Source organism: Elephas maximus, chromosome 18 (genome assembly GCF_024166365.1).
Source record: "Elephas maximus indicus isolate mEleMax1 chromosome 18, mEleMax1 primary haplotype, whole genome shotgun sequence".
Lineage (NCBI taxonomy): Eukaryota > Metazoa > Chordata > Mammalia > Proboscidea > Elephantidae > Elephas > Elephas maximus.
In genome coordinates, this window is record NC_064836.1 from 59,853,634 (window position 1) to 59,997,812 (window position 144,179).

At 37.2% G+C, this 144,179-nt stretch overlaps 2 protein-coding genes, 1 long non-coding RNA gene and 1 pseudogene across 5 annotated transcripts; 3 read left to right on the forward strand and 1 right to left on the reverse strand.

The window, feature by feature from the left end:
• Nucleotides 1-2,180: 2,180 nt before the first annotated feature.
• LOC126061478 (40S ribosomal protein S24-like) lies at nucleotides 2,181-2,560 on the forward strand (annotated as a pseudogene).
• A 54,559-nt stretch (nucleotides 2,561-57,119) lies between these two features.
• Nucleotides 57,120-71,920, forward strand: LOC126061480 (uncharacterized). Its single transcript, XR_007513807.1, has 3 exons — nucleotides 57,120-57,435; nucleotides 58,828-58,897; nucleotides 69,525-71,920. It is a non-coding gene; the product is annotated as an uncharacterized LOC126061480 (long non-coding RNA).
• A 5,916-nt stretch (nucleotides 71,921-77,836) lies between these two features.
• CHMP2B (charged multivesicular body protein 2B) lies at nucleotides 77,837-106,385 on the forward strand. Of its 2 annotated transcripts, XM_049858031.1 has the most exons (6): nucleotides 77,840-77,923; nucleotides 91,109-91,200; nucleotides 98,437-98,631; nucleotides 102,001-102,103; nucleotides 104,246-104,352; nucleotides 104,769-105,919. In XM_049858031.1, the coding sequence occupies exons 1-6, from the start codon at nucleotides 77,890-77,892 to the stop codon at nucleotides 104,877-104,879; spliced, it is 642 nt and encodes a 213-aa protein (XP_049713988.1). In that variant the 5' UTR covers nucleotides 77,840-77,889; the 3' UTR covers nucleotides 104,880-105,919. The 2 variants fall into 2 exon arrangements, with proteins under 2 accessions (XP_049713989.1, XP_049713988.1); XM_049858032.1 differs by lacking the exon at nucleotides 91,109-91,200 and having other exon boundaries at nucleotides 77,837-77,923; nucleotides 104,769-106,385.
• A 4,151-nt stretch (nucleotides 106,386-110,536) lies between these two features.
• On the reverse strand, nucleotides 110,537-127,058 carry POU1F1 (POU class 1 homeobox 1). 2 transcript variants are annotated; one of them, XM_049858030.1, is made up of 6 exons: nucleotides 126,917-127,058; nucleotides 123,812-123,883; nucleotides 114,851-115,075; nucleotides 112,738-112,902; nucleotides 111,940-112,000; nucleotides 110,537-110,747 (listed from the first exon to the last, which is right to left on the reverse strand). In XM_049858030.1, the coding sequence occupies exons 1-6, from the start codon at nucleotides 127,056-127,058 to the stop codon at nucleotides 110,537-110,539; spliced, it is 876 nt and encodes a 291-aa protein (XP_049713987.1). The 2 variants fall into 2 exon arrangements, with proteins under 2 accessions (XP_049713987.1, XP_049713986.1); XM_049858029.1 differs by having other exon boundaries at nucleotides 123,812-123,961.
• Nucleotides 127,059-144,179: the final 17,121 nt, after the last annotated feature.

The following is a 144,179-nucleotide window of genomic DNA, read 5'->3' on the forward strand; positions in this document are numbered from 1 at the left end:
GCAAAAGGTCTGCAGATTGAATCCCCAAACAGCTCCACAGAAGAAGGATGAGGCAATCAGCTCCTGTAATGATTACAGCCTTGGAAACCCTATGGGGCAGTTCTACTCTGTCCTGTGGAGTCATTATGAGTTGGAATTGACTCGACAGCAACAGGTTTGGGATTTTTTTTGGATTATGTAGGACCTTTAATCCACCACTACTCTGTCACTTTCTCACACTGTGGTGGCTTTGTGTGTTGCTGTGATGATAGAAGCTATATTACCGGTATTTTAAATACCTGCAAGGTCAACAATGGTGGACAGGTTTCAGCAAAGCTTCCAGACTAAGACAGATTAGGAAGAAGAATCTCGCAGTCTACTTCTGAAAAAAATAGCCAGTGAAAACCTTATGAATAGCAGGGAACATTGTATGATATAGTGCTGGAAGATGAGCCCCTCAGGTTGGAAGGCACTCAAAATACAACGAGGGAAGAGCTGCGTCCTCAAAGTAGTGCTGGCCTTAATGACACAATATTTCCAACTGCCTCATATGTATGCAAAAGCTGAACAATGAATAAGGAAGACAGAAGAAGAACTGATGCGTTTGAATTATGGTGTTGGCAAAGAATATTGAATGGACTGCCAGAAGAATGAACAAATCTGTCTTGGAAGAAATACAGCCATAATGCTTCTTAGAAGTAAGGATGGCAAGGCTTTGTCTCAGGTCCCCAGAGAAGGACATCATGCTTGGTAAAGTAGAGGGCCAACAAAAAAGAGGACGTCTCTCAATGAGACGGATTGACACAGTGGCTGCAACGAGGTGCTCAAACATAGCAACGATTGTGAGGATGGTTCAGGGCAGGTCAGTGTTTTGTTCTGCTGTACGTAGGGTCGCTATGAGTCAGAACTGACTCTACGGTACCTAAAAAAGACAACAGTATCTTTAACACTAGTCTTAAAGGTTTATGCATTAGTCTCCAAGCAGCAAAGAATCAAGATATTTCATATCTTGATTGGTACGTATTAAAAACATATGTACAAGTGGTGTGTATTAAAATCTATCAATCAATATGACAGTTTTCTGATCCAATTACAAGAGATTAGAGCAAGTAGATCAATGAGGAGATCATTACATTTGCCAGGCCATATGGTAGTGAGGGTCAGGTGAAGTGTGGAGGCAGCAGAAATAGTTAGGTGATTGGTCCGTTGTGTAACTTGATAGGAATAGGTCCTGCCTGGTGTGACTCCTCAAGTCAATTGAGAGATATCAGGCCTTTGAGAAATAGAAAGTAGACCTTATCGCAAGCTGGTCAAGCAAGGAGTTTGGAGACTAAATCTCAAATCAAGCTCCCCAGTATTGGGTATTCTAGGACAGTCATAGGGCTCGAGATGGGGAACTTATGCATAATTCATGAAGTTTCTGGGAATAGGCGGGAAATTTCAGGAATTAATTAACATATATCAGGTGTAGTGGGGGTGCAATATGATGGCTGGTGGGTATGACGCATATAGTTTATCTAAGGCCAACTTTGTGGCTTATTGCTCATCTCTGAATGGAGTGGGGCAGGGGGGTTAATCAGTAGTGAAGTGGCCTTGAGCAGAGAAGCAGTAAGACGACCTTGTGCTGTTACAAAGACAACACAGAAATGTCTTATCGGGAATGCAGAGAGCCTGGCTGGGATGGGAGGAGGAGAGGGGAATACTTTAACCATATCAGTTACATCTCAGAAGAAGGAACAGTTTCACCCTCTTGGTTACAATTGTTAGAATTTAGGGGAGATTTAAGAAAATTCTGGCTTAGTGGGAAAGATGTTGTGTTCAGTTGAGGCATGCTGGCATTGAGTGGGACAGAAAAGAAATTTACCATGAACACAGACGTATAGGACTCCACCTTCTAGTGTGGCTTCAGGCAGAGATACAAGACTAGCACACTCTGAGCGCCTTCAGCTTGAGCATGGGGCGAGGCCTTCATCGTGGGTAGTAATGGGAATAGAGACTGGGTGTGTAAAAAGAAGTCGGGTTTATCACAAAGTCAAAAAAATTCTAAATCTTTTTCTTTGTAAAACTGACCAATTAAGCTTTAAATTCATTTTTCTTCCCACATATTGAAAAATATTTCAGGTCCAGTCAATGTTCATTTGAGTCATAAAAATGCAACCCCAAGCTTTTCTTCCCTGGCTGCCTGAGGATCAGCCACCATCATGAATGACACAGTGACTATCCAGACTGGGAAGTTCATGACCAAACGACTATTCCAGCAGAAAACAATGGTCATTGATGTCTTTCACCCTGGGAAGGCAACAGTACCTGAGACAGAAATTCGGGAAAAACTAACCAAAATATACAAGACTACACCAGATGTCATCTTTGTGTTTGGATTCAGAGCCCATTTTGGTGGTAGCAAGACTACTGGCTTGGCATGATTTACAATTCCTTGGATTACATAAAGAAAATGAACCCAAACACAGGCTTGCAAGACATAACCTGTATAAGAAGAAAAAGACCTCAAGGAAACAGCACAGAACAGAATAAAGAAAGGCAGGGGACTGCAAAGGCCAACACTGGTACTGGCAACAAGTGAGTTGGAGATGGGATAACAGGAATAAAGGTTCTGCAGTGACTTGATCTGTGATGGTTGTGTGAATTTTTCACCAGAGGATGAATAAACTATAAAAACTTAAAAAAAAAAAAGCAACCTCAAGATGGAACTGAGTCTTTACGTTGGTCTCTTATTTCCTGTGTGTCTCAGATGCTCACAACAGTGTTGTTGCTTTCTTAAGCACAGAGCAGCAGCAGAAACATTTACATATGTTTCTTCCTTGCAAATAATAAGCAGCCTTAAATCCTATTTCTCCCCTGTCTCCTACTGCCTTCCAAACACCAAGGAAAAAAAAAAAAAAAAAAAAAGGAACAAAAATAGAAGGGCTCCCTTCAATACCCAATTTCTGTGTCCAGATGAATACCAAAAAAGTTGATGTGATAGTTGGCTAAAGATGAACATAAAGTCAATAAGCAGAGAGATCAATAAACAATATGGTCAAATTCATTCCGTGGAATATTTTTATTGCACCATATTGAATTAATAGAAATGCCTTTGGTACAAATGCAAAATTATTTATGAAACAATAAAAAATCTGCTCTTAAGCAGAAAAAAGCGCTACATATGATTTCAGTGAAAAAGAGAAACAGATGTTACACATACTTAAAAAAAAAAAAAAAAAAACACAATCCCATATGCAGTTGCCCATGAAATATTCAACACATACACAAGTTTCGGGTTTACTGGCTTGATTCCTTCCCTCTCTCTCACCTTCATGCTAATCCTCCACATGTCAGCATCTCTTTGGAATCAGGGAGTGTTACTAAAGCAGAGTATAGAGCCAGTTGAGGATAGGAGCCAAATGAAATCTCTGTAGAGTGCCCAGGGATGTCCTCAGCCATAAAAAGTAAAAGGCATACTCACTGCGTGTCAGGAACGTAGGCTTGCAGGCAGCACTCTGTGATTGCTGTCTGTAGAACCAGAGATGGGTTGAACTCTACAAAGAAAATTAATAATTAAGCAATGGGTAAGCAAGAAAAATGGTTATTTAAATAGCTCTGAGTTCTATATTAATTAAAGGTGAAAAGTTGGACATAAAATTATCAATTAAATTCCCACTACAAAGAGTGACCAATATGTCTCAATTATAAACTCAAGACTTTGAGTTTGATTCGGGTAATCTAATTGAAATTAAATTTATAAACTAAAGTTTTAAAAAAAAAGACAAAACCGAATAAAATGGAGCTAACTACACCAAACATATATTTGCCCACTTCTTTGTGGTTTTGTTCAAGTGGCACTAGAAGCCCAAGGAATTTTTATGGTTAGTATTTTGTTGTTGTTGTTGTTTATTGTGCCTTAGATGAAGGTTTACAGAACAAATTAGTTTCCCATTAAATAATTAATATACACATTGTTTTGGATATTAGTTGCCACCACCGCAATGTGTCAACACTCCCTCCTTCTCAAACTTGGGTTCCCATTTCCATTCATCCAGCTTTCCTGTCCCCTACTGCCTTATCATCTTCGCCTCGGGCTGGTGTGCCTGTTTAGTCTTGTATACATGGCTGAAGTACATGTATTATTGTTTGTTTTATAGACCTGTCTAATCTTTGGCTGAAGGGTGAAATACGCTTACTAATTTGGTTAGCTCTGCTTTTCTAATGTTGCTCTTAGACTTTGACACTGATTTTGGTATTTTTTCACATGGTTCCCAAAAACATGGTTAGATCTGGTATATTTTGCAGCACAGAACCATTATTAAGAAATACACAGGTATGCAGAGGCCGCGCCAAGATGGCGGAGTAGTCAGATGCTTCCTGGGGTCCCTCTTATAACAAAGACTTGAAAAAACAAATGAATTGATTATACATGACTATCTAGGACCCCTGAACATCAAAGACAAAGTTGAGGAATTGGACCAAGCGGCAGGGGAGGAAGAGATGGTTCAGAAGAAGTGAGGAGTTGCCAGAACAAACCTGGTTGGCACCATGCAGGCTGGAGGCTGGCGTGTGTGGGGTGAGGCAAGCAGTGGCACTCAGGATATGTTTTCCACATGGGGAGAGACCAAGCACCAGAGAGTCTGCTCAAGCCTCCAGAAGCAGCGAGAAGTGGCACTCAATAAGAGAAAGATAAGTACAAGCGTCTAATCTACTGTGCAGAACAACAACAACAAAAACACTTTGGGAGATGCTTCTCTCCCATTTACCTGCTCCCTCCCTGCTTGTTCCAGGTCCTGGTTCAGCTTCAGTGATTGCTGTGCCCCCTGGGCTGAAAGTAGGATCCGTTGTGTGTTCTGAGCCATTCTCCCAGCTTTAGAGAGGGAACAAATTAACAAACAAGAAAAAATAATCTGCCAGTTCCCCTAAGCCTGGAACTCAGGGCAGGCACATCCCCTTTGTTTAGGCACAGGCATAAGGGGTCCATGGACTTTGAATGCATTTCCCTCCTGCATAGATCTGTGTGGGCCCATTTCAACTGTGTAGGCCCACGTTAGCACAGTACAAAATAAATAAATAAAACTCATTGTCGTCAAGTCAATTCTGACTCATAGAGACCCTTTAGGACAGAATAGAACTATCCCATAGTGTTTCCAAGGAGTGCCTGGTGGATTTGAACTACTAACCTTTTGGTTAGCAGCTGTAGCTCTTAACCACTACACCACCAGGGTTTCCCATTAGCACAGTACAACAGGATATATACACTAAAGCTTATTTTCAACTGCATCAGCTATAAGAGGGAGTGGCAGATTTGTGACATTTGCCACTGCCCTGCCCATTAAGCAGGGTCCTCATCTACCCAGATCCAGGCCTGAGGACTAGTGGCTTCACCCACTTCACCTAGGCACCCATGACAGGGGCCCAAGAATAAGTGGTGCCTCCCGGTCCTTACACTCAACATCATCAGGTGCCCATAGTCCAGCTGCAAAACCCACCAACCTACATACTCTAGGAAACAAGGACACATCTTCCACCCAGACACTCAGGGCAGCCATCAACCCCCTGCCTTGCTCAGTACATGACCTCCTACTGCAGCCGGATACCTGTGCCTAGTCCAATCACCCCTGCCCATCTAGGACTGTAGGTGAGAACCTGCACTGCACACTCAGTGACCAATGACCTGAACACCTGAGCTGAATCCACATAAGAAAAGTGAACGGACTCCTGGGCTCACATACCTAGTAGCAGCTCTAACCACTTGCTGATGGGAGGTGGGATCTTCAAAGATGTCAATAACCAAACTAGCTCACATGACCAGCCTATTTGGGCATATCAAAACAAAACAAGAGTAGCAGGGATGGTGGTCAGGGGACCACGGTTTCAGGGGACATCTAGGTCAATTAGCGTAACAAAATGTATTAAGAAAACATTCTGCATCCCACTTTGGTGAGGTTACATCTGGGGTCTTAAATGCTAGCAAGTGGCCATCTAAGATGCATCAATTGGTCTCATCCCACACGGAGCAAAGGAGAATGAAGAACACCAAAGACACAAGGTAAATATGACCCCAAAGGAAAGAAGGGGCCACATAAATGAGAGACTTCATCAGCCTCAGACCAGAAGAACTAGATGGTGCCTGGCTGCCACCAATGGCTGCCCTCACAGGGAACACACCAGAGAATCCCTGATGGAGCAGGAAAACAGTAGGATGCAGACCTCAAATTCTCTTAAAAAGACCAGACTTAATGGTCTGAATGAGACTGGAGGGACCCCGGAGGTCATGGCCTGCAGACCCTCTGCTAGCCCAAGACTGGAACCATTCCTGAAGCCAACTCTTCAGACAGGGATTGGACTGGACTATAAGATAGAAAATGGTGAAGAGTGAGCTTCTTGGCGCAAGTAGACACATGAGACTATGTGGGCACCTCCAGCCTGGAGATGAGGTGAGAAGGCAGAGGGGGACGGGAACTAGTTGAATTGACATGGAGAATACAGGGTGCAAAGGAGGAGTATGCTGCCACATTATGGGGAGAGAAGCCAGAGTTACATAGCGAGGTGTGTATAAGTTTTTGTATGAGAGACCAACTTGAACTGTAAACTTTCAATTAAAACACATTAAAAAAAAAAGCAACTTGTTCATCCAAATGTCCAGGCCCTTTATAAAATAAAAATGAAAAAAGAAACTGGGACACAGTAAGCAAACAGAAAATAAATACAATAACTTACTGAGGGCTTGAAGACAACAGTCAGTATCAAATCACATAAAGAGGCAGACCGTGATGGTTTCAGCAAGCCACCAAAAAAAAAGAATCAAGGAACCTTCTGGAGAAAGATAATTTTGTACAATTACCAGAGGTAGAATTCAAAGGATTAATATACAGAGCTCTTCAAGAGATCAGGAAGGAGATCAGGCAAAACACAGAACAAGCAAGGAACACACAGAGAAAGCAATAAAGGAACTTAAGAAGGTTATACAAGAGCAAAATGAAAGATTTAATAGGCTACCGGAATTTGTAGAAAGACAGCAAAGAGAAATCCAAAAGATTAAGAATAAAATTTCAGAATTAGGCAACTCAATAGAAAGTCATAGGAGCAAAAGTGAGGCAATGGAAGTCAAAATTGGTGAGATTTGAGATAAAACACTTCACACCAACTTATTTGAGGAAAAATCAGATAAAAGAATTTTTAAAAAATGAAAAAACCCTAAGAATTATGTGGGACTCTGTCAAGAGGAATAGCCTATGAGTGATTGGAGTACTAGAACGGGGGGTAACAGAAAATACAGAGAGAATTGTTGAAGATTTGTGGGCAGAAAACTTCTCTGATATTGTGAAAGATGAGACGATGTCTATCCAAGAAGCTCATCAAACCTCACACAAGGTAGATCCCAAAAGAAAGTCACCAAGACACATTATAATCAAACTTGCCAAAACCAAAGATGAAGAGAATTTTAAGAGCCTCTAGGGATAAATGAAAAGTCATCTACAAATGAGAAGCATTAAGACTAAGCTGGGACTACTTGGCAGAAACCATGCAGGCAAGAAGACAATGGGATGACATACATAAAGCCTTGAAGGAAAAAAATTGCCAGCCAAGAATTATATATCCAACAAAACTCTCTCAAATATAATGGTGAAATTAGGGCATTTCCAGATAAACAGAAGCTTAGGGAATTTGTAAAAACCAAGCCAAAATTACAAGAAACACTAAAAGGAATCTTCTGGTTAGAAAATCAATAACATCCTATAACAACCCAAGACTAGAACACAGGACAGAGCAACCAGATATCAACACCAGGTAGGGAAGTCACAAAAATAAGTCAAAGCTAAAACACTGAAAATAGGGAAACAGAGACATAATATGTAAAAGATGACAACATTAAAACAAAAAAGAGTGACTAAATAATGTAGTCATAGATCTTTCATATAGAGAGAAAGTCAAGGTGTTATAAAGAAATAAAAGATTGGTTTAAACTTAGAAAAATAGAAGTAAATATTCATGTAACCACAAAGGAAGCTAATAATCCTGCGCTTCAAAATAAAAAATATAAAGACTTAGCAAATACAAAATCAATAATGAAAATATATAAAGAAAAATGACTTGGCACAGAAAATTAAGTGGAACAAAGAACTGTCAAGAGCACACACACACACACAAAAATCACTAACTCATACCTATCAATAATTACCCTGAATGTAAATGGACTAAACGCACCAATAAATAGACAGAGAGTGGCAGAATGGATTAAAAAAGCACGACCTGTCTATATGCTGCCTATAAGAGACACATCCTAGACTCAAAGACACAAGCAAACTAAAATTCAAAGGATGAAAAAAAAATATACCAAGCAAACAACAATCAAAAAAGAGCAGGAGTGGCAGTATTAACCTCTGACAAAACAGACTTTAAAGCAAAATTTACCACAAAGAATAAGGAAGAACACTATGAAATGATTAAAAAGTCAACAGGCCAGGATGACATAACCGTAATAAATATTTACGTACCAAAAGATGGGGCTCCAAAATACATAAAACAAACGCAAACAGAAATAGACGGCTCCACAGTAACAGTAAGAGATTTCCACACAAAGCTTTTGATGAAGGACAAAACATCCAGAAAGAAGCTCAGTAAAGACACGGATGATCTGAATGCCACAATCAACCGACTTGATCTCATAGACATATACAGAGTACACCACACAATAGCAGCCAAGTATACTTTCTTTTCTAATGCAGATGGAACACTCTCCAGAACAGACCACATATTAGGCCACAAAGCAAGCCTTAACAGAATCCAAAACATTAAAAATATTACAAAATATCTTTTCTGACCACAAAGCCATAAAAGTAGAAATCAATAACTGAAAAAAAGTCAAATACATGAAAACTGAACAACACCTTGCTCAAAAACTACTCAGTTATAGAGGAAATTAAGGGTGGAATAAAGAAATTCACGGAATCAAATAAGAATGAAAACACATCTTACCAGAACCTTTGAGACACAGCAAAAGCAGTGCTCAGAAGTCAAGTTATAGCAATAAATGCACACATCCAAAAAGAAGAAAGGGCCAAAATCAAAACATTAACCCGATAACTCAAACAAATAGAAAGAGAGAAGCAAAACAAGCCCTCGGGCACCAGAAGAAAGCAAATAATAAAAATTAGGGCAGAATTAAATGAAATAGAGCATAGAAAAATAATTGAAAGAGTTAACAAGACCAAAATCTGGTTCTTTGAAAAGATCAACAAAATCGATAAACCACTGGTCAAACTGACAAAAGAAAAACAGGAAAAGAAGCAAATACCCCAAATAAGAAATGAGAAGAGCAATAGCACAACAGACCCTACTGAAATTAAAAGAATCCTAACAGAATATTATGAAAAATTACATTCCAACAAATTTTAAAACCTAGAGGAAATAGATAAATTTCTAGAAACACATTCCCTACCTAAACTAACACAAACAGAGAAAGAACAATTTAGTAAACCTATAACAAAAGCAGGAATTGAAAAAGCAATTTAAAAAAACTCCTTACAAAAAAAGCCCTGGCCCTGATGGTTTCACTGGAGAATTCTGCAAATCTTTCAGAGAAGAGTTAACAGCACTACTACTAAAGGTATTTCAGAGCATAAAAAAGGATGGGATACTCCCAAATTCATTCTATGAATCCAGCATATCCCTGATACCAAAGCCAGCTAAAGACACCACAAAAAATAAAATTACAGACCAATATGCCTCATGAACATAGATGTAAAAATCCTCAACAAAATTCTAACCAATAGAATTCAACAACATGAAAAAATAATTCACCATGACCAAGTGGGATTTATATCAAGTATGCAGGGATGGTTCAACATTAGAAAAACAATCAATGTAATCCATCACATAAACAAAACAAAGGACAAGTATCACATAATCTTATCAATTGATGCAGAAAAGACATTTGACAAAGTCCAACACCCATTCATGATTAAAAAAAAAAAAACTCTCAGCAAAATAGGAATAGAAGGGTAATCCCTCAACATAAGAAAGGGCACTCATACAAACCCAACAGCCAACATCATCCCAAATGAAGAGTCTGAAAGCATGCCCCTTGAGTATGGGAATCAGACGAGGATAACCTTCATCATCGCTCTTATTCAACATTGTGCTGGAGGTCCTAGCCAGAGCAATTAGGCTTTAAAAAGAAATAATGGGCATCCAAATTGGTAAGGAAGAAGTAAAATCATCCCTATTTGCAGATGACATGATCTTCTACACGGACAACCCCAAAGAATCCAGAAGAAAGCTAATGGAACTAATAGAAGAATGCGGCAAAGTATCAGGATACAAGACAAACATACAAAAATCAGTTGGATTCCTCTACACCAACAAAGAGGACTTTGAAGAAGAAATGACCAAATCAATAATATTTACAATAGCCCTCAAGAAGATAAAATATTTAGGAGTAAATCCAACCAGAGACATAAGAGACCTATACAAAGAAAACTACAAGACACTACTGCAAGAAACCAAAAGAGATATATACATAAGTGAAAAATATGCCTTGCTCATGGATAGGAAGAGTCAACATTGTGAAAATGTCTATCCTACCCAAAGCGATCTACAGATACAATGCCATTCCGATCCAAATTCCAATGACATTTTTTAATAAGATGTAGAAACAAATCACCAACTTCCTAAGAAAAAGGAAGAGGCTCCGGATAAGTAAAGCATTACTGAAGAAGAAGAAAACAGTGAGAGGCCTCATTCTACCTGATTTTAGAACTGTTACACTGCCACAGGAGTCAAAACAACCTCGTACCAGTACAATTGATACATTGACCAAGAGAACAGAATTAAGACTCCAGATGTAAATTCATCCACCTATGAGCAGCTGATATTTGACAAAGGCCCCAAGTCCATTAAATGGGGAAAAAACAGTCTCTTTAGTAAATGATGCTGGCATAACTCAATATCCACCTGCAAAAATATGAAGCAAGACCCATACCTCACACCCTGCACAAAAACTAACTCAAAATGGACCAACAAGACCTAAATATAAAATCTAAAATGATAAAGATCATGGAAGAAAAAATAGGGACAATGCTACAAGCCCTAATACATGGCATAAACATAATACAAAACATGACTAAAATGTACAAGCAACAGAAGAGAAACTAGATAACTGGGGGCTCCTAAAAATCAAACACTTAAATGCTCATCAAAAGACTTCATCAAAAGAATAAAAAGACAACCTACAGACTGGGAAGAAAAATTTGGCTATTACATATCCATCAGGGTCTAATCTCTAAAATCTTCAAGGTACTGCAAAACTTCAACCACAAAAAGTCAAATAACCCAATTAAAACATGGACAAATGATATGAACAGTCGCTTCACCGAAGAAGGCATTAAGGTGGCTAATCAGTACATGAGGAAATACTCACCATCATTAGCCATTAGAGAAATGCAAATCAAAACTACAATAAGATACCGTTTCACCCTAACAAGGCTGGCATTAATCCAAAAAACCCAAAATAATAACTGTTGGAGAGGTTGTGGAAAGGCTGGTGAGAATATAAAATGGTACAACCACTTTGGAAATAGATTTGGCACTTCTTTAAAAAGCTAGAAATAGAACTACCATACGATCCAGCAATCCCACTCTTTGGAATATATCCTAGAAAAATAAGAGCCCTCACATGAATAGATATATGCATACCCGTGTTCATTGCAGCATGGTTCACAATAGCAAAAAGATGGAAACAACCTAGGTGCCCATCAACAGACAAATGGATAAACAAATTATGGCATATTCACACAATGGACTACTGCACAACTATAAAGAACAAGGATGAATCCGCAAAACGTCTCAACATGAAGGAATCTGGAAGGCATTAGGCTGAGTGAAATTAGTCAATCACAAAGGGACAAATATTGTACGAGACCACTATTATAAGAGCTCAGGAAAAAGTTTAAACACAGAAGAAAACATTTTTTGATGGTTACAAGGGTCGGGAGGAAGGAAGGGGGGAATTCACTAACTAGTAGACAAGAATTATCTTAGGTGAAGGGAAGGGCAACACACAATACAGGGGAAGTACGCACAACTGGGCGAAACCAAAAGCTAAGAAGTTTCCTGAATACAACTAAACACTTCGAGGGAGAGAGTAGCAGGGGCAGAAATCTGGGGACCATGGTTTCAGGGGACATCTAGGTCAAATGGCATAACAAAGTTTATTAAGAAAATGTACTGCATTCCACTTTGGTGAGTGGCATCTAGGGTCTTAAAAACTAGTGAGCAGCCATCTAACATGTATCAACTGGTCCCAACCTACCTGGGGCAAAGGAGAATGAAGAACCCCAAAGACACAAGGAACATATTAGCCCAAGGGACAAAAAGGGCCACATAAACCAGAGACTCCTTCAGCCTCAGACCAGAAGAACTAGATGGTGCCTGGCTACCATCAATGACTGTCTGACAGGGAATGCAACAGAGAATGCCTGATGGAGCAGGAGAAAAGTAGGGTGCAGAACTCAAATTCTACTAAAAACACCAGACTTAATGGTCTGACTGAGACCGGGGAACCCCAAAAACATGGCCCCCAGACTGTGTTAACCCAGAACTTAAAGCAGTCCTGAAGACGACTCTTCAGACAAAGATTAGACTGGACTATAAGACATAAAATTGTACTTGTGAAGAGTGTGCTTCTTAGTTCAAGTAGATAAAAAACCTAAATGGGTAGCTCCTCTCTGGAGGCAAGATGAAAAGGCAGAAAGGAATAGAAGCTGGTTCAATGGACCCCAGGAAATCTGGGGTGGAAAGGAGGAGTGTGTTGTCACATTATAGGGATAACAATTAGGGTCACATAAAAATGTGTGTTTAAATTTTTGTATAAGAAACTAACTCGAGCTGTAAACTTTCACCTAAAGCATAATTTAAAAAACCCAACACAGATATTCCATTATCCATTCAAAAATGCAATACGTATATATATTTGGAGTCCTTGGGTGGGGCAATAAGTTAAGCACGTGGACATCTAGTGGAAAAGTTGGCAGTTTGAAGCCACCCAGGGGCATCTCTGAAGAAAGGACTGGCTATCTGCTTCCAAAAGCTCACAGCCTTGAAAACCCTATGGAGTGTAGTTCTACTCTAAACACATGAAGTCATCATGAATCACCATGAGTCAACTTGATAGCAACTAACAACAACAACAACAATATGTATCTTTATAGACTTAAAAATATTAGAGTTATCTGTCCTCTGGGTGAAACTTTACTTTGATTATTTTATTGTAATTAAACAGAAATAATATCTGTAATATAACAGAAACATCAGTCAGGGACTTTAGTCTCTCTTTATTCCTATTAAATATAATGCCAGGTATATCCCACACCACTTCCAGACTTCTACCTGAAAGTAGGAGTCAGCCCCTCTGCAAAGACTCTCCAGATCCCAGATCCTGTAGTTTTCAAAGTGCACTGGAGGCTGACAGTTTTTACTTAGACCTATAGTTGAGCCCCTACGAGCCAGACTGGATGCTCAGATGGGGAAGTGGATGTTCCAAGCATTATTATTATTATTTCACTAAGGATAGAAATATATCAGTCACCATCTCCTTTTTATTATTAGAAGACCATTACACAAGCTTTCCCAAATATGTTATAAAACATAAATAAACAACATTCTTTTAAAAAAATATGAATTACTTGTCTGAGTGTTTGAGATTCATTCATTAAGAAAGAGTCCCTAAGATCCGTAATTATACTAAAATGATGTAGGTTTAGAAGTGGATATGTATATAGATATAGTGCAGGGACATTGGGTGGTATCAAGTATGCAAAGTTGGGAGCAAGACTTGGCTGTGAATGCCAGAATACAGGCCAAATGGAGATGGAGCCAAAATTTGGTATTTGAAATACCCCAGAGGGCAGAATGGATGCATTCAGCTATTATTAAAAGGCCAAAAAGCCCATTGTCTTCAAGTAGATTCCAACTTATGGTAACCCTACAGGACAGAGTAGAACTGCCCCCATAGGATTTCCAAGGCTGTAAATCTTTGTGGAAGCAGACTGCCACATCATTCTCCCACAGAGCGGCTGGTGGGCTTGAACTGCAGACCTTTCACATAGCAGTTCAGTGCTTAACCACTGTACCTCCAGGGTTCCTCCACTGGCAGTTATTGGTGGTTGTAAACGCTTAAGTGCTTGACTACTAGCCCAAAGATTGGTAGTTCAAACCCACTCAGAGGTGCCTCAGAAGAGAGGCCTGGTGACCTGCTTTCAAAAAGTCACAGTCTTGAGGACACTATGGGTCGTCATGAGTCAGAATCAAATCAACAGCAACTAACAAGTGATTCTGCAGGGTATGTAAGTCAAAGACTTCCAGATTATGGTGTTTTCAGTCAATCTCTAGGCTTGAGGCATGGAGTTTAAGAAGTGAGATAATCCAGCAAGATAGGCAAGGGTAAGGATGGGCAGCCTGGTTAGATGACACTTGGAGGCCCAGTTAGGCAGGAAAGAAACTGGCCTTCGGGAAGTCAGGCCTTGGATATAAAAGCCTAAGTCATCAACTGAATTCTGGTGAGTACCCAGCCCCCCACCCCCAGCCTAGGTAAGGGAGCATATAAGAATTTACAGGGAATTTTTTTTTTTAAGGAATTAGGCAAGCAATGAGAGCTTGAATTAAAATGGAAATCAAATCAGAAGCTGAGGCCAGTGACAAGTGCAGCTAGGACCTTGAGTACAGAAACTCTAGTTCCAAAAAACATCTCCTAAGGACCTCATATTGAGTTCAAAACAACGTGAGGCCCAAATATGAGGTCCAAACATCAGCCCTGTGATTCAGAGCCTCAGAACAAGCTTACCACAACATGATTCGTGGTACAGACTAGAGGTCGAAGAGAAAGTTGTAATTTTGCCTGTTCAGTACTAAAGAGTCTAGGAAGGAATGCTAACATTTAGCATGTGCTTTCTGTATGCCTGACACTGTGTTGGTCCTGTGAGTACATATTTTTCAGAACCAGTCTTTCAGGTAGGCACCACTGATTCCATAATGCTGATGAAAAAGTTAAAGAAAAAAGGGACTGACTTAAACTCTTAAGTCCAAATGCATCTGGAACCCCTGGCAGGGTTGAATACATGGATAAGGATTTGAAGGAGCTGAGGAAAGTATAGGGAGAAAACTGATGAATGGTCTTTCAGTTGATTTCCTGGGAGCATTATCACCTGTAAGCCTTACAGTTAACTTACCATACATAGTAGTCATGGTGGTTTGAATATCTACTCAAGATGACATGGTGAAACCCTATTACATGCCAGGAAATGTCTAGGCATTAGGAATACAGTCATGAACTAGTCATAGTGTCCACTCTCATTGAGTTCATATGCCAGTGGTTACCTAAACCAGTCCCAATAATCCCATGTCCAGTGCCCAACCTAGACTTGTGAGACATGAGAAGTTTACTGGGGATGATTGCCTTTTGTGATGTAAGCACAAAGAAATCCAGCCTTGGTATGAAGTTGACACCGATGAGAACAGAGAGATGGGGGAAGCATGGCTATTTATTTGTCGAGATGATTAAGCATCTGATCCTTTTGCACCTATGGCTTTCTTTGTTTATGAACTTTGGTTATGAAAAATGATTTCTTGATAACTTAATGTATGAGTCAGTGTACCAAAACCAAACCCAGTGCCGTTGAGTCGATTCTGACTCATACCGACCCTACAGGACAGAGTAGAACTGTCCCATAGAGTTTCCAAGGAGTGCCTGGTGGATTCAAACTGCCAACCTTTTGGTTAGCATAAATAGGTATATTCTGCAACTTTTAGCTGAAATTTTCCAAACTGACATACAGCCTAGGAACTGAATCAGAGTATCTGTCCTATAGTTCAATTTTATCAAAGAATGCAGGTTTTTGAACCAACAGAGCCAAAGAGCAATGTGTGGGCTGGGATGGTACAAGAAAAAAGAGAGACCAAATCCAGTTTGTGACAGGTAGAGGAGGAATGCTGAGAGGATGGAAAGAAGATGACCAATGAAAAAGCAAAGCATGAGATGCCAAAGTCCCAAAATATTTCTTTTTAAAATTATATATATATATATATATAAACCCAAACCCAGTGCCCTCCAGTTGATTCCGACTCAAAGCAACCCTATAGGACAGAGTAGAACTGCCCCACAGAGTTTCCAAGGAGTACCTGGCAGATTCAAACTGTTGACCCTTTGGTTAGTAGCCATACCACTTAACCACTACGCCACCAGGGTTTCCATATATATATATATATATATATATATATATATATATATATATATATATATATATATATATATATATATATATATAAAACCAAACCCAGTGCCATCGAGTCGATTCCGACTCATAGCGACCCTATAGGACAGAGTAGAACTGCCCCATAGAGCTTCCAAGTAGCACCTGGCAATTCCAACTGCTGACCTTTTGGTTGGCAGCCGTAGCACTTAACCACTATGCCACCAGGGTTTCCATATATATATATATATGTATATATATATATATGTATAGGAGAAGCAAGGGTGGTGAGACTAGTCTCACTACTTTGGACATGTTATCAGGAGGGATAAGTCCCTGGAGAAGGACATCATGCATGGTAAAGTAGAGGGTCAGCAAAAAAGAGGAAGACCCTCAGTGAGATGGATTGACACAGTGGCTGCAACAATGGCCTCAAGCATAACAACGATTGTGGGGATGGCACACAGCCAGGCAGTATTTCCTTCAGTAGTACTTATGGTCACTATGAGTTGAGACTGACTCCACGACACCTAACAACAAGGGAGAAAAACCATGGGAGGAAGAGAACCAGGGTCAAATAATGAAGGGGTAAACCAGCAAGCTGTTTTCCCAAATAATTTTGGGGGATATAATTTACTCTTTTTCCAGGATTCCAGGAGAGAATTCAGTGTCCACCATTTCAAGTTGTCTTTGTAGGTCTTAAAGGTGCAGGTCGTAGAGTATCCTGCCAGAATTAAATAGGACTGGCCTTCGTAATTCTCATCAGAGTGAACTCGCTATCTCTTTTGAACAGCCCTTTCAGCTACTCTGATATTTCTACAGTTGGCCTCAGCTTTATAATTTAGAGATATGAACACTAAGGTAGAGTAGGTATTAAGCATGGGAAAATACATGTATATACATATTTTTAAAATAAGAGCCTTAGATTTAAGTCCTAATTTTTAAACTATTTTAGGGTAACCAGCTATTATTATTACCACTTGTTTCTTCTGACGGGTAATTTTAAAAAATACTTAAATGAATTCTCAAGCTTTTAATGGCGAGTGGTTTTATTTAAATAATAATAAGAAAACTACTAATGTAAGACGGAATATGTGTGTTTAAAAAAAAAAATCAAAATATCCATCTGAAAGTGTTACATTGAAAAGAGAGACCTCAAAGCTAGCATCCACCGTAGTAACAATTAAGTATTTCTTATATTTTGAAAATTTAAACACTGCTGTTTTACCAAGAACACAATTTTACCTAGAAATAATATAAAATTAAAACAATAGCTCATTGTTAAAGTTCCTTTCTAAGGATAGCAGGCGTAATTGCGTTACATTAACTCACACGAAATAGGACCCAGTGGTCACATCCTGATTACCACTCTCATTTAACACTGCTACATTTTTTAATGCCTATGTTTAATGTCAAAGCATTAAGAGGCTTCCAGGATAAGAAATCTATTAGTGTTTCAAAAATATGTTCCAAACCAGACAGACTAGAAACGGAATGAAACCATATGTCATTTGCACTAAGATGATAATTTCAGCAATATGAATTAATCAAGTTTCTCAAGGGAAGGCTATAATTTGAAAAATAGTAAAGGAACTCAGTGTTGAACACCAGGCTGAATGAGTTTATTTAAGATAGAAGACAACAAATCTGAAGAGATTCATGCAGTATTACATGTGAGAGAGAGAATATTTCCATATTCTGTCAAGTGTGTCTATTCAAATCGAATGAATGATGGCCTTTCCATTTATCTTAACACTAGTGAGTCTCACAGAGTCTGGCAAAAAGTGTGCACTCCATATATAGTTCTTGAATTAAGGAAAAGTGGAAAGAAAAATGTCAAAGAAAAAGAAAAAAAAACCTCAAAAATTAGGACTACAGTGAGAAGAAGATAGGAACAAGGCAATCTAGTTTCTGGTCCTGACTTTGCCTTTAGCTATGTGTACAATTAGGAGGAGCAAATTATTTGGCACTCAATTATAGAAGATTGGATTATGGGGTCTCTAAAATCCCTCTCAACTCTTCATTGTACCACCAAAGCTATGGCACAATTTTTTTAAAAAATAGGCCAGAAAATATCCCAGAATTTGAGACAAAGAAAGAAAATATGGAAAATGGCCAAAAATTAGTCACGGTAGATGACTTGAAAGATTATGTTTGTTTTTAAGATTGGAACCATCTGAATAAAACTAGATGAAAATAATCCCTTAGGGTCTGAACATATTTAAATAGAAACAACCAATCTAAAACACGAAGAACATATCTTTGATGCAAATAAGCAAAGTTTCCAAATGGAAGAGGTTAATATTAGAAGTTGTTCATTTATACATTCAGTCAACAAATATATATTAAATATTTTCTCCTGTCAGCTATCCTGCTGGGCACAGAGGGCTTAAGGATAAATACGAGAATCCCTGGTCTGTAGGAAGTGATAGCCAGGCAATGAATTTACAATCTAGTCTAGAAATGTAATTTTAGAATTTAAAAATTGACCATAAAAGGAAATTGAGACAATAATAGTATAGTCCTCAGATTAAAATTTATATGTATGTATGTATGTGTATGTATTAAATATACAAAATAAAAATATAATTACTAGTTTTACCTTGATTTATTAGAAAAGTCAAATTAATTGACTTAAATGACAAGCTGAATGAGTATAAACAGGCCCAAAACAGGATGTTCTCTTGTCATTCCACGAGGACAAAATGTGGAAGCTCTCTAAAATGAACCTTTTTTTATTAGGATGTTTAATACATATATATTGAAACCCATTTTGGTTTTTTTCTTCCCAAGGAAAGAATATGTAAAAACTAGAATTATTAGGTGAAGTGAGTAAACTTTTAATTTTTAAACACAGGAAGAATTTTCTTTAATTTTATTTTGTTGTTGTAGTTGAGAACATACACAGCAAACCGTACACCAACTCAACAGTTTCTGCACATACTGTCTTAGTCATCTAGTGCTGCTATAACAGAAACACCACAAGTGGATGGCTTTAACAAAGAGAAATTTATTTCCTCACGGTAAAGTAGGCTCAAAGTCCAAATTCAAGGCGTCAGCTCCAGGGAAAGGCTTTCTGTCTCTGTCAGCTCTGGAAGAAAGTCCTTGTCCTCAATCTTCCCATGGTCAAGGAGCTTCTCAGGCGCAGGGACCCTGGGTCCAAAGGACAAGCTCTGCTCCTGGTGCTGCTTTCTTGGTGGTATGAGGTCCCCAATTCTCTGCTTGCTTCTCTTTCCTTTTATCCCTTTACATTGGATCAGGGAGGTGACCTGAGTAAGGGTGATGTTACAATCCCACCCTAATCCTTTTAACATAAAATTACAATCACAAAATGGAGAACAACCACACAGTATTGGAATCATGCCCTAACCAAGTCGATACACACATTTTGGGGGGGACATAATTCAATCCATAACACATATCACTTAGTGACACTGATTACATTCTTTGAGTTGTGCAACAATTATCACCATCCTTTTCTGACTTGTTCCTCCCCCATTAACATAAGCTGCTCCTTAAGGTTCCTTGCAAGTTTCTGTTATCACTTTGATTCCGCATAGATCTTAAAAGAGTGTAAGGTGGACATTTTTTACTAGTTCACCTAAACTATTGTTTCATTTAAGGTGGAAAGATTATCAGGGCAATAGTTTCAGGTGTCATCCAACCTTCATGGCTCCAGGAAGGCTGGAGACCATGAGAATTTGAAATTCTGTTCTGCATTGCCCCCCCAACACACGCTTTTTTAAAATTATTGTACTTTAAATGATGGTTTACAGAACAAGCTAACTTGTCATTAAACAATTAGTACACATATTGCTTTGTGACAAAGGTTATCAACTCCACGACATATCAACACTCTCCCTTCTCAACCTTGGGTTCCCTATTACCAGCTTTCCTGTCCCCTCCTGCCTTCTAGTCCTTGCCCCTGGGCTGGTTTGCCCCTTTAGTCTCATTTTGTTTTATGGGCCTGTTTATTCTTTGGCTGAAGGGTGAACCTCAGGAGTAACTTCATTACTGAGCTAAAAGAGTGTCCAGGGGCCATACTCTCGGGGTTTCTTCACTTTCTGTCAGGCCATTAAGTCTTGTCTTCTTTTTTTTTATTTTGTGAGTTGGAATTTTGTTCTACATTTTTCTCCAGCTCTGTCCAGGATCCTCTATCGTGATCCCTGTCAGAGCAGTCAGTGATGGTAGCCGGGCACCATCTAGTTGTGCTGGACTCAGTCTGGTGGAGGCTGTGGTAGTTGTGGGGAGGTTTTTCAAAAAGGTTCTATCAGTGTAAAACTTATTAGTTAAAAATTTCAACCCATTCTCATAAGCAAAGAACATTTTAATTATATTACATTTTTGTTGTCTTACCAATAATTATTATTCTTTAATTTTATATTTATTTTACTACTAGTGTGGTTCAGCATATGTTTACTAATTCTTTTTTTTATATAAAGTATTTATGATGGCTTTTTACTATTTATTAGGGCCATGCTGTTCTACTTTCTTCTAAGTGTTATATGCTTTTTAAATCGAATATTTTAGTCTTCTTATTTCATGTAAATATTATTTCCATTGAGAAGTTGCCTTTTTTTCCGTAGGCTAGTTTATGAATTGATTTTTGTATACTTCAAGTTTAATTCACAAAATATAGGGTTTTTTTTACTCAATTAACACCTGGATTCCACCTTTGTTTGCCAAACAGCAACATGTAAACAAATTAGCCTAACGAGCTTCTGAAAATACCTCACAGAGGAAGGGTAAGGTTGGGAAACAAACATACACCACAGGAGTTATTTGCATAAAATACAGTACTTAGCTTGATTTTTTACCGTATGCTTTTAAAAGGAAATGACATATTTCATTATAAACTCCAAGATTTTTTTAATATCTTATCATGTTTTTGGTGAAAGTTTACACAGCAAATTAGGTCTCCATTTTACGATTTCTCTACCTGTTGTTCAATGACATTGGTTACATTTTTCATAATATGTCAGCATTCTCAGTATTTTCATTCTGGTTGTCCTGTTTCCATTAATCTAGCTACTCACCGGACTAGGATGAGGAACATTATATTTATGAACTATGTTATGCCAATTGATTGAGAACTCCATGATTTTTAAAAATATTATATTGCAATGCTGAAATATCAGATTTTGGCATTACAACATAAGCCATACATATCGGCTTATAGATAAAACATATAATTCAAATGTTATTTTCAAAAAATGTGCTGATGACAGTTAAAAGAAAATTTTTAAAACAAAATGCTTTTAAGCTGGTTGAAATATCAACAGAGGTAATAGTAAAATATAATAATAACACAAGTAATATTAGTAACTCAGATCTATTTGGAGCCCTGGTAGCACAGAGGTTAAGAGCTATGGCTGCTAACCAAAAGATCGGCAGTTTGAATTCATCAGCCACCCCTTGGAAACCCTAGGGGGCAGTTCTACTCTGTCCTATAGGGTCACTGTGAGTCAGAATCAACTCGATAGCAACGGGTTTAAGGTATATTTAGTTATTTCTGTGTGCTAAGTATTTTATTAAATGTATATAGTCCTCATAACAGTTCTTTGAGAGGACAGGCTGATCCCCTCTAGGAGAAAGTCTGAGTATTTTAGGGTGGGCTTTCTCCAAGGGGATTCGGGAAATTTTTGGAAATCTATAAGGCAGTGTCACGGCCTGGGACCGTAGCTTTCTACAGCTGCTGTAATAAAATACCGCAAAGTGAGTAGTTTTAAAGAGCAGAAATTTATTTTCTCCAAGTTCTGGAGACTAGAAGTCCAAATCAGGGTATCAGCAGTGTTCATTGTTCTAAGGTCTGAGAGAGGAAATCTTCCATGCCTCTCTCCTAGTTGCTCGTGACTCCTGGCAATCCTTGGCATTCCTTGGCTTGCAGATGCCTCTTCACATGGCATGTCTCTCGTGTCTATCTTTTCATGCCTGTTCTTCACTTTTATAAGGACAGGAGTCTTGCAGGCTTAGGAGCCACCCTACTCCAGTGTGATGTTATGTCAACCTTTAAAAACTCTATTTCCCACAAGGTTATATTCACAGGTACAGGGGTTAGGACTTCAACATATCTTTCTAAGGAACACAATTCAACCCATAACAGGGTCTAAGGCAACTTTTGCTCTACCTCAGAACAATAATTCCTGCAATGTTCACAGGTGTTGCATTTATTTTATTTATATCTTAATTAAAGGAGATCCAATGGTAAACAATTTGGGGAACCTCAAGTTAAACAAAATAAAATGTTTCTTTCCTGCAGGACTTCTCCAGCCCAGTACAAACTTATGCGGCCCTGGTGGCACAGTGGTTAAGCATTTGGCTGCTAACCAAAACGGCAGCAGTTTGAATCCATCGCCAGCTCCTTGGAAACGCTGTGGGACAGTTCTACTCTGTCTTATTGGGCCACTATGAGTTGGAATCGACTTGATGGCAAAGGATTTGTTTTTGTTGTTTTGTTTTTGCATACTAACTTAATCTGCATTGTTTTTCTCCAAGAAGACAATATTCAGTATTTCCTAAGCATATATGATCATAGAATTTTTTTTCCTAGAAGCCTAGTGATTCGTGGAATATTTTAAATAATACTGGATTACAGGTTTGTACAATAGCCCTGTATGAGAATGCCTATATGAGAATAGGTTATTAGAGCAGACCTACTCAAATCTCCAGTCCTTCCCAATCATGGCCCTTCCCAAGCAGCACAAAGAAGCTCCTTTGTTTTAACCATGCATCCCCATTCTTGGTATTTTTACAGAGAGGTAACTTTTCCCAGAGGAAGAAACTCAGAAGAGACATAGAGCTGAGAGAAGGGAAATGATTATGAATGTAAGATACTTTATGAGCACCTTTCAAGTGCCAGCTACTTTTCCAAGTCTGGGAATAAGAAGCTTAAATGTGCAGTAAGAGACATGTTAAGTAAACAATCATAATATAATATAATAGACTTGGAAAATGTTACATAAGGTTGGTGGTGCTCTGAGACACAATGAACATTTAAAGAGCTCTCAGGAGGTATCAGAAAAGGATTAATGGAGAAAGGCATTTTTACCTGAATGTTAGAAACTGAGCTGTAGTTCATTGAACTCAATAGGTGGTATTGCACATTCCAGGAGATGTAATAAGCTGAGTAAAGTCATGGAAGCATGAAGGGTTATAGCTTGTTTGGGAAAGCAAATGATTTAGTGGAAAGCAAATGATTTAGTAGAAAGCAGGTAGGGAAAATGAGACATAAAACTGAAAAGGTAGGCAGGGGTTAGACTGGAGGTAATTAGGATCCTTTGAAGGATTTTAGGAAGAGAAGTGACATGAGAAGATAAGTCGTTTCAAAAGAAATTCATGGAAAACAGGTTAGAGATGGGGGTGGGAGAGAGTAACAATATGGGAAGAAGTTGTTGTTAGGTGCCATTGAGCTGGTTCCAACCCTATGTACAACAGAATGGACTAACCACTGCCCAGTCCTGTGCCATCCTCACAATCTCTGCTATGCTTGAGCCATGGTTGCAGCCACTGTGTCAACCCGAAACAGGCTGCTCAGCCATATCTTGAACAGAACCTGAGCCCTTTTTTCTTTCCCTAGCCTGCCTCTATCTCCAGGTATGATTTTGCTGTTAACTCCCCTAAAAGTTAAATGTTAACTAATGTTTCCCCTAGGGCCTTGAAAAACAAGTGATATCAATCTAAGCCTGCCAAACAGGATGAAGGATGGTGCCAGTCACCCGCTGGGCTGATGGGATAATGGCAAGAAAAAAATCAACATGTTTGAAATATGACCACCAAAACCGAACAGAAAGAGAATGGACATTCCACAAGCTCCTAAAACCCATGTCCCCCTTTCCCTATAAGGCCCCAGCTGGACTGCAGTTCCTGGAGACAGACAGCTTTAGGAGGAGACCATGCCGCTCTGTCTCTATATACCGGTATATATAATAAAGCTCTTGCTACCCACCTCAGCCCTGTCTCAAGAATTCGCTGTTTGTGGGGGGCAGCTCTAACTCGCGAAATTGCGGTAACAAATCCATCTGCTTGAGGGCCTTCCTCTTTTTCCGCTGACCCTCTACTTTACCAACCATAATGTCCTTCTCCTGATAAGATGTCCAAAGTATGTGAGACATAGTTTCTCCATCCTTGCTTCTAAGGAACATTCTGTCTGTACTTCTTCCAAGACAGATTTGTTCCTTCTTCTGGCCAAACCCCAAAACCAAACCTGTTGCCATCCAGTCAATTCCAACTCATAGCGACCCTACAGGACAGAGTAGAACTGCCCCATAGGGTTTCCAAGGAGCACCTGGTGGATTCAAACTGCCAGCCTTTTGGTTAACAGCCACAGCCCTTACCCACTGCGCTACCAGGGTTTCCATCCTTCTGGCAGTCCATGATATATTCAATATTCTTCTCCAACACTGCAATTCAAAGACGTCAATTCTTTGGTCTTCTTTATTCATCATCCTGCTTTCGCATGTATATGGATGATTGAAAACACCATGGCTTGGGTCAGGCACACCTTAGTCTTCAAGGTGACATCTTTGCTTTTGAACACTTTAAAGAGGTCTTTTACAGAAGATTTGTCCAAAGCAATGGAAAGGAGAGTAGACTAAAAATCAAACCAAACCCTTTGATATCAAGTCGACTCTGACTTACAGTGACCCTATAGGACAGAGTAGGACTGCCTCAAAGGGTTTCCGAAGTTATAATCTTTATGGTGATTAATATCTAGGCTGCCAACCAAAAGGTCAGCTGTTTGAATCCACCAGCTGCTCCTTGGAAACCCTATGGGACAGTTCTACTCTCTCCTATAGGGTCGCTATGAGTTGGAATTGACTTGATGGCAACAGGGTCTAATCTTTATGGAAGCAGACTGCCATATCTTTCTCCCGGAGCAGCTGGTGGGTTCCAACTGCCAAACTGTCGGTTAGTGGCACTTAACCAGGGCTTCTCTGGCAAGGAATGTAGTTAAGAGAAAATAAGCCAGTGAGAAAGGCTGAAGACCTGGACTTATGCTAAACAGGAGAAGATACAATGGGAAGAGGATAAAGTTGGGAGATATTTAGGAGGTTATGACAGGACTTGGTGACTTGTTGTCTGTGAATTGCTAGGATGAAGGAGGAACTAAAGATGGTAGATTTTTCATGGGAACTGGAACCCTGAGTGTTTGTTTTTCTTTTAAAAGGATTTAGGATCATTGCATGCCCCTAGCATAAATATCATGAGTGGGGGGGTCAACCTGATGGCAGTTAACAACTACAACAATTTCTCTAAAAGGTTGTATGTCTATTACACAACACAGCAGCCTTCAATCTTCTTAGTTTCAGTACCCATGTACATTCTTAAAACTTACTGAGGACCTAAGAGAGCTTTTATTTATGTGAGTTATTATTTACCATATTAGAAATTAAAACTTAAAAAAAAAAAAGAACTCTAGAATACACAAGCACACATTCCATTCTTTACCAGAGTGATGACTCCTCACACATAACTTCTGGAAAAGTCTACTGTACATTTGTGAGAGAATGAGGGTAAAAAGGGCAAACAATGTAAAGTTGTTAGTTGTTGTATGCTGTCGAGTCGATTCTGACTCAAAGCGACTCTGTATGACGAAGTAGAACTGCCCCATAGGGTTTCCTAGTCTGTAATCCTTACAGAACCAGATGGCCAGGTCTTTTCTCCCACAGAGCTGCTGAAGCGTTCAAATCACCAAGCAGGTAACCATTGTTGTTATAAAAATAATCTGCCATTGTAGTTTCCCTGAAATTTTCTTGGGGATCCCCATGGCTCCCTGGACTACTCTGAGAACCACTACCATATATAGTATTTTAATTTTTCATTTAAAAAATGTTTCCATTTTGATAGACAAAGAATAATGTATTGTTCTAATTTCTTTGGATCACTTTATTTGTGCCTCCCCTTTTGTTACCTTTCTTCCTCTTGTTGATTTCCTTGTCTTTTACTTTTCCTAATTGTCTTGCTTAAAACGTTGCTTCAGATTTCCATTTTAAATGTAGACATTATCACTACTTTGCTTTTCTTTTTTTTTCCAGCACATTGTAACGAATTAATATGACTTATTTTATTACTGTTCTGCAAAACTTAAACTCATAAAACCCATTGCCATCGAGTTATTCTGACTCATAGCGACCCTATTGGACAGAGTAGAACTGCCCCATAGAGTTTCCAAGGAACACCTGGTGGATGTAAACTACCAACCTTTTGGTTAGCAGCCTAGCACTTAACTACTATACCACCAGGGTTTCCTAAACTCATAAACCCTCAGAGTAAGTGCCCCCTTGACCTCATAAAAGTGGAAACCCTGGTGGTGTACTGGTTAAGTGCTATGGCAGCTTAACCAAAAGGTCAGCAGTTTGAATCCACCAGGCACTCCTTGGAAACTCTATGGGGCAGTTCTACTCTGTCCTATGGGGTCGCTATGAGTCGGAATCAACTCCACGGCAAAGGGTTTTTTGTTTTGGACCTCATAAATGCCACAGCTGATCTATGTGTGCCCTCCAGACATTTCCAGAAAAAGAGATCTTCTCTGTCCTAAAACTTGGGTAATCTGTCTCCATTCTCTCTGAATATTTGTAATACATAATCTCCTTAAAGGAAAACAAACTTCTCACTCTTTCTTTTCTCCTCATCCTATTCTTAGTCAAATGTCAAGAGAGAAGTCAGAGGAAAAGACAGGAGACTCCTAGGCCGCCTTGCCACAGAAAGCAGAAAAGATACGCCTACCTCCACCCACTCTTATCGTGACACCCACATTTGCTCCTTATGACTCTTTTACCCACGTGGGTCTTCTAACACTTGTTGGTACACTACCCAGTATTTTACAATAAAAAATAATAATAATAATAGGTCACTTTTTTTGCCACTGAAGTTTATTCTCTGGGTTTCAAAAATGATTAGCTTTAAATGATGTTTGCTTACATTTATAATTCGAGCCATCATCAGGCTGCATTTACCACTTTAACGTGGTAAATAATTTGGATGTGTTCTTAATAGAATATTTCAGGAATCATGTTGTTTTAAATGAAATTGTATTGTTGTATCTAGGTATTAGTCATACTCCCTGCTACTGAATACAACTTCCTATGTTAAAAAGAGCTAATTTGATTTTTTTCCACCATAAAGTCGAATTTATCTTAAAAACAACCTTGAGGCATTTAGGTTTACAGAAATTATGTTCTGTCAAAATATTTTATAACGGCAGCATCAAATATTGCCCTAAGGAAAAATATAGCTAAAAGTTGACTGAGAAATAATATCTTGGTGCTATGCCACATTAGAATAATTTTTTTATTTCCTGGAGATAATATTTTATGGCCATACTTTTGAGAGAGAATCTCTGTTTGCCCACAAAGTCGAATATTTAAACAGGAAAGTTAAGGATTCATGATGCATTACTAAATTATAAATTTGACTGCCACCTCCATACATTTCTGTTCAGAAAAGCCCCCTTTCCACTTTAGACTAAATGAAGTGGTTAATAGTTTGGGCAGAGTACTTAGCTTCTGAAAATAGCCTGCAGATAAAGGATGACGGTGGTGATGAATATAACACACAGCTGATGATGTACATACGGGGTGGGTGCGCACAGTAGTCTGGGGTAATTAACAAGCACCCCTGGCGAATCTCTGAATCCTCCCCTCCATCTGTTGCTTCACTTAGTGTTTCTGGCACCTAGAATATGGAGCATTTGGAATGCTTTTTAGAGCTGTGAAATTTTTACAAATTTCGATATATATACGCCTGCAAAAACACACATATGTAAATAACCTACAACACATATTCAAATATTATTAAATTATTTTTAAAATATATTATTCATGTGTTTATATAATTTTTTATATAATATTTATGTATTATATGTAATATACATATTGCTATATGTAATATTATATGTATATTTAATATACATATAATACATAAATATTATATAAATACATGAATAATATATTTTAAAAATAATTTAATAATATTTGGATAAGTGTTGTAATGGAAACCCTGGTGCTGTAGTGGTTAAGAGGTACGGCTGCTAACCAAAAGGTCAGCAGTTCAAATCCACCAGGCGCTCCTTGGAAACCCTATGGGGGCGATTCTACTCTAGGGTCACTATGGGTCAAAATCAACTTGATGGCAATGGGTTTAGCTTGTTTTTTTGATGTGTAATACAGTATTTTTTTTTCAACACAATAAGTAATTATATTACTTGTTACATATTAATTATATGTATTATACACAATATAATAAAATAAATACAGTTATATAGAATATTATTAAATATTTCCTTAAATAATATTATGGACTAAAGTACTCAAGAACTTTTCTGTATCTAGCATTGTTTAGGCTAAATATCTAGATTTTTTAAAGACATTTCCAGGCTTTCTCTGGATATCTACTATCCCTTTAAGTGTTTTTTCCTTTAATCCTCTTGCCGTTCAGTCCATTCTGACTCACAGTTACCCTCTAAGACAGAGTAGAATTGACCCATAGGGTTTCCAGAGCTGTAATCTTTACAGAAATAGATTGCCACATCTTTCTCCTGTGGAGTAGCTTGTGGGTTGGAACCACAGACATTCTGGCTAGTAGCCAAGGGCTTAACCACTGTGCAACCAGGGCTTCTTTTTAAGGTGGTAAACTCAATTCTGAGCATTGTGAATGCAAAAATTACATAAATAGCTCATGCCAGGGATATTATCTCATGATCTGAGGAAAGAAATATTGTCTTTCTTTTCTGGAATGTGACACCAAATATTTAATGATAACCACAGTGTGATGACTTCAGGAAGCAAACATAATTTATAGAATAGTTGTGAAGGTATGGATAATGGGGTCAGACTTCCTGGGTTGAATCCATGCTCTGCTATTTATTAGCCATCAGACCTTTTACAAGTCCCTCTACCTCTTTTTGTCTTAGTTTTTCTCTTTTTGTCTCAGGTTTTTCATTTGTAAAATAAACATAATAATGGTACTTGTAGGTGTGTTACAAGGATTAAATAAGCTAATATTCACAAACACTTACGACAGTTTCTGCCACGAATTAGATAAGTGTTCAGTAAATAAAACCCTATGCGTTTATCTCACCGTTGCTCATGTTCGCCCTGAAACTGTGAACCACAGGATGTGCTCATGCACACTAATCATAATATTCTTACCAACTTCACATTATTCTTTCAAAGATAATTTTATAGTTTATTAATACTATCGTGATAAAATGAACTTAATTATGTTCTATCCACTATTTCATCATGAATAAAATAAAAAACAGAGTGTTTTCATTTAAAAGATATTTATTATACCACCTATTGTTGCTCTTTTGAAGTCATCCAAATGGGATTAATGCCAATCACTTTTAACATAATAACTAACTGTGCTTTTAGTCAATGTACCAAAAAAAAATTTTTTTAAAAAATCTATGGAAAATCTTTCCAGTTGAATGTGAATGATTTTAATTGAACAAGTGACCACAACTAAAACCCTGGAGGTATAGATTAGATTATCAGTCACAGAGTGCTCTTTGCTGATCACAGTAGAAATTATCTAAATCTAAACCACTAATAATGGACAGTATAACATGAGACTTGATAGTGACCCTGTTACTTTCTATTCGTTCATCTACTTTTTTTTTTTTTTACTTTTTTAAAATATACTTATTTTCCTGAACCTTGAACTAAATATATTTAATTTTAGGATGGGAAATTTTACCACTTAACAGTAATTAGCAGTAAAATAGTAAAGTAACATAGACACCCCCCCAAAATTAATTGCTTAACTCTTCCTTATTTTTTGAAATAAGTTCTAACATGTAAGGCAAACAATGAAGAAAACTAGCTTTTGCTCCCTGTTTTTAAAATATTCTTCATCAGTCAAAGAATCTTTCAAAGGTTCTAAAGTAGACAATGACACCACAGTCAGTATATATTGTATCTATATAATATACAGTATCATAAAAATAAAGAAAACACAAATAAAAAATATAGTGTACTCAAACTCCGTTTTTTTTTGTTTGTTTATATAATATCTAGTACGTTAAGCACAATGTAGCTATACAGTCATTTAGATTTATAGTCACATCCAGTTTGTCTCAGAAAGTAGTAGATTTGGACTAATTAAACTTGATAATTTATTATGAATAGTTCTTCTATCTGCTTTTGCTATGTTACAACCACCACAAAATTTGGTGTCTTAAAATGAAAGTATTTATCATTATGATATGAGTCTACTGGTTGGCTGGGTGGTTCTGTTGTTCAGGGCCAGGTTTGTCTGATCTTAGCTGGGTTCAAATATTATCTGCAGTCAGCTGCTGTGATGGCTGAGTCCTGGCCATTTTGGAGAGCCATGCTCACATGTCTGGATGTTGGTCAGCTGACATCCTGGCAACAAAGATAACCAGACCACTTTCATCAGATTAGCAGATTAGCTCAGGCTTGTTCACATGGCAGTTAAGAGTAAGAGAGGAAGGAAACACAGAAGGCCTCCTGATGTCTGGGCTTAGAACCTGTACATGACTTTATCTGCCACATTCTATCTTCAAGACCAGCCCAGACTCAAGGAATGGGGAAATAGACTTCACCTCTTGATGGGAGGAGCTTCAAAGAATTATGGCCATTTTGTAAGTTATACAACCACTTTTGGTAATTTAGGAATAAATGACATTTTTTTCAACTGAGCTGAGGCTTAATCTAAGTAGAATGTACATATGAACACTACAATGGACAAGCTGATTTTTTTCCCCGGCCTCTGGGACCTTGCCTATAAAATGTTAACCAGGAAATGGAAGCATGGGAAGAAAAAAAAAAAATCCCAGACAATCCACTTGGTTTCAGAAAGCCCTGAAACATTTTAGCCACAGTTCAAATATTATTTGATTGTTTATTCATGAGAAAAGATTTCCAGACTAAAGTCTCTTGATTCCATGTTAGCAATTCAAATTTTATGTTAGCTTAATGAGAGTTGTCACTACAGAAGCGGACAAAGGTGTGTTCATTTAAAAATACACATTTCATAGAGCTTTTTGTTTTAGCTGAGTTAGCCTCCCAAACTCCAGCATGAGAGCATATTATAAAGTGAGTATTTCAGCTATGGAATCCCTGGGTGATGCAACAATTTACATGCTCGGCTGCTACCCAAAAAGTTGGAGGTTCCAGTTCAGCCAGATGCTCCTCATAAGAGAGGTCTGGTGATCTACCTCTCTGACACACATGAGGCCACCATGAGTCAGAATCCACTGGAAGGCAACTAGTTATTTCAGCTACAACCTGTATAGGCCTATAATCCTTAACTGCAAGTGTGTATGGTAACAGCCTACCAGGCTCTAGTCACCCCTCCTGTGGAAATACACAAACAATGCTTATTAGTTTTTCTGGTTCTAAGCACCAGCATCTTGCCTGCAGTTTGCGGTGAAGGTCCCGATTCATGTAATTCTTTTTGAAAGAGTCTTTCAACTTGAGTCTTATAAAGGTGGCAGAAATGTTTAGTTGAGTAGAATTGACACTGCATACATTTAATGCGAATTTGGACTACATGCACACATGTATGTAAATACATATTTGTCTTCACTACATAACTGATAGAATCTTGGCCCACTACCTTTCTCTGAAGCCTACTCCTCCTCCTATGTTCCTACACTACTCTTTGTATTGCTACTTAAGCTGGAAACCTGGAATTCTTTCTTGACATCGCCTCTCCTTTACCCTTTTATTCTAATAAGTAATCAAATCACACAGACCCTACCTTCCTTGATATCTGTGCAGTCTGATCCCACCTAACCATTCTTCAGTTGTTGTCTTGCTTCAAACCTGACTACTTCTTACCTAAGTTCCTGCAACGGTGTCTTGGTACATGTCCCTGAAATCAGTCTCATTTCCTTCAATCCACGGCCTCCACTGCTGCTGGAGGTACCTCTGGACACATAATTTTATTCATTTTATTCACCTACCTAAAATTCTACAGTGACTCTTCATGGCCTTCAGGATAAAATCCAAACTTCCATAAACATGCAAAAGGATTTTAAAATGCAACTCTTGCAGCTATTTGGCTATTACCATAAAAGCCCAGAAGAAAACACTTGGGTTATCTGTACCCAGGTTTCAAACTGGGTGTGGCATTATCTATGCAAGAGTTGCCGAGAGTGTGGCAAAACTGGATTGGGAACTGACTTCTAGGGTGAGGCAGGAGAGAATTATTTTGGAGTGGTTTAGCATCCACCCTTCCTTCGTTGCCCTGCTCACACACAGCCACACGCACCCACGCTGGGGAAGGGAAAGGTCGTTCTTCCGTCTTGCCCTAAGCTCAGTGAGGGGATCCTTAAGTAAAACCCTTAAACCAGTTGTCGACAAGCTGATTCCGACTCATGGACAAGGCCACGTGTGTCAGAGCAGAACTGGGCTCCATAAGGTTTTCAATGGCTGGTTTTTCAGAAGTGGATTGCCACCACGTTCATCTGAGTGACACACTTAGGCTCCTTGAAATTTACAAGGTACGAAAAAACTAGTACCAAACCTAAACCTTAAAAAGTCACGAGGGAGAGACTGGCTGGCAGAGTAAAGAGGATACAATGGAAGAAATTTCCACCAAAGGCAGGACAAAGGCATTCATTGCTTTCTAACTTGGGAGTAAGATGCCCACTGCGTGAAGCTGAAATCCTTTTAAGTATTACCCTAGATGATTGCCTAAGGTCTATGAAGACCCCAATCATAGGATGATGTGACCCTAATAGAAGAGTGGACCTCTAGATGCCCAGGGGCCTGAAGAAGGGATAATGAGTGGATGAGGGCACTATTGCCCACCTAAAGGCACTACAATTGAAAGGCCAGGCAAGGCATTTGCCTGAGGAGCCAGAAAGCATCCAACAGTTAGCAAACTACCTCATTCAGAGAGCACCATAACTAGATTACACCTGCACCCATCAATAAACTCCTTCCTATTTCTTGTTGTTGTTGATAGGTGCTGTCAAGTCAAATTTGACTTATAGTGACCCCATGTGACAGAGTAGAATGGCCTGGTGAGGTTTCCTAAAGTATAATCTTCATGGGAACAGATTGCCAGTTCTTTCTCCCATGCAGCCATGGGGTGGGTTCGAACTACCCACCTTTCAGTTAGCAGCGTCTCCCCAATTCCAGCCATTGATCCTGAAGAGGCCAGAGGCAGCCTGGCTCTACATGGTGGAGTAGTGGATAAAAAGGGAGAGGAAGCAGAACAAACGGTAACCCTGGCCCTGGGTAAATTCCCCCTATTCCGGGCATAGAAACTAGAATTGGCATTGTGATAAGTGAGAATAGTAAGTGAAGTCAAATTTTGGAATCAGGGGAAGATCCTACAACCACTTCTTTTAATACAAATTTTCCCAGCAACCAACTAAAAAAATTCCTAGAGAACATATTTATATACAATATTCTGAGATTTGTTGTTGTTGTTGTTAGGTCCCATCAAGTCGGTTCTGACTCATAGCAACCCTATACGCACAACAGAACAAAACCTGCCATCCTTAGAATAGTTGTTATGCTTGATCTCACTGTTGCAGCCACTGTGTTAATCCACCTCACTGAGGGTAATTTAATTGTTTTCAATTGAAAAATCTGGTGCCATGCTGTAATGGATAGAATTGTGTCCCCCCAAAAATATGTATCAATTTGGCTGGGCCATGATTCCCAGTATTCTGTGGTTGTCCTTCATTTTGTGGTTGTAATTTTATGTTAAAAAGGATTAGGGTGGGATTGTGACACCACCCTTACCCAGGTCACCTCCCTGAACCAAGGTAAAGACAGTCTCCCTGGGGTGTGGCCTGCACCACCTTTTATCTCTCAAGAGATGAAAGGTAAGCAAGCAGAGAGTTGGGAACCTCATACCACCAAAAAATTGCAGCACCGGGAATAGAGCACATCCTTTGGACTCAGGGTCCCTGCTCCTGAGAAGTTCCTGGACCATGGGAAGATTGAGGACAAGGACCTTCCTCCAGAGTCCACAGAGAGAGAAAGACTTCCCCTGGAGCCGATGCCCTGAATTTGGACTTGTAACCTAAGTGGACTGTGAGAGAATAAATTTCTCTTTGTTAAAGCCATCCACTTGTGGTATTTCTGTTACAGCAGCACTAGATAGATGACCAAGACACATGCATTTGTGGCATGTTTCTCCCTTGAACTAGAGAATTAATATCATTTTAGTCACAGATAAGCTATACATTTGGACAGAAATATAAAATTTCCTAGTGATGCTTAAGAAGGGAAATAAAACATCAAAGCCTTTGAGAACTTCCCTCAATGGTAACAAATAAAGGTTTATTAAACAAAATGAACTTTCTGGTTAAAGGGATTTAAGAACCTGGGGAGATATTCTTTAGTAACCCCTCTAGCACCATTTTAATTATAATGCAGTGAGTCCGATCTCTTAGAATATGAACAACAATCTATTTTCTACAACACATTAAGAAATCCAAATATCTGGAACAGGTCATATCTCATTTGTGATTGCTGATTAAAACAAATAATGGAGGAAGATGGCTTTCCTTTTTTTTTTTTTTTTTTTAAATCACCACTGCACTTCTGTCCAAGATTGTTTTGAAAGGAAACTAATACTTGAATAGGTATAATTTTCTAAATTATAATCACAGGAAACTTAGTTTGAGAACTATTCTTCTGAGTGTGTTTTTAATGGTGATTAGAACTTTCTATGTATCCGTACATTGCATATTTTGTTAAATATACTGAGGAGGCCATTTTCAAGTATGTCATCACAGCACACCAAAAATATGCCTTCTTGAGTTACAGAAAAGTGAAATTCTCTCTGTTCACCATCTTAGATGATTTTGTAAACAGTGTCATGAATTGGAAACCCTGGTGGAGTAGTGATTAAGTGCTATAGCTCCTAACCAAAAGGTTGACAGTTCAAATCCGCCAGGGCTCCTTGAAAACTCTGTGGGGCAGCTCTACTCTGTCCTATAGGGTCTCTATGAGTCAGAATCGACTCGACGACAAGTTTTTTTTTTTTTTGGTCATGAATTACCTCCAGGTCCTACTATTTCTTAGTGAATTATAAAACACGCTATTTGAAGGATCACATAGAACATGCCACTAGATGTTCAGGGAAGTGCCAGGCAATGGGTATAGCAGCGTTGGTTTGGGTCCCAGGCTTGCTGCTCCCTGCTCGGTGCTACCCATGCAAGCATCGCTGGATGACGATAGGCCTTTTCTCCATTCTCATTCACATCACAGTTGTCAGGTCTTTTTCATGAGATTAAAGAAGATTTCCCAGGCTCTTGTTGGTATATCATTAGTTCCATTTTTCATACAAAACAAAATCTTGAAAAGACAGCTCATCTATGCATATAGGAAGTGATTTCCCCTGAAGGGCATGTTCTCTTTCTTTACCCAGTGTATTTTTAAATGTCTCAAGTGATAAGGCTGGCTCTTCACCCAAGTTCAGGAACACACTTTTTTCCAACTTATTATCTATCACTGTGAAGAGAAACCTGCTGTTTCTCTCTGCTGATAATCCATCATCTAACAAGAGCAAGGGTGACTTTAAACCACAAAAGCAAAGAGCAGTCATGGGCTTAGCTTACGAGGAGATTTATACATTGAACTCCACACACAAAAAATAGATTGGATTTGATATTTTCTGGCTCAAGTTATATATAATGTTCCTTTAACATCCTCACTCCCTTTTTGGAAACTTAGGTAGTTACTATAGCAAAATAACCAGACATTTAAAAAAAGGAGTGGATGAGCCAATGAATCCGAAGTCTACCTAGCCTCTCAAAATTAATTTCAAGAATGTTGTCTTTTTAATGGAAAATTAACTACTATTTTCTGCACATAACTAGAAACCAGAAAGGATGCCCTAGTGAAGGACTCTCTCTCCTAAGTGTCCTTATTTTCCCTTCATTATACTATCTGTGTTCCCAGGATAGCAACATTAATTTGACATGGCTGAATTATGCTACCTACTGTTTCCTGTCTAGCACTTTCAATGCCTCAGGCTGGGTTTCCCGCTTTGGGGATAGAGGCCAGAAAGACATTTCTAACTCTACTCTGGTAGGAGAAGCAATTAAGCTACAAGTTGCTTAGCTGTAAGCAGTTAACCTCACAAACCTAGTAAATGATTTGATTATCCGCAAGGCTTAGAACTTTGAACCCCTTTGGTAAACGTGCAGCAAATTGCAAAATCTGTGTTATTTTCTTTGTTTTTGCCACTTAAGTATTTGAACATTGCACCTCTTATTCTACACTTTGGGAGGTACAAACGGCAAACAGGAAAGGCGCATAGGACCTCTCATTGCCAAATCATAGGATTACATTGTCTTTGCCGCTGCTCTTAGCTTCTGTTTCGGTTGAGGATTGCACCACTTGATTTCCACACATGAGACAAAGCAGGGCTTTTTTGTCCCTTCTGCTCAATTAAAAAACAAACAGGCCTAAAACTCTTTATAGACACTAATGAACCCAAAATAGTTGGTAATTAATTTCAAATTCACTACTAGCTGCAGAAATTAGCTAACACTGCAAATCGCGGTGACCATGATAGGCCCTTAATAATAAGGCCTATTGTGCAAAATGTGCTCGTCAGCAGAAATACAAATGAAAACCTTTCAGCTTTCCACACTCTGCTAGCATAAACATCGAACAAAGCAAGATGAAATCCGGATTAAAAAACAAAAAAGCTTTAAGCAACGATATCTTACATCAGCTCAATTAATAAATCGCCTCAAACACATTTTGCTTTTTTGTATGTGCATTTTTGTGACGTCAACCTGTCAGAGATATCGAAAGAGCACAGTGTTGCCTTTTTTTCTAGAACCTCAATGATAATATGTCAGGCAGCCTTAGTAGGCCACCTGAAGCACTCATAATGGAGATATATGCAAATAACTTTACATTTACTGTGAAAATTACTTTGAAAATATGCAAAATTATATTAGTTTGCAGTATTATTTCAACTCTCACAAAGAAGAAAATGTGGTATGATTATTTTACCACTGAGCAATTCCTTAACCTTGTTTTTATCAGTTCCTGAGATATCTTTGCTTCTGAGAGAAGTACTCTGGCAACTAAATCACAAACTTATTTCTATTCTCACCCTATTTATTACATTCACTGCTTATGTATTTGGTGTAATGTAGACTCGTGGCAGTAATTTTATATATATATGTATTTGTTTACTTCTAAAGCAATGCAACTTTTAGCTCTGGTTTTAGGAACAGTTCAAATGTTCCGAATAACATGGCGAATCACAGCACACCCTCAAGTTTTTTACTCCCTGGGTTTGAATTCCAAGCTCATTGTTTAAGCCATTTGTCAAGTAGGGAAAATTATGAAATATATTTAATACTTGTGAGCTATGGCTACTAATCAAAAAGCTGGCAGTTCAAATCCATCAGGCACTCCTTGGAAACCCTATGGAGCAGTTCTACTCTGTCCTACAGGTCACTATGAGTCAGAATTGACTCGATGGCAAAGGGTTTTTTTGTGCCATATCATAGGAATGACTACCTATTTGATAGGGGTAAATATTGCAGAAACAATCTATAGGGCTGCATCAAGGAATCTAGAAAAGATCTTCTTCCATAATCGTCAGCCCAGATTCCCCTGACTTCATGACCTCACCTTTCCTAAGCCTGCCTGGCAGCTCTCTCACTCATAGCCAATCTTTTTGCTCTTCTCCAGCCCTCATCGTTTTCTACTTCCAGTCCTCTCACTCAGAAGAGCGCAACTTTCCCTCACTGAAATGCTCATTCTTGAGTATCATTCCAATGCAAAATGTGTACATCACTTCCTCCTAGTCTCTGAAAAAAACCCCGATTTCTTAATGACTTCCCCAAGAAAAGCAAAGCAGATGCTCCCCCCAAAACTCCAGACGCTGTACGACTGACACCACACGCTGTGAATCTTATATAAATTAAAGGTTTGTGTTTTTCTCGCTTTAATTTTCTTGTCTATGGTATGTTGTTCTGTTTATGAATGTTATACGTACAGTCAATCATCCAAACTAATGGAGACGAGCTGTGGGAGAGACAATTAAGAACAGAAGATAATCTATTGTGCTATTAGTGCAGGTGTCAGCAAAGAGGCTGGCCTGAGACATCTTGGTAGGGGGTGCGTGATGGGGAGACAGGAGGTTTGTAGTCCCGGGGTAGTCACAGAGTGTTGGGGAGAAGCTGCTAAGGAGGGATGGGGGAATTAAGCCTGGTGAGCAGGAAAACCTTAAGGCAGATGATTGCTCATTAATGTAAACGTTGTGGAAATCCGGAACATAGTGTTATCTACATATTTCAATGCATGTTGGAAATGACGTAACTAGCCTGAAGTCATGTGTTTGATTTATACCTGGTAGAGTTTCCCCGTGGGTTCTATTTTAAGGCGACAGACCCTACCATCATCCAGAAGTCAATGTCACAAATGTACTCTGGTTCTCAGTAAAGGGACTGATAGTTCATCGTCAGTACTTTAAAATCATGCAGTTTGCGTATTCAAGGGTCATCACCGTTAATTTTGTACGCTAAAATTATGGTCCTTTTTTTTTTTTTAAATGTTTCATTTTCAGCATTGTTTCAAATAGCCCATTTACATGTACAAGAATAAAAAAAAATTTTTTATAGATAAGCATATTTTTACTGATTCCGTAACTATTAACTAAAAGCCTGTTATACAGTTTCCTGCCCTAATATAGCTGATGTAGTAGTGATGTAAATATACAGAAGGCAATGGTCTCTTTCTATGTTGTAAAGGTGTATGAGGCATTTCAACATTCTAATATGGAACGGAATCAAGATCAACCAATGAAAATAAATAAATAGATGTTAATAGGGAAATAGCAAGAGTAGCTCAGAGCTGCCTTAGTGGTTTAAAAAAAAAAATGATAATAAAAATTCCTTGGCAATCCAAGACAATCTAACACTTTTACAAGCAATGGCTTCAGAGAAAGACTAGTGGGGCAGACGCAGACCTTTCAATTTATAACCATCTTCCGCATAGTTTTACTCTGTGGTCTCCTCTGAGCAGCAACACTCCAGGGTCTCAGCTAGTGTTGTTTTCAATTACTGATACTATCCTGCCCTGATTGATAGGAAGTGATAAAACAACAAGTAAGAAATCATTTTTCATAATCCTTCAGAGTGCAATCTAGCCTCAAACCTGCTTCCCTTGCAGTCCATTCATGGTCTGGAACCTGAGCTTTGGTGGATTCTACAGCCTCTGAGAACAATCGTTTCACATATTTTTCAGGAGATTAGCCTCTGGAGTATTTCTTTTTTACTCTCAAAGTCTAGTGAAACAGAGTATAGCCTATAAGCGTTCTCACTGAGGACACATAAATATCACACAAAATAATATTAAAACAACCTTGCTTCCCAATATTTCAAATGTTATTAGTTTCTTTTAATAAACATTCCGATTCTTTTTTCCCAACTGGCTGAAGAAGTCTGAAATATTTAGTTTAGGGAATCAGTACATAAAATTACAGTTGATTTGTCTGCCAAGAATTATGAAAATCATGAAATTTCTTTGCATAAAAGAGAGCTGAATATCCAAGGAAATTAAATTGCAATACATCATAAAATATTCCTTCTTTCAAAGAAAAGGATCAATAACCTCTTCAATTACTAAGAAATAATAGAAGCAGTCCATTTTAATTGGCTGCTCTTTTGAAGGTAATAGGTGTTAACTTTCATTTGTATAAGATATTTCCTTGTTAATGACTCCAAGATCTATCGTTTCAAAGCTTTTCCTGAGGCACATGATGCTAAGGTTGAAAGCAGTTAAGGGTGCTTGAATTCTTTTACAAGCCTATTATAATCCAATATTCAATCAAAATGATTATTGCTAGCCGTTAAAAAAATCCACTAAGTATCAAGGGTAATAACTCTTGCATGTTATTACTGGGAATTCCTACAAAGCAAAAGGCTTTTGTGTTGCCGTTTTGCAAAGACTGCTTAATTTATTTGACATCCTTGGGAAAAAAAAAAAAAAAAATCTGCTGCTCAACCAGGAAAAAAAAAAGTAGTTTTGTCCCCATTATCTCTGAACAAGAAGTGTCACAGAGCTCGGGGCTAGAATTAACATGAGATAGGCTATTACATTTGTAAGAGCATTTAGCGGGCTTCCCCACTGACTTCGGGGGGAATAATACATAGGGCCCCATGTAATCTGTCTCCTTCTCTGCTGCTCTTTATTTGCCTCTCTCTTCCTCTACTTCTGCCTTATTATAAATCATCATAAGAAGTAAACTGCAACATTTTTCCACTAAGGTGACACCACTGGGTGGAGTTTTACCTTGGGCAAAGTCATATAGAGAATCACTGCTTCTACGGAACAATTTTTTAAAAGTTAAACACAGCGTTCAAGGATAGGAATACTTCATGACTCGTTCTGTAGAAAGGAAGTTATCTCTGGTATGCTTTTCACCAGAAAGCTGTTCTCACATATAAATTTGCACAGATAGGAAATGTAAATACAGTCAAAGTGAAGCTTAAGAAAATAATCATTTAGACCATTGTTTCATAGATTATGAAATAACATGTACTAGTGTTAATAAGAGAAGAAAGTACCTTGATGACTCAGAACTTCCATAATTATTGTTGTAAATAATACCGTTACCTGGTATTGGGAAACCCCGGTGGCATCTTAAGTATAGTACAAAGCACGTTTAAACCAAGGCAGTTCCCCTGAAACTTACAAGACAGAATGTACCAGAAGTGATGTTTGAGCACTCTTAGGTCTTTATTTTCTCCAGGTGTCTCTAGTTTAATTTTTCTTAAATTGATATTATTTCCTTTGAAATTAAAAATACAAAACATAACAAAAAGCAACACATAAATGTCATTCAACCTTTCTAAAAGCTTAGGCATCACATGATCCAACAAATAGGATTTAACTTCTAAGCAAGTTCCTCTAAGGATTTTTCAACTTTGGCACTGTTGGTATTTGTTGTTATTTGGTGCCGTCGAATCCATTCCTACTCATAACAGCCCTATGTACAGCAGAATGAAACACTGCCTGGCCCTGAACTGTCTTCACAATTGTTATGCTTGAGCCCATTGTTGTAGTCACTTAGGACTGGATAAACCCATCGTTGTGGTAGACTGTCATACAGCCTAGGAACCTACAGACTGGGACAAAAATTTGTCTATGACATACTTGACAAGGGTCTAATCTCTAAAATCTATGAGATACAGTAACACCTTGCTAATGAAAAGAAAAATAACCCACTTAAAAATGGGCAAAAGATAGGAACAGATATTTCACCAAAGAAGACAGTCAGGTGGCTAACAGACACGTGAGGAAATGCTCCTGATGATTAGCCATTAAAGAAATGCAAATCAAAACTACCATGAAATACTATCTCACCCTGAAATTACTGGCACTAATTTAAAAAACAGAAAATAGCAAATGTTAGAGAGGTTATAGAGAGCTTTGAACACTCATGCACTGCTGGTAGGAATGAAAAATGGAACAATCCCTATGGAAAATAACATAAACCCAGACCCAGTGCCGTCGAGTCGATTCCGACTCATAGCGACCCTATAGGACCCGCGTCCTTAAAAAGCTAGAAATAGAAATACCGTATGATTCAGTAATCCCACTCCTAGGAATATATGCCAGAGAAATAAAAACTGTCACATGAATATGTGTCACATATGCACACCATGTTCATTGCAGCACTGTTCGCAATAGCAAAAAGATGGAAACAACCTAAGTGCCCATCAACAGATGAATGGATAAGCAAACTACAGTACATACACACAATGGAATGCTATGCAACGATAAAGAACAGTGATGAATCTGCAAAACATCTCACAACATAGATTAATCTGGAGGGCAGTACGCTGAGTGAAATAATCACAGAAGGACAAATACTGTATGAGATGACTATTATAAAAACTCAAGAAAAGGTTTACACACAGGAAGAAACAATATTTGATGGTTATGAGGATGTGTTACCAGAATAAGGTTCTTGTCTCTCACTGGTCAAGAATGAGCAGGTAAGGCACGTAGTTTTCCACAGGAGCAAAGCTTTATTGAAGAGGCTTGCAAGGGGAGACAAGTAGGGCCTAGAGCAACACTTACTCTCATCTCACAGAACAAAAGACGGGCCTGAGTTTTTAAAAGTTCTTGGGCTGGAAAAGATTCATGTTTATTCATAGACACAGGCGGGGATATGTTAACTAAGGTGCAGGCGTGCAGCAGCTTTCCAAGATGGCTCCTGTCCTGGAGGCTTCTGGGATTTGTAGCAAGACTTATTATGGGATGTCGAGCCTGTGCAGTCTCTTGCTCCCCGGGTTTGATACCCCGGCCGGGGATGTAGCCCCTCATTGCCCCTGGTGGAAGGACACACAGCGGTCACAGGTGGATGTTCTGTGCATGTCCCTGGGCCTGGTTTTCTCCAGCTGCTTCTGAAAGGCAACTTTAAAGAAGTTTGTGGCTATTTTTAGATACCCTGCCCCCATTGTTCTGGGGAATGGCTTTGTTTCTGCACCCTGGCCCATTTCTTGTTACTTTGCAGATTCGGGGGCCTCTCTGTTCCTTGTCTTACTAAGTCTCTAGGTTCCACACTCAACCCACTATTACCTCCTTGATAGTATAGTCTATTTCCCTTTTATTAGCTTCTCCTCTAACCACAGCAGTCTTTTTGCTGTTTCTCTACCAGGCACCCTTCGATCTCAGGGCCTTTGCTCCCTGTCTTAGGTGGAGATAGGAAATCACAAACTAGGTAGTAGATACGTGGTAACTTTGGTGAAGGGAAAGACAGTACACATTTCAGGGGAAGTCAGCACAACATGACCAAGGCAAAGTCATAGAAATTTTATAGACATATCTGAACACCCTGAGGGTCTGAGTTACTGGGCTGAGGGCTGGGGACCATGGTCTTGAGGGATATCTAGGTCAATTGTCATAAGATATTTCATAAAGAAAATGTTCTGCATCCGAGTGTGGTGTGTAGTGTCTGGGGTCTTAAAAGCTTGTGAGCAGCCATCTAGTATACATCTACGGGTTCCATCTCGTCCAAACCAAAGGAGAATGAAGAAAACCAAAGACACATGGGAAATGTTAGTCGAAAGGACTAATGGACCACAAGCATCACAGCCTCTACCTGAGTGACCCCAGAACAACTAGATCATGCCTGGCTACCACCACTGACCACTCTGAAAGGGCTCACAATAGAGGGCTCCTGACAGAGTGGGAGAAAAATGTAGAACAAATTCAAATTCACACAAAAAGACCAGACTTACTGGTCTGACAGAAACTGGAGGGACCCTGAGACTATGGTCCCCAGACACTCTTTTAACTCAAAACTGAAATCATTCCCGAAATTTACCATTGAACCAAAGATCAACTCAAAACTGAAATCATTCCCGAAATTTACCATTGAACCAAAGATTACACAGGTCTATAAAACAAACAATATGTAAAACACATGTGAGGAATGTGCTTCTTAGTTCGATCATATAAATGAGACCAAATAGGCAACACCTGCCCAAAAGCAAAGATGAGAACACAGGAAGGACAGGAATACGGGATGAATGGACACGGAACCAGAGGTGGAGAAGCGGAGTATTGACACATCGTGCAGATTGCAACCAATGTCACAAAACAATGTGTGGATAAATTGTTGAATGAGAAATTAGTTTGCTATATAAACTTTCACCTAAAGCACAATAAAAAATTATAAGACTATCTGACATTTGTAATGACAATAGAAGTTATGATAAGTAATATCTGAATGAAAATAATGTTTAGACTCGGAAGAAAACTGTACATTTTCACAGTTTAATTTGCGAGAATTGCTTTTCTTCACTCTTTTTAGTTCTACTTTGTGATAATTGCAATTCAGGCTACAAATCACCATTTTGAAAAAATATAAGAAAAGCAAATTTGGATATTACTTTTTTAATTATAAGGTAATCATTCATAAACAAAGACTTGAGTATTAAGTTTGTTGAAATTGTGTCATTAATATGCATGTAGATAGAATTGTGGGACTGCTCTATACCTGAGACTAACTTTTTGCAAGGGCCTTGTGGTAACACAATCAACACCCACATTTAGTGAGGGCCAATTTTACATACACCAGCAAACTAAAAAACCAAATCTGTTGCCATGGAGTAAATTCTGACCCATAGTGACCCTACAGGGCAGAGTCGAACTGCCCATAGAGTTTCCAAGGCTGATGATCTTTGTGCAAGCAGACGGCCACTTCGTTCTCCTGAGGAGCAGCTGGTGGGTTTGAACTTTTGGTTAGCAGCTGTGTACTTAGGAGTGTGCCGCCAGGGCCCCTTGTGTATAACATAAAGTTATAAAAAGAGAATCAAGATAAGATCTCTGCCAAATTAAGAATAATCTTTTTTTTTTTTTTTAAGAAAACTAACCACACAAGCAAAATGCTTTGTAGAGCACTAAATTTGTAGTCTAGAAGAGCAAGTAGATTTTTCAGGTCAGAATAGATTATATAAGTTAAAAATAGTTTTTATGACAACAGCTGTTGCATTTGGAGATATGGAGAGTCAAAAACACACTCCTGAGATCAGTTGCAATAGGATATTGATTTATAAGAGAGATTGCTGGAAGTTGTCTCTCCCTGCCTCTTCTTTGGAAGTCTTCCCTTGGTTAGAATGCTACCAGAAGAATGCTTTTCCGCTGTACCTATTCCGCTGTGACAAATGACCACAAACCTAGTGGCTTAAAACAACACAAATTTATTATTTTATTGGGAGGTCAGAAATCCAAAATAGGTCTCACCAGGCTGACATCAAGGTGTCAGCAGGGCTTCATTCCTTCTGGAAGCTCTAGAGGAGAACCTGTTCTCTTACTTTTCCATCTCCTTGAGGCCACCTGCATTTCTTGGCTCCTGGGCCCTTCCTCCATCTTTGAAGCCAGCAGCATAGCATCATCAAATTTCCCTCTGACTCTTACTCCTAAGCTTCCTTTTCCACTTTTAAGAAGCCTATGATTACACTGGACCCATTCTGAAACTTCAAGATAACTTCCTTAGGATCAGTTTATCATTGTTGTTGCTAGGTGCTTCCAAATCCATTCCTACACTATGTACAGCAGAATGCAGTGCTGCCTGGTCCTTCACGTTCTTACTATCGTTACTATGTTTCAGCCCATTATTGCAGCCACTGTGTCAATCAGTTTCATTGAGCTTCTTCCTCTTTTTCACTCACCCTCACCTTTACCAAGAATGATGTTCTTCTCCAGAGGCTGGTCCCTCCTAATAACGTGTCCAAAGTAAATGAGATGAAGCCTCACCATTCTCATTTCTAGGAAGCATTCTGGCTTTATTTCTTCCAAGACAGATTCATCCATTCTTTTGGCAGTCCACAGTACATTCAATATTTTTTGCCAGCACCATAATTCAAATGCATCAGTTCTTCTTCGCTATTCCTTTTTCATCTTTCACAAACATATGAGGCGATTGAAAATACTATGGCTTGGATCAGGCACACCTTAGTTCTCTAAGTGATGTCTTTGCTTTTTCACACTTTAAAGAGGTCTTTTGGAGCAGATTTGCCCAATGCAATGTGCTGTTTGATTTCTTGACTGCTCCTTCCATGGACATTGATTGTGGATCCAAGTAAAATGAAATCCTTGACAACTTCAGTATTTTCTCCATTTATCAAGACGTAGCTTATTGGTTCAGTTGTGAAAATTTTTGTTTTCTTTATGCTGAGGTGTAATCCATACTGAAGGCTTTAGTCTTTGATCTTCATCAATAAGTACTTCAAGTCCTCTTTGCTTTAAGCAAGCAAGTTTGTACAATCTGCATATCACAGGTTGTTAATGAGTCTTCCTCCAATCCTGATGCCATGTTCTTCTTCATATAGTCCAGCTTCTCAGATTATTTGTTCAGCATACAGATTGAATAAGTATGGTGAAAGGATACAAGCCTGATACATACCTTTCCAGTTTTTAAACCACACAGTATTCACTTATTCTGTTTGAAAGACTTCCTCTTAGTCTATGTACAGGTTCCTCATGAGCACAATTAAGTGTTCTGGAATTCCCATTCTTTGTAATGTTATCCATAATTTGTTATGATCCATACAGTCAAATGTCTTTGCATAGTCAATAAAGCACAGTTGAGCACCTTTCTGGTATTATCTGCTTTCAGCCAAGACCCGTCTGACATCAGCAATGACATCCCTCATTCCACATCGTCTTCTGAATCCGGCTTGAATTTCCGGCAGTTCCTTGTTGATGTATTGCTGCAATCATTTTTTAATTATCTTGAGCAAAATTTTACATGTGTGTGATATTGGTATTGCTCAATAATTTCCACATTCCTTTGGATCATTTTTCTTTGGAATGGGCACTTATATAAATATCTTGCAGTCAATTGGCCAGGTAGCTGTCTTCCAAATTTCTTGCTACAGATGAGTGGGTGCCTCTAGAATTGCATCTGTTTGTTGAAATATCTCAACTGGCATTCCATCAATTCCTGGAGCCTTGTTTTTGTCAATGCGTCTGTTGTAGCTTGGACTTCTTCCTTCAGTACCATCGGTTCTTGATCATATACTACCTCCTGAAATGGTTGAATGTCAGCTACTTTTTTTTGGTACAGTGACTCTGTGTATTCTTTCCATGTTCTTTTGATGCTCCCGGCATCATTCAGTTTTTTGCCCATAGAATCCTTCAGTATTCCAACTTGAGGTTTGAAATTTTTCTTGAGTTCCTTCAGCTTGAGAAATGCTGAGTCAGTTCTTCTCTTTTGGTTTTCTGACTCCGTGTCTTTGTACATTTCATTATAATACTTAAATTTGTCTTCATGAACCTTGTTCAATTCTTTTACTTCATCATTTCTTCCTTTTGCTTTAGCTACCCTAGGTTCAAGAGCAATTTTAGAGTCTCTTCTGACATCCATTTTGATCTTTTCTTTCTTTCCTTCCTTTTTAATGACCTTTTGCTTTCTTTATGTGTCACGTCCTTGATGTCATCTCACAATTTGTCTGCTCTTCAGTCATTAGTGTTCAATGTGTCAAGTCTCTTCATTAAGACAGCTGATATACAAACTTGCTTTGTAATTATCATATTCAAAGGCTCCAGGGATTAGGATGTGGCCATCTTTAGGGAGTCATTATTTTATCTACAATAGATGTGAGTTTTTAAATCAAATACAAATCATTGGCCTTGTGTGATCTTCTTTGGGCTATTCCAGTTGCAGACTGCTTTCCTGATGGTAACTAACACTTCCCACATGGTTATAAAAGACACTTTTGACTTACTGACATAATTGTGCTATTCTTTGCTGATTTTGTGCTTCGTTGTTGTTGTTAGTGTCGTGAGTCAATTCTGACTCATAGTGACCCTATGTGACAGAGTAGAACTGCCCCATATGCTTTTTTAGGCTGTAATCTTGTTACAGGAGCAGATTGCATGATCTTTTCTTCCATGGAGTGGCTGGGGGGTTGGAACTGCCAACCTTTCAGTTAGCATCCAAGAGCTTAACAGTGCACCAGATTGTTTTCAAGCTGCCTTACCTATCTGTTCTTCTTTTGGCTAAGGTATTCTTGATGCTTTCTCAGACCAGCTTTAATAGAGTTCCAGGAAAGGGAAAGAAAGACATTTGGGCAATTGCTGACCTCAAATTTTTCATTGGAACAAACTTGGTTTAATACTGTGTCCCAAATTCTGCTTTATGAACATAATGCATTAATATTTGATCGAAATTTTATTTAACTGATATTTCATTTCAGACTCAAGCTGCATTCACAGTATTAACCATCAATGTATTTTGAATATTCAAATATCTGACTACCTTTTTTCTTTTATCCTCCACCATGTCCAACACAGTTTTCAAGTTTAACCAGTACAATTCAGCCAAAATTTAGCTTAAAATTAAAATACATTTAAACACTATATATTTGAATAATATCACCCAATTTTAACAGAAACAAGTTCATCAGAACTATACCAAAAAGCTCAGTAATTTGATTCAGTCATTAATTTACTCATTTGTTTATTCACTTCTGCTAGAATTTTACAGGTAAAAGAGTCTTTAGAGGTCATTTATCCCGAGCCCTTTGTTTTACAAATCAGCAGATTGGCTGAGCCTCACTACTGGTCATCAGAAGGTCTACAGGTAGGAATCCAGATCATCCATCTCTGAAGCCAATGCTCGTCCTGTCTCATAGATCTGACTCAATAAAGAAGAGGGGGGAAGATCTGGAAGGCAGTCTCTGAAAAGTCAGGGGGTGTCGTGGATAAAGTCAGACTTTTTGGCCCATCAAGAAATGACTGGATGTTCCCACCACCCCTCATATCCAGAGTATAACTCATGTAGTTAATAAAGGCTTGTTGTGTAAATATCAGGGGCCAGCCCTTTGGGATCTCTGCTTCTCACTCTATTAGGTACATTTGAGCTAGAAAGTTTTTTCAGCAAATGGTTTCTGCCATTCCGTGTGTAGATTCCGTACAGCCTTCAATATTTTTATAAAGTTAATCTGGTTTTAATGAAGACAGATAATTAGTTTATGTCAGGAACATGAATGGGCAGAGATGGGATCAGTCCCTGAAAGGAATGAAGCAGAAATGGTATCGAGATAGTTAAGATGGGGTTTTCGGAACCCCTATCCACAATCTGCTAAGAAAATTAGAAAGCAATAAAAGCAGATGCCATGAACAAATCAAAAAGTACGCATGTACCCAAATCATCCTCCAATTTCTACGCCATCGAAAATAGTCCTTAATTCTCACGGTTCTGTCAAACCCAGTCTGAGGTTGTCCTGGTTAGGGTGGTGGGGTGAGAATTGGGAGAAAATTAGTATGTCTGTGGGACCAACTCTGCATTACAGAAGCAAAACACTTAACAATAAAAAGAACAGATATTTTAACTCATTCAAAAGTATAGAAATTCAGTATCTTCTAGGATATGGTTTCAAACTGAAAGTTAAATTACAATAGGTTTTATGTCAAAAATGTCAATGACAAGGGAGACTTTTCCAAAATGGAAACAAATAATTGGTCAGATAGTAAGAAGTTATATGAATACAAATACATATTGTGGTTAATCTTAATCACTTTAGTAATATCTGACATTACAAATGGGGGCAGATTCCTCTTCTACATTTTGCATATAACCCATTATGTAGTAAAGCAGATCTAAGCACAGGGTTGTGTTACCAAGGGAGGTTGGGGACTGACTCCTTGTGGGGCATAAATATAGTTTTCCATCTGCCTGAAACCGTTTAGGTGAAACATGCCTGAAGTCAGGGGCTGGATCAGATGATCTCTGGGGGTCTCTTCCAGCCTTTTGAGTCTTTGAGAGACATTTCTAATCAGCATGCTAATGAGTACTTTAAATTTATATTCTGGTTTCCTTGAAGATAATTACAAGAAACACGAAGTGGAGAAGAGCATTTCTAAGTGCCTGTTTAAAAGAAGGAGAAAAACAGGAACGCATAAAAGAGGTAATAAAATATGAGAAGGCAATTACCTAAGAAGGCAACATGGTTCGGTGGTCATGGTAATGTCTGAGAAAGTCCAAGGTTACTGGTTCTATTCCCTGTCCTTATGATGTCTTGCTGTGTGACCCAGGGCAAGACACTTGACCTGAGTTTCCTCATCTGAAAACACAGGGGCCCAGGAGCCGTGCTTGATTACCTGGTTGATGTCAAGCTACAGGAATTAAATGAAGAATGGAATTTCATTTTGAGCTTCATCACTGCTGCAAAAATGGCAGATGGGAATCATATGAATTAGGTTAGCCCCCGCGCTTCATTAACTGGCATGAAAAACGTCTGACTGACATGAATGGTAAACTGGACTTTGAAAACACCTTAAGAAATCGTAAGTTTAGATATAATATAGATGATAAACAGAGAAGATTTACTTTAATTTCTGTGTTGAACTAATTGTGCTATTTTTCTATATATTAAATTAACATAGTTTCTCCAAAATTGACCCTAGAAGGAAAAAAAAAAAAGTGAAACGATACATACTAGATTAGGCCAATATCATTTCTACCTGTACTTAATTTGGAGGGGGTGGAATATTTTTATTAATATTGATTTATAGCTGCGTTATAAATAAGAACACAAATCTTTCAGTCTAAATTATTTTTCTCACTAAGCTCTTCCTGTCTTTACCAGTAGTAAAATAAATTCAATTTAAATTTTCATATGCTTCTTGATACAAAATGTGATTTACCCTGGGTGACTAAGCTGGCAGGTTTCCAAACTTGGTACACAGGGTTAAATGCTTAGTTCCATGCTATTTTCAACAACACATTTTTTTCACCAGAGATCACTGCTTGGTATGATAAACATGCCCTAAACAAGAAATCAAATAAGGAAGGGATTAAATTTATGCATAACACGAAAGATAATGCTTTGTAAAATCAGCTAAAATAATGTCTCTGACACACTCTTCAGAGAAGGCAAATAACCAGAAATACAGAGAGTGATATAAAGATGAATTGACATTATGTTTGTGACCAAGCTTGGAAAATTGAAACATCTATAAAAGTTAGGAGCTCTGAGTACTATTAATAATGCTTATCCATGTTTTTAATATACTATATAGTCCCATTAGAGTCAAAGATCCAAAACCATTCTCAAAAAGTATTTGGCATTTTGATTCGAGATTGAAATTACATGCAGCCTTTTGTTCACAAACATTAAAGAGGGGGCAGGGATATCAGAGGAAACACTTCTCTACATGTGGTTTGGGGAGTCATAAATTCTGGTTCTGACTCTGCTATTCAGCTTTTAGATGGCATTATACCTTAGTCCCGCCATCTGTACAGTATGGATAATCATATTTAACTAACTCACAGGTGTATTGTAAAGAATAGACAATAAAAAGTAACTCTGAACATACAACAATTCTTAGAGCCCAGATGATAAAGAAAACAAATGGTTAAGAGAAACAAAGCAAATAGGTTATGTTTTCTAATGAAACTCTCTGAGAATCACACTTAACCCAATAAAAACATTTCTTAACAAAGTTTACCATTTTCCACCAAATTTTTCATCTGACTTAATTTTTCCCTACATTTCTGGATCTGAGAGAGACAAAACACATCCTGTTCTTACAGAGTGACTTGGTACATCTCACATAAGGAATCAGCTACTGATAGATTCTTGCTGTAAGTTTATACAGCAAGATTGAATTATATCTTTGATTAAGGATTGAACAGTACATTTTGAAGGGCAGGGACTAGGGCAACTGTTAGGACTTCTGCAACTCTTCGTGGAACTCTTCTTTTTTCTCCTGGGTACTGACATTCATTAACATGAACATAGATAAAATAACCAGCAAGCCTTTGTATCTCTTCCTTCCAAATTTCAAATTCCAGGTATACTAAACCTGTATTCCAATTTGAGCCAGATATCTATCCGTGTTCACTAAGGTATGTTAAGAATAAAAGAGTTGTAGTACAGATATGGCCCTGGCACCTATTTTTGCTCATTAATGAGCTATTTCCAGCGATGGGAAAAATCATTGGTGAACCAAGAAATCATCTCAGATGATAAATTTTAAAAACTTGTTACTAATTGTTAGTAACCCCTTGGCATATAAACAAAAGATAACACGCTTTCATTTCTTCAAGTTTGAAAGAACATTTTCTACCATCTACTGCCTGTTAACCACCTTTTCTACTTAGCCCCTTCCTCCTCCATAGCAGAAAATCAGAGTTGACCCATAGGGTTGGAAAGTTGTGGGTTTACAAATTCCTTTCTTTGTATGACTCTGGGTGAAGTTACTCTCAACGTATTACTTCCTTTTACCAACATACTACTTCCTTTTACCAACATCCCTACCTTCTTCCTTTTGCAAAATTTGAGCTTCTTATGGAAAAAATGAAACACAAATAATTAAGCGATAGGGCCCTGGTTTAGTGTTAGGAAAGTCAAAACAAAAACAAAAAATAATTTCAAGGATGAGTAGTCAAAATTGCTAAAATCATGCACAGTGGATGAAAAGTATGGGACAGAGAAAAAGCCATTTGAATTTGTGATTATCATTGGTGATCTTCAGAATACAGTATAGTGTAATGCATAGTGTAGGGACAGAATGTCAGACTACATTGAGGTAGAGTATACAACGTTGAGAAATACCAGCAGGCATGATACACTTCAGAAATCTGAGAGTGAAAGGAAAGAAAATAGGTTATTTTTAAAATACTTGAAATATGGCCCCACCATTATGCCTCACAATATCTGGCAGGAACACTCTTATGGCTAATGGGTTCAAATTTGCACTGTTTATGGAGAAATGTGAGGAATACTTTTAGATTTTATCCACTGCTTACTTTAGTCCATGACCTAGACTCCATGAATCAGTGCCCGGGAGTACTTTCATCTTTTTATTCTTCATCCCTCGTTTCTTTTTTTATACTTCTTCTTCTTCTCCTCACCCTCAAAGGACCAAGATCAACAGAGGTACCTTGCAGGTAAGGAAGCTAATACTGTTGTTTTACAGGGCTCCATTCTGTCCTCCATTTGGAATAGCTTAGAGAATTCAGATTCTTTTGGGGCATAACATCTGAAAGATAAACATTTCTCTGTTAATAGTGATCATCTTAAAGGAAGAAAGTTCACAAAGTGAACAGGAACTTTATATTTCACCCATAGATTCATTGCTGTTGAGTCGGTTCCAACACATAGTGTCCCTATGGGACAGAGTAGAACTGTCCCATAGGGCTTCCAAGGAGCAGTTGGTGGATTTGAATGCCAACCTTTTGGTTAGTAGCTGAGCTCTTAACCACTGTGCCACCAGGGACCTATTAGGTTTATTTATAGTTTCATGAGAGGAATCAGTAGAAAAGTAATGACTAAAGATTCTAGCACCAATTTTTCAAACTGGCCTGAAGATCACTACAATACTATCATCTGAGGTTTCTATGTATACAAATTTGTCAGGTAAAGAGCAAAACAGAGTTTATCCTTAGAAAAGGAAAAGAATATCTTTTCTTCTGAGATTTAAGCAAAGGAAAAGGGGCTAAATAAGCTTTATAAAAAAGTAGACTGGAGAGCACATAAGTAATTTAATTATGACACCTCAATTCATTAAGTAATATAGGAAACAAAGTCATCTATTGAAAAGAATGGGTGGAATTGTGAGTGAGGAAAAAATAGAGAAGCTTTGGAACAGTCACTCTGCTGAATTCTTTAGAAATAAACAATATTTCATTTTTTATAAGGTTTTTTTTTCCTCCCCGCATTTTAACAACTGATGGCAACTGTCTTGATGGTTAAGTGTCTTAATGCAATCGCTATTTCCAGGGCATGTGGGAACTCAGTCATGGCTATTCATATTGTCGCTTAAATTGAGTTATGTGCATTGCTGAAAATGTCATCAAAAAGATTACTCTGTGATCCAGCATTGAAACAATAACTTATTTTGTACTCAGAATGGCACGGAGACAGAGCAGTGGGGCATGGATTTGATGTTAATGAGGCAAATATTCATCAGAGGAGAAAGAAGCACAATTCCATAATTTCTTGCAAAGGATATCCAAAAGCTTAAATGGGATTCACAAATATAAGATGTTTACATATTTACTACCCAGATGCTTGTAGAAGGATTGACTGTCACACACCAAGCAATGTAACTGAAGGCAGGGGAAATTGTCTTATGCCTCTCAAGAGATGAGTGAAATTTCAAAGCAATGAGAAGCTGGTGTGACCAATTCAAGTGTAGCTCAGAATTATTTTTAAGGTGGTTGATATCCATTTGTCAGAAACTCCCAGCTAATTGAACAGTAGCACTTCCACTTCTAGCAACATGGGGTTAAGTTGAGAAAAAGTAAATATAAGTTTTATTCAAATAAGATTAGTCAATAAATTTTGGGGCTTTTCGTTCTGCCTCAAAATTATACTGTCAAAACTAAAGCTGCTAAAAACATGAAGATCATGAGCGTGGATGAAGGAAGTACGTGCTTTACCATGAATATATTCATAACAGCCAATGGCCAAATATTTTCTCCATGTCGAATTTGAACCTCAAAATAATTTTGAAAAATAACTAAAAAAACTCATTGCCATCGAGTTAATTTCAACCCATAGCAGCTTTATAGGACACAGTAGAACTACCCCAAAGGGTTTTCAAGGCTATAGATCTGTACAGAATCAGACTGCCACATCTTTCTCCTGCAGAGCAGCTAGTGGGTTTGAACTGCCTACCTTTCAGTTAGCAGCCAAAGAATATCTCCCCCAAAATGTTACTCTGTATTTGCATGCACACGTAGGTGTCCCATTACACACACACACACACACACACAAACACACACACACAGGGATAGATGGCTGAGATGATAGACTGGCTATAAGTTATCGGAAATAGGCACCTAGGACCCCTTCTTAACAAGTGTCAACATTTTCTGTATAATTATCAGTTTGTGGATATGCATCTTATCAGTTTAAAAATAAGCTTGCTACACACTATGACTTGGAGCTGTGGTGGTGAAGTGGTTAAGCATCTGGCAGCGAATCAAAAGGTCAGCAGTTCGAATCCACCAGCAGCTCCTTGGAAACACTGTGGGGCAGTTCTACTCTGTCCTATAGGGTCGCCATGAGTTGGAACCGCCTCGATAGCAACAGGTTGGGTTGGTTGGGTTTATAATGGCTTAGTTGTTATTGCTCCCAGTACGAGTGGACAACGGCAACCTCACAACTTTCAATCAAGCGATCATTTAACGACCATATGAAGAAGAGTTAAGTCCTTGTTGTTGAAAGAAACCTATCTAGTGACACCTTCTGATATGATCACACAATCAAATCCTGCAGACAAGGGTCAGATTCTAGATCTTGAAGAAAATAGCAAAGTCGTAAGAAATAACTGTGCATCAGCAACACTCAGTATCACAAAAGGATTATGATTGGCGAAAAAACATGCTCATTGATGAGTAAGTTGAAAAGAGATTAAAAAAACTTTAAATGTGAGTATATTTTAGGAATTCCCTAACAGATTAAAATAGAAACTTAGAAAAATTATATAATTTGCCCAAGGTGATATAATTTGTTTAGGTTTTTATTTCTACACATAAAATTATATTTAAAAACTCCGATGCATCTAAATAAGCCTAAGAGAGCTCTTTCAACAAGCACAGAATTTTAAGGAAATATAAGTTGCAAGAAGGCATTATGTCATAGCCTAAATGGCATAGATTTTTTCTTCTCTATTACAAATGAAATAATGGTGCTTCTGAGAACTAATGGTAACTTAGATTAATTTAAATACCACAATAAAAAAATTGCACAGTCTTATTTTCCACTTTTATTTTTCATTTGTTTTCACTCATTCATTCATCAATTTGTGCAACTTGTAGTAAGTACCAACTTTGTTTCAGGAATTCTACTAAAAACTGGAGATAAAACATTAATGAGGCACAATCTTTTACTTAATGTGTTTGAAGTCTAGTGGAGGAGAAAAAATTGAAACAAATAATTATACTATAAGGTATATATATACTTATATACTATAAGCATTGTAGTAAAGGTATATACTGAATGCTATTATTGGCGTGCCTTCACCACGCACAACAAAGTCACTGGCTATGACCAGAGAGTATGAGAAGACAACAGAAGAAAGATAAGGGGTTAAATCACAAATAAGACCCCATGAGACAAAGAAAAATAATGTATTCTGGGTAGAGATAAAATATATTCAAGGATCCAGGGGTGATAAAAAGGTCCTAAAACACTTAACAAATAGTTGGAAGGTTAGAAACACATGTAGCAGAGGAACTTAGAGGAGTAAATTGCAACCAGATTTGATGTGTTTTTTTTGCAGTGGTGAGGAGGTTATAGCAATGGGAATCACTAAATAATTTTTCCTGTCATTTGGCTTTTGGGAAGATAATTTATGAAAGATAAACTGGAGTGCAAGGCCACTAGATAGAAGATGAATTGGATATTTTAGGTAAGATACGGTAGGGTCAAAATTAGAATTGAAGACTAATAGATAGAGACAATTAGAATGAAGTTTTCAGGAGGAGGATTATTTGGAGAGAATACAAATGAGTGCCATCATAGACATATTATGTTTGATATGTATATGAGACATCTGTGTGAAACTATCCAGTACACAATTGGAAATATAGTTTGGAGCTCAGGGAAGATGTGGCACTAGAGTCATTAGTGTTGTTGAAGTGAACTCACCCAAAGAAAGTGCAGAAAATAGAATCAAGGATGAAATCTTGATGCAACCCAGCATTTAAGAGCTCAGGCCATGGTCTTTTTAATTGCTTCATATGCATATGGAAGCTGGACAATGAAAAAGATAGAAGCGGAATTGATGCATTATTAGAATTGTGGTTTTGGTGAAGAATTTTAAATATACTGTGGACTGCCAAAAGAACAAGAAAATCAGTCTTAGAAGAAATACAACTGGAATGCTCCTTAGAAGTGAAGGAGGTAAGACTTTGGTTCACTTACTTTGAACAAGTCATCAGAAAAGACCAATCTCTAGAAATGGACATCATCATGTTTGGTAAAGTAGAGAGTCAGTGAAAAAAAAAGAAACTCTCAATGAGATGGATTGACACAATACCCATAACATGGACTCAAACATACTAACATTTATGGAGATGGCCCAGGACAAGGCTATGTTTAGCTCTGTTAAACACAAGATCGCCAAGAGCCGTTTCGATGGCAACTGAAAACAACAGCAATAACAAGGAAGGCGTTAACAAAGGATACCAGAAAGAATAACAGAGAAGAACTAAGAGAGATATTGTGAAAGTCAAATAAAGCAAGTATTCCAAGTGGTCAGAGCATCTAGCAGCATCAAATGTTAATAATGTTAATACTTAAACAGGGTAAAGACTTTTTAAATGTTTCATTGAACTTGGCAGTTAGGAGGTCGTTAGTGACTTTATTGTTGTTAGTTACTGTTAAGTCCACTCTGACTCATAATGACCTTATGTACAGCAGAACAAAACACTGCCCAGTCTTGCATAATTCTCACAACTGCCAGGGTGTTCAAGTCCATCATCGCGGCTACTATGCCAATCCTGCTTACCTTGAATCTCTCACACCTTCCTTGGCCCTCTACTTCACCAAACATGATGTCCTACTTTAGCAATTGATCCTTCCTGATAACATTGGCGACTTTAACCAGGGCTATCTCATAGGATGAGGAGCCCTGGTGGTGCAGTGGTTAAGTGCTCAGCTGCTAACTGAAAGAATGAACCCAAAAGTTGCTCCAAGGCAGAAAGATGTGGCAGCCTGCTTCTGTAAAGAATACAGCCTTGGAAACCACTATGACTCGAAAATGACTCCACGGCAATGCGTTTGGTATAGTTTTTGCTTGTTTGTTTTTGAATTTCATAGGATTGTTGGGGATGAGGTTATGGGCAGAAATGGGTTATAACAGGAAGAATAACAGTAGTAGAAATAATAAGAATCACGATAGATAATATTTATGGAGCACTTACATAGTGCCAGGCATCAGAGGGGTAGGGTTGTTTTTCAACTGAAGAAGATTTTAACTTTTTTAATTAGGTAAGTAAAAGAAGTTTCAATAATGCAAAGGAGAAGGAAGGAGGAATCAGTTCACAGAAAAGGAAAGAATATAATTTCCATTTATGGGCTAAAGTTCTACTTTCTTACAATAGGAGACATCTGATTTCAGGGATAGAGAAAAGAGCAACGTGTGGCATCGTACCTAGGTAACCGAGCATGGTAGAGAAACTGTGGAGTTTCTCCCTGATGTGCCTCTTTTCTAAGAATGTGGAATATGGTCAGGGATTTGAAAAGTGTAGCGAAAATATGGAACAAAGGTCTCAAGGAGTTGGAAAAGAAGCTAATTGTATTAGCAAGCAGTGTTGATGGTCCAGTTTAAATGAGAAACTATAACTTTGAGTCAATGCCAAGAGGCATTGTTATGTAATTTACTTTTACCAGTGTTTGAAATATTGATAATTAAAGAGGAATGAAAGAGGTGCATTGGGACCGTGGGTAGCAATTGGTTCCATAGGTGTAGTAGAAGGATAAAAAAGGGAGAGAATTCAACAAAGTATTGAAAATGTTATTTGTGGGGTTCATTATCAAGTTGCTACCTAAGGTCGTAGAAGAAATGTGTGTAGAGAAAAAAACTGAGAAATAGGAAATGATAGATTGTTGTGAGGAAAATACCAGGATTTCAGAGTTTCAGATTTCAGGGGCACTCCTGGACATTGACCAGTTTGAGTGTTCCACTTGAAAGTATTTTGTTAAAGAAGGAACTAAACATTCATAAATTGAAATTGTCAGGTAAACAAACTAGGGGTAAAAGTAATTTGAGAATTTACTCCTTGATTGAATAACTGGTACAGCATATCATTCAACAGTAGGTTTTCTTGATGAAAGTGAGTCTCAAGAGTGTGATTCCACCAAACCCAGAAATTCCTGGGCTTTGCTTTTCATTAAAATTAATCCTTTCAATTTATGGTGATGGAAAACTTGGCAGTGAGCTGGTCATGGCTGCAACACATGATCGATGCAATTCGTGTCACTGAATTGTACATGAAAATGTTGAATTGGTAAATGTTGTGTTATATATATTTTACAACAATAAAAAAAGAAAAAAAAGATCTTTCACTACACTCTGAAACAGGCCCTCTGCTAGTTCACAGTGTCTGAGAGCAGTTTCTCTTTGATCCCAAGTTCCTTTAATGTGCCTACTTATAGCTTCTACTCCGTGTCTAGGAACCTGCACTTCCCTCAAGATTAAAGCTTGGACCTACGAGAACGTCAACCATTGTTCTTTTCCTCAAAGGTTAGGTTTTGTATTCATGATCAGCCACTGGTGACTGGCAATTGTTTTTGAGAAAATTTGTTCAAGCTTTCCTATCTCTTTGTTACTAAGACCAACCATGCTTAAGTATTTGCATAGTATCAATTTGCATAATGTACTTCTTCAGCATTTATGTGACATTTTATTTCATCTCTTCTGTTGTCTTCTTACCCTTTGCCTTTAATTGTCACATAGTTAAAAAAAAAAAAAAAGCTTATTTCCATGACAAAGGCATCCATACAGCACGAACTAATACAGTATTCATACCTACTGTTACTATTTTAGCTAAAGCTCTGGGTGGTAAGGAAAGATTTCTTACTTAGTTAAAGCTGGTTTATATTTTCATCTTAGTCAAGAAATACAGTGGTTACCTGAAAACTGCATCTATAGACAACCAGGTAAGCTGTATTTGTCAATTTGTTTCAAAGCAAACTCGCCTTATGGTAACTAATATGTAACAATATAGACCCTTACCATGCTTCCGGGGCCCTGGTGGTGCAATGGTTAAGAGCTATGGCAAGGTACGGCTGCTAACCAAAAAGCTTGGCAGTTTTAATCCACCATCTGCTCCTTGGAAACCCTATAAGGCAGTTCTACTCTGTCCTATAGGGTCACTATGAGTCAGAACAGACTTGACGACACCTAACAACAGCAACCATGTTCCCTGACCCAGTTCAATTGCTACCTTATCTCAAAAACATTCCTGATTTCCCTTGGCACAGCAAATTACTTCCTTGTCTGTGTTCTCAAAACTCTATTCGTGTGTGTCATTTACTGCTTATCACATTGTATTGTGCAATCTGTTCACGTGTCTGAGTCTTTGACTCACTAGAGGGTTGAGGCTATCTTACTCATCTTTGAATGCACAAAAGCGATAAATACGTGACCCGTGACAGATACTATATAATTACAGACATTTTTGAACATTCTTGTTACAGTATAAAATATATAAAGACAGATGTACAAATCCTAACTGTACAACTTGATGAATCCCAAGTGTGTCCACTTTGGTCATGAAACAGAGCATTAATGCCAGAGTTAGCCTCATGATCCCTCAATCCTTTTCCCCACCCAAAAAGAACCATTATCTAGACTTTAAACACTAGTTTTACCTGCTTTTGCAATCCTATATAATTTTTGAGTAAATAATTTTGCACCTTCTTAATTCTTCTCTTTACTGTAAATACATAAATAAAACACAAATATGTCAAAATTATTTGTACCAATGAAAGTCTCAAGAAATGCTGATAATGTTTAGCTAATCTGAACACACGATGAATGTATGCATGACAAACTAAAACCCCTTGTCAACCAAGTCGATTCTGACTAACAGTAACCCTACAGGACAGAGTAGAACAGCCCCATAGGGTTTCCAAGGCTGTAATCTTTACAGAGGCAGACTGCCACATTTTCCTCCCATGGAGTGGCTGGAGGCTCGAACCACTGACCTTTAGGTTAGCAGTCAAACACTTAACCAATGTACTGCCAGGGTTCCTTGATACACTAAAAAGTAACTGATACTCACTTATCTCTTATTCTTCTAAAAACATAGAAACTGATATTTTTATTTTTAATCTCAACCAATACAAAATTTCTAAATTAGAAATTTAACAAAACCAGATGAGTTGTTAACATTTAGACCATAAGTTTCTTGTATATTTGTAATATTATGCCAATTTCACAGAATGTGTATAGGAAATGTATGTGAAGCCTGTGTCTGTCTTTCCAGAGCTAGAATGTGTATTATTTTTTTTAAATGAATTTTACCACTATGAGTTTGGTTTTTAGTAATAATGTAACTATGACATTATCAAATTTAGATTAGGCAGAGCAGAACAGAGATTCTCAAGGAGTGATTTTGCCCACTGGAGACATTTGGTAACGTCTAGAGGCATTTTTGGCTGTCACAACTCATGATATGTGTATGGCTGGGGAAAGAGGAACATTAATGCAATCTCGTGGGTAGATACCAAGAAGGGTGCTAAACATCCTACAGTTTTTTATTCTTTTGGTGAAGTCTTTTGATGAACATAAGTATTTAATTTTTAGATCTCAGTTATTTAGTATATCTTCTGGTTTTTGTGCATTGTTCGTATGGTTTGTATCCTATTTATGCCATATATCAGGGCCCCTAGTATTGTCCCTATTTTTTCTTCCATGATCTTCACAGTTTTTGGTTTTTTATTTAGGTCGTCGATCCATTTTGTATTAGTTTTTGTGTGTAGTGTGAGGTATGGATCCTGTTTCCTTTTTTTACAGGTGGACATCCAGTTTTGCCAGCACTGTTTGTTAAAGACTGCCTTTTCCCCATTTAATGGACACTGGGCCTTTGTCAAAGATCAGCCGACCGTAGGTGGATGGATTTACTTCTGAGTTCTCCATTCTGTTCCATTGGTCTGTTTCTGTTGTACCAGTACCAGGCTGTTTTGATTACTTTGGCTGTATACTGGGTTCTGAGATCAGGTAGTGTGAGGCCTCCTACTTTGCTCTTCTTCAATAATGCTTTACCTAACCATATAGTTAGTGATTAGTTTTTCCATCTCATTAAAGAATGCTTCTGGTATTTGAATCCAGATTGCATTATATCTGTAGCCCGCTTTGGTTAGGATTGACGTTTTTACAATGTCAAGTTTTCATATTCATGAGCATGGTATGTTTTTGCATTTATGTAGGTCGTTTTGGTTTCTTGCAGTAGTGTTTTGTAGGTTTCTTTGTATATGCCTTTTATATCCCTCGTTAGATTTATTCTTAAGTATTTTGTCTTAGTAGGTACTGGCTGCTAAACAAGAGGTGGGTAGGTTGAATCTGCCAGGCACTCCTTGGAAACACTATGGGGCAGTTCTACTCTGTCCTGTAGGGTTGCTATGAGTCAGAATCAACTCAATGGCAATGGGTTTGGTTTGATTATTATAAATAGTATTGTTTTCCTGATTTTCTTTTCATAGCTCTCTTTGTTGGTGTATAGAAATTCAGCTGATTTGTGTATGTTGCTCTTGAATCATGCTACTCTACTGAATCTTTCCATTAATTCCAATAGTTTTCTTGTGGAATCTTTGGGGTTCTCCATGTATTTAATCATATCATTTGCAAATATAGTTTTACTTTTCATTACCAATTTGGGTGCACTTTATTTCTTTTTCTTGCCTTACTGCTCTAGCTAGGACTTTCGGCACAATGTTAAATAGGAGTGGTGATAAAGGGCATCCTTGTCATGTCCCTGTTCTCAAGGGGACTACTTTCAGTAAGAATGCTGGCTGTTCGTTTTGTATAAATGTCTTTTATCATGCTGAGGAATTTTTCTTCGATTCCTATTTTGTTGAGAGTTTTTTGATCAGGAATGGGTGTTGGACTTTATCAAATGCCTTTTCGGTGTCAATTGAGATGAACAGGTGATTCTTTTCTTTTGTTCTGTTAATGTCATTATGAGTCAGAATTGACTTGACGGTAATGGGTTATTAATGTGATGGATTACATTGATCAGTTTTCTAAATATTAAACTATCCTTGAATACCTAGTATGAATCCGGCTTGGTCGTGGTGTATTATTGTTTTTTTGATATGATGCTGAATTCTATTGGCTAGAATTTTGTGGAGAATTTTTGCGTCTATATTCACGAGACATTGGTCTGTAATTTTCTTTTTTTTTTTTTTGCCTGGCTTTGCTATTGGGGTTATGCCGGCTCCATAAAATGAATTCTGGAGCATTCCTTCCTTTTCTATGCTCTGAAATAGTTTGAGTAGTACTGGTATGAGCTCTTCTCTGAATGATCGGTAGAATTCTCCAGTGATGCCATCCAGGCCCGGGATTTTGTTGTTGTTGTTGGGAGTTTTTTTTTTGTTTTTTTTTTAATTACCTTCTCAATCTCTTCTCTTGTTACAGGTCTGTTCAAATTTTCTACCTCAGTTTATGTTAGTTTAGGTAGGTAGTGTGTTTCCAGAAATCTGTCCATTTCCTCTAGGCTTTTGGATTTATTGAAATACAGTTTTTCATAGTACTCTGTTATGATCTTTTTATTTCAATTGGATCTGTTATAATGTCCCCCATCTCGTATGTTATTTTGCTTCCTCTCCTGTTTTTCTTTTGTCAGTTTTGGACAATGGTTTGTCATTTTGCTGATTTTTTTTCAAAGAACAACCTTTGGCTTTGTTGATTCTTTTATTATTTTTCTGTTCTCTATTTCATTTATTTCTGCTTTGGAGTTTTTTATTTCTTTTCTTCTGGTGTCAGTGGACTTCTTTTGTTGTTCTCTTTCTATTTGTCTGAGTTGTAGGGCTAATGTCTGATTTTAGTCCTTTCCTCTTTTTTGATGTGTGCATTTATTCCTGTAAATTGACTCCTGATCACTGGCTTTGATGTATCCCAAAGGTTTTGGTATGATGTGTTTTCATTCTTGTTTGATTCTAGAAATTTTCTTATTCCATCTCTGATTTCTTCTATTACCCAGTGGTTTTTAAACAAGGTGTTATTCAGTTCCCAAGTTTTTTATTTCATTTTTTTCCTTGATCTTCCTGTTATTAATGTGTACTTTTATGGCATTGTGATCAGAGAAGATGCTTTGTATTATTCCTAGGTTTTCAATTTTTTTTTTTTTTCACTTTTATTGAGGGTTGCTTTGTGGCCAAAATATTGTCTATTCTGGAGAATGTTCCATGTGTATTGGAAAAGAATGTATACTTTGTTGCTATTGGGTGGACTCTTCTGTATATGTCTATGAGGTCAAGTTGACTGATTGTGGCCCTTAGATCTTCTGTATCTTTGTTGAGTTTTTTTTTCTAGATGTTCTGTCTTTTACCAAGACTGATGTGTTGAAGTCTCCTACTGCGGAACTGTCAATTTCTCTTTTAAGTGTCGTTAGAGTTTGTTTTATGTGTTTTGGAGTCCTGTTGTTGGGTGCAGACATTTTTATTAAGGTCTTCTTGGTTGATTGCCCCTTTAATTTATGTAATGCCTTTCCTTGTCTTTTATGCTAGATTTTGCCTTAAAGTCTATTTTATTTGAAATTAGTATTGCCACTCCTGCTCTTTTTCAGTTGCTGTTTATTTGATTTTTTTTCCATCCTTTGATTTTTAATATATTTATGTCTTTGTTTCTAAGGTGTGTCTCTTGTAGACAGCATATTGATGGATCATACTTTCTTATCCATTTAGTTGTTCACATTCAGTGTGATTATTGACAGTTATGAGTTTATTGCTGTCATTTTGTTTTGGTGCTTTTGTTTTTTTTTACTTTTACTTTTCTGTGCTGAGTTTCTTTTGTTTGTGGAATTTCTTTTCATTTCTTTTGTTATTATAGATTTTGTGTTTATTGAGTCTATGGTTTTCTTCTTTTTTATTTTGATCAGTAGGTTTGTTAACTCTCTTTGCGGTTATATTGAAATTTATAGTTATCTCTTTTTTTTTTTTTTCCTAAGTTTAAATAAGCCATTTTTTACTTGACATTGCCTTGATTTTGTCTCCATTTGGAATTTCTATACCTACACTGTTTATTTCCCCTTTTATTGTTTTGATTCTGTCATCATTTATAGATTGATGTCTCTGATTCTCTGTTTTAAATCTTTTAGTTTTGTTTTATTATTGAGAGTTCTTTACCTAGGTTGGTATCTGGCTGATGCTATCCTTTGTCCTAGCCTCAGTTTGTTGTTTGATGTTGTTGGTTCTCTAACTTAAAAAAAAAAAAAAAAGGACTCCCTTTAATATTTCTTGTAAATTTGGTTTGGTTTTTTTAATTTCTTTAATTTTTGTTTATCTGAAAATGCCCTAATTTTTCCATCACGTTTGAGAGTATTTTGCAGGATATACTATTGTTGGTTAGCAGTTATTTTCTTTCAGAATTTTATATGTCATTCCACCGCCTTCTTGCTTGCATAGTTTCTGTGGAGTAATTAGAATTTAGTCTTACTGTTTCCCTTTTTAAGTGATTTTTTCATTTTTCTCTTTCAGGATTCTTTATTTTTGGTTTGGCAAGTGTGATTATGATATGTCTTGGTGCCTTTCTTTTGGGGTCTAGCCTATATGGGGATTGTTGAGCTTCTTGGATGGTCAGCTTTTCATTTTTCATGATATTAGGGAAGTTTTCTTCCAGCAGATCTTCAACAGTTTTCTCTATGTTTTCCATTTTATCCCCCGTTCGGGAACTCCGATCACACACAAATTGTAGCTCTTGATCATGTCCCACATAATTCTTAGATTTTCTTCATTCTTTTCTTTGATGTTTCCTCAAACAAAGTGACGTCCATGGCTTTGTCTTCAACCTCACTGATTCTGTCTTCCATTGTTCCAAATTTTCTCCTAAAACCTTTTATTGAGTTATCCATTTGTGAAATTTTGTTGTTTATCTTTTGGATTTCTAGTTGCTGTTTTTGTACTGTTTCCAGTCATTTGTTTATTTTAATGTTTTGTTCTTGTTATTTTCCTAAATTCTTCTATTGCTTTCTCTGTATTTTCCTTGATTTTATCTGTGTTTTCTTTGATCTCTTTCCTAATTTTTTGGAAAGCCCTAAATATCAGTCTTTTGAATTCCATATCAGGTAGCTCCATTGCCTTTTCTTCCACCGGAAGGTCATCTGATTCTTTATTTTGGTCACTTGTTGGAGCCATGTTGTTCTGCTTTTTTTTTTTTTAAAAAATATGTTTTGACATTGTCTGCTGTCTCAGAGACATTCAATAAACAGAGGAAATCAGAGATTTTCTTTATTTATTGATTATATGTTTGTTTGCTTCTATCTGATTATTTGATTCATTTTGGTATGTCTGGGCAGGCAGGTCAGGCATGCTTTGTTGCTTGCTCATCTATGGGCACAATAGCTCTCATCACCTTGTCAAGATGGACAGGGCAGTTTTCTCAGCTGGGATGCAGTGGGGAGAGAGAGGATCAGCTAGGGTGCTCGGCTGTGGGGCAGCCAGGCAGAGGTGGCAGGGAGGGAGGGGCAGAAACTGGGGCACTCAGCTGCAGGGCAACTGTGCAGGTCTGGGTCACTTTGCTGTGACATAGCCAGGCTGACTGGCAGGGAGGAAGGTGTGCAGAGACATGTTTCTACTCTGCAGTGCAGCAGGATGTGGTTGGCAGGAAGAGAGGGGCAGGGAAGTAAAAGAGGGAGACAGACAGGCCTAGATGGTGGGAGCATAAGTGGGGTTTGTACTGTGGTCCATGGCAGTCAGGGCTGATTGGGTGGGACAATTCTTGCCACTACTTGCCAGAAGGGTGGGGGATGTAGGAGCATGCTCCTCCGGTTACCATATGAGAATGTTGGGGCACTTCCTTGAGCCGCAGCCAGCAAATGGAACCTAACTTCACTCTGGTGTGTCTGCACTGTTCAAGATGCCTTCTGTTCTCTTTGTGTGGTGTTTTTGGCTTTATCTCAGTATGGCTGCCCTGTGCCATACTGGTTGGTAGGGAACCTCCACTCTGCATCTTTACTTGTTCTTTGTTTCCAATCAGTTTCTTCTTCTCAGTGGCTTCTGATCTAATGCTTTATCCTTTCATTTAATGCTCCAAGTTCTGAGATTGACGTCTGTATCTGTTCTACTTGGCTTTTCGGGTGTTTATTGTGATGCTTCTGACTAGTTCACTATCTCTATTCTTATAATTTTTGCATCAAGAGTACCTAAAATTGTTTTCAAAATTGTTTTACTTTTTCATCTGATCTCAGGCATTGTAAAAGTTCGAGCTTCTAAATCACTTCTTTGCATATAAGAGAAACAAATTTCAAGGGAGGAATATTAAAAATGAGGATATATTTTTAAATGTAATACATTAGTTAAGCCCAACTTTCTGAAAGGTTTCCAAGCATAAAATTTTTGCTCATAAATTCAATTAATTACATAATTTTGTTAGTGACTGCAAGCTGCATGGCCATATATTGTACCTTGAAATTTATTTCTTGATGTACCTCTAATATCTTTGCTGGACAGAATTCATGTCTGGTTCATGGTTAGGTCTCTCAAAGTGGCTAACTGGCACTGGATATTTCCTACAGTAGGTGCTCTATAATGATTTGCCGCATTCGAATAAAAAAATGAAGAGAAGGCCACTTAAGTGTAGCTTGAAATGGGTATCATTATAAAAAGGCCACTTTGTTTGTATAGAAAATACAGTGCAATTATTTTAGTAAATTATTCATACCTACTAATTTACCAAGATCTAACATTCAGAGCCTCTCTTAATTTCTATTCATTTAAAATAGAAAGTGAGATAGCTATTATGGTTTTATTTTATTGAAGAAAAAAATCCATTACTCTCACATTTAAGTTCATTTCTATTTTGTATGGTAGTCGTTTTGCACTCTAGAGTCCTTACTGAATTGAACAGCAAATATATACATATGCTCTGTTGTGCCAGGGGGCACAAATTCTGTCTTGATTTACTCATGTGCAACTCCTAATAACACTGTGAGGAATTCAGGGCGAAGTTTAGTTTATTTTTCAAAAAAGGATCATGTTGCTATGTATTCCAAATTACACATGAGCTATTTTAGGCTATAAAACCAATGATGGGCAGCCATACACATTCAGAGTACTCATTTAGCTTTTTCAGCGACTAAGTGTCTGAAAAGTCTTTCGTTCTTTATGGTACATGTCTTTAAAAGCAAGGGCTGACAAAGAGAGAAATGGGATGAATTTCTTGAACTGTTAAATCATGGGAAAAGAAATTATGGAAAACAATTTAAAGGCTTATGTTCTGAAACCCAGAATAATGCCATATACATTTTCACTTGAAATAAACAAAAATTATACATGTGTATGAGATAATCTTGTATATTTGAGTGTTTCCCTTCAATCAGGTAGAATAAGTGCTGTCTACACTGAATTTTGAGTACAAAGAAGTTGACAGAAGGGCTTTGAATGGAATTATTGAGCTGTGAGGAAGGGATGGGAATACATCAGGATTTTCTTCACTAGCTCACCCTTCTTTGAACCCAAACCTTGCATTCCTCTGTGAGTGAATGTTGGAAGTAGCAACCTTAGGCAGGTCCAATCATACTGTTTGTGGTCCTGCCCCTCAGCACTCCCAACCTACCTAGACAGTCACAAGGAAGCTGACAAACAAAGGCTACACCATCTGTTGTGCAGTATGGACAGACAAAAGGAGTCTGTCCTCACATTTATTGGCTGAACACCTTACCAGTTGCCTTTGAGTCAGTTCTGACTCATTGAAACCCTATGTATGTCAGGGTAGAATGGAGCGCCATAGGATTTTCAATGGCTGGTTTTCCAGAAATAGATTCCCAGGTCTTTCTTCCAAAGTGCCTCTGAGTGGACTCGAACCTCCAACCTTTTGGCTAGCAGCTAAGCACATTAACCATTTGCAACACCAGGGACTATTCTCAACATCTTGCCAGCTGTATAACTTGGAGAAGTCATTTACTTCTCTGGTCATTGTTTATCTCCCATAAGGAATTCAGGGCTTCAAACCAGTTTGTTTGGGTTTGAACCCCTGCAGAGAATTTGCATTTCTAACAAGTTCCCAGGAAGTTATACATAATAATCACCTGGGTATCTTGTTAAAATGTATTCTGATTCAGTAAATCTCAGGTGTAAATGCAAATTCTCAGCAGGGGTTTGAACCAGAACAAACCAGTTGGAAGTCCTGAAGGCATGAGGGGTTTTTAGTCTTGAAAAGAACTCTTTCTGTCCTAAACTTTTGTGACTCTGAGAAATACTTAAAATGCTATGTAAGTAGGCATGTTATTCATAATCTTGTTTATGGACAGTCATGCTTCATGCTATAGCACTATCAAATATAAAACAGAATATGGTGTAAGGTAGTTAGTTAAATAGAAAAACAGCTTGCAATATGTATAAATTTGAACCTAACTGAAATACACAAAACCACCCTAACTGAAATAGGAAACAAAAAAGGGGGAAGCAACATTAAATCTTTACCTGACGATAAGACAATTGTTTATTGACTTTGAACCAGGATTCCTAGATTTCTGTTGTTTATGGAGATGAATAATGTTGGCTGCCATTTAGATACATGGAATTTGAGTGTGCCAAGCCAATACAAATGTATTAAATACACCTTGTGTAATTTTGGCATTAAAAATATTGAGACATAGCTGGTATAAAAAGGCTATTGTATTGTTAAGTTTCTACTAAATTATTTATATTCCAATAAGAAAATGATTGAAGAACAGGGCAAGATATGTTCTTTACTCCCAAGGAGATTAGAATCTAGAGCTGGGAAGATAAGATTAACACAAGTGAACCTGTAATGAATGATTTTAATACAATAAACAATCCAGTGTTAGATACTGTGATGGTTAAGATTATGTGTCAACTTGATTGGGCCTTGATTCTCAGTGTTTTGGCAGTCACATAACGTTGTGATCACTTCCCTGTTGAGATTTGATATGTGATCACCCCCATAATGGGAACTGCTGTGAGTAGCCAATCAGTTGAAGGGCGGTTTCCTTGGGTATATAGCCTACATTGAGTGTGAGTAGACGTTCTAGCAGGGTTCAGGGGCTTTTGCTCATTCTGGATCCTGCAATTGGCTCCTGTTCATCTATTTTTTTTTTTTTTTCATCTAATTGCTGGTTCTTGGAACTTGAGCTAGCAGCTTACCTGCAGCCTTGCCTGTTAATCATGGGATTCCTCTATCTTCACAGACTTTAAGCAACAGTCCTGCTCTCCAACCTACCGATCTTGGGTTTGCCAGCCCCTGCAGCGAAGTGAATCAGAAGCCTCTACCCTAACCCACGGACTTGGGACATCCCAGCCTCTACAACTTCATGAGCCATTTCATATATATTTCTATGCTTTATTGGTTTTACTTCTCTGGAGAACCCAGCCTAAGACAGATACATATTCCTATAATAAGATAACTCCTACAAAAATAACAGATTAAAGGTCAGGGTTATTGTTATATAATTTATTTTATTTCTTTGTTGTTGTTGAGACTATACATAGCAAACACACACACCAATTCAAGTTTCTGCATGTACAATTTAGTGACATTGATTACATTTTTCATTTTTTTTTTTTTCCTGAGTTGTTCTCCCTTTAACATAAACTCAGTGACCCCTAAGGCTATGGATCATTTTTAATCAAGGACAAAGAAATGGGCTATTTTGGGGCTCATAGTGTGAAAATAATTGAGATCAGAATCAGAAAACATAAATCTTCACTTTCTGTTTTCTCTATTATAGAAGAAAAAAATTCAAAGTGGAGAGATTACTATTGAGAAAATATAAAAATAGCTAATACCATTTTAGTGCTTATTATGTGTCAGACACTATTCTGAGTGTTTTATGTATAGTAACCCATTTAACTCTTCTAACAGTCAAACTAAGGTAATACTGTTATTTCCATTCTACCTGTGAGGAAACGGGCATGGAGAGATTCAGTGACTTGACCTAGGTCTATTAGCTGGAAAGTGGCAGAGCCGGTTATAGACTCAGGCAGTCTGTGTCCAGAGTCAGCACCCTCAACCGTGATGCCAAATGCCCTCAAGAATGGGAGAGAGTATCTAGTTGTTTTAATTCAATGCACCCATTCAAATTTTATACCATATCATCAAATGACTGAAAAATGGCAAATATTCTGGTGTCAAAGAGAAGAAACTATGTTATCCCTTTAAAGACGCACAAGATATATGGTATCCCACCCATTTTTTATGCCTCTAGAGTTCTAGAAATGTTGGTGGTGTAGTGGTTAAGAGGTATGGCTGCTAAACAAAAGGTCAGTAGTTCAAATCTACCAGGCACTCTTTGGAAACCCTATGGCGTGTTCTACTCTGTCCTCTAGGGTCGCTATGGGTCGGCACCAGCTCAACTGAGAAGTTTTTTTTTTTTTTAAGAGTTCTTTGGAAAAAAAGGTAGCCAGATTTTAGCACATTTAGCCTCATGGTGGGAGCCTTTCAAAATGCATGGAGCTCAACAGCCCTGAGCTGGATCCTCGTTTTTGTGTAGGTTGAACATTGTCTTAGGTGATGCCTCCTATATATGTGAATTTTCTAAATTTTTGACAGGTCTGCCTTTATTTCTGTGAGATAATCCTCCTCACTATGTTTCCCAGTTACCATGTTCTCCTGAGAATATACTTATCAAGAGAATAAGCTTTTGCCAGTTTTCATTCAGCCATAATGGCTATTTTCTCCTTGTACCATTCACTGTTGCCAAGTGTTACTGGCTCCCGGCTTTTCTAGCTTCTTAACAGTAAATAATGCCTTTGTAATAAGGAATAATGCATTGAAGTGGTACTTTTCAAGAGACTGGATGTTATTCTTACTCTGCCTTCAGTCTTAGGGCCTAATCATTTCTTCCACAGGTAGCGGGTGGAATGCACGGCAGTGAGCAGTTCTGCAGTATTCCAGGGCGGCCGTTTCTGTTTCTTAGCTGTTAGTATTGCTTTTGTTATAATGAAAAATGCACAGTAATGGTAATTTTTCTGAGATTCAAATTCCTTTAGTTTTAGTTTTTTGACCTGTAAGTACTGTTGTGCAATAATGAAGAATACACTATAGTGGTAATTTTTCTGAGATAAAAATAAAATCCCTTGGCTTTATTTATTTGGGCTGTAAATTCTGCTTTTGCAGTAAGGAAGAATGCATTGTACCGTGTCTTGAAAAGTTTCATGAAAGAAAAATTAAAAGGATAAGAAGGAGACTAGAATAAAACGTATGTGCAGTGGCTGCCAGTTGTCTTCATGTTTTGCAAATTTTCAAGAAATAAAATACATTTAAAAAATATATTTTATCATTAACTTATATCAACAGAGTTTACCTGTTCCAAGGTCCATTAAGACACATGTGATCCCAGATAATGGGTATCAAAATCCATAACTCATAACAAAAATTCTGAACTGGTTCTTTAAGCATCATGCATTCATTACTGAAAACACACAGTATCAGCAAAAAATTCAAAGGAGAAAATAATTGGGTCTTGAAAGGGTTATGAAAAACTCCAGAAGACAATCTTAAATAGATTATTAAGTTATGTTTTATTAATACTTGGAAGAGCAAATGTTGATCATGTGGATTGGATATTGTTTCTCCAAGAACAAATTATGACAAGCTACTTCATTTCTTTTATTTCTATGGTTACTACAACTTATAAATTACGAATATAACATAGATATTTTATATCTTGATTTCAGCAAGAGTCTGTTTTTGAAGATGAAATAGTTTAAAAGTTCTTTAAAATAAAAATTAAATAAAACCTTGATAATAAGTTTATAGATAGATCAATGTAGCAAAGATACACGAAAAGTTCTATATTTGGATTACTATTAGCCATTACTCAAGTGTGGGATGGTGAGGACTGAGTAAAAGTTTACTTAAAAAAATGCTAAAAAATTTAGTTTAATAAAAATACGATGCCATTCAAAGAACATTATTGCTAAAAATGCTACTATAATCTTGCAGTGTGCTATCAGAAATGCAGTGAACAGATCAAGAGAGGTAATAGATTGCAAAATTCTCAGAGTACATCTAAAAATTATGTTCCATCTAGGCGACACATAACAAAGGGAAATAATTAGGGCAATCTTGATGGCAGAAATTTGAATGATTTAGTGAATGAATATAAAAAAAACAAAAAATAAACTCATTGCCATAGAGTCGATTTCAACTCACAGTGGCCATATAGGACAGAATGGAATTGCCCCACAGGGTTTCCAAGGCTGCACACTGCCACATCTTTCTCCCATGGAGTGGCTGATGGGTTCGAACTGCCAACCTTTTGTTTAACAACCCCGTGCTTAACCACTGTGCCACTAGCACTCCATAATGAGTGAATTACAAGTTTAATCTGGAGAACAGAAGTATGTGGTCCGGACATACATGCTGAGAATATGTTGATGTCTTTTTTAGAAAAACAGAATAACCTGATCTGATTCACATTATAATAGGCTCACTCTGTCTGCTATGCTGAAACAAGAAGGGAGCAAGGTAAGGATGAAATCGGGAAGACCAGATAGGCGGTATTATAATAATCCAGAAAAAAGATGAAGGTTGTTTGAATCAGGATGATTTAAAATGGTGAGATGTTATATCTTATTGGCTTTACCATTTTTTTTAAAAGTTTAAAGCTAACCAGATTTGATGGTGTTATCTGTAAGATCCTTCTTCCTAGTCTTTCTTGGTCTGGAAGCTCAGCTGAAACCTGCCCTACATGGGTGACCCTGCTAGTATTTGAATACTGGTGGCATAGCTTCTAGCATCACAGCAACATGCAAGCCCCCACAGTACGATAAACTGACAGGCACAATGGATGTCAGAGGAGAACTCTGAAACTTGCTCTAGAACATCGAGAAGCTAAAGCAAAAGAAAGAAATGATGAAGCAAAAGAACTGAACAGAAGATTTCAAAGGGTGCCTAGAGAAGACAAAGCAAAGTATTATAATGACACGTGCAAAGAGCTGGAGATGGAAAACCAAAAGGGAAGAACACGCTTAGCATTTCTCAAGCTGAAAGAACTGAAGAAAAATTCAAGCCTCAGGTTGCAATAGTGGAGGATTCTAAGGGGGAAAATATTAAACAATGCAAGGAGCATCAAAAGAACATGGAAAGAATACACAGAATCATTATGCCAAAAAGAATTAGTCAACGTTCAACCATTTCAAGAGGGACATATGATCAGGAACCGATGGTATGGGAGGAAGGATTCCAAGCTGCATTGAAGGCATTTGCGAAAAACAAGGCTCCAGGAATTGACGGAATATCAATTGAGACAATTGAGATGTTACAATAAATGGATGCAGTGCTGGAAGCTCTCACTCATCTATGCCAAGAAATTTGAAACACAGCTACCTGGCCAACTGACTGGAAGAGATTCATATTTATGCCTCTTCCCAAGAAAGGTGATCCAACTGAATGTGGAAATTATCAAACAATATCATTAATATCATAAAAAAAAAATCATACGCAAGCAAAATTTTCCTGAAGATCATTCAAAAGCGGCTGCAGCAGTATATTGACAGGGAACTGCCAGAAATTCAGGCCGGTTTCAGAAGAGGACGTGGAACCAGGGATATCATCGCTGATATCAGATGGATCCAGGTTGAAAGCAGAGAATACCAGAAGGATGTTTACGTGTGTTTTATTGACTATGCAAAGGTATTCGACTGTGTGGATCATAACAAATTATGGATACCATTACAAAGAATGGGAATTCCAGAACACTTAACTGTGCTTATAAGGAATCTGCACATAGATCAAGAGGCAATTGTTCAGACAGAACAAAGGGATACCGAGTGATTTAAAGTCAGGAAAGGTGTGCGTCAGGGCTGTATCCTTTCACCATACCTATTCAATCTGTATGCTGAGTAGGTAATCTGAGAAGCTGGACGATATGAAGAAGAACAGGGCATCAGGACTGGAGGAAGACTCATGAAAAACCTGTGTTATTGCAGGTGACACAACCTTCCTTGCTGAAAGTGAAGAGGACCTGAAGCACTTAGTGATGAAGATCAAAGACCACAGCCTTCAGTATGGATTACACCTCAATATAACAAAAACAAAAATCCTCACAACTGGGCCAAGAAGCCACATCATGATAAATGACGCTGAAGTTAAGGGTTTCATTTTACTTGAATCCACCATCAACCCCCATGGAAGCAGCAGTCAAGAAATCAAAAGATGCATTGCATTGGGCAAATCTGCTCCAAAGGACCTCTTGAAAGTGTTGAAAAGCAAAGATGTCACCCTGAAGACTAAGGTGCGCCCGACCCAGGCCATGGTATTTTCAATCAAATCATATGCATGTGAAAGCTGGACAATGAATAAGGAAGACTGAAGAATTGATGTCCTTGAATTGTGGTGTTGTCAAATATTGAATATACCATGGACTACCAAAAGAATGAAAAAAAGAATTTCTCTTGGAAGAAGTACAACCAGAATGCTCCTTAGAAGCAAAGCTGGCGAGACTGCATCTTACATACTTAGGACATGTCAGGAGGGATCAGTCCCTGGAGAAGGACATCAAGCTTGGTAAAGTAGAGGGTCAGCAGAAAAGAGGAAGACCTTCAACGAGATGGATTGACACAGTGGCTGCAACAATGGGCTGAAGCACAACGACGATTTTAAAGATGGGACAGGACCAGGCAGTGGTTCGTTCTGTGGTACATAGGGTTGGTATGAGTTGGAACTGACTCAATGGCACCACCTAACAACATCTGTAGGCTTTGAAACACCAAGGTGTTTGGCCTGAGCTATATTTTATTCCTAATAAAAATTTCAGGTTTGAAAGGAACTTTAGGAAACTTCTAATCAAACCTATTTCTATAAAGGAATCCTGTGTAAAAAAATTTACTCCTGCATGAATGTTTCAATGGCAAGGAACTCACTACCTGTCACCCATTTCATTTTAGAATAGCTGTTTTTAAGAGCTTTTTTTTTCCCTTTATACCATGCCAAGACCTGTCTCTCTATAACGGACAAGTGAGGGGGAAAAGATGGAAAAAATGGTAGGAAGTGGATAAGAAAAACGAGCAGACAGTCTGTGTTAGTTCTCTTCACTGGTTTATGCCTACCATATAGCATGGTGCCCATCATTAAATAATAGATATTTTTCACTGTCTGAACAATATGGAGAAAGAGTGTTCAGTTATTATAATATGACCACAGAATATTAGTTTCTTTCTTAATGCAATTAAAATAAGTAATAAAATTAATTTTTTTTTCTCCTCTATGCTTACATAATGGAGCCTTGGTGGCACAGTAGTTAAGAGCTCAGCCACATAACCAAAAAAAGTTGGCAGTTCAAGTCCACCAGCTGCTCCTCGGAAACCTTATGGGGCAGTTCTACTCTGTCCTATAGGGTTGCCATAGTCGGAACGGACTCCACAGCAACGGGGTTTTTTGTTTTTGTTTTTATGCTTACATATGTATTTTGTTGATTCAGTGGATTTACATGTGATAATGGTAGTTTTTAACAAATGAAGAATGCCATCATATTCTAGTTTACAGCTTCTTGGTGTTTCCAAATTATCATCTATATTTAAGAAGTGATGTTCCAAGTACGCACTTGTAGTTTGGCCACCAAACTAATCAGCAGTGGAAGGCCGCTAGCCTGGTGCATACCAGCTGAATATAAGCCTGCTTCAAACTCTGCAAGAATCAAGCTATTACAGTGTGTGATTTAAATAGTACTTATTTCTATTTCGTCTTTATTGTAATGAACTAGCTCGGTCTTTAGCTCCTGCTGTGCACTTTTGGAGGGTCTTCCATATGGTTGCTGCTAAGTATTTTGGCATTTTCCCAACTGTTACAATTGGGTCAGTGGGGGGGATTGTGTAGGAGTAATAAAACAAGGGTGACTGCAGCAGGGAGGAGTAGATTACTATACACATAACAGCTTATTGCCTCTTAGGCATTCCAGCGCAGCTCTGCGCCATTCATTTTAACAGGCAGCCAGGGCAAACCACCTTTTTGCCACAGAGCTGACTCCAGGCAAGGCCAAGCCTTGGGTGCAGGGACTGTCTCCTCATTTACATTTTTCCTACTATTTCCTTACTTTACCTTCCTACAACATCTAGACTAACTTGAGGAATAAGACAATTATACCTTGCACAGTACTGTAAGTCATTCTAAGAAAGTTTTTCATGAGCAGACTCTTAGCTAAATTTTAGCAGCAGCAGTACTACTGGTGGGTCTGTTACCTGGCTAATTATAGGAAAAAAAACGGGGAAGTCTGATTACCTCAAATACGTAAAAATGCTTGAGACAAGATTTATAAATCCAGAAGTGACTGATAATATCGACATCATTACTGGAGTGTCTATGTCAACAATCACATCTATGAAATAAATACTATTTTTACCCTGTGGAAGGCAGTGTTTTTTTTAGTGTACCAATACATTGAAGAGAAAACGATCAAAGTAGAATTAAGATTCTATATAGTGAAACAATGTATTAAACACACGAACGTGTGTACACACACACACACAGACGGAATGAACTGGAAGTCTTGATCCAGAAAGAAGGTGGGTTTTTTATAAACACAAGGATTATTTAAATAATTCTGCTTTTTCTTTAGCATGATATGGAGCTCTTTTCGCATTAAACACCAACATACAGCTGTGTACCATTCTAATAGGTTCACAAGACACGCACGCATTTTTCTTAGTAATTACAAGAAGTCAAGATTTTCAAGTGACCTTTAAAACGGTATACACATTTTTTCCCTCGTGCTTCCGGCTAAGAACACTAAACAAAAAGTATTCCATTAAGCAAACTGCTCCCCTGTCCCTTCTTTCCCGCCATCCCCAACACTAGACACCGGATCCCCGGAGACCTCCAACGGGTCGCGGGCACCCCAGTGGCCCAGAACCGCAGGTGAGAGAGTCAGGGCAGCAAAGAGCGTGAACTCCCGGCACGGATTCAGCATTAACAGCCCCTTCCCTCACTCCTGTCAAGACACGGTATAAACATCGACTGCGACAGGACTGTCGTAAATCAACTCAGAGTGGGTCCCGGCGGTTCCAGGACGATCCACATCTGTCCTCGGTTTCCGGGGACCCAGCAGGAGAGCGCTAACCAAGGTCATCTCAGTCAGCAATCGGAACAGAACCCGCGAACAGAAGCCCCCGAACACTGCCGCCGTCTCTCACGCTCTCATAACACCCAAGGTCCCAAATCGCCCTGCCGCGCGCGACCCCTCGAGCCCGCCGCGATCCCTGAGCCCAGGGAACCGGCAGTGGCGGAGGTGAGGGCAGTGGCGGTGGTGAGGGCAGCGGCGGCGACTTCACAGGCCCTAGTGCGCAGGCGCGTGTGCAGAGCGCGCAGGCGCCGCCGAGAAGTGACTTCTCCAAAAAGTGTCTTAGTTCCCGGTCACCTGAGCTCCCGGCGACGCGGTTGCTGTAGTTTCGCGGATACCCGCCCTCCTCAGGTCCTTTCTGACCACCCCACCCTGTCTGCCTGCCCATCCGCTCCGCCACCCCGAAACCTCCAAGGGCTTGTTCTTCGCCTCCTGCCCTTTCCCAGCTGCGGGCCGGACCGGGCCGAGCCGGGCCACGCGGGCGCAGTCCCTGACCATGGCGTCCCTCTTCAAGAAGAAAACCGTGGATGGTGAGTCCCAGGCTGGGCCGGAGGGGCCCAGCTCTGCGTTTCCCTGGCGTCTTTGGGGGCTCTCGGGCTACGATCTAGGTGCTGTCCCTGGGGGCGGGGCTGGATCGAGTGGCCCCACAGGTGAACGCCCTCGCTGCGTCACTCTGTTTCCCCATCTCTTCCGACTCCCAACTCAGCCTCACCTGGGCAGTCTGGCTGTTTCCCTCTGACACCCCTCCACCCTCGCCCCCGTATTTTCTTTAATGGAATCCTGAGCATTTGGGGGAGGTAGGGTGCTGCTGGACCTTGAATGTCGTTAGACTTGGTGCTTTGATGAGTTTCATGTTGGTTTCTTCTGCTTGGTTTGTTGCTCCCTCAGTTTGGAGCTCTACTACTTGTAGATATCCGAGCAGGAAATGTGTGTGTTGGGGGCGGGGGTGGCCCTGGAGGGAGGTAAAAGTCTCCAGTAACAAAATGAACTTGAGTGTGGACTGAACTTGCCCGGAGAACACCCCATCAGTAGGAATTTGAAACAAATGCTCCTTGACAGACCCCAGTAGCAAAAGAAAAGAGACCCAAGGGAAGTGCCTGTATTTAGTTTCATAATGGATTTTCTCTCTTATCATCTTTTGCTAATTAAAATAAGAGATGTGGCATGTATTATTTGCAGAGTAGTTTAATTATTAAAGATACTTGCATTATTTCAGACATTTAGCTCACTATCTTAAAAGAAAAACAAATGAATGCATGGGAATATACAAGTTGTGTGTACATTCTATATCTGTAATATAGTGTTTTCATTGACCACGATCAGGAACTATATTCGTTCATGTAATTTAAAAGTCTTGTTTCCCATTACATGTTGAATATTAGGTTGTTGCTGTTGAATCAAAGAATTGCTTCTTTGTAAGGGTCTAACTGCCACAAAAGGAGCAATGGTAGCTAGACGGTGGTTGGTACAAACAGGGTGCTCAGCCCAGACCTGGGGGTAACTCTTTCAATCCTTTGTATTGACTATCCCAGTGCCAGCAAAATTGTTTTGAAGGAGAAAACAAAGACATTATCCTCACCCTACCATTCCACTCTTCAGTGTAATATACAGTTTCATTTTAAAACTCTCTTATCACACAGCACAATCCATTATTGCTTGTCCTGAGTGACTGAACAATTTTTTTTTTTTTTTTTTTGGTTTATTGACTTTTGATTAAATGAGAAGTACCACTTATAATACCTGGAATAACTACCACCTTGGTACATGATATAATATGATTATATGAAATGAGTTGCATGTGTGTGTGTGCATGTGTGTGTGTGTGCATGTGTATGTTTGTGTGTTTCCTGACAATGCTTTGTAATCTTTATCATGGCACTTTATTTTTTCACACTTTCAGGATCAATATTCCGGTCTTCAGTGATGATATGTAATACTTCAGGATTTTTTTGATGTTTGAGTTTTATATAAAGTGAGAATTTACTTAATAGAAGGAGGAAGAATGGTTGCATATTTCTTACTGTGATGTGACAACTTGAATTTTAAAACTTTTTTTCATATTAAAAGCCAAAACATCTTAAATAGTTTTAATGGCTTAATATGTGTCACGTATTTCCAAAGACATAGATCGCTCAGTTCTGTGTTATTTTCATTGGTGTACTTTGTGGTTCCTTTGGTAATCTAATGACTATTGTCCTTCAAATGTATAGGGGAGCAAAAAAAAAAAAAAAGACAATGGGCATGTGTGGAGTTAGGGTGTTTAACTGTAGACTTATTTGTAGTTGAGTTAATTTTTCAAAGAAATACTATTTTTGTTAAATAAACTTATTTGTGAAAAAAATCTTAAAGACTTTTGCTAAGTTTATTCTCCTAAATTAAAGATCAGTGTCTGAAATTTCTGAATGTAAATTTGACCACTGTGTATACTTTTTACTATAAATACCAGGCTGCATACTTAATAGCATGTTTCCTTAAAGAATGACGTCAATTGTGATCACTTACTGATAGGACATCTTAATTATGAATCTGTGTTTTCATTATTTTGATATAGAGCTTTACAGATGTTTCTACTCCTTGTTTTATAGAAGGAAGGCTTTTTGTTTCATTTTCTTTAAAAGGTGCCAGCATTCTGCTTAGCAATAATGAGGCCATGTATTATGAAATTTCATTTATTTTTATGCATTTCACCTAGATCCTTGGGCTTGCTGATTATTGATAATAACGTCTTTTACTATATGCTGTCTTTTTATCTGTGTCAGCAGTAATGAAATTCTGATATACAAGGGGAATATGCAGCTGCTTATAGAGCTGGGGGATAACCGCATTGGCTAGAAGAGTTATATACTCTATCATTAAAGACTACTGCACATGTAAATTAAAAAGGGGGACAACATTACAGCACTTATTACTATTCAAAAAGTTATGTTTAATTCATTTTTGACACAAAGATGAACAAGTCTCTCCGGTATATATTTTGTTACAGAAATTAATGAGAGATGTACCTCAGTGCCATAGAAGAGTTCTTTTGAATTTGAAATTACATTTTCTTCTTTTTTTTTTTTTTTACTGACTTTGACTTATTTTACACACACACACACACACACACACACACACACACACAGAGAGAGAGATAGTGGAGTGTCCGGGTGGCACAAACGTCAAGCATTCAAAAGGTTGGCAGTTCAAACCCACCCAGAGGTACCTCGGAAGACAGGCCAGGTGGTCTGCTCCCAAAAGGTCACAGCCTTGAAAACCCTATGGAGCAGTTTTACTCTGGACACATGGAGTCACCATGAGTCGTAATTGACTCGACAACAACTAGTAACAACCAACAATGACAACACACACACATGTTTATATAAACCAACCTATTGCTGTTGAGTCGATTCTGACTTACGGTGGCCGCATGTGTTACAGAATAGAACTGCTCCATAGGACTTTCTTCCTTACAATCTTTACGGAAGCAGATTTCCAGCCCATTCTTCTGCAGTGGGTTCAATATGCCCATCTTTAGGTTGGCAGTCCGGCGCAAATCATTTGCAAAACCCAGGAACCTTCAAATATATATGTATATATTGACATATGTTATATATTTACATATAATGCATCCAAATATATTGTGATATATAACTACATATATTGGGTGGTGCAAATACTTGACTACTAGCTGAAAGCTTGGCAGTTCAGACTCACGCAGAGAGATGCCTTATAAGATGCACGTGGCAATCTGCTTCCAAAAGGTCACAGCCTTAAAAACTCTATGGAACAGTTCTGTCCTGCACACGTGGGGTCACCATGAATCAGAATCAACTCGACAGCAACTAACAATAACAACAAAGTTGTCATGTCATACATATATATATATATATATATCTTATATAACCTAAAAAAAAAATCTGTGTGTGTATATATATATATATATATCTACACACACGTACTGTTGTTGTTTTTCCTCACTGAACTGATAGTGACCTATTTATTGAAGGTAATTATGAACCTGTAAATCAGGATGAGGATTTGTCATGAATGCACAGTTGAACATAGCCCTTAAAACATGAAGTTGTATAAGCACCGTATTTTCTGTTACCCTCAATAAAAACAATTTGAAATTCTACTTTAAGCCAACACTGTGCTAGACTTTTTACATGCAGTGTCTTATTTAATTCCCAGGAAACCTGTGAGATGGGTACTGTTATCATCTCCAGTTTATGGATGAGGAAATTGAGACTTAAAGGACCAAATAACTTTCAGCTACTGATTGGAAGAGCCCGGATCTCATCCCTTTGATTATATTTATTGTTATTTCTAATTAGAGATCTCATGGCACACTTTAATTTTGCTTTTCTTATTAAGTAAATGGAATTCTCAACATTTGTTAGGTAGCATGTAATGTTTCTCTTTTACCTTTGAATCAATTTTTTTTTTCATCTTGCAGTTAGTAGTAGAACTCTAATCTCTAACGGGTGATAGAACTAGAAATGACCGTCCTTTCCTGACTGTATCTTGGCCCTGCATTTCTTAGTAAGCCCAATTTTTTTTTTTTGCTCTTCATCTGAACCTCTTGAAAGAGTAATGGTGTCTCCTGTCTATACTTCACTTCTCAGACACCCTTCCATTCCATAGCAGTTTACCTTACACCTTCTGGACCAATTCTTGCTAAGATCATCAATGACTTATAGATTGTCAAATCCAATGCCATTTCCCCACCCCCCGTCCAATCTCTTGGGCCTGTCTTTTGCATCTGACTCTGATTTCTTCCTTGAAATTCTCTGTCTTAGCTTTCACGATTTGACACTCTCTCAGTTCTTTTCAGACTCCTCTGACCACTCCTTTTCTTTTCCTTTTAGGTTTTTCTTCTTTTTTTTTTAAATCTTTTTCTTTTCCCCTTCCTTCCTCCCATCCTTATTTCTCTCTCTTTTGTTTTTTTTAACTACTCCTTAAATGTTAGTATTCTTCCTGGTTCCATATTGCTATTCTCGCTGTATATTCCTCCCTATATGATTGTGGCTATGCTTACTGTAATTATATCTGAAGTGCTGATGGATTCCAAGTTTGTATGTCTGGATATTTTTATCTGAGTTCCAGACCAATATAGGGTAACATTTGCTGAATATCTCTTCGATGTCCCAGAGTACCTCAGATTAAAGAGATCCTCAACAGAGTTCATCACCACCTCATTTAAATCAGTTCCTTTCCTGTGTTGGCAGTTCTTGATTTTTTTCTCCATCTTCAGTTAATTACCAAGTCCTTTTCCTTTGCCTCTTAAATATTTGGCACATACGATATTCTCTGTGTGCCTGCAACTGCTTGCTCTTAATTCCAATCCTGTTTTCCTTGCACTTTACATTATCACCTTTCTGCTTTCCTTCCCTGTAGTCTCATAGCCCTCAAATCCATCATCTACAGAGTTGTCTGTGTGGTCAGTCCACCTGAAACTGAACTCTGACCGTACCACTCCTCAGTGTAAAACCCTTTATTGAATCTCTGTTACTGACAGGATCAAGGGCAAGCTCTTTAGCAAGGCATCTGTGGCCCTCCTTGATCTGATCCCTGTCATTCTCTGAAATCATGTCTCTGGAAGTTTTACTGTCCGGCAACACTGTTTTTTTTTACAGTCTTAAATATATACCATATTTTTGCTCACACCTGTCAAATTTTGTTTATGATGCCCTTATGCCTAGAATTCTCTTTTCCTCTTTCTGTAGGTAACTTGAGCTATCTCAATTTTTTACTTTCTCCAGGAAGTCTTCTCCGATACACTTCAGACTGCATTGAGTACCTCACTCCTTGTGTTCCCATTTTTCAGCATCTGCTTCCTGACTTGCCCTTTATGTTTCCCAGTTTTTTTTTTTTTTGGAATTTGGGGATTTGTTTGGCAGTTGTTTGCAGCAGTTTTGTCACTGGGAATCCTTTAGGAACTCCAAAGTTGAATTCTTTCTTATTCCAAGTCTCTCCTACATTCCATATTTGCTAGGTTTCAGAGAGTCTTCAGCATACGAGAAATATCTCTGAGGCAGTTTATAGAGACCAGTTCCCTAAAATAATGGCATTTATTTAACCCAAAGGAATGTTACCAGTGTTGAGAGCTTCGTATAGTATGCATATACGTTATTGCCACCTACTCTGAAGCCTGCTACAGGGTTAGGGATAATTTGAGGAATGCTGCAAGTAGAAGAGAAACAAAGTTTCCTGGTTTTGGCCTCATCAAGGTGACACCTATCTGTGCTGGTTGTCTCCAGAGTTCAGATTCTGTAGATTTCTGACAAACCTTAACTTGTCAGAATATCAGCTGAGATGCCACATTTCCTATATTGGAAGAAGAAATAAAATCCACCATCTGTATAAACTGACTCTTCTCCAGAAACATATGTGCCTTCTTTCAAAATAAAATACAACATTTGAATGGTGTCACCTGTAGTACCCAGATCTCTCCCAGGATGCTGTGTGCCCCTTTCATGCCTGTTACCTAAATATTTAAAAACTCAAATTTTACTTTCCATTTGGCTTGTACATTCTTTTTTTCTTTTTTTTCATTGTACTTTAGATGAAGTTTACAGAGCATATTAGTTTCTCATTAAACAATACACATATTGTTTTGAGACATTGGTTGCCAACCCTACAATGCATCAACATTCTCCCCCTCTCAATCCTGGGTTCCTTATTACCAGCTTTTCTGTCCCCTCCTGCCTTCTCGTCCTTGCCCCTGAGCTGGTGTGCCCATTTAGTCTCATTTTGTTTTATGGGCCTATATTATCTTTGACTGAAGGGTGAATCTCAAGAGTGAGTTCAGTACTGAGTTTAAAGGGTATCCAGGGGCCATACCCTCAGGGTTTCTCCAGTCTCTGTCAGACCAGTAAGTCTGATCTTTTTTTGTGAGTTAGAATTTTGTTCTACATTTTTCCCAACACTGTCCGGGACCCTCTATTGTGATCCCTGTCAGAGCAGTTGGTGATGGTAGCTCGGCACCATGTAGTTGTGTTGGACTCAGTCTGGTGGAGGCCGTAGTAATTGTGGTTCCTTAGTCCTGGAAACTAATCTTTCCATCATGTCTTTGGTTTTCTTCATTCTTCCTTGCTTCAGATGGGTAGAACCAGTGGAGTATCTTAGATGGCCACTCACAAGTTTTTAAGACCCCAAATGCTACTCATCAAAGTAGGATGGAGAACAGTTTCTTCATATACTGTGTTTTGCCAGTTGAGTTAGATGTCCCCTGAGACCGTGGGCCCCCAGCCCTCAACCCAAAACAAAATAATTGACAAGGGACTTAAGAGTGCAGCATTTTCCTGTGAGCAGACCTCTCCATAATTTTATAATAAATATTTCCGTAGGAAAATGTCTTCCTTCTCTATGTCTCTATCCCTAGCATTACACCAAAGACTGGTGTTCTCTTCCTGCTGAACAAATAATCTGAGAAGTTGAACTATAAGAAGAAGAATGGGGTATTAGGATTGGAGGAAGACTCATTAACAACCGCGTTATGCAGATGACACAACCTTGCTTCCTGAAAGTGAAGAGGACTTGAAGGACTTACTGATGGAGATCAGAGACCACAGCCTTCAATATGGATTACACCTCAACATAAAGAGAACAAAAATCCCCACAGCTGGACCAATAAGCAACATCATGATAAACAGAGAAAAGATTGAAGTTAAGGATTTTATTTATTTGGATCCACAATCAACACCCATGGAAGCAGCAGTCAAGAAATCAAAAGATGCATTGCATTGGGCAAATCTGCTGCAAAAGACCTCTTTAAAGTATTGAAAAACAAAGATGTTACCTTGAAGACTAAGGTGTGCCTGACCCAAGCCATGGTGTTTTCATTCACCTTGTATGCATGTGAAAGCTGGACAGTGAATAAGGAAGACCAAAGAAAAATTGATGTCTTTTAATCGTGGTGTTGGAGAAGAATATTGACTATACCATGGACTGCCAAAAGAATGAACAAACCTGTCTTGGAAGAGGTACAGTGAGAATTGCTCTTAGGAGCAGGGACGACAAGACTGCGTCTCACGCACTTTGGATGTGTTATCAGGAGGAGAAGGACATATGCTTGATAAAGTAGAGGGTCAGCAAAAAAGAGGAAGACCCTCAAGGAAATGGATTAACACAGTGGCTGCAACAACGGGCTCAAGCATAACAAGGATTGTGAGGATGGCCCAGGACCAGGCAGTGTTTCATTCGGTTGTGCATAGGGTCTCTACAAGTTGGAATCGACTCGACGGCACCTAACAATGATAACAAGTGTTTCCTGGCTATTTTAGGAAACGAAGTCTCCTTGATTGCTCCAGAAATTTCAAGGGGTTTCTTTCCGGAACGAAAGAAAAAGGCCAAATCTAGTTTTTTGTATTACACTTAGATTTGGGATAACTGATGGGTGAAAAAAAAAAAAAAAAAAAGTAGATAGAAATGATTTTTTTCTCAAAAGTGATACATTTAAAAGCAGAAGATATGGTTTATTAGATTAAGAGCACTCCTACCCTTATAGTGAAACACAAAACACAATGTGTAGTGGAGTAGACCCTGGCTGGGAGACCAGGCTGAATCCCACCGTGTGGTATGATGCTTTCCTGAGGCAGTGATGATGAACTGCTCTGCAAGATTGACACTGACCCCCCCGCCCCAAATAAAAAAGATAGGGCCTTTAATGGTTTCAAGATCCAGTTATTTTCTACTTTGAATTTTTTGTTGGTACCATGTGTTTTCCGTAGTGGAATGCATGCTGAGTCATTGAATGTGTTTAAATTTTTGGTTGGTATTGCAGATTTTGAGAAATATTATGTGAAAATACATGATTTGTGGAAGTCTATCTCACCCACTGGTATTGGGTAGCAGGCTTTATTGTAGGGTATCTTCCATTTGGGTACATGGGACACTTCTGGTTTTGCCTAATACCCCAGGTATTTTGCTTCAATGAATGTTTCTTTCACTTTTCACCATTACACAAGTCCCCACTGGAGGGAAGCAGATATTTTCAGCAGGAAAAGTATATTCTGAAAGAACTCCAAAGACATAAAAAGGGAGCAGGATACTGTATGTTCCAGGAGTCATGATAAGCAGTATTACTCATAAGTTAATGAGTATCCGTATTTACTTTTTGCTTTAATCATCAAACGTGCAAATTGTATGTGAATAGGCAGTTTTTTTTTTTTTTTTTTTAGGCAGGGAACAGGGAGAACAGCCATAATTCAGGTTGGGGCTTGGCCTCAAACCCCAGGATAAAACTCTAGTGAGCGAGGCTGGACCACAGAGGAGACCCTCCTTTTTGTTTTGTTTTATTTACTTATTTTATTTTTTTCTCTTGACTTTTCCTTTTGTAAGCAGGTAGACCTTAATGACTTGGAACCAGAAAACGCAGAAAGACCTTTTCTGTCTACATCATCTTAGGTCCAAAAACAAGTCTGTGATCTTACCACTCTAATGCAAATAAGGGTATTTTGGTCAATGCAAAAGGCTGAGACCAGGGTCTTAATGCCTGTAGTGGAGCATTAAGTCTTGTACTGGGTGTGGGCGAGGAGGAGTCGATGGGTAAAACAGACTCCAGACCCTTTTTACCTCGCTAAATGGTACCAGAGGAACCCTGGTGGCGCAGTGATTTGAATCCACCACCCTCGCCTTGGAAACCCTGTGGGGCAGTTCTACTCTGTTCTATAGGGTGACTGTGAGTCAAAATTGACTCGATGGCAACGGGTGTGATTTTTTTTGGTTTGAATGGTACCAGAAAGAGCATAGTCATAACCATGTACCTTGGACATGTTAATGGTTTGAAAGCCCCGTGTACTTACTGTTGTCTATTATGGAGTGGTAGAATATGAACAATTCAGGGCACATTTTTATTCCTTAAGAAGGAAGCAGGGGATGGACAGGAGCCAAGGGTTTCTACTGTCCTAGATGTCAGGAATACCCTGTACATACTTATCATTATCTTGACTCAACTGAAAATGGGAAAAAAAGAAATTTATACTGGAGATATCTGATTATTTTAATGTTTCATCTTTTCACTGTAGAGAGATATCTGTCATAGTTCATATTTTAATATTGTTAAATTATGAACCATCTTGATAACCAGTAGATTTTAATAAACATCTTAAAGGAATGTGTTAAATACGTCTGTAAAACAAATCCTTTTACACGTCAATGTGTATGTTTGTACTCTCTTAGATCACTGTTATGTATAATATGCTGGGATAGTACTTGGCTTAAAGTGAGGTGGGAATAAAAAATAAATAAAATACATGTATTTTATGCTTTTAAAGAGCTTGTCATCTTGGGAAGGAATAATACCTAATAAGAAATACATAAAATGGAAAATAACCTTGACCTTAAAAACATTAAAAGTGTCTGAGAACTTTTCTCGTGTTATTCCTTCTGAACTATCTAGAAATCAAATTATTAAACGTGGGTTTAGTATAGAAGTGATTTTTTTGCTTTATAGGATATTCCTGTGGTTTCATACGAAAGGATGTTTTACTGTCTTTTTCTACTTACCGTGATACGTTTTAAAGTGTTATGACTGTGTTTTGGTATATAACATTAGATGCTCTCAGTTTATAGCTTAGAACTGTTTAAATATTAATAGATCTATTAACCAACTCTAAAGCTGTGGAATATGCAGTAGTTAATTTTCTTTATTTTACTTTCTCTAAAGTATAGTGACGGTTACGGTACACATAGTTAATAAAACTAAGCAAAGCAAAAAATCAAACTATTTTGATCATTATGTTTTGTTTAAATCTTATGTCATAGTATTTGTTTTCCAACAAAGATGGCTATATTTAGTAATGAAAAAATATATATCAGCAGAATTCTAGATGTTAGCAATCAAGGTTTTCAGCAATTTTCACCTTGTGCCAATTCTTTGGTCATAATTTAACTTATGAGTGTAGTAGTTTTTTTGGTAGCACCATGCTCCTATAACATCACTATTGAGATACTTCAACTTAGAGAGTTGAGTTTGGGGAATCTCTAGAACACAAAGGGATTGTACTCCAGAAGTTCGTTTATAATTTCATGGTTTTAAATTTAGAACATATTTTCTATTGAAACAGTGAGGGAAGTGGTGAATATTTTCACACCAATCCATTGGCTTTGGCAAGATATGGAACTAAGTCCAAAAGAAGAACAGTGGGAGTGTTCCAGTGTTGAGGAAGAGAAGGGTGATGATTGCTTTGAAGGAGGGAAAGGAGAGCCTTTGCTATTTTGTTTAGTGTCAGTCTACACATATCTGAGAAAAGATTCCATGTTATCTTAGAATAGGACTCCCAAACAATGCTCTATGGAACACTGATTTGGAGGACAGTTAATAGATATTTAAAAGTGATCCTTGGTTTAATAATTTGGGGAAATAATCCATAATATATTCTCCCATTATGGATCGACAATGCATAGTCATATATTGACAGTTCTCTTAGACGTCTTGAAACAAAGAAATCTGTTTACTTTTATTTTTTTCAGCTTCAGCAGTTCCCAAATATTTGGCCTCAGAAGAGCCTCTTCTTCTGTTTTACATGAGTGGTGTGTTTCCACTGGGTCCTAGTCATGGTAGGAGAAAGGAGGGCAGGGAGGAGGACAAAGCGGTCTGTCTCCAGCTCCCATATTAACATACAACTTTTAATATTCCTGTATGTAAGGACCGTTTAGAATACATCCCCACTAGATCCTGAGCATTAGGTGTTCACCAATATGACTTAATTAAGAAACAAAGTAAACAAGGGAAAATATGTGTATGTAGGGTATAAGAACTTTGACATTTATTTTAACTTATTCAGAAAGTCATGGTAATTGAATAGTTATGTTTTATATAATCACTTGAAATGTTTTTCATTCTCAGTTACATACTGTGTATTTTCATTGCTGGGAATCTATATTTATAAGAATTATATCTCTTTTAACTTTATTGTTTGCTTGAAAAGGATAAAAAAAAAAAAAAAAAAACTTTGCCATCAAGTCAGTTCCGACTTATAGGACAGAGTAGAACTGCCCCATAGGGTTTCCAAGGAGCAGCTGGTGGATTCAACCTGCTGACTTTTGGTTTAGCAGCCAGGCTCTTAACCACTGGGCAACCAGGGCTTCAAAATGCATAATGGTTAAAATCGAAGGGTTTCATATCATGCTGCCTGGGCATGAGTCCTGGCCCCACAGGCAGAGATTTCCCTTGAGGAAGTTACTTACCTCACCAACCCTGGATTCACTCCTCTGAATTAAAAAAAAAAAAGGAATTTATAGTGCCTATTTGAGTCTGAATCGACAGTGGGTGTTTTTGTTTGTATTAGGCACAGTGGTTAAAGAGCTTGGCTGCTAATCAGAAGGTCAGCAGTTTGAATCCACCAGCCACTACCTGGATACTTGGAAACCCTATGGGGCAGTTCTACCGTGTCCTATAGGGTTGCGATGAGTTGGAATTAACTCAACAGCAATGGGTTTAGTTTTTTTTTTTTTTGTTACTCATTAAGGAGCCCTGGTGGTGTAGTGGTTAAGACCTTGTTTCCTAACCAAAAGATTGGCAGCTCGAACCCATCAGCTGCTCTTTGGAAGCCCTATGGGGCAGTTTTACTCTGTCCTGTAGGATCACTATGAATTGGACTCGATGGCAGTGGGTTTGGGTTATTATAGTGGAGCCCTGGTGGTGCAGTTGTTAAGTGATACAGCTGCTAACCAAATGATCAGCAGAGTCCACTAGCCATTCCTTGGAAACCCTATGGGACCATTCTACTCTGTGTTATAGGGTCACTATGAGTTGGGGACCCCAGATCCAAAGGACGCGCTGTGCTCCCAGCACTGCTTTCTTGGTGGTGTGAGGTCCCCCTGTCTCTGTTCTTGGTTATGTCTTTTATATCTCAAGAGGGTGCCTCAAGATACGATCTAATCCTGGAGGTTGAGTCCTGCCTCACGAACACAACTGAGGTCCACCCTCATTAACATCATAGAATATATAGAAAAATCAAACAGTACCAGGAATCATGGCCCAGCCCAATTGATACATACATTTTTGGGGGGACATAATTCAATCCATGCCATTTATGAACAAGAAACCTGAGATTCACAGGGTTAGCTCACTTTTCCAAGATAGCGTGTGATGATCAAATGATAGAGGTGAGATTCAAAATAAGGGCATCCTCACTGCGAAGGCCTGCTTTTTTACTCTGTTAGGATGACTTATTGTAGAAAAAAAGATTTAATAAGTACATGACTTGTCTTCCTAGAATTTTATACAGTAATGGAACAAAAAGAGACGAAAAGTGTGTGTGTGTGCATGCCTGTGCACACATGGCATAAATATGTGCCATATACGATATTTTTTACTAATCAATTCTCAAAGGGAATATTTCACTGTGATTTATGTATACTTTCAGTTAAACCTCAGACTACAGCGTATTTGGACACAGTTACTTCAGTTCATTGTAGAGTGAATATATTTATTTCCATAAATATTTATATTTAGTCCTATAAGTATAAATAATTACATATTATTTATATAAATATTATATATTTGTAGTCCAAGTTTTAAACTTGATTAAGTTGTAGTAGATTGGATTGAAAGAAAAATTAATACCTAATAGAAAAAAAAAAAAAAAAAAAAAAAAAAATTTTTTTTTTTTTTTTTAATAGATCAAGTTTCTTTTTTTTTTTTTGAGTTATTTGAATTCAGTATTTTCAGTGGTATTGAAGAAAATTTTATAACCCATAAATTTAGGTTTCTTTTGTGATTCTCTTAGATGTAATAAAGGAGCAGAATCGAGAGTTACGAGGTACACAGAGAGCTATAATCAGAGATCGAGCAGCTTTAGAGAAACAAGAAAAACAGCTGGTAAGTAGAACATTAAATTTCAGTTTAACTTTTCAGACAAATTTGGAAATTAGTGTCGGCATAATTAGCTAACTAGGAAAAAGGCACATGGCAGGTGGTAAGTGATTTACTTGACGAGGAAATGGCATTTAACACCTTGCTACGTTTTTTCTGCCTACCTTTGTTAATTGTGGCGTTTTGCTGACTTTTATCAGGATTCTGTGAAATCTGCTGATTATAGAATCAAGTTATTTCTCAGTATGTGAAGGTCATAAATGCCGGGGATGATATATAATTGCTCAAAACATGGAGACACCTTCTTTTCAGCTAACAGCAAAGATAAAATACTCATGGAAAACAAGAAAAGGTTATAAGAAAATAATTAAGTCACTTGTAGATGGCTTCCTTGCTATTTTAAAGATCAGTGTGTGACAATGAATATAATTGTTCTAAGTAGACTGTTTCAGCTTTAAATATCTTTTATGGTATGTTTTTAAATATATGCTAGCTTAAATCTTTTTTAAAAACACACCTTGAGGTATAATTGACATGCAATAAAATGCATATAATTAAAGCATAAAATTTGATACATTTTGACATACATGTACACTCACGAAGCCATTACCACAGTCAGGGTAATGAACATACTCCTCGTTCACAAAAATTTCCTCGTGTCCTTTGTAATCCCTCCTACCTGTCCCTCCCTGCCGCTCTCATCCCCAGCAAGGCAGACACTACTGTCACTATAGATTAATTTGCATATTCTAGAATTTTAAATAAACGGAATCATATACTATGAACCCTCTTTTCTTTTCTTTTTAAATATGGCTCCTTTCACTCAGCATAATTTTTCGAGGTTAATCAAAGTTGTCGCATATATCAGTTTCATTCATTTTTATAAACAAATGGTATTTCATTATGTGGATATACCACATTTGTTTATCCATTTACCAGCCAGTGGGCACTTGGGTTGTACCTAGGTTTTAGCTGTTTTGAATAAGATTGTTATAACTATTTAAGTGAAGTCTTTGTGTGAACGCATGTTTTCTTTCCTCTTGGGTATATTCCTAGGAGTGAGATTTTTGGGTTGTGGGGTAAGTGTATGTATATTTAACTGAGTAGGAAACTGCCAAACAGTTTTGCAAGGTGGCTATCACACCTCTGTTCTCAGCAGTGTATGGTAGTCACAGTTGTTCCACACCCTGGCCAATACCTGGAATTGACAATCCTCATAATACTTGGAATTGACAGTCTTTTAGCCATTCTAGTGGGTGTGTCCACCACTCATCTCTCAGCTTGTTGTGACTCAAACATAGCAACGATTGTGAGTATGGCACATGACCAGGCAATGTTTTGTTCTGTTGTACATAGGGTCACTGTGAGTCAGAACTGACTAGACAGCACCTAACAACAACAGTGGGTGTGTAGTAGTAATTTATTGTGGTTTTAAATTTCATTTCCCTAATTACTAAGGAATTAAACATCTTTTCTTATATTTGCCATTTATGTATCTTCTTTTCCAAAATGTCTATTCAATTATATTAACCATTTAAAAAAAATATATTTTATTGTGTTTTTGGTGAAAGTTTACACGGTAAATTAGGTTCTCATTTAACAAATTCTATTCATAGTGTTCAGTGGCATTGGCTACATTTTTCACAATATATCAGCGTTCTGGTTGTTTACATCCTGATAGTTCTATTTCCCTTAATGTAGCTTCCCCGTTCCCGCCTTACCGTCTCGTGTTTGGTCTAGGGAAAACGTTTACCATTTGGTTTCATTTAGATAATTTTTTAGAGGTGCAGAATACTTATAGGTGACGGTATTTATTTTGTGGTCCAATCTGTCTCTTGGCTGAAAGTTGACCTCTAGGAGTGGTTTGATTCCAAGTTTAAAGGGTGTCCTAGGAGATAATCTTGGGATTTCATTTAGTTTCTAATGGTCTGCTAAGTCTGGCCTTTTTTTTTTTTTAAGGAATTTGAGTTTTGTTTACATTTTTCTCCCATTCTCTCAGGGACCGTTTATGGAGTCCCTGGTCAGAACGGTAGGTAGTGGTAGCTGGGTACCATCTAGTTCTTCAGGCCTCAAGGTAGATGAGGCTGTTGTTGTGTAGACTACTAGTTTTATAGACTATTCTAATTTGAGTTTTTGGTTTCCTTCTTTTTCACCCCAGACAAGCAGAGACCAATAGTTTTGTCTTAGATGGCCGTTCGTAAGCTTTTCAGACCCCAGATGCTACTCACTGAACTAGAATGTAGAACATTGTCTTAATGGACTGTATTGTGCCAGTTGACCGAGTTGACTTGTGAAACTATGGTCCTAAGCCTCAAACCCAGTAAACCGATCCCATGAGGTGTTTGGTTTTGTCCAGTAAGTATCCATAACTGTACCCCCATGTGCGTTATTTTATATTTGAAACTATATGCAGTGCACATAAACATGTATGTACATATGCCTGTAGTTATACCCGTACATACACTATGCATATATGCCTTCCTGTACATATTTATGTGTACGTATCTATCAGTGTAATCATACACATATTTTTTAGTTATTACTGTTACAAGACTGTATATCCCTTTTTCTTTGACAGTTTCCACACAAATTGTTCATTGACATTAGATACATTTACCACAGTTTGTCAGCATTCTCTTTAATTGTGTCTACAGCCTTATATTTGTGCTCACTTGGCTTTACTAAGGTTGTGCTGTGCTCACTACTTCCAAACTTGATGCCATTTTTCCCATCACCAAAACTGACAGGTCTCTACAAAAACCTATCTCCCTCTTTTCTCCATGGTAACCACCATTAAACACTGGTTTCTCTGTATTTATCTGTTCTTGTCTTCTTGTAAAAAAGGGATCATACAATATTTGTCCTTATATAGTGACTGTATCATAGTGTATCAGACTCTTAATATTTAGTTGTAAGAATTGTTTATAATTTCTGGATACAAGTGCTTTATTAGTTATATGTTTTGCAAATATTTTTCCAAGTTCTAGATCTTGCATTTTTATTTTCATGACAGTGTCTTGAAGAGCCAAAAGTTTCTTATTTCAATCAAATACAACTTACCAATTTTTCTGGTATGATCTGTGCTTTTAACATCATGTGAGAAATCTTTGTCTAACCCAAAGTCACTTGTTTTTTCTCTTTTTTTTTCCTAGAAGCTTTTCATTTTTGTTTTTACATTTTAGACTGTGGTCCATATTGAATTAGGTTCCAGTATGGTGTCAGGTGGACACCTGGTGGCGTAGTGGTTAAGAGCTCAGCTGCTAAGCAAAAGGTCAGCAGTTTTGATCCACCAGCCACTCCTTGGAACCCTATGGGGCAGTACTACTTTGTCCCATAGAATCACTATGAGTCAGAATCGACTCTAAAACAGGTTTTCTTATTTTGGTTATGGTGTCAGATAAGGGTTGAGGTTCACTTTGTATATATGGAAATTCAGGTTTTCAACATTATTTATTGCTGACTATCCTTTCCTCATTCAAATATGGCATTATCTTTGCGGAGAATCAATTGCCCAAATATGTGTGGGCCTGTAATTGGACTCGCTATTCTGTTCATTCATCTATATGATGATTCTTAAGTCAATATGATGCTGTCTTTATTATTATAGCTTTATGGTACGTTATAAAGTCAGGTATTGTTAGTTCCTCAACTCTGTACTTTTTTTCAAAGTTGTTTTGACTATTCTGGTTGCTTTGCATTTCCATATACTCTTTAGAATTAGCTTTTCAGTTTCTCCAAAAAAGATGAGATTTTGATTGGAATTTCATTGAATATGTAGACCAATTTGGGGAAAACTAACATCTTAACAATATTGACTATTCCAATCCATGAACATGTTATCTCTCTCCGTTTATTTATATCTTTGTTAATTTTTCTCTGTAGTGTTTTATACATGTGAGTGTACACATTTTGCACATCTTTTGTCAGATGTATCCCTAGGAAGTTCACATTTTTGATGCTATTATAAATGAATAAAAAAAAAAATTGGTCACTCACTTTTTGTGTAATAACTAGTTGTTGTTGTTAGATGCCTTCGAGTAGGTTTCGACTCATAGTGACCCTATGTACAACAGAACAAAAAACACTGCTCGGTCCTGCACCATACTCACAATTGTTGCTGTGTTTGAGCCTACTGTTGCAGCCACTGTGTCAGTCCATCTCATTGAGGGAGGGTCTTCCTCTTTTCCACTGACCCTCTTCTTTACCAAGCATGATTTCCTTCTCCAGGGACTGGCCCCTCTTGATAACATGTCCATAGTACAAGACCAAGTCTCACCATCATTGCTTCCAAGGAGGACTCTGGCTGTATTTCTTCCAGGACAGATTTGTTCATTCTTCTGGCAGTTCGTGGTATATTCAAATATTCTTCTCCAACGCCGTAATTCAAAGGCATAGATTCTTATTTTCCTTATTCATTGTCCAGCTTTCACATGTATATGAGGCGATTTAAAATTTGATAGCTTGGGTTAGGTGCATCTTAGTCCTCAAAGAGACGTCTTTGCTTTTCAACGCTTCGAAGAGGTCTTTTGCTGCATTTTTGCCCAGTGCAAATGTTGTTTGATTTATTGACTGCTGCTTCCATGGCGTTGATGGTGGATCCAAGTAAAATGAAATCCTTGACAGCTTCACTCTTTTCTCCGTTTATCATGATGTTGCTTATTGGTCCAGTCATGAGAATTTTTTACTTCTTTATGCTGAAGCATAACCCATACTGAAGGCTTGTAGTCTTTGATCTTCAGTAAGCGCTTCAGGTCTTCTTTACTTTTTCAGCAGACAATATATTTAATTTTCATATATTGATTTTGAATCATGCAATCTTGGTAAACTTACCTATTCTAGTAGCTTTTTTGTAGATTCCGTTAGATTTCTACATAGACAGTCATGTCGTCTGTGAATAAAGAAAACCTTACATCTTTTTTGGTCTCAGTACCTTTTATTTGTTTTTTATTGCCTTGTTACACTGGATGGAACCTCCAGTATAATGTTGAGTAGAAGTAGTGAGAATTCACATTCTTACTTTTTTACTGATCTTAGGGGAAAACATTCAGTCTTTCACCATTAAGTATGATGTTAGCTGTAGGTTTTTTGTAAATGCCTTTTGTCAGGTTGAGGAAGTTCCATTCTATATCTAGTATGGTAAGAGTTTTTATCAAAAAGGAATTTAGTCTAATTTTATCAAATGCTTTTTTTTTTTCATTTAATAATAAGATGATCATTTTGTTTTTCTTAGTCTATTAGTATAGTGAATTACATTGGTTGCTTTTCTAAATTTAAGTCAATCTTTTGGTCATGGGATAAGCTCCAATTGGTCATGATGTCTTTTTTTAATATTTATTTAATTTGCTAAAATTTTATTAAGAATATCTATCTATGTTCATGAGGGATATTGATTTATAGTTATTTATTTTAATCTTTATCTGGCTTTGATATCAGAGTAATGCTGGCCTCCTAGTATATGTACCTCTCTGCCTTTATTTATTTATTTTTTTCCTGGAAGGGTTTGTGTAGAATTGGTAACTCTTTTTTCCTTAAAGGTTTTATATGACTTGTTAGTAATATTACCTGAGACTGGAGTTTTCTTTGTGGATAGGTTTTTAAACTACAATTTTTTTTTTTTTTCATAAATGTAGGGTGAATCAGTTTATCTGTCTTCATTAATAAGCTTTAGTAATGTTCCCTTATTATCCTTTAATGTCTGTAGGGTATGAAGTGATGTCTGCTTTTGCATTCCTGATCTTGGTAATTTCTGTTCTCTTTCTTTTGCCCTCTTTCTCTCCCTCCTCCCCATCAGTCTGTTTAGTGGTTAATCAATTTGATTGACCACTTTTAAAAGCCACCTTTTGGTTTCATTGATTTTCCGTATTTGTTTTTCTTTCCTAGTTTATAGATTTCTTCTTTTTGTTTCTATTGTTTTCTTCCTTTTGCTTGTTTTGTTTCATTTGCTCTCCTTTTTCTACTTTCTTTACCCTATGTAAACTATTAATTCTTTAAATTTCCCTTTAAAAAACTATTTTAACTATAGTCTGCAGATTTTGATATTTTGTATTTTTATCTTACTAAGTACGAACTGTTACCTAATTTTTTCTGTGATATTTTTCTTTAATCCATGATTGATTTAGAACTATGTTGTCTGATTTCTGCTTATTTGGTAATTTTCCATCTATATTTCCTTTATTGATTTCTAGCTTAATTTCATTGTGATCAGAGAACATACCTTGTATGATATCAGTCCTCTTAAATTTATGGGACCTCGCCTTGTTTTCTGGCACCAGGATGTGGAAATCTTGGTGATTGTTTAGTGCGTACACTTGCATTCTGCTGTTTGTGGTGGAGTATTCTGTAAGTGCAGTCAGGTCAAGTTGGTTGATAGTGTTTCTTAAGTATTGTTATGGGTTTTCTTGGTATACTTAAGAGAGGAGTTGCTGAAATTTCTTACAGTGATTGTGTATTTGTCTATTCCTCCTTTATAGTTCCATCAGTTTTTGCTTCATATATTTTCAAACACTGTTAATAGTTCATAAACATTTTAGAATTGTTTGACACCTGTGTGAATTGTTTCCTTGATCGCTATGAAATGCCTCTTTATTTCTGATAATATTCCCTGTTCTTAAGTCTATTTGGTGTATTAATATAGCCACATCAGATGTATTTTAAGTATTTTTACAGTATATACTTTTTCATACTTTAATTTGTAATCTAGCTTCCCCCACCTTTTTTAAAAATTTTTTTAAGTTGGTTTCTTGTGGTAGCATGTAGTTGAGTATGCTTTCTTATCTAGTTTGACAATCTGCCTTTCAATTGAAGTATTAGATGGAACATTTTATTTAAAGTAATTGTCTATGTGATTGCTTTAAATTTACCACCTTGCTCTTTATCAGTTTTTTAAAATTTTCTCCTGGGCTCTCTGTGTGTACTGTTTGGTAGAACTGCTTTGTTTTTGTGGAAGAAGGTAATAGATTTTATTTCTCCCTCCCACGCAGACATGTGGAATAAATTGCCCCCTCAAACTGCTCCTTGCGTCTGTGACTTTATGAGGGTCTCTTCCCCTTTTTATGATCAGGGAGAAGTGGGTATTTTACATAACCATCCAACCGACCAATGAGTTGCCCTCAAGTATGTTCCAGCTCATGGTGACCCCATGAGTATAGGCTAGATCTATTCTTTAGAATTAAATCACTTTAGAATTAAAACTGCTACCCTGTAGAAATTATTTTATTCCTTTCTCTTTATTTTCTTTCTTAGGAATTAGAAATTAAGAAGATGGCTAAGATTGGTAATAAAGAAGCTTGCAGGGTTTTAGCCAAACAGCTTGTTCATCTGCGGAAACAGAAAACAAGAACTTTTGCTGTAAGTTCGAAAGTCACTTCTATGTCCACACAAACAAAGGTGATGAATTCCCAGATGAAGATGGCTGGAGCAATGTCTACTACGGCAAAGGTAAGTAGTAGCCTTTCTTGCCCAGATTTATAGTTCTTACCTAAAATGTTTGAATATCGATCTTTAAATCAAATTTAAAAGCACCTCCTAATATATATATAAAACAAACCAAACCAAAACTACTGCTGTCGAGTCGATTCCAACTCATAGAGACCCTGTAGGACAGAGTAAAACTGCCCGATAGTTTCCAAGGAGCACCTGGCGGATTTGAACTGCCAACCTCTGGTTAGCAGCAGTAGCACTTAACCACTACGCCACCAGAGTTCCCATTATATATGTGTGTGTGTATGTGTGTGTGTATATGTGGCACCCAATCTATGTAATTTTTCGTAAAATGAATGATATTACGAGATAACCCAGGTGCTCCTTTCTAGATCCTGTGTTGATTTTTTAATTTTTTTTCTTGTTTTAGAACATTTTCATTTTCCCAAGATCACGTATAACTTCTAAATTCATGAAATTACCTTAACATAGGGTTTGCTTTTTTCCCTTAAATTCTCTGAAGATTTTTGAGCTTCTAATTTCATTAATCTATAAATTCTGACTACTTTTGAGTAATAATTTCATCTTGATTCGTTTTCATATGAATACTGTCAGAAGGATTTATCAGTTCATGTTTATCAAGAACTCGTATTTACATAAATAATGTTTTTACTGTAGTGTTAAAGGACTATGAGTCGTTCAGTCATATAATAAAAAAATAGCTGCTTGTTAGATATCAAGCACTGGGAAGAACTGGAAGAAGTTTAAGACAAAGGCCATGCCCTTAAGGATCTTGCAGTTCAACTGGCAAAGTTGAGATATGTCCAAAAAGGAAACTACCCACTATACATTAGTCAGTGCTAAGCTTTGTTAAATTGCACAGCTCTTTGAATATGTTGATACAAAGGACTTTGCAGAAAACCTAGGTTTTAGAATATCATTAGGCATTAGATATAGGCAAGGGGGTAGTATCAGTAAGAAGAGGAAAAGGAAAAAAAGCTACCAAAAAGAGAAATTATGAGGCTTATATTAGGAAACTGGTGTGTAATCACTTTTTAGACGACAGAGCACATGGAGGTAACATGCATCCATCTTAGCAGGTTCAGTCAGTACATAGTGACACGTTATTTTCTTTAAGAAATAGAGAAAGTATCAGTGTATGTTTTGTTCTGTCAGTTAACTTACTCTTGATGGGTCTTATTTAAAAAAAAATTTTTAAGAGCAAAAACTTTTGCTTTTCTTCTTTAGACAGAGCTAAATATCTTTCTGGTAGGGAAAAAGATCATAATTGAAGATCACATACCTACACTTGATAAAGTTTCAGTAATGATGAGGAGAGAGAGTTATCCGTTTTTGCCATTTTCTGCAAGCGGTAGGCTGTGAAAGATACCTGATAGATCCTGCCATACAAGACGCCAAAAAATAAAGTCATTGCTGTCGAGTCAGTTCCAACTCATAGCGACCCTATAGGACAGAGTAGAACTGCCTCATAAGGTTTTCAAGGAGTGACTGGTGTATTCGAACTGCCAGCCTTTTGGTTAGCAGCCAGACTCTTAACCACTACGCCACCAGGGCTCCACCCTGCCCTATAAAGAGATGTTTAAATTAGAATTTTCACCTAAATTTCTTAGAAATGTATTAATTCAGCAAGTATTTGTTTAGGTTTTCTAGACAGGAACTATAGCAAGAGATGGGGGTACAATAGAAAGCAAAGCAGACAAGCATTTAACCTTCATGGATCTTATGGTCCAACTAAGAGGCAGTCTAGTTAGAGGTAGCTTGTGCAGTGGTTAAGAACATACACTCTAGAACCAGCCTGCCAAGATTCAAATTTCACTTCCACTTAGTAGCTGTGAGTTAACTAGCCTTTCTGTGCCTCCATTCCCCATTTTTAAAATATGGGAAATGGTGGTACCTACCACATAAAAAGTTTTTTGTAGGATTAAATGTCATTTACTCCTCATATTATTATATGTAAAGTGCTTGGAGCCGTGCCTAGAACATAGTAAGATTGTATAGGTATTAGCTGCTCTATTATTAGTAGAACCACCATTATTAGTATTAGTATTATTTATAATTGCAGTAATATAATTTACGCTAATAAATATAAAATTTTAAATATGGTAAGATTTAAACAGGGATACCTATTCTAACCTGGCAAATCAGAGATGACTTGACTAAGAAAGTGTACAAAAACTGAGATGTGAAGTATTGATAGTGAAAGCAGATGGAGAAGAACATTCCAGGTGAGGGACTAGTGTATGCAAGGATCCTGTGGCAGGAGAGAGCATGGCACGTTTAAGGAAATGAAAGATGAGTGTGGCTAGAGTGCAGTAGCGCCAAATGAGACTGGAGTGTTAAGCAGAGTTCAGTCCATGTTATATCTCATCCACCAAATTACAGGATTTGGCTTTGAACACTAAGAGCAGTGGAAAGCCAGTGGAGAGTTGGGTGTGTGGAGAGGTGTAGGGGTGGTGGATAGAGTACGGTGCTATTCTTGAAAAGATTGCCTTGGCTGCAGCATTGCCTACAGATTGAGAAAAAGTGTTTGCTTCATATCTTTGCAAACTGTCGTTTTCTGTTGTATAAAAAAAAATGTTTCTGTTAATATACAAAACTCACTGTATCTGTATGTGTGTAATGGAAGCCAAACTTCTGGTTGTTGTTAGTTGCCACTGAGACCATTCTGACTCAGGGCGACCCCGTGTGTACAGAGTAGAACTGCTCCATAAGATTTTCAAGGCTGTGACGTTTTGGAAGCAGATCACCAGGCCTGTCTTCCAAGGCACCTGAGGGTGGGTTTAAACCATCAGCCTTTCAGCTGCTGGGCGAGTGCTTAACTGTTTACACTACCTAGGGACTCCTGTGTGCCTGACTAGATAGTATTAAGCTTTTTTAGTGAAATAAGTTGTGAATATGTAGTGTAACAGTTCTATTCATATGGTTTTGTAAAACTCATTTCTTCATTCTTTAAGCCACTGTTTAAATTTTATTGATAGATTAAATAATGTATGTCATTGTATTCTGTGTTCATTTTTTTAATTTAGATATTAAAAAAAAATACTTGCCACTTAATAGGTAGATTTAATTTTGCCATTTGAATTGCAGTAGATTTTATGTTGACAGTGTTTTTTATTACATAATTTTTTTGCCTACTGTTCAGATGAGGTTGTTCACACTGGTCTTTATCATATAGATGTTAAACAGATGGTTTCCAACCAAGGACTTTGGTTTTTCTGGAATACTTAACAATTCTTATGTTTTATTATGGCAGAATGTGTATCTTTTTCAAAACCTGTTTCCATTTGATGTGTTCCCTTTGGACTTATTGCATAGTAAAATTTTCATAATTACATAGTTAACACAAGTCTTTTCATATATTTAAAGACAATGCAGGCAGTTAACAAGAAGATGGATCCACAAAAGACATTGCAAACAATGCAGAATTTCCAGAAGGAAAACATGAAAATGGAAATGACTGAAGAAATGAGTAAGTTTAATAAGATGTAATAACGTATACAGTTTTCTCTTCTTTGAATTAGCCAAGTTTATTTTCTAGCAACCTCATATTTTCATCCATGAAGGCACACATGATGAAAAAAGAATTGATACGCACCTTTGTAGCTAGACATTTAAATTTTAATTTCAGTGCATTTTTAAATTGGCAGTGGATGAAGCTAAAAATTCTATTAATGTTTCTCTGAAGAAAAATGATAAAATATGCAATATTTCTATGACATATTGGCCCCAGTCATTTTATTTTATGATTCGTGGACCAAGTGGACTTGAGAATAACATAACTCTTCTTGGTATAAATTAGGCTGTTTTAGAGTTACGGTGCTTCTTTCATACCACAGAAGATTTACTTGTATTGGAGGTAGCAGATAATGGAACTCTTTCTTTTTTCTTCTCCTCCCTAAGTCATTTTAAAATTTAAAGTGTACTTGTTGTTTTCTTATTTGTGAATATAAACTAATTACATGTTGTGGTGGAAATATGGAGAATACAAAGAAACAAAGCACATAAAAACCATTCATTCTCACACAGCCACATGTAGTCACTGTTGATGTGGTACTTTTCTTTCCTGTATGTTCCCATATTTCACAAAAATGAGATCATATTAGATATTCAATTTGAACCATATCCTGCTTTTTAAAAGCATAATAGTATAACATAAGCATATATTCATGACCTTAAAAAGCCTTTTTTGTTTGTTTGTTTTAATGGCTATTTAATATTGTATCGCATCGATATACCCTAATTTATCAAACTATTCTTATGTTGGGCAATAAGATTGTTTCAGAATTTTTAATGTATTTGATAATGCTTTGATAAATACGTTTATACATACTTTTTGTCAAAACTTCTGAAATCTCCTTAGAGTGTTAACTTTTTGAAGGTTTTTGATTCATACTACCAAATTCTTCCCAGAAAGACCCCTTTTTTTATTTCACCAGCAGCAAACGAGTGACCTTTCACAACACCCTGGTCAACAGTGAATCATTACTTCTATGATATGTCCAAAACGGGCATCATCGTCATTGTTTTGCAAAGATACTTCCTAATTGTTTTAAAACCCTGGGATGTGCCGGCTGAGCCCTGCTTCTGCACTGGCATCCCGGTTTAGTAGCATTCACAGCAGTTAGGGTGTGAACAGCATCTGATTAAATGATCTCGGGTACTAAACGCCACCCTTGTACTCTGCTTCAGAGTAACCTATTTCCTTCTAGAGTTCAATGGTAGTGTAGGTCTGTCTTTAAAAATTCTGGAAGTTCTTTATTTTTTACTTTGAGCCTGTTGGGTATTATGTTTTCTTCAGGGCTTTTGAAACATTAACGAATTTTTAATAACTTAGAGAATTAGGACTAATATAATGATCATAGGAGCCTTGGTGGCACAATGGTTAAAGTGCTCGACTGCTGACTGAAAGGTTAGTGGTTCAAACCCACCAACTGCTCTGTGGGAGAAAGATACGACAATCTGCTTCTTTAAAGATTTACAGCCTTGGAAACACTATAAGGTAGTTCTCCCGTCCTATAGGGCCACTATGAACCAGAATCAACTCGACGGCAGCAGACACAGAAGGTTAAATTGGACATAATTCTTATTTTTGATACGTTTAATAATGTATCGCCCCTTAGACTTTAGTAGACGATTCTTCCTACATCTCGAGTGTAAATTAAAAAAAAAAAGAAGGCTGAAAATGAGGTTATAGGCATAAAAACAGTAAGTTGTCTCCAAGATATTAACAGAATATTTTATTTTTGCACATTCTCCCTGATCAGGTTTAACAGTTACCAGCTCGATGGATAAGAGTTTTTGGAATCAAATTTAAAAGCTTTTAAGTTTGTAGCTATGATAGCATAAAGTTATTAGCTATTAAAGATATTTTAAAAAATCAGAGTAGATTTGTTTTATTATAGGATCATTTATGTTGAGATGAACATTATTCCCAATTTTGTGCCTCAAAATGTATTCACTACAATTTGAAAGTGACCTTTGTAGTTTGTTGGTTCACTTAAATTTGCCCTTCTGTACGATATAAATACTTTTACATAGTTGGGCTGTCTTCTAAAAATGCAAATCTAAACTGAAATCCATTTGAAAGTAACTGCTTTGTTTCCTCTTCAAGTCAATGATACACTTGATGACATCTTTGAAGGCTCTGATGATGAAGAAGAGAGCCAGGATATTGTGAATCAAGTTCTTGATGAAATTGGAATTGAAATCTCTGGAAAGGTATAGACGTCTTCTTTGCTCATTTGGAAACAGCTTTTACCACTTTTGTCACTTAATTGTTTTAAATTGTCCTTTCCTATTAGGGGAGCCCAGGTGGTGCAGTGGTTCAGATCTCTGCTGCTCACCAAAAGGCCAGCAGTTCAGATCCACCAGCCACTCCTTGGAAACCCTATGGGGCAGTTCTACTCTGCCCTGTAGGGTCGCTACGAGTCTGAATTGAGCAGAGAGCAACAGGTTTTTTGGTTTCCTGTTAGGTGCATGTTTTTATATTTGTTTGAGAAATACATTAAACTTCTTTGCAGCACATCCTTTCTTGTTGCTGTCATTCGTTGCCTTTGACCCCAGCTCATGGCATGTCCTAATCCAAGAGTTTGATAATGTATCTTTTTTTTCCTCTTCTCCTTCATTTCACATAGATGGCCAAAGCTCCGTCGGCTGCCCGAAGTTTACCATCTGCCTCTACTTCAAAGGCAACAATCTCCGATGAAGAGATTGAAAGACAACTCAAAGCTTTAGGAGTAGATTAGACAACAAAGTCATAATATTTTTGCTTATTTAATATTGTTTAGTATAAGCCAGGCACAGTGCAGATTCTTTTTACAAAACAAGTTTATTTCGCAAAAATGAAGACCATGAGTGAACAGTTGTTTCCTAACCCATGGCTATTCTGAGTCTTTTGCCAAAGAATGACAATGATACAAAAGTGGGAACAGTTTGGATTTTAATTACAAGTATTTAGGAGTGATGATGTGTAAAAAGTTGACTTCTTTTCTGCATGGCATAGGGAAATTTTATTCATTACTTAGTGTCAGTTTATGTTCTAAATCTTTTTACACTGGATGTAAAAATCCCGTTAATTGCCAGTAGGCACCAACTTAAAAAGACTTGTCAAAATATTAAAAGTATATCATTAATTCTGTATCTGTTGCTTGTCCTTTGTAAGCAATTATGTGTTATGACCATAGGCGGTTCAGCTGTCAAATTATTTTTAAATGATCTAAAAGTAAAGTGCTATTTAAACATCTGTCAAAAAAGAGAACTGTCATGGTCTTTTTTTATTTTTATTTTTTCCTTTGGGAGAACATTCTACTTGGTAAGTTTATTACCTTTTAAAATGTGCTTGGCACTTGCCTTAAACAACTCAAACAGATTGTGCACATCTTTAAATTATTTTAACTGGCAGAAAAGAATTACATTTAAAACTAAAATGGAGGCCGCTTGCAAAAACTAAGGCTCTCTTTTGTAAAGTTGATAAAAGTAAATTAGATGCAATTAGCAAAAAACAAAAAACCAAATTAATAACATTTTATAAGTAGTAAAACAGCATATTTTGGTCATTCTTCCAAGAATTAAAGAGGTTTTCTTCATGTAAATGATAATTTAATCACTGTTTAATTTTGAACTATATTACATTGAACCCTGTATAATATTGAATGTCTATATGAATCCTCTAAATGGAAGTCATCGCCTTCAATTAAGGACTACCACTATAACAATACTTAAATTTTTAAAATAAAAATGAACATTTTTTTTCTTGGTAAATAAACTACAACTTTGTCAAAAATTACTGCCTATATGTGTATTAATGTATTAGTAGTATTTTTTAAGGTAAAGACGCATTGGTGTGAAATGTACATACAGAGAGAGAGAGGTATGAAGGAAAATGGAAGATAAGTTAGAAGCAGAATTTAAAATTAAGGTGGTTTTGAAAAACGACTTTGTAATATGTGAGTTCCAGCACATCCCACCATAAAACCTCAGAGGAACTCAGACGGAAGCTGATTAATTTGGGGTGATAGACATTTTGGACTGATGTTGATAAACAGTAAGTACACGTTTAGGAGAAGGATACATGTCCTGTAAGGATTGGTGAGAGGAGTGCAAAGCTAAGCTGTATAATTTATCACCCATAAACCATTCTGTACTGTTCAAAGATTAGGTTTCCTTGTAGATAGTATTGAATCCACAGTTTCCCTGTGTCAAAAAATTTTACTGTGTTATGGAATATTAACCCAGTACATTTTTTGATTCTAAGATTTATATAATGACGCCAGCCAACATTATTTTCTTTCTTGTTTACGTGCGGGGGCTTTTGTTTTTACAAATTATTTTGTTAAAAACAATTTATTGCTGTTATGCTTTTTTTTTTAAAGTGTTTTATTTGGCTCTGCTAAAATTAAAAACTTTGATGATTTTTCAAAAGAATGATTTTTATTATTTTCGTAGAAGAAAACTTAGATAGCACTGCTATTTACATTTTAGCAGAAAAAAATCTTTTTAAAAGAATTAGCAAGGCTGATGTTTGTGAACAGAGTAAGCTTAAGTGTCAGTGGGTTCATATGAATTTCACCTGGTAATGCCTCTCCTAGACCTTCTGGGGATAAACATCTTTGTCTTATTTTTAAACATTTTTTGGTAGCTGCTCTTCAGTTGTCCCTTGACTCATGGTGACCCAATGCCAGCATTGGACTGTCAAAATCCAGAGGGTTGTCACTGGTTGATCTTTGGAAGTAGTTCCCCAGGCCTTTCTTCCTAGTCTGTCTTAGTGTGGAGGCTTCACTGAAATCTATTCAGCATAACAGCAACACGAGCCTCCACGAACAGGGTCTCTTGCATGGAAGATGAGAACTCTGCCACTGGACCATCACTGCCCCTTTCGACACTGAAGTCTTAGCTATTTTCTTCATTTTAGTCACACGGATACCACAGAAGACTTTGGGAGCCAAAAGAGAGAACAATGCGATTCCGATATGGCCCCATTTATAAAATGGTGTGGTAGCAGTTTTCCAATTACTATATATTCATAATGTTACTTTGTTCTTTGCTAAAAATATCCATTCCTTTTGGACCATTAAAGATGAGGAAATAGGATTCTTAGACATTGAGCATGGGAGTATTGATTTTGTTTTTTCTCTTTTGCAAACCTGCTTTCCCTAACTTCCCTTGTTAGTAAAATAATTTCGCTAAGAATTGTATGCAAAATACGTACTTTTTTAAAGCAAAACATTGCCAATAGAGAGCCAAACCCAAAAACCCATTGCCATCGAATCGATTCCGACTCACTGCAACCTCTAAGACCAAGCAGAACTGCCCCATAGTGTTTCCAAGGCTGTAACTCTTTAGAAACAGACTGCCACATCTTTCTCCCACAGAGTGGCTGGTGGGCACAAACTCTCGACCTTTCACTTAGCAGCCGAGCACTTAACCACTGCGCTGTCACCAGGGCTTGAGCAGTACAGTGACACCTGTGTTACGGAAAATGAGGCATTCCAGTGTCACATCTCGTTACCAGAGTTAGTTGGGGCAGATTTCACAGGATCAGAGAAGTAGAATGTGGTTCAAAAATGTCAGTACTAATAACACCTGGTCTCAGAAACCATGAAGTGGCTGTCTGTCAGATAATCATGGCCCACAGACTGCTCTGTGCTCTGCAGCGAGCACATGGTTATGGCAGGTGATGGAAGGAGCTGTGAGATTGTGACCCTCTAGCCTAGGATCTGGTCAACTACAGGCTTTAAGTTGTTTGACCTGCACAGTGATGGTTATTATTTGCATCCTGATGCCGGTAGAAGAAACCACTCTCCCTTTGGCGTCATGCACGTTCCCTGCATGCCCAGGAATCACACCTCTAGCCTAATCCCTAAAGGCTCTCCCTTTGGCCTCATGCACGTTCCCTGCATGCCCAGGAATCACACCTCTAGCCTAATCCCTAAAGGCGTCATTTACTCCTATTTTCAACACCCCTATGTTAAAATGGGGTTCTGGGTATGTTAAAATGGGAAACCCTGGTAGCGTAGTGCCTAAGTGCTACGGCTGCTAACCAAAGGGTCAGCAGTTCGAATCTGTCAGGCGCTCCTTGGAAGCTCTATGGGGCAGTTCTACTCTGTCCTGTAGGGTCACTATGAGTCAGAATTGACCACGGCAATGGGTTTGGTTTTGGTATGTTAAAATAGAGTCCCTGGGTGCTGCAAATGGTTAACATACTCACCTGCTAACTAAAAGGTTGGAAGTTCAAGTTCACCCAGGGGCACCCCAGAAGAAAGACCCGGTGACCTGCTTCCAAAAATTCAGCGCTTGAAAACCTTATGGGGCACAGTTCTACTGTGAAACACATGGCGTTTGCCATGAATCAGAGTCGACTGGACAGCAGCTGGTTTGGTTTATGTTCACAGGAGATGTGTTCTGAAGTCTTAGGAGAGACAAGGTAACTTCCTCCTTTGAAGTCATTACTCTGCCTAAATAGCTTTTCACACTACAGAAAAACAACAGCTTTCCAATTTCATTACTACAGAAGCTGAGTTGCATAGGATAATAATTCTAACCTTAGTTCCTTTAAGAGTCCACTGGGTTGAATTTACCTTAGAGAACACCTAGGGATTGTGAAGTCCTGATTTCAGGCACCCTATTGTTTGCAAACCTGCCCCTTGCCCCAAGAACCTGAAAACACACATACCTCCCATTCCCAAACAATATTGACAGTATTTCTTTAACAAATCCTTTAAACACGTAGAGATGGAAAGGTAAATCATATGAATAAATGTGTCAACCACCTCCACCAGCTAAAGTTGAATGAGCCAAGTATAAATGAGAAGCATCTTTTTAATGGACAAATCTACTGAAATTCTGAAGGCTTACCGTTAAAGAGAGGCTCACAAGGACATAAGACGGAACGACTGGATAACTAAAGTCAACCTTCGATATTTATTCCCAAAAGTGTGAACACATAGATATTACATTTGTCATTTATATCTATGCTTAATCACAGTTTAGGATTCTAAATATTAACCATTGTCTATTTTTTAAAAGGTCAGTCAATACTTATGAAAATATAGCATTAATGTCGTTAAGACAATACAGTCTCAAAACTCATTAATACAAATAGGCTAAGAGTAAATACCAGTGCATTTAAAATGGACTGTTGAACAGCTAAATGAATAAAGAATTGTTACATCAATATTAAGTAGTAATTCAAAATAATTCCTTTTAGGGAAAAATGGTTCCCAATACTGGTTGTATCTAAACTTGAAATTACCTTACAAATATCTGATAATATTATGATCTAAACATATGTATGTTGATTATAATCAAAGCATATATACATGTTTATATTTGTTAAAGTCAGTCAGATAAACATTACCAGCAGATTCATATTCAAATGCAGAAAAATCACTATTCTAGATTTATTTTGCATTATGATTTGCTTCTATTTGCAAGGTTCAAAGAAGTGCACTCCTATAAATTAAATAAATATACCCCTTGCAACACAAATCCCTGAACTGAAAATCTTAATAGTATAGCAAACTTATTTATTAATAAATCAGATTCTAACTAATTAAGGCAAAAGTTACAACTGTTTGTGACAGAATCCCACTGAAGGTTTTCTGTATTGTGTCATATCAAAAAGTAGATAACACTATTAAATTAGGTACCCTTCAAGTTTGTTGACCCTGTTAACAGTACACCCATTTATTCACTTAACAGATATTGTGTATCTACTCTTAGCAAACAGCTTCCCAGGCACTGAACAAACAACAACAAACGAGCCAGGCATAGTGCCTGCCCTATTTCAGTTCAAAGACTAATGGTTTGGCTCCCATGAATCCACACAGCATATTTTCTATAGCTAAACACCAGCAGATCTAATGTCTGGGAAGAATAAAAAGTTCATAAATTAATATTTCTATAAATCTCTTTGAAAACACTTCTTTGGGTTGTATGCCCTAAATATTGGCTTCAAAGAAGCCTATTCCGATTGGGGTTTATTCCTAAATTCAATAAATTTTCAGGCACCTCTGGCTCTGAAATTCCAAACATAGCTAGTTCTAAGAAGCTGTTAGAGTTGATGGCAAGCAGGACAGCGGTTGATGAATTGTCTAAGTGCATCTTCCCTGGAGAAACTCTTGAACTCTGACGTGATTCATGTACATGTTCGTGTGTGTAGGTGGGTGGAGAAAGAGAGACATTGTTTTATTCCTGTTAGTATCTTTGGCTTAACATACATAATGTGGCTTCTTAGAATATTTTCAAGACTCATTCATCAATATAATTTAAAGCACAAGGAAAAGCTACCGCAAAAGGCCACTACAATTTTTGAAGCCAATCAAATAATGGATTTCTATTTTTGTTGGGGAAGAGAGAGGAATGAATATTAGGGGGAAAAAAGGCTATTACACAATAGGAAATCTTATCTGCACTCAAGGTGCTCCTTAGAAATAGTAAATAAGCTCTGATTCAGACTTGTTTTCACCCGTTTTTCTCTCTGCCTTCGGTTGCAAAACCAAACTCTTACTACTTCTTTCTCAAGATTCAGCTCTTCTGCCATCCGCATGATCTCTTGAGAAGAAGGCTTGTTCTGTTCTCCAAAGTGTCTCTCCAGAGCATCTTTAGCAGCAATACTGGGAGGAAGAGATGAAATCGTTTTTAGTGACTTTCTTTTTTTCTGGCAGCTCAAAATTAGATTGAATTTCCCAAAGTATTAACATGAAGAGAAAGCTTAAAGACTCTGAAAACACTTGCAAAGCTTTTCAGCAAAGACAAATGTTTAACTCGTTAAACATTTAGAAGCTTGCCTTATGCAAGGGTGAAGTTACAGGAGTCACAAGGGAGAATGACGCAGAAAGCCCAGACTGTCTTTGATTATCCCACTTTGTGCCACAAGAGGGCACCAAGTTCTTAAAAAGGAAAGGAACACTTTCCAGTAGGCATTTCTAAATGTTCAAAGACATCATTTAGATTTTTTACCATAAATGAAAGGTTTACTGGACGACTAACAAACTAAAACAACACAAATTGTTTTTGTATTTCCTATGTGCATGGGAAGAACGCTGGTGGGGCAGTGGTTAAGTGCTCAGCTGCTAACCGAAGGGTAGGTGGTTTGAACCTGCTTCACGGTATAAAGATGTGGCAATTGGCTTCCATATAGATTAAAACCAAAATCCAGTGCTGTCCAGTCGATTCCGACTCAGCCTTGGAAATCCTGTGGGACTGCTCTACCCTGTCCTGTAGGGTTGCAATGAGTTGAATCAACTGGACCACTATGCGTTTTTGTTTTTGGTTAGGTACGTGGGGTCGCCATGAGCCAAGGGCCAACTGCAAGGCAGCTAACAACGATGTGTAATTAATAGGAACCACTAACAGATGATAAACAACCTCTCTGGATTGAAATGTAAAGAGTCATGTTGGAGTTTAAAAGACTAAAAAGACTTATTACTAGTATTGTTATTTTTAATAATTTTCTTACTATGTTGCCAGAGCAAGAATTTACATTTAGGAGGACAGCAGTCATGTCACTCTCATAGAAGTGATTGTTGGATTTCTGTCTTGATCCAAAACTTGTGGTGCAAAGGTGTTTTTATATGAAACAACACATACTTTTCCAATAAATATTAGAAATTATTAACTCTCCATTCCTAAGTGGTGAGTTACTAAATCGTGGTTCTCCTTTTTTTTCCTATCATGTTTCTTCAACTGATTTTATTCACATTATATTTATATATTATGTTACATTTATATTACACCCAAATGTTCATTCTAATTGTAAAAATGTCTTTTTTTTCTCTAGTAAGTTTTACTATTTCAAAAGGATACCTTATGGTTGTTCTCCGCTTCCTTTTCCTTTCATTTGCTCCCACTTTTTCATTGTATAATGCTGTAATGGGGAAAATATAGGTAATTATTTTTAAAAAGTAGGCATTTTTTAAAACTATCAAATTTAGTTTTTGAGTTTTCTTTATACAACCATGAAAACTAAAATCTCTATAAATGTTTTAAATGTTTGCAGTGTAGGTCATTTTATGTTACAAGGCTTAGAGAAAAAAATTAATGCAGAAATAAATAATAACTTTGTAAAGACAGTCAATTATAAATAATATTCCTACATTATTTTTGCTGGAGCACTAGCCCTGAATGCTCTTAAACCATTCTGTTATTCAGTCTTGACATTTAGCGTGAATAGAAAAGTTCATCACAGGAAATTCTCACTTAGCGATTGCTCATGTTAGTCATTGGGTAGGCAGATGTGCACATGCTTTGGGGGCACTAATACTAGGTTACAGGTATGATTTACGTACAGCTGCTTACTACAGTATAGCACCAAATATCTGGATGTTTTAAAAAATAAAATATTCACCATCTTACACCCATGCCACATAATGAGAAAAGTTTCCATATATGGCTCATTCTCTCACTATTTACCATCTTAGTAAATTCATGTTTACATTTGTGGCTGTCTTTTTTCTTTAAGTAGGACATGACAAGATGTTTCTTTTTACTCACAAATAAGTAAATAAACCTCCAACCTGTTGCTTTAGTATTCATCCTACTGATGGAAGCTGTTATTTTTAGATTAACAAAATAGCACAGACTTCAGACACATAGCTTTCGTACCTCCTACTTGCTCAGCTTCCTCTAACCATTTGGATAATATTGCTTTTAGTTTGCATGCGTTTTTAAAGCTGAGCTGCAGGTTTTCAAATCGGCAGATAGTCGTTTGACTGAATTCAGAGCCATGCACAGCTGCCAGAGCTTCCCCAACGTTTGTTTGGGTGTACCCTGTGAAAGGACAATAAAAACAGTTACCTCCAGTTTTTCAACAAGTATTCATTTGGGTGGTTTACCATAGAATTTGTGATCATTCTTTGTGAATTATTAAATATTGTTTTGTAAGTTTCTCTTTGTTGGGCAATTTAAAATTGTTTAGTGAAATCCAGTGTAGGATTTTTGTCCAGTACTGCAAAAATAAATTCCTTTTAGTTCATAAATTGCTTTTAGTAGAAGTCAATTCACATAGAAGCATCTGTCATGGATAATTTTTAGCCAAACTGGATATGTGTATCATAACCACTTTCTAAGACACTTAAAAACACTTGTTCTTTTTATCACTGATATTAAAAACCTGATGATATCTGCTAAGAATCAATAATGTATTTAATGTAATACACAAAATATATGGCAATATGTCATAAAATATTTTAATCTCAATTTTAAGAGTGAAAATTTCAATTACATTGTTGAAGGGTACCAAATCAAACTCAGAATCGTGCTTACTTTCCCTAAAAATATGTTTAGGAAAATGTTTGTTACAAGGCTATAATCGCATAGTATTTTATGTACACTTCTGAGCACATTTATTATATCAGTTGGTAATGCTTCTATCTACAGGCAAAAGATCCTCATTGATTGTCCCATTTTTAGAGTAAAAGTTGATGCAAACCATCAACACTTAATTGGAAACATTCAAGCAATAAAATAGCACGCTGCAAATGAATGTTATAAAGATGCCCACTGTTTTGTTTATTACGTATAGTAACTAGGTACTATCTCAGGGCCTAGGGCTATGTACCTATATTTAGAAAACGATGACATTTGATGCCCATCAATGAACATCATTATGAAGTTACCTATGGTCTATTTCATTAATGCAGAGGTTTGAGCTATCATTTTCAATCTATTTTTTTAAAATTCACGCTACTTCATGAACTCTAACCAAGGCTAATTGCTATAGTTATGTTACATTAAAAACACTTTTAAATGGAAAATGAGAGAAACCTATGAACAGTTCACAGAAATGGAAACACAAATGACTGTCAAACACACGAAAGAACACTCTTCACTCGTAATAAGAGAAATTTAAAATGAACCTACAATGACGTACCACTTTAATTGATCTGATTTGCAAAAGTCCAAGGGATTGGTAGCACGTTGTGTTCCTTCAACCCCTATTTGCTTATTCTATGTGCCAGTCACTGTTTTAAGGGCAGGAGTTACACCATTAAAGAGAAAAGCGAAAAGACACAAACAACTAAGCAAGCAAGCAAACGAACCAAAGACCTCCTGCCTTAGTGGAGTTTACCTTCTGAGAAAGGCTAAAGGGACATTGAGGAACAGTTGCTGGTAGGAAAATCTGATACATTTTCTATGGAGAACAAGTTGACAACATCCATCACAATGACCAACATATATATACTCTCTGGCTAAGCAGTTCTACCTCTAACACGTTTCCACTGCATATATTTATGTAGGCGCAAATGAGATTTATAAGGTTAATCATTGTGGCAGTATTTTTAACAGAAAAAGATGGGAAACAATCTAAATGCCATCGGTAGGGAGCTGGCTAAATAAATTGCAGTATATCCATAAAATAGACTGTGATGGATCTGCACAAGGTATCTCTGCAAGAATACATAAAAAAATTAACAACGCTGACAAAAAGGAAAGATAAGTAGAAGGGAGACATTCCACAGTCTAGCCTTTTATACTTTCCAAACATATGAATGTATTGTGCAATTAATCTAAAAATCGATATTTTTGGCTGTTAAGTCTTCACAAGGAAATGAAGGTTTTTGTAGGGTTTTCATAATCTGACTAACTTCATTCCACAGTAGAGATGGAGAATGAGAACTGTCTTGGACTTCCAAGCAGAGTATAAGAATTTTAACAGTAAGAGAGCAAGGGTTTGCAGACCACATTATTCGCCCCACGGCCCTTAACAAGCGCATACCTAACTTAATTCTTCTCACTTTAAATTCATTGGCAAACTTTTCAAGTTCTCGGATTTCTGGAGAATCCATGTCTACTGGCTCTTCAACCAATTTACTTTTTCGTCTGAGTTCCTGCTTGAAATCAGCGGCCGTGGGGTCCTCTGCCAGGAGAGGCTGGTGCATGGGGGGAAATCCATGACTCAAAGTATGATCAGGAAACTTATAAAGGCAAGGAGTTAGGCTACCTATAAATAAACCAAGAAAGGAAAAGAGAGAGTCATACGTAATTATCCCTCATTTCTATACAACCAGCAAAAGCCCTGCTCGTTAGAGCCCATTATTCTGTTACCAAAAAAAAAAAAAAAAAACCCACCAAGCTCATTGACTTCAAATCATATAGTGACTTCAGGTCTATAGTGGCCCTATAGATGGGGTGGAAACCCTGGTGGTGTAGTGGTTAAGTGCTATGGCTGCTAACCAAGAGATCAGCAGTTAGAATCCACCAGGCGCTCCTTGGAAACTCCTTGGGGCGGTTCTGCTCTGTCCTATAGGGTCGCTATGAGTTGGAATTGACTCGACCGCAGTGTTTTTTTATAGACAGGGTAGAACTGCCCCCATAGGGTTTCTAAGGCTGTGATTTTTTGCGGAAGCATACTGCTACATTTTTCCTCTGTGGAGTGGCTGGTGAGTTTGAACCACCGACCTTTTGATTAACTGATGAACACTAAACCAACGGGACACCAGCGTGCCCTTATTCTGCTAGGATTTGAACTGCCAACCCTTTGGTTAGCAGCCGTAGCACTTAACCACTAAGCCATCAAGGTTTCCCGTTAGTTTTTTACCAAAACCAAACTCAAACTCGCTGCCGTGAGTCAATGCAACTCACAGCAGTTCTATAGGACAGAGAAGAACTGTCTCATAGGGTTTCCAAGGAGTGGCTGGTGGACTTGAACTCTCCATGGCTTGGTTAGCAGCCTAGCTCTAAACCACTGTGCCACCAGGGCTCCTTACTGTGCTCCAGGACATCTGAATTCTACAGATTCCCTTACATCCAGTCCTCAGAGGGAGGAGCCAGAGCAGCTTAGTGTAAATGTGGTTATTTTCCACCTTCTTTGGAGCACCATAAACAAGGAAAATGCAAAGAAAATAAGTAGGAAATTGCAAATAATTAAAATATAAGTAGGCAACTTCTCTCAGAAGTATGTCTCTCACCCAGAGTGCGTGTATTAATCACTGGTTCTTAATTCATTAAGCACAAAGTCTGTGATATCTGTCATAATCAAGGAGCTGAGCTAAGTGTTGTGCCAGAAAATTTTCTTCTGTTTGAGTAAGTGCACGATATTAAAACACTCCACAGCTTTATCAGGAAATACTTCATTTGAATGGGAGATAATTATGATTTTTTTTTTTAATTTAACAAAAGCAAGTAAAAGGGAATTATGGGGACATAAAACACATTTATATGGTTATATGCATCCTGGTGGTGTAGTGATTAAGCCCTGGGCTACTAACCAAAGGGTTGGTGGTTGGACCTACCCAGTGGCTGCCCCGGAGAAAAACCTGGTGATCTGCTTCCATAAAGATTACAGCCAAGAAAACTCTATGAGGCAACTCTACTCTGACACATTGGGTCACTATGAGGCAGAATCGGCTCGATGGCACCGACCAACGACAAATATATTTGAGGGTTGAATAGATATGAGCAAAAATGTAAGTTTAAAAGTTCCTCTAGACAGTCGGCAACAGTATTTCTGGAAAAAGTATAAAATATAATGGAATCACTTCTTGATTATGATTTAAGGAGAAGCAAAAATAAAAGCTCATAAGGAAGGGAAAGGTGCAATTCAGAATGTGGTAGGTAATCCACCCATGGAGCCCTGTTGGTGCCGTGGTTAAGAGCAGTTGGCATCTACCAGCCCCTCCTTGGAAACTCTGTGCGGGCAGTTCTGCCCTGTCCTGTAGACTCACTGTGAGTCGGAACCGACTCCATGGCAATGGGCTGGTTTAGTTTAATCTACCAGTAAATATACAGCATTGACTCAATCGAGTGGGTTTAACAATGAACACAATGAAAGAAAAACAAAACCACAACAACAAAAAAAAGAGTGCTTCCAGATTTTATTCTTCATTAGGAAAGTCTGTCTCATTTGTGGGGTATGGGTAAGATGATGGCCCATCAGCCATATTCCAACACTTTTTGTTCATATTTCCTTCATCAGTGTATTATAGTTTCTGTTGGTAGACGTTTCACTTCAATTTATATTAATGACATGTTGTATAACCAAGAGATTTTGATATAAAAAAAATATTGAGTGATTAATCATTTGGTTATGAGTATGAATAAATATTTAAAGTAAAAATAAATTACTACCGAAACCCAAACCCATTACCTTTGAGTTGATTCTGACTCATAGTGACCCTATAGAGAACATATATAATAATTATTCTTAGAAACTTACTCAAAAATACGTGATGGCTATAGTCTCTCCATAAATACATTCATAAATCAAATATGTGAGTAATAATGTGTTTTGCCAGAATATATATCTTACATTAATGTGTAAATATGTAATGAGCAGAAAATAGTGTAAGTCAGCAAACTGTTAAGTTATATTATTCATATGAGAACACGAAATTAAAAAAAAGTGCACCTCTATCCAGTAGACTATTATTTTTCCAAAACAAAGTAAACGTGGAAGTAAGAAGTGAAACAAAATGGGATAAAATAAATTTGGCTGCCTCACAGAAAAAGATTTGAAGGACACTACCCTTGTCTTGCATGATCATGCTACTTTTATAAATCATCATTAGCCAGTAGTACTTTTTTAAAAAATCAGTTAACTATCCACTTTGTGCTTTCGTGTGCGGCGGGCTGATCGATCAGAGGGGAAACGTAAAGCAGTTCTATCAATTTTGAACTGATCAGCTCATTTCTGAACCTGTCTATTGCTTGTAGATTTAGAGGTCATTTTTAGCTGTTTGTTAAAGGAAAGACATATATGAAAGGAAAATAATCACATTTATACTATCATCTGCTTAATATTTATCTTTCTTTGCTTGTACTTTCAGAGTTGGTTCTTACAAATATGAAAAAAATCACTTTCATCATTTAGAAATATCAGGTGTCACGTAATACACTTAATGATTAACTTGCAGAGAGAAGCAAATAAGATTTTCGCATTTAGTATATTTTAAGACACTATTGATAACTTTTAACTTATTTAACCGATATCATATTACTTTTGTTGTACATAAGAAACTTGTTACATTTCTTGCACATAAATATACCACGAGGCTGAATTTGTTAGTAATCTCCATCATTATCTGCAATTTTTCTTCCCAATCAAAGTCATGCACTGCTGCTACCACAAATCTCCCAGGCAAAACTTTGTGTTGAGTTCGTTTCTCATTTGATATTTCCGTTATCCTTACATGAACAAAAATATGTGTTTTTCCCTATGACTTACAATTTAGGAAATTTAAGTAGAAAGAATTTAACTTTCCTCAGGTGTCACAATGAATAAACTTTGCAGCTGAAAATTGCATTAAACCACATCAAAATAATTGCCTAGTTCATTTTCCAGGTCGTCTGCACTCAGGTAAATTAAGTGAAGTTTGTTTAAAGGCTTTTCATGCTGTTTAAATATTTTTGGCTACATTAATCAAATATTTTAAGACAAAAACATTGTAATTATTTATTAAAATATTAGAACTCTGTCATCTTTATTTACAGAAAATTTTAAAGGTAGTTCACTCCTTATAAATTACACTGGAAAAGTAGATGTTTAGAAGATTAATTTGAATGGAGTTTATCAAAAGTTGACAGGAAACATCACACTCAAAGGTTTGGCATCCAGAACCAAAAGGAAAACATGACGTGTGATACTGGTTTTCATTCTCATTAAGTGAAAATATTCACAACTGTCTGCAGGAACACAGTTCTCCTGGAACTAACCTTCAACAGAAATCCATCATGGCAGTTACAAGCAGAGCCAAAACAAACTGATCTTCCCATTATATGATCTGTATTTGGAGAAGGGTGGGGAATGATTGGAGCCCTGGTGGTGTAGTGGTTAAGAGCTTGGCTGCTAATAAGACGTGGGCAGTTGGAATCCACTTGTTACTCCTTGGAAACCCCATGGGGTAGTTCCTCTCTGCCCTATAGGGTCGCCATGAGTCGGAATCAATTTGATGGCAAAAGGTTTGGTTTTGGTTTTTTGGGGGAGTGACTGGTAAGGTCGATATGGCAAGATATTCTTCAAATCTTTTTAAAGCCTTGGTTACTTTAAAAAAAAAAAAAAAAAGATGAAAGACTTGAAGAGTCACAAGCATTTTCCAAAACACTGCTAGAGTAAAAACCTCTAGGGCTTTAGCAAGTGTAAGCTTAGATATACTTCCAAGTGTTTGTACAGTCTCTACAACCCGAAATATATCTGTGACATTGCAGATTCACGCACCATAGACTTTCTGAACTGCTCTGTAAGTACGTCTATGTAGTGGAAAGGGAGGAGAAAGAGATGTAAAGCAGGCAAAGGGGAGGCAGAAGGAAGCTTGCCAAGTGCTGACTCCATTTACACGGTAAAGGGCAAGCTGCTATTCTGCAGCACTGGACCCTGAGAAATACTAGCTGACAACATCTCTCAGTTTCTGGGCTTTGATGCCTTAAAAGGACAAACAAAGGAAGCAGAGGGTCAAAGGAAATACACCAGCTTGCTGTAGACAACAACAGGAACATGCATTTTAATATTTCCATTTATTTTACTCTTTTTACGCACCGTGAATTACAAGGTGAACCTGAATTGTGGTCTTTTCACCTTCGTGCATTGGTAAATCCTACCATGTAGAACAGGGTCAGCAGCCTGACTTTGTAAATTAAGTTTTATGGGAACGCAGACATGCACGTTTGTTTTGTGTGTTGTTTAATGACTGCTTTCCTGCAATAATGGCAAAGTTGAGTATTTGCAACAGAGACTATAAAGCGGAAAATATTTACTCTCGTCCTTGATAGAAAAAGGTTGTCAACTGCTGCTCTAGAAGGGAAAAAACATCATGTTACTGCTTCTGGAAGACCTTTTAGGATTCAGAGGCAAAAGATCTTCAGAATTACTCCTTCCTTTTGTTTTTTTTTTTTTTTTTTTTGATTAGACACAATTAGGGCAAATTAAAACAAAACCAAGCTGAAGGAAAGAAAAATAAATGAATGCAGAAATAGGCTTCATACTAGATCACTTGTCCTATCAACTGTCAAAGTAACTTGTGCTGCCTTTTATATTAACCCAGGTGAGAAGCGCCATGTTCAGCCCAAGTCACATTGTCTCTTATGATCCACTTCTTACCAAAATAGTGGACGCTCTGCTTCATGGTTTCCAAACATCAGCTTTTTTTTTTTTTAATTCGCTCTAAAAATTAATTTTTTTAAACAGATAAGTTCATACCACTTCTTGGTTCGGCCAGTGTCATGGAACCATGTGGCTTTTAACATAGGCTACCTTGAAGCTGATTTGCTCAGTTTCCACAGGACAATGGACAGGGTGGGCACCCCACTGGGCTTGTTTCCTAATTCCATCCTACTTTAGAAGCTAGAGAAGAGAAACAATCTCAGACACTCAAGAGTCAGAGTTTTGAGGGGCTTTTGTTGTTAATTTGTTTTATTTACTTATTTGTACATTTAAATAAAAGAGACTTTAAACAGCATTTATAATTCCCTGCTTCTTGTTACCTATACTGTGAGCTGTTAAAGTATCTATATTTTCAAAAGTGAAGGGACAGAATGAGGAATTTATGAGCTCGTGTATCTGAAAAGAAGATCAAAGGAGAAAGTCAGGTTGAGCTGGTACAAAATTGTCACGACTCAACTCCCATAGAGTTGTAGTTACCACTCAACATAGATATGAAAAGCTGGAAACTCAGAGGTCTTAAGTGACTTACACAAGGTTTGTAGTAAGTTAATAGCGTGGTTGGTTCATTTGTCCCGATTGGTCATTCTCTTTGGTATACCCACGCCTAGGCCATGAGGTATGCTAGATTCATCAAGTAATTAAAGTTCTCCGTGCCAGCCTTAATAAAATATTAACAATAGTTCTCTCTTCCAGTGGGTTATTAATTTAATGAAAGACTCAAACTAAAGATAAGGGTAAGAATAAAAAAAGAATATGAGTAATAAAATAACCATATTTAGATAAAGTAATTTCACATTCTTTGAAATATAGCTTCACTTTCGTATAGTATATATGACACTAAACCGGTCTCTGTTGATGATAAAATGCTTCTGTAGGTTGTGTGGAAGTGGCTGATTTGATGAATGCCTTGAGATTCTTAAAGGATTCAAATGAAATAACTGGATTACTATTGTATGTTTTATACCTTTTCTCTTTTATTTCTGAATTCTTATATTTTATAGCTAATTTCGTGTAGCCTCCCTGGGTTGAAAGCAAGAGAGGTCATATTCTATCAGATTTAATCTGCCAGGAAACAAACACTAATACTGAATATATGTCAAAATATAGACATTTTGACAAATTATAAAGCACCTCACATTTTAATGATATCCTTCTCACAAAATATTCAAATATAATCCCTGATTATGCTTGCTGTGGTTAAGATTTTTTCTTTCGGTGGCAATCTTAGGGTCACAAAGCCAGGCTTTGAATCATGTTAAAGGGCTCTGTCAGGGGCCTTCCCTTTTTAACTGGCATGAGATAGAGGTTAATCGAAGAGGATTTGCTGAGCGCTTGCCTGAGGTACCTTATACCAGCAAAGTCTGAGGTGCATGTTGACTCTCCAGGTGAACATGGACCTCTTGGCTCCAATCCAGGAATCAGGAAGGGATGTGAGAATTCTCAGGCCAGCTGAAAACTCACCAGGTCAGCAGTGCTCATTAATTTGGTGGGAAGGATAGTGGTAGCAAAAACTATATTAAGGCGTTAGAGCGAGAGATTATTGGCCACTGGTCAGTGACTGATTTTACCTTTGTGCTAACTTCAATTGATTGGTCGTGGTTGCCTCTGTGCAGGGTTAAGAAAACTCCAAACCAAACGCATTGCCATGGAATTAATTCCAACTCATAACAACCCTATAGGACACAGTAGAACTGCCCCATAGGGTTTCCAGGAAGCGGCTGGTGGATTTGAACTGCTGATCTTTCGGTAAGCAGCCGAACTCTTAACCACTGCACGACCAGCGCTCTGAGTGAGGCTAAAAATGTTCTTGGTTCATGGCGATGGCCGTGAATAACCAGCAGAGCCTTTTCCTCCAAGAGAGTGTAGTACAGAGCCATGTGCTTGGCGTTCCTCGTGGACGTAATCAAAATGCAGAGGTGATGGGAACCAACCGCTGGAACCTCTAGTGGCTACGTGCACATCATTTTACTATTTACAAAGAAAGTAATTTGTCACGGGGGAGTTGGGAGGGTTGTTCTCATTAACCATGAATTTGAATTTGAATTAACTAAATGACCCATTTTCAAAGAGGGTTAAAAAATACGGCTTTTCTTTTTTTTTTAATTATTAAACAGAAATCACAATTTATAGGCAATCATCAAAAATATTAGCCTTCATTTGACCATGAATGTAGGAAATACTAGTTTATCCAGAAACCTGAATTCTTGATAGATTGTAAGAAAAATCAATACCTTTCTGGAATATTGTTTTGCTTTACAGTTCTAAATGATTTTGTATTAAACTGAAAAACTTTTGAGAAATTAAAGATATATGAAGGAATTTCTTTGTTCAATTTTACTTCTAAATTATAGGCATAAATCAATATTTATTTTCATATATTCTGGATTATAACAAAATACAAGTCAGTTAGAAAAGATTTCCTTAATGTATGATTCCTTCATCCAAAGTTTCTCTGCCAATATCTCACACACACACACACTCACATTGACATTTTCACATACTTTTAGTAGTATACTGCCACACGAAGTAAATAGTTCTCTCATTTCTGCAGTAATAAGTAAAAGCAATCAAAGAATTTATAAAAACAAAGAATAACCAAAAACTATATACAATAAAACTATGCACTTTATTAATCATTAACATTTTTTATCTGGCCATACTTCGAAATTAAGCATCTCTTAGGCCAATGTTCCTCCTTCCTTAAATACTGTGCTATAGATGACTTCATACAAATGTCAGTAAATAAGTAGTCACGTTTGGTATAGTGATGTTTTGTCTCTCCAGAGGAGAATCTTGTGTACCTCTAATTGTTTTGCTCTCATTCAAGACTCAGAAGAAAATCAGAAAGGGCTGCCACAGCCTCAAACAGATGTTATCAAAGCCCCTGAAAATCACTCTTAGCCCTCAGCCAGTGTCTTATTCTTTCTTTATAAACTGATTGTCCAAACGAAATGTTGTGAAGATGGAGATAGTCTATAAATTCATGCTGTCCATGCAGTTACTGAGTATTTACAATGTGGCTACTGCAACTGAGAAATTAAATTTTAAATTTTAGTTAATTTAAATTTAAATAGCCAAAGATGATTGGTGGCTACCATATTGATACTGGAGGCAAGCCCAACCACAGCATCAAGAAGTGACAACTAACAATTTGACATACAAAGCAAGCACAAGGGTTAAGAAGCACAGTAGTTCAGGGTGGTATAGGAGCAATCAGCTGTAATCACTATGGTCTTTGGGAGCACCGTTAAAAACCAAAACCAAACCTGTTGCCGTGAAGTCGATTCTGACATCACAGCGATTCTACTACAGGACAGAGTTGAACTGCACTATAGAGTTTCCAAGGAGCAGCTGGTGGATTTGAACTGCCGACATTTTGGTTAGCTGCCTGAGCTCTTAACCACTATGCCACCAGGGTTTCCATAGATCAGGGAACATCTCAATAAGTGGTTGCTTTCCCAGAAATTTCCAAGGTTAAGACATAAGCATTTCAAGACACTCTGTTCGTGATTCTCTCAGGCCCAGGATCTCCATCTAAGTGTCCCCAAATACAATCTCACTTATAAGGAATTTTTTTCTTACCTGCCATCACTCCATAGGTTGATGCCTGGTTTCCATAATGACAGGAAGGAACAGAATAGTGAAGTCCTGTTGCTGTGTTTCCCAAAGTTGTCACCAAGAAATGTATGTGCAAACATTTAGGAGTTTGGATCAAAGACAAAATAGACGGGACTGGTAAGAAAATGTATGAGGATGGAAGACACTTAAAAATATATACATTTGTGTGACCTTTAAAGTTATATGCCAAAATCTTTTCTCGTTTAGCAGAGGAGTTCTCTGATGAGTAGGTTCAAATTAGGGATCAAGTAAAAAGATCACAAACCACCAACGATGTCCCGTGAAGGTGTTGCAGGAATTGCGTCTTACAATTCTTGTATAACACAATATCATAAAGTGATCTTTCTCTGGAAGTTTAATACAGAAATCTAGTCTTGACCAGTCTTTACTTTTGTTTATTTTCCTAACAAAAATCTTCAACCAAAGAGAAAATGGCAGAGCAACTAACCTTCTCTTGGATACACGCATAAAAACCTCACTATATTCAGGGTGTTATGACAAACCTGTGACAATGTATATGTATTTTTGTTGCTGGTGAAACCATGAGAGGTTTTCTGTATGCTCACAATCAATTGAAAGATTCAGTGATAGGGCTCATTAAAAATAAGTTAAAAATTGTCAAGTGACTTGACATACATCAAGGTTGAACCAAATATGTAAATGTAATCTCATTCACGAATAGTTATGTCTCCTGCAATCAATGTATATTTTGAAAGTAAAGTTAAATTAGTGAACTTTTATTAAGTTTTAAACACTAATCACGAAGTTGACTACCATACACTATTAACAACAAAACTATAAGTCAGTATTTTGTTTTGTTATTTTTGCTTCATATCCTGAGTATAGTGCTCAGTTTTCACAAATATAATTATTTCTTTTTGAACAAATATAGGAGATATTATAATTTATAAAATTAGAATCTTTTGGGGAAATTTAGATATTCTAGAGATTATATAATCTACAAATTAAAGACATGAAATCCCTTCAGAAACTAAAACATATTTTTGTTAAATATAGAAAAATTTTAAACAGCTTCATAAATTTTCATTTTATGACTGACATTAGAAAGAACCAAAGTCATTTTAGTTTATAATTATTACACATAAAAATCTCTTACTATGCATTCCAAAGTTAAGCAAATAAACTTGAAACACATATAGTACCCAAATGTTCTTCTTATTATAACCAATATTTTTTAATTTCTTACTTGGACAATTAGAAGTACATGATTATTTTATTGAAAACTTATACATCAATGTCATCATCATTTAAAACATATTTAGGTTATTTTTAATGATTATTATTATTTACTTTCAAGGTTTGAATAATTTTTCTTGCACTGATTTTGGGAAGATAGATAAAGGGTAGACTAATCTGCTAAATAAGCTTTTATTTACTTAGTTTTAAATAAACAATTAGAGTTTCAAGCCTAATTTGCTAGCTCATTCCTGTGATTCTCAATTTTATTTACTCGATGGCCAAATATTTTTTCATACACAGCAGATTAGACAAACATTGTATCATTTCCCACATCCCGCATCCCTATAGTAAGGTAGGTGTATTACTTAAAATAAGCCCTGGAGGAGCAGTGGTTAAGCACTCCGCTGCCAACCAAAAGGTCAGCAGTTCGAACCCACCAGCCACTTTGCAGGAGAATGATGTGGTAGTCTGTCTGCTTCTGCAAAGATTACAGCCTTGGGAACCCTATGCGGCAGTTCTACCCTGTTCTATAACGTCGCTGTGAGTCAGAATTGACTTAAAGACAATGGGTTTGGTTTTTGGGTATTATTTAAAACACACTTTTAATTACACGGCAATTGTTTAGATTTATTAATAACACATTATTGGTAAAAAACACTAATATATTTTTTAAAAAATACATTTTATGGAATAAAACTGGAAAAATACTTCCATTATTACCTTTTAATTAAATTATGAGAATCTCTAATAGATGAAAAAAAAAAATCTCTGCATTAATGAATTAATTGAAGTCCAGATACTGATCTCTAGATTTCTTAAAATTCAGCTCAAGACTGATGCCAGACTTATATATGTATGTGCTTGGAAACTGCCTAATTACAATTAAAGATAGAGCATAAACCTTGTAAATCAGAATAAAAATGTAGCACCTCTAATTTTTATTTCTAAATGTTTAAAATGTTATTTCATTTCTAAATGTGAGGTAGATTGCACTTAAAATAAGTGGTAAATGAATAGTATATTGATATTTTAATTGAAGATATTTACTCAATTCAAGGTTTCATCCATTTGTAAATCAATTTTAAAACACTTTATTTGTTATTGCAGGGTTAAAATAGTACACATTCGCAAACTTCACCTATTTGGTTGATTGTGTTAAGGCTATATACTTGAAATCTCAAGTTTAAATTTTATTTAAGAAAGTTACGTAAGCCAAATATTGGGACTTTTTTAAAGGCTGAAATCTTTTCAGAACAAAATCTTGAGAACATTTAACTGAATTCTTGGGCTCTAAATTTTAAATATTATATTGCTTCTAGCTTTTATTTTTGAGTTTTGCATTATGCTAAAAACATAAATTTATTAAAACTTATTTGTTTTATTCTTTGACATCCCTTATTGATGGTATTGGCCATTATTCAGCTGTGTTCACTAAGGGTTATGGCTATTTTTAGACACTGTGGCAGCTGTAATTGGAATCTAAAAAAAAGTGTTTAAGATCAAGAAGTAGCATCTTTTAAGCATAAAATTATTTAAATAAAAAAATATTAGTTTTGTTCTTTACCCATAAATGTTCCCATTAAAATGATTTCCAGATTAAAAATACAAACTCATTACTTTCTGTTGTATAAAACAGGTTTTCTTTTTAATAAAACAAGCAATAATTGAAATTACTGTACTTACTAATACTTCTTGAGAATATTCTTAGGCATTTTGTGGTCTTTAATATCCTTAATATTGAATTTAAAACAAATTATATTGAAAGGGAAAAAATAGAAGAAGCAAAGAAATTCTAGACTAAAAAGACCCAAACCATCTCTCCTGGGATCTTTAGGCCCAGTCCATATCAACTGTTATTAGCGTCGGTACCTGTAGACATCACATTGGTGGCGTGATTGGAGACTGGTAGACACTCGGCAGCACTGTGATGCATCATCAGAGGCAGCGTTGCAGAAGAATCAGAATTCAGAGGTATAAAGGTGTCAGCTGAAGTAAAAGGTTGGCAACTCATTCCCACAAGAGAGTAGGAAAATAAGGAGGACCACTGCTCCCCAAATGAGAGTTTTATTATATTACTGCGGTCTCAAAGGGCCGTTTCAAATCTTACTTCCTGCATATATACATCAGGAGGAATCTGAGGCACCAGGAGAGCGCGTGCAGGTATTTATACTGCAGGGAAATCCCTTTATACATGTTAATAGTCTTTTCCCAGGAGTATTGCTTTATCAATCTGAACTGCCTTCTTTTTTACCCAAACATAGTCCATGCCTGGTTTGGTGGTATAGTCCTAGATTGAGGGGAAGGCAGAAATCTGAAACTTTATTCGACAACTTCAGTAATTCAGGCCTTTTAAAGAAGAATGCAGAACTTTGAAAAAAAAGTCTCTCTAATAAATAATGCTAGAATGAATTGAAAAATAGTAAGTGCCATTTTGCTACAAATAGAATTACAAACTTACATATGAGATGCTTTTCTTTTTGGTATCTTTCCATTATACTTGCAAAATTACATGAAACAAGAGAATTACATATACAGTAAAACCTGTGAAAGCCGGAACCTATCTAAGGCAGAAACTTGTCAGAGAAAGAAAACTCAAATATTTTTGAGTGGTGATTGCACCCTCTCAAAGGTGGGAAACCTGCGAGATCTGGAAAAATAAGGCAGTCCCACCGACTTCCGGCTCTCACAAGTTTCACTGTATATAATTTCAAGAAACTATTAATATTTAGCTTTATACTGAGAGAAGCATATCAGACTAAACATGAGTGAATGTACTGTTGACTACTGAGGCAGAGTTTAGAGAAACTATTACAGCCAACTTGCATTACGAATGGAAAAATATTGAATGAAACTGTAGTGATATCCAGAGAAGATGAACACACGTGACGGCATGGATGGATTTCATGGATTTCAGTTAACTCATGGAGGACTAACATTTAGTAATCTCTTACTAGATGCCAACGCTATTCTAGGCACTTTCTACAGCTATATCATGCAAATTTCACAAGACCTCCGTGAGTTTCGTACAGCACCATCCGCATTAAGCTAGGCTGCACCAGTGCCTTTGATCTTAGCCATTCAGCTATGGTTCTGCATGAACCGTGGTAGCACTGCATGCACGTTTTCTACACAGAATATACTAACATTATATAAAAATGAAAAAAAATATATACTGCAAATGATTGATTCAAAGAGAAATAGTATCAAGGTTTTACAATGATCATGATTTCTACACATAAATAAGTAATGTGATACTCTTTTTAGCACATATACTAGGGCAGTATAAAACCAAATCAAACTAAACCCGTTATGGTCTAGTTGATTTAGAATCATAGTGATTCTAGAGGACAGAGAACTGCCCTGTAGGGTTTTCAGTGAGTGCCTGGTCAATTCCAATTAGCCAACCTTTTGATTAGCAGCCATAGCTCTTAACCACTAGGCCACCAGAGTTTCCAGAGCATTACAGCAAACAGAATTAATCTGATAGGCACAGACATCAATGACATAAGTATGCTTCGTTTGACTCTTTGAAGTTTTGTTCTATGGAATGTTTCAAGGTAACTTGGAATTGGTTGCCTTGTGCTAAATTTTATGTTAATATTGACCAACACCAAACCAAATAATTGCCATCAAGTGGATTCCAACTCATAGTGACCCTATAAGACAGAGGAGAGCGGCCCCATAGGGTTTCCAAGGAGTGCTGGTGGATTCAAACTGCTGACCTTCTGGTTAGCAGCCGTAGCTCTTAACCACTGCACTACCAGTGCTCCTTAATATGGACAAGAATGCATTTTTTCTTAATTGAAACTTGAACAACTTAATGTTAATAACCAGAAGATATTTTGGAGAAAGATGTCATAAGTTTGCTCAAATCATTAGCTGTTACCTGAAAATACTTATTTACATATTTCACAGTTCCAAAGTCTATGTTTTTAAGGCTGTATTAGTCTTCTCTAACTAGAGAATAAGGTTTTGGGAAATTAAATGTATTTATTACACTCTTGCAAAATTCTTATACTTTTCAGACTTTACGTATACCAAGAAGTGACTTTTCAATGCATTAATAAAGAAAATTTGCTAAGGATGTAAAAATAAGTTTATTGAGAATAACATTAAAAATAAACAAAAATATCACCTGAAGCCTTCTTAAACAATAGTCTAGTTTAACTAGTAAAGGATGTTTGCCTTGAGCGTTATGCTGTTTTAAGGTCTATCTATAATGGACCAAATTGACAATAGCAACTCAAAAGATTAGATAGGAACCTTAAGGGGTGGAGAGTTTATGTTAATGGGGGAAGGACAACTCAGAAAAGGAGGGTGAAAATGATTGCATGACTCAAAGAATGTAATCAACATCATTAAATTGTACATGTAGAAACTGTAGAATTGATTTATGTTTTGTTGTATATAGTCTCAAAAATAACAACAAATAAAACAAACTATTTTTAAAAAGCTGAATGATATTTAGAGAAAATAGGATTTGAAAACTGTCCCAAATAATTTTGCTATTGTTTTTTAGTCATTGGAATATATTGGTAAAGTATATCAAACAAATGACAGATACTGAAGGAGGACCACAAAACCTGAACAACAGCACAAAATTTAACTAGTATTCTGTCATGACATCTAAAATTCTAAAATTATAATTTTCTTTATAAATTTTTAATAATTAAAAAAAAATTTTAAAACTTATTTGTGCCATGAAATGCAAACCAGAATGTTACAGTTAAAATGGGGATAAAGCCATGTTTCCATTATAGTCTTCTCACTTAATACAATAAAATATTCTCTACCAATTTTATTATCAGTTTTTTGGAAAGTTTTAATGCTTTCATAATATTGCATCATAAGGTCTGTTATAATTTAACCATTTCTTTATTTTTGAGCATTTATATTGCTTTCTGTTTTTCACCTTCATAAACAACAATGCAAACAATATTTTTGTCCAAAATGCCTTTTTAATATAGCATGTGTTTTTGTAAAATATCCATAAAGTTGTTTTGAATATACCCCCCCTAGTATAGATTCTTAGAAGCAGGAGTACTGAATTTCAGGTTTATGAACTTTTTTTTTCTTCTCCTTTTTTTTTTTTTTAAATTTTTATTGTGCTTTAAGTGAAAGTTTACAAATCAAGTCAGTCTCTCACACAAAAACTTATGTACACCTTGCTGCATACTCCCTGTTGCTCTCCCCCTGATGATACAGCATTCTCCTTTGCCCCAGGTGGGTTGAGACCAATTGATGCATCTTAGATGGCTGCTTGCTAGCATTTAAGACCCCAGATGCCACTCTCCAAAGTGGGATGCAGAATGTTTTCTTAATAGGTTTTATTATGCCAATCGACTTAGATGTCCCCTGAAACCATGGTCCCCAAACTGCTGCCCCTGCGAAGCTGGCTTTGGAAGCATTCAGTTTATTCAGGAAACTTCTTTTCTTTTGGTTTAGTCCAGTTGTGCTGACCTCGCCTGTATTGTGTGTTGTCTTTCCTGTCACCTAAAGTAGTTCTTATCTGCCATCTAATTAGTGAATATCCTTCTCCTTCCCTCCCTCCCTCTACTCTCTCGTAACCATCAAAGAATATTTTCTTCCCTGTTTAAACTATTTCTCGATTTCTTATAATAGTGGTGTTATACAATATTTGTTCTTTTGCAACTGATTAATTTCACTCAACATAATGCCTTCCAGATTCCTCCATGTTATAAAATGTTTCAAGATTCATCACTGTGCTTTATTGATGTGTAGTATTCCATTGTGTGAATATACCATAATTTATTTATCCATTCATCCATTGATGGGCACCTTGGTTGCTTCCATCTTTTTACTATTGTACGGTTTATGAACTTTTTAAAGCTCTGGAAGACATTCCCAAAGTGCTTTTTTCAGATAATTTGTTTCATTATAATTTTGGTTGTAAATATCAGGAACAAGTTGCGCAAAAAGGAGGAGTTTATTATCAGAGACACGTAAGGATTTCCTGGAACTCACAGACAAGAAAGAAGTAAGTCCATAGGGAGAGACTGAGCAGGAAATGGAAGGCCATCTGATACGTTTCTCTGACTCTCCTATGTGCTTTTCTTTGTGAGTCTCTCAAGCTTCTCACCCCATATAGAACAGACTAGTCTGATTCTCCATCTATTGCCACCTCACAGATCTCCAGATCACTCCTTAAACTTTCAGCCAGGCAAAGAGACTATTCTGTTGCCTCTCATCCTACATTTATGAAAGAAAAATTCTGATTTTCCATGCGTATCAGTGTGTTCCAGAAGGACAAACATGGTTCCAGGTGTTCCACATCTGTGAATGGATGGGTTTGCCCTGGGGCATTCAGGCATTTGTAGAAAAGAAGGAAGAACCTGTTGTCTGGAAAGGAAGACACCCTTAAAATAAGACTCATACTGTTATACCATTGCACCTAGCATAAGTAGTGTAAAATTAACTTTTTTTCCTGCATTGTCAATGCCGGTAATAAACTCTAAACACTCGTTGTTAGGTGCCATCTAGTCAGTTCCCACTTATAGCGACGCTACGTATGTACTACAGAACAAAACACTGCCAGATCCTTCACCATGCTCACAGTTGTTGTTACACTTAAGCCCATTGTTGCAGCCGCTGCGTCGGTCCATTTTGTTGAGTCTTCCTCTTTTTCACAGACCCGGTACTCTAGCAAGCATGATGTCCTTCCGGGGACTGATCCCACCAGATAACATGTCCGAAGTATGTAAGGCACAGTCTCACCATTCTTGCTTCTAAGGAGCATTCTGATTGTACTTTTTCCAAGACAGATTTGTTTGTTCTTTTGGAGTTCCATAGTATATTTGCTGTTCTACACCAACACCACAATTCAAAGGCGTCAATTCTTCTTCGGTCTGCCTTACGCATTGGCCAGCTTTTGCATGCATAAGACGCGACTGAAAATACCATGGCTTGGGTCAGGCGCACCTTAGTCTGCAAGGTGCTGTCTTTGCTTTTCACTTAGACTTTATTAATCTGATAGGACAATGTTATTTTATTGTTTTAATTTTCACTTTTGATTGTTAATATGTTATCTTTTTATGTATTAATTGTTATTTGTATTTAAGCATTTTTTAAATTAACTGATTCGATATTTTGTCCTTTTATTTAATGCAGTTTAGGTGTTTTTATTATTCATTTATGTGTGTTTTTAGAATGTATTAAGAATATTAATTTTAATTGCTGTCGTTATTTTATACTTAAAGTGTTTTCTAATTTCTTCTTGTCTTCTAAACTTGTAGTGGACATTGACATGCATGATATTTTAATTTTAGGGAGCTAAATATGTTGGTCTTTTGTGACTTGCTTAAATATTTTAAGTTTAAATTTTCTTTCCTTATCCAGAGGTTTAAATTGTTTTGTGTTGCTTTGTTATTTTGGAGCATTAAAACATATTCCTCTTGACATTTTAGGCTGCCATAATTAAGCTTCTAGGGCTCGTTTGTGATTGCTTAGATTCTAATGAAAATTGCAGTACAGTTTGAAAACTAGCAGATAAATAAGAAACGAAAACCACATTTAAGGCACTACAAATGAATTGACAGAAGTCTTGATGAGGCATATTTGTATCTGGTTTATTCACTGCAATTTCTCTAAAACTAATCACCAAACCTACTGCTGTCCAGTCGATTTCGATTAATAGCGCCCCTATAGGACAGGGTAGAACTGCCACGTAAGGTTTACAGAAGCAGACTGCGACAGAATGATCACATTTTGGAGAAAATACATAAGCCTAGAAAAAATTATATTAGTAAATAATATCTAAATTTGTTGTTCCTCAGGCAATAGAGTTAAAGAGGAACCCTCGTGGCGCAGTGGTTAAGTGCTCCACTGCTAACTGAAAGGTCAGTGGTCTGAACCCCCCAGCAACTTCACAAGAGAAAGATGTGGCAGTCTGCTTCCATAAAGATTAATCAAAAAAAAAAAACAAATCCATTACCATCGAGTTGATTCTGACTCATAGCGACCCTATAGAACAGAGTAGAACTGCCCCATAGAGTTTCCAAGGAGTGCCTGTCAGATTTGAACTGACGACCTCTCGGTTAGCACTCTTAACCACTAAGCCACCAGGGTTTCCTCCATAAAGACTACAGCCTTGGAAACCCTATGGGGTAGTTGTACTCTGTCCTACAGGGTCACTATGAGCCAGAATTGACTCAATGGCAACAGATTTGGTTTTTAGGTTAGTTGAACTCAGTTTTTCCTTTTCCTTATTCATATCTGTATTTTCCCATTTTTCTACAATTCACATGAGTTGGGAAATAGTATAGATGGATTCTGAAATCAAACTACCTGGGCTTAAACACAAGGTTTACCCCTTAAGAGCTATGTAATGGGGGGTAAGTAACTTTATCCTCCAGTGTTCAGGCTTTTCTTATGTGTAAAATGAAGACTGTAATAATACTCACTTTACTGTAAAAATGCTGGCATGTAATAAACTCTCGATAAATGTTGTCAGTTACTAGTATGTGCTAGTTTAATAGTAATAATTGCTTATGTTTACTAAAGTCTTCACATTATTATCTCACAATTACCCGGTGAGGTAGGCACCGTTTTACAGACTGAGAATACCTGTGAAAGGTCATAGAGTAAGTGGAGGAACTGGTATAGGAATGCAAGAATGCAAGAAGCTTAAAGCCTGAGCAAGCCACATTACACTGCTTTCTAATAGAGCCCTGGTGGCATAGTGGTTAAGAGGCTACAGCTGCGAACCAAAAGGTCAGCAGTTCAAATCCACCGGCTGTTCTTTGGAAACCTTATGGGGCTGCTCTACTGTGTCCTATAGGGTCACTATGAGTCAGAATCTACTCTACAGCCATGGATTTTTTTTTTTTTTTTTTTGGTTTGAGTATTGTATAAGTAAAAGGTATATTGATATTGGCATTTATCTAAGTCTAGTTTTATATCTCTATGTCTTCTGTATATAGACTTTTTGTTTGTCACATGGCTTCAGAGAGAAAACATGAAAGGAAAGGTAATTCTCTAAAAGGCAAAGTGCTCTCAAATCCTTTCAGCATCTGCATCTCTATGTAAGCCTGTATTAGTACCCATCTATATTAGGCGGCACAGTGGTTAAGACCTCGGTTAGTAACCAAATTCAGAAGTTCAAATCCACCAGTTGTTCCTTGGAAACCCAATGGGTCAGTTTTACCCTGTCCTATAAGGTTGCCATAAGTTGAAATAGACTTGATGGCAATTTTTTAAAAAAATTTTTAAGTTTATGTTTTCAATATTACATAAATATTAAAAAATAATATTACAAAAATATTGCTTGTGGAGCAAGGAACTGGCATGGCAGAGTGATTTCACCCTGTTCAATCATGTGTTCCGTTGATGTTCACAATCCTCTCTTACACCAACTTGTAATTCAAATCACTTCGACATTACAAGTTGTGGATATTTTAGAACAAAAAAAAAAAAAAGGGAAGGCATTCAGAGGGAGGATTACCATTGGGATAAGAAGATGAATCTAAGTTAGCTCATTCAGTTAGCCTAAGTGGCAATAAGATATAGCAGTCCCACAACTCATAACTTCTGAAAAGATGATGAATTTGACTCAAAACAGTTTTTAAAGAGAAGATTATACCACCATATGGCTTGAAAAGGAACTCTGTCACATTGGAGGCTGGCATTATTTAAAGCACATATCCGTCATGCCTGTCATGCTTGGCCCTTTATGGACTGTGAAAGCAGCAATGAATGTGTGCATTATGCAGTTTATTCTTACTTAACATCTTTCATATACAAAAATCAAGGTTCTTCATTGCCCAAGGAAGAGATAATGTCAATGGCTTGCAACCTTGCTGAAGATGAACGCTTTCTTAGTGCTGTCTAAAGGGTGAGTTCATTATTTATGGAAAATAAATGTCAGGGTGAGACACTGACTCAGGGATGATGCTCCCCCAAAAGGAACATATCCTTGTTTTTCTATAGCCCACAGATAGATTTGTCACTTGTTTGACTCACTTAAATACAGCAAGCCTTGTCCAAACAATATGCTGCTGCGCCTGAATCAATTTAGTTAGAAAATCTCTTTGCTCTTGAGTTTCATTACATAGCATTAATAGATGATGTATAGAGGTACTTTCTGGAGCGAATCTTTCACAAGAGACATGTTTGCTATTTGAACTTGAATAAGAAGTAGGATTTTCATTCCTTAAACACTAGGTGACACAAGGGTATCGTATGGTGTAACAAGAAGTGAGTACAGAAAAGAGTAAATTAATTGATATTGTGCCGAGTGAGCCTGACTCCTCTTTTCATTTAGGCATCTTTGAAGATGAAAGCCAGCAGCATGCTTTCCTTAGTTACTGCAAAGAGATTATTTAATTAAAATCATCTGGCTCTGGTTTAGTTCATGCCACAAAATAATCTAATGTCGGGATTGTAAAAGGGAGACGAGGTAAGCGGGGGTGCGAAGTGGGAGAAAGAAAGGTGTTTCATTTCCTTCGATACAGATCAAAGGCTATATATGATTATTTCGGATTTCCCCAATGTTTTGTTTTGTTTTTGAGGGGGCCTAGGCTATATCAATTAAAAAACTCAGCTACTTGTCTGCATTGTTGAGGTTAAAAAAAGGCATTCAGTCATTTCTATATAATTCACAACGTTTGGTAAAGCTAGTCCGTCCTAGCGAAGGTAAATAAGACTTAACACAGCGCGATGAAGAATGAAAAGGCTTTCAGAAGACAGATTCATACCAAGTCCTTCTTCAAGGCTATCCTAAAATAAGTTATATACACCGTGTATCTTGTCTTCTGCTTATCCTTTTAAAATTTTTGCTGCCATGTTTAAAAGTATAATTTAGGTTGTTTTCTTCTTTTCTACTTAGTGCAGAATGTCATGTCCAATGAAGTATTTATGCATTTCTGTACCATCATTTGCAGACCAGATCTCATAACCTAAACTTTCATAAATCTATACTGTTCCAAATCACTAAAGGAAATTGAAGGCACTAAATATTATTCAATTTATAATTCAAGAAGAAAAAAGAGAACAGTTTGATGGATATGGAAGACTTAATGGCAACATAAGTAAATGTATGAAAATTCCCAGTGACCGGGCATTTATTTAAGAACTGCATTAAGGGCAGTTCCTGGCACATAGCACACAGTATTGTTTAGTGCCTAATTATTAAAAAGAATTTTTTTTTGAAATAAGAAATTTCTTTCTGAATTCCAACTCAGATTCAACTTGTGTTCATGGAACACCTGTTCTGCGGCCCTTTTGTGCCAAGGGTTTTGGAATACATTGCCATTTACTCCTATGTTACTTAAGTGAATACAATTTCAGTGGTTTCTAAGTGATTTTATACTAAATCCCTGTCCTATATTTTCCCAACGTTGTTGAATATATGGATTACTAAAGTGTGAATTTGTTATTTGTGTTTCTTTGGTTGAAAAACAACATGCTCCTTTTATATTTCTTGTAGGGTTATTATCACAGAGTTATCCCTATATTCTCACTTGTATTTAATTTGTAAATGCTAATCTCTCCACTTATGTTTCCATCAGGTACTAGAATTCATTCGTTACGGTGGTTGAAAAAGTCTGTGAAGGTGAACTGAAGTGTATCTCTCTAAGAGCAGGTTGAGCAAGTGGAATGCGTTTGTCTCTGCAGAGGAAAATGGAGAGAACAGATTAAGACAATTTATAGGAGAATAATTCCCCATACACTAAACAATGGCAATGAACTCAAAATTAATACAAATTTCTGCACATACATATATATGCCTATATGAGTATGGTTAATTAACTGTTTCGATCTTAGGGCTCTGAATAAAAACAAATATAATTAATTACTCTTACAAGAGCCTGGAAGTTCAGTTAAGAAAAATTGAATGGTTCAATAAAGGCCAAATAAAATTAGATTTTCTCTCTTCTGAGATACCTGCTAGGTTGAGTCTGCAAATGAAAACCACTCTGTTGTACATTACCGAAAGAACTATCTCTGCACCTAAAAGCTATTCTTCCCACGGTTCTCAGAGAACATTTAGGGCATAAACAAGGTGCTCTGACAGAATTTTTTAAAACTAGATTAACTAAATTCTGAATTTTAAAAGACGTTTCATAATCAGAGTAAAGTAATGAACTGACCCGAAAATGTTTGTAGCCAATAAAATCAAACACATAGACTAAATAAAACTGATGACATTGATACGCTTAGGATATTATGTATAAATGAAAATTAAAAAGTGGGTTTTAACTGAGTCATGCAATGAACATAAAATTGAATCTGACCAGAATCACCTAATTACATCACTCTGTGAAATAAGATCATTTTCAAATATATTATATATTATACAAAATACGATAATTATATTTCTAATAAAAAATCGAATCTGCGTTTTAGAAATTGTGAATGTGAATGCTTAAAACACTGATAATATCTACACAATACAAAAAAAACACACGACAATTATTTTGACAAATACATTTCCCCTTACAAAGCACCATGTGTCGATTAGTTAATACATAGTGATATGAGCATGTCTTACTTACCTTACTTTAACCTTACATATTTTCCAAGAGACTCAATTGGAGAGGGTGAGGGGAAAGGAGAAAGGGATGGAGAGGAAGATGGGGCATGGAAGGGGAGATGGAAGGAACATAGAAGCTTGCATATGTACCAGGGCCTAAAAGACTTGTGCAGTCTAGTGCAATGGCGGGTAGGAACAGGCACAAAGGACATGTATGGGAAAGGTTGCTATTTATGTTTCATACATTACATGTGGAAAAGCAAAATATAACACTTCATATGATTTGGTTCACTGTAATAGAAATAGTAAGCTCAAAGTAAAAGTTTACAAAGAATTTGGGTTTTGTCTTCTTAAACTACTCTTCTTAGTATCCTTTCTACCTGTACTTGATATCCATAATCTGGAGAGAAATTTTTAGGGCGATAAGAAGGATGAAAATACAGTGACTAGAACAAGTTCCTAGAATTAGCCAATTACGCAAGCTTGTAAAGCTAACTACACAATCCTAGCTTAAAAAATGGTTAGTAATGAGGACAAAAGTGCTTCAGAGTTCAGGGAGGCTTTGTAATATTTTAATTGCTTCTTTTAGATTGAAGAACAAAGTACAAATCATAATGGTATTGAGAAACGATGACCTAATGGAGATTAACATGTAAGCGCCTAGAAAATCCATTTCATTTTTATTCATACCTGAACTTTGGACACACACTCCTGTTTAATGAATATTGGTGTATTAGGCAGGAAAACATCATCTGTTCCAACACAGTTGGTAGTTTTAGGTTTCATTTTTCTATCAAACATCTTGCAAGCCAAGTGATTTCATCAGCATATTTAAATCAATGCCCAGCACTGTTAAAGGTCACTTCTAACACTTTGAAACATAAGTCAGAGAAGGCAAGGTTTTAACCTAAAAACATTATAAAGTAGTTTTTAATGCTTCATATTTAGAACAATTTGTCAAATTACTAATAATTTCAAAATTATACAAGTCTCAACTTGAGAATTTAGTTTTTGATGAAAGGGGTCTTTACAAATCAGTAGGGAAAAAAAGTGTTATTTAATAAACAGTACTGCGACACTTGGCTTGTAAAACATGACAGAACAAGAACTTCATTTCTGACCATGTATCAAATTAATATTCATGAATTAAAGTGTCTTTATTAAAAAATGTAGTCATAAAAGTAGAATTTATAGGTGATTATCTTGTCCCACGATGGAACTTGATTACAAAGAAATAAAGAATTTCCTGAGGAAAATACATATAGATTTGTGTGTGTGTGTGCACATGTGCACTTGTGTGTGTGTGTGTATATATACACTATAAGCACACTAATTTTAATACTTTCAATTCTGGTAAATGACATATAAGCTAAAAACATTTCTGTAACAAGAATACTGCAGAACATAAAATATTTTTATGTATAACTGAGTTCATACACAAACACACACACACACACAAAAGAGAAGGAAAAAAAAAAAGATCAAGATGTTAGAAACAAAGAGGAGTAAATATGTTGCTGAATTTTTACCGGTCCTGGGTTGCTCGTATGGGTAGAATGAATGTCAGGCTTAGTAACAGGCAGGACCTTGTTTCTTTTTTTTTTTTTAAATATGTGTCAGGGAATTTAAGTTCAATGTCCAATTAAAAAAAAAAAATGATTGGGCTGTAGATGAAAGTTTACAGCTCAAGTTAATTTCTCATTCAAAAGTTCACATACATATTGTTTTATGATGTTGGTTGCAATCCCACAATGTGACAGCGTGCTCCCCCTTTCCACCTTGGGTTTCCTGTGTCCGCTCATCCAGTTCGTATCCTTTTCTGCCTTCTCATCTTGCTTTTGACAGGAGTTGCCCATTTGGTCTCATATATTTGATGGAACTAAGAAGCACATTCCTCATGTGTGTTATTTTTTGCCTAATCTTTGCCTGAAAAGTAGGCTTTGAGAAGGACCTTAGGTATTAATGCCTATCTATTGTTTTTTTTTTTTTTAATTGTTTATTTAATGTGTAGAGGAGAAAAAGGCATGGTACCATAAAGTTGGAAGGATGGATTTGAGACACCTTCTGTAATCTTCTAAGGGCTGCACTCTTACTGGAAAAGAGTCTGTCCAATTGTGAAAAAAGAAAGATGAGAAAAAAAGCCTGTCTCTGATTGGACTTTTGGTAAAACACACAAACAAAAACAAAAATAAAAGGTTGCATGAAGAAAATTAAAAAAAAGTGCCACTTCAAGAAATGGCCATAAAAGTTAGTCCTATGACAGTTATCTTCAAGTCCCTGTGACTACTGGCAGGACCCACCCACAATGCTGCCCGTGCGGGATTCCCTCAACTGCACAATAGCATTACCACTGAAAATAAGCTCATAATTAAAAATTACAAATGACATGAGAAAAAAAAAAATTCACCATGAGTAAGAGTCTGCAAAATCAACAAAAGCCTGAGCAGCCCCAAGAACTTGAAATGATATAAATATTATCTGTAATAAACTATAAAATCAATACACCTACTCCTCACTGACAATCTCATTATCAAATATTTTGCATTTATGGCAATAATAAAAAACTACTCTTCAACTATTTTGTGCATTAATAATGTACATCTGGTAGTAATGAACACCAAGGTGTGAGGCAAGAGTAACTTTGGCTTTGATGGTTAAGGTTATGTGTCAACTTGGCTGGGCCATGATTCTCAGTGGTTTGGCAGTTACACAATGATGTAATTTGGCAGTTATGCAATGATGTAATTTAGCAGCTGTGAAATGATTTAACTTGGCAGTTATGTAGTGATGTAATTTGGCAGTTACATAATGATGTACTCATCCTCCATTTTGTGATCTGATGTGATCATACTCCATTTTTATATAATGCTGATTTTTGTATAATGACATAGTCTTTGGAACACAACCATCTCACTAAGTAAGGAATGAATGTATAAAAGAAAAAAAAATTGAAACTGTAGGAGAAAAACAAGGCACTAGTGTAAAGAATAAATTTGAATGGAACCAAGTTGAAATTCTAGAAATGAAAAATTAAGTAACTGAAATAACAAGGTAAATGGTCAGCTGAATCAAATACCACTAAAGAGAGAATTAAATATTAGCTGTATCTGTAGAAATCACTCTAAGTGCAGAGAAATAAAGAGATGTTAAATGAGTAGGAAATTTAAGAGGCAGAGAGTATAGAATAAATGTACATTAAAAAAAGAATATAAGATCTGGGAGGAGCAGTATTCAAAGAGATAATAGCTGAGAAATGTCTAGAATTGCTGACAGCTATAAATGTTCATACTCAAGAATTGAAAGAGGCTTAAAGCAGGCAAACACAACAAAATACGAACCCAGAAAATTTTGTAGTGAAACTGTATAACCTCTAAAAAAAAAAAAAAAAAAAGTCCCCAAAGTAAATAAAAAGTAAAACAGGATAGGAAAACACAAAAGAAAAGCATTTAGACTGAATGAATGTTTCTAAATAGTGACAAAGGAATACCATCTTCAAAGTTCTGAAAAAAAATTAGTAAACTTCTGTGACTATATCACTATCAGAGAAAGTAGACTTCAAGAAAAGGAGTATTATTAGAATAAAGGTGTTTTTGTTGTGTGCTGTCTAGACAATTCCAAATCAAAGTCATCTGTAGGATAGAGTGAAACAGCTCCATAGGATTTCCTGGGCTATAATCTTTACAGGAACAGATCTCCAGGTCTTTTCTTATGCAGAGCCACTGGTGGGCGTGAGTCACCAACCTTTCAGTTAGCAGCCTTGCACTTAACCATTGAACCACCAGGCCTTCTTAGAATAAAGACAGCCATTTCATAGTAAATAAAGGAGGGTCAATCAATTCTTGTCTGGTTCCAGGACAAGACGGAGTTGATGCATTTCTTCCTTTTTCTCCCACTAAGTACTACCAAAATTCCTGGACATTATACATAAACCAACCATAAGAAAATTCTGAAAGGTAAAATAAAAAAAGGTAAACTAGTTAGGGACTTCAGGATGCAAAAATGATAGCTTATTTTCATTTGTGTTTGTTATCATTGTTGTTTTTACCTCCTGTATTCCAGACTTGGTGCTAGAGAAGTCAGCAATACAAATTGCCAATGGTCATAGACCAAAAAAAAAAAGCACCATTTCCCTGTTGGCCAAAGGACCAGTATTGAGTAGCCTAGCAAGACAGAAAACATTTAGACAATAACCAGTCACTCTACCACTAGGGTGGTGTCAGAGGAGGCCTAATGGAAGTCAGGGCTTTCACCTTTGCTTCTAGCAAGACCCTTTCACTTCTGTGATGTCATGGAGGCCAATGAAGAACAATAATAAGGTGCTTCTCCCCGACCCAGTCAGGGTGTGTCAGTGATGCCCAGTGTGGAGATTGAACTCACTTCCTGCCCTGAAGTAACAAGGTCCCCCTCTGTGGCCACAACAAAGACTGGGTGGGAAACCTAGAGTTATACCCTCACCTGGTCATTACAAAGTGGCAGTACTCATCCCCCATCACCATGGTATCAAAGAAATCTTCCTAAAACAAAGTTTTAAGTAAAATCCAGAACAGGATACTCAAAATATTGAGGACACACACACAAAGTCATACTGAGATGCAGGAAAATCTTGAATGATAAAAGGCAATCAACAGGTGCCAACATCGAAATGACAGAGATGTTGAAATTATCTGATAAGGATTTTAAAGCAACTGTCATAAAAATGCTTTAAGGAGCAATTATGAAACCTCACCAAAGAAGGAAAAGATATAAAGAAGAAAGAAATGAAAATTATAGGACGAAAAATTATAATAACAAATTAAAAAAGCTCAATGAACATGTTCAACAGTAGGATGGAGCAGATGAAGACAGAATTAATGAACTTGAAAACAGAGCAATAGAAATTATCCAATTTGAACAACATAAAGAAAAGAGTGAAATAAAAGTGAACACAACCTTAGGAACTTGTGGGACTAAAAAAAAGGGTATGATTCATGTCATCAGAGTCCCAAAAAGAGAAGAGAAAGAAGAAAAACGTGAAAAATATTTCAAGAACTAACAGCTGAAAATTTTCTAAATTTGGCAAAAGATATAAACTCACAGATAAAAAAAGCTGAAGAAAGTCCAAATAGAATAACCCCTCCTCCCCAAAACTATGCCAAAATTCGTCCTAATCAAACTTCTGAAAACAAAAGACAAAAATCCTGAAAGCAACAAGAGAAAAATGACACCTTACCTACAGGGAAAAAACAATTCGAATGACAGCAGATTTCGCATCAGAAACCATGGAGGCCGGAAGAAAGTGACACAGCATTTTGCGAACGGCGAAAGGAAAGAATTCAGTGGAACTATTGGTCACGAATGAAGCGGGGAAATGAAGACATTCTCAGATGAAGGAAAACTAAGAGAACTTGTTGCCCGCACATGTACCCTAAAAGAATGGTTAAAGGAAGACCTCTAAACAAAGAAAAAAAAAAAAAGAGGGGATGATAAATTAAGCAGCCTTGGAACTCTAGGAAGAAAGAAAGAACAATGGAAAGAGTAAAAATATGGGAGGAATTAAGACCTAAGAGTTTACATAGTGTGCTCTGGCCACATGGATAACGGAAAAAGGATGGATTCAAGACGCCTTTCTGAGGACTACACACACACACTCAGCAAATATAGCACCATGATTACCAAGAGGCTGTTGGGTGCCTGCTCAAAATTGCTCCATCCTCAAGGGGGATGATGACTCAACTGGTGTTTAAATCAGACGGATCAAGGTGAAAGTGACCGCAAAGGAATCCATGTCTCCAGCATTTCCTCACTCATCCCTTTCCTCTAGCCCACTGCAGCCTTGCTGGCGCAATAGTTAATGCTCTGCTGATAATCAAAAGTGCAGCTGTTTGAACCCACTACCTGCTCTGCGGAGGAAAAGACCTGGAGATCTGCTCCCATAAATGGTATAGCTGGGGAAACCCTATGGGACAGTTCTACTCTGTCGCATTGCATCTCTATGAGTCAAAATTGACTCGATGGCCCACAACAATAGCAACACTGTCTTTGTCTACCGTGGTGGCCTCTCTGATTCCAGGAATGTTTGGAGCAGCCTCTTCCCTCTCCTGTCTCCACAGTGACATTTTCCTTAAATGAATCCCAGAAATGGTTTAAGGTAGAGGAACTAAATTAAATGGATTAGTTTCTATTGTAAATTTTCCTTGCTGTCTTGGTTATTTTTACCTTGAAATTATTTTATTTTTAGCTTATACAGTTTAAAAATGAATTAAATATAAATATTTGCAAACAACAAAAGGAATCAATTTATCAAAAGACATAATTATAAATGTGTACATACTGAATTGCAGAGCTACAAGGTCCATCAAGAAAAACTGACAGAAGTAGAGAAAGAAACAGAATGATCCAAAATTATATTTGGACAATTTAACACATATCCCCCATACCTGATAAAACAAGTAGACAAAACAAACAAACAAAAACTTGCAACATGTTCAAAATTGTTGAATCTCTACTATGTAATAGACACTGTTTTAGGCACTGGAGACAGCACCCACATAGCATACAAATGCCATGTGAACGGTAACCTACTACATAATATTCAAAGGAATGAAAATTAAAACAACAATAAGATCTGATTGATCATATATTAAAAATAAAATAGAAAGACAG

Coding starts and splice junctions, on each gene's coding strand:
- CHMP2B (XM_049858031.1), top strand. CDS start 77,890: ATGGCGTCCCTCTTCAAGAAGAAAACCGTGGATG. Junction 77,924..91,108: donor CAAGAAGAAAACCGTGGATG/GTGAGTCCCAGG, acceptor TGATTCTCTTAG/ATGTAATAAAGGAGCAGAAT. Junction 104,353..104,768: donor GAATTGAAATCTCTGGAAAG/GTATAGACGTCT, acceptor CATTTCACATAG/ATGGCCAAAGCTCCGTCGGC.
- POU1F1 (XM_049858029.1), bottom strand. CDS start 127,058: ATGAGTTGCCAACCTTTTACTTCAGCTGACACCTTTATACCTCTGAAT. Junction 115,076..123,811: donor AACCTATGGAGTGATGGCAG/GTAAGAAAAAAA, acceptor GTTTATTTATAG/GTAGCCTAACTCCTTGCCTT. Junction 110,748..111,939: donor AAGCGGAGAACAACCATAAG/GTATCCTTTTGA, acceptor TCTTCCTCCCAG/TATTGCTGCTAAAGATGCTC.